The sequence below is a fragment of the Thermobia domestica genome, chromosome 7 (assembly GCF_964235325.1).
Source record: "Thermobia domestica chromosome 7, izTheDome1.hap1.1, whole genome shotgun sequence".
Classification (NCBI taxonomy): Eukaryota; Metazoa; Arthropoda; class Insecta; order Zygentoma; family Lepismatidae; genus Thermobia; species Thermobia domestica.
In genome coordinates, this window is record NC_137460.1 from 252,165,362 (window position 1) to 252,309,540 (window position 144,179).

Below are 144,179 nucleotides of genomic sequence, written 5' to 3' on the forward strand. Positions count from 1 at the left end.
GCACATCATTCAGATGCTGTTGTACTATTATCCTTGACAATATACAGGGTGTCTCAGAAGTCCCCTACCACCCCTATTAAAATCCAAATGGATGTACTTTCAGCAAATTTGATGCAGTAGGTGAACTTGAGTGTTAGCGGGACACTTTTTAGCGTATGTTGCGCGGACGGCCGCCATTTTGGTACCGCCATCTTGAATTTAACTTTTTTATTACAAACGCTACGTGGGTTATGTGATACATGACCATAGGCTAGAATTTCACCAGAAAACCGAATCTGAAATCGAAATGCATTTATCTTTATGTGGTAAATAGTTATCTACAATTGAAGTTTGAATTTGACTGCGTTTCCTTTGTCTTGCAGGTCGTGAATCATGCCGTTAACGAGGGACGAACGCATACAGATCATCAAAATATGGGGCGGGAGGAGTTCCCGCGCTGTGGCTGCCGATTTCAATGCGCGTAATCCACAACGAACACCTGTATCGCATGTTGCAGTGGCACGGTTATTGACCAAATTCGAAGAAACGGGAACAGTTGTGGATAGACCCCGTAGTGGACGGCCAAGGACAGCCACGGACGAAGAAACAGCTACTGCTGTGCTGGCCTCATTCTTGAAGTCGCCGCAGCGAAGCACAAGTCGTTTAGCAATGCAGTGGGCCGTGAGTCACAGTTCAGTGCACAGAGTGCTTCAAAGGTATAAGTGGCATCCATATATAATGCAATTGCAGCAACATTTGTCGGAGGACGATCCCGATCGTCGCGTTCAGTTCTGCGAATGGGCTATTTAGCAATTGAGGGTAAATCCGCGGTTCGCTATACATATACTTTTTTCGGATGAAGCCCATTTCTACGTAAATGTTGAGGTCAATAGGCAAAACATGCGCTATTGGTCCCATGACAACCCCGCTGGGACAGATCCCTCGAAAATGACCGGTGCAGGGAAAACTATGGTATGGACAGGCATATGGGGAACAAGGATCGTCGGCCGGTTTCTTATTCCAGGAACGTTAAATGCAGACCGATACCTCGCGTTGTTGCAGGAAAACATAATGCCGGCTCTGATGTTCGAGGGTGGTACCTTCCCCAGGTTCTTCCAACAAGATGGTGCACCTCCCCATTATGGCATCCAGGTGCTTCATTTCCTGGATGAACAATTCCCTGGGACGTGGATTGGTCGACCTGGACCAGTGGAATGGCCTGCCCGATCACCCAACTTAACCCCCCTTGACTTCTACCTGTGGGTACATGTGAAGGCTATGGCGTATACTGTGAAAGTTCATGATGTTCTCCATCTGGAACAACGTATCATGGCTGCCTGTGAACAAATATCGTCAGAAACCTTAATACGTGTCCATAGCAATTGGGAGAAGCGTCTGAACACGTGCATTGCCCAACACGGACAACATGTTGAGCACATTATGTAATACAAAAGTCACACCTGCCAATGTGGATAACTGTTTACCGCATAAAGTTAAATGCATTTTGACTTCAGATCCGGTTTTCTGGTGAAATTCTAGCCTATGGTCATGTATCACATAATCCACGTAGCGTTTGTAACAAAAAAGTTAAATTCAAGATGGCGGCCGTCCGCGTACTCTACGCCAGAAAGTGTCCCCCTAACCCTCAAGTTCATCTACCATACCAATTCGCTGAAAGTACATCAATTTGGATTTTAATTGGGGTGGTAAGGGACTTTTGAGACACCCTGTAGTTTAATCTTCGTGGATTTCCAATCAATTCTTGAGGTGTGTTTGACGATGCAAGGTAGTTGCAAAACAATTCCCAACCTTGAGGATTAGAATGTTTCCTCGGTCGAGTCACATCGCACATTAAAGCTACAATATTGGATCCATGTAGTTTATTATCGTTGATGTACACTGTTACTTTATGATCCCACGTAATTGCGTCATCTTGTTTTAAACGACGGAATAGTAGTTAGGCTTTCTTACGATACATTTGTGGTATTGCGGCTAAAATTTCTTGTTTCGTGCTATCGTCAACATTCGGAACGTCACCATCAGGTTTCATTGATGTAATTGTAAATGGTATTGGTTCTTCTTGTTTATGTATCACATAAAGATATTTCTGTAATATTCTATTATACTGATTCTATTTTTCTTCATCACTTGGATACGATGTATTCAATATAGATTGCATTTCACGATCGAGATTAGATTCTCGATTTTCACTCGCACGGGCTGATGATGCATGCATTCGTTGAAGCATTTCTGGTGGCACTAAAACCAACTTCTTGCTATGTTCCATGATGTTTATTATTTAAATAAAATACTGGATAACACACTTCCTAAAATAGGTGCAAGTAATGCAGATAAGAAACCTTGTTGTACGGCTAAATGTTTCTTCTTTTTATCTAATAATTTTGTATTGTCTACGAGACAGCAGAGCGTGTTCTTGTAATGCTTTAATTTTGACTTCTGCGCACTTGTCAGTGCAACATTGACTTTTATGACATTATAACAACATTCACAAATACTATGAATTAATGAAGAGTCTGCATTGGCAATAATAGCTTCACGCAATCTTGGATTAGCTTTGTGCAGAACACGTAGCAGATCAGCGCGTTTCACAGTAGGAGACATCGTGACAGACTAAGTCATTCTTTTCACATGCACAATAATTTAAGCATGTTTTTTTCTTTGGTACGTAAACGTAATGATGCAGATCGTCGGGAAAAATATTTGTACTAAATCGCATTTCATCGTGTGTATCTTGTTTAAGATCCTTCAGTAAATAACCATGTGGATTTCTTGTTGCGTCTGCATAACTTTCTTGTAGAAACAGTGGATGCTCAGGCATGATTTGATAACTCATATGCTTGATTTGTGACTTGTCACGTGGACACCAAATACGAAAAATTTGAACTCATATTTCTATTTGCTTTACCTTGATGAAATACATTTTGTGTTATAAAAATCACACTATTATTTCGATGATGTGATCCTTTCGTGAACATATCAACAATAACACTATTCACTTCTCGCATATCATCATCAATAATAATTAAATGTGGTCCACCTCGAGGCTGAAAATCTTTCATTCGTGGAAGTCCGTGAAATTCTACTGGAATCGGCATTGTTGCATACACGTCTTGCCATTCTGCATAATACCAGCATATCTTACGAAATGTCGCATTGATCATGGTTGGGAGATGTGACAGTAATCGCTTCACAAAATAGGTTTGTCCACACCCACTAGGTCCTGCAAGAATACTGGTAAATGGATGTTTCCACTGTGTATCCATGGTGAACACTAATACCTTGTTCCAAATATGATGCGTATTTAAAGTGAGTACGTTTTTTGTTTTAGTTTGTAAATTCTTGCATTCACTGGTAAATGTTTGCGAGAAATTAAAAACTGTTTATCTGTTTATTGAATGGTTGGAAACCATTTTTTATTAATCGAATAGTTAAAAACCGGATAAAGTTTAACGTTTAACCGTGAAAGTTGATCACTGTTTGATTATAAATTCTATTTGAAAAATTTTTCGTTTGACATTTATTTGTTTTGAAATTTTTGTTTCAAAAATTTTGTTTGAAAGTTTTTTGTTTAAAAATTTTGGTTACAATGTTTTTGTTTGAAATTTTTAGTTTGAAAATTACGTTTCGTTTCAAAAATATTGCTTCAAACTTTTTGTTTTGAAAATTCTTTAGTTTGAAAATTTTTCGTTTCAAGATTTTTGTTTAAAATTTTTCGTTTTAAATTTTTGTTTGTAAATTTTTTGTTTCAAAAATTTTTGTTTAAAAATTTTTCAAAATTTTTCGTTTGAAATTTTTTTAGTTTCAAGATTTTCGTTTAAAAGCTCGTTTCAATTTTTGTTTTGAAAATTTTGGTTTGATTTCTTTTTGAAAGTTGAAAAGAGTTTTAAATGCCATGAATCTTGTTGAAAGATTCCACATAATTCGTAGAGAACATTGACCAGGGACCCGTCGCTCATCAAAACCAAATCATCGATCACGAGATCGTACTACACCCTAAGGGTCTACCAAATTGAAAGGGGATACCCTTCCATACCTTATAACCTTATCAAAGAGGATAAATTGAGTCAATAACCGAACACGTTGTTCTACTATTTTGTACGCATCAAAGGACCACTGAAATTTATCATGATACATATTGAGGTCCTGTACTATGCTTAAATTGCACAATTTCCAAAATTGAAGGTGGTGGGTCAATGTGTCCCTGCCAAATTTTAAAAAGGGTTCTTCAGTATACACATGTCTTACGATAGGAAATGAACCCCGTTTTAATCATGTAAAGTATTAGTTCTTCATCAAAGGGGATAACGTAGGTCAAAAACCAAACACGTGGTACAACGTATTGCTTGCGCTTATATTTTGGCAATTTTGTGCCCCTAAAAGCGAACGAGGTGGACCACTCAAATTTATAGTGATCTATATTAGGTTCCTATACTATTATACTAAATATATAAATTTGGCAATTTCCAAAATTTAAGAGGTCGGCCAATGTCCCCTCCGGGGGTGCACAAATGTACCTATGTCTTATGAAAGGGAATAGACCCTATATAACCATATAAGATAATATTACCTCATCCAAGGGGATAAATTGGGTGAAAAAGCAAACACGTGGTTGTAGTAAAATTTGGGAATTTTGTACCCATGAAAACGAACGAAGTGAACCACCCAAATTTATCACGATATATACTAGGATTCTATACTATTATACCAAATGAATTAATTGGGCAATTTCCAAAATTAAAGGGGTGGGTCAAGGTACCCGTTCCCAAAAATTGAAAGGGGTGCTCCAATATACCTATGTCTTACGATATGTAATGGACCCCTATACATAACCATATAACTATATAAGGTAATAGGACCTCATCCAAGGAGATAAATTAGGTCGAAAACCAAACACGTGGTACATCCTATTGCTTATGTTTATATTTTTGGCAATTTTGTACCCCTATAAGGGAATGAGGTGGACCATCCAAATTTATCATAATGTCTACATATTAAGGTCCTGTACTATAATACCCAATGTTTAAATTTGTCAATTTCCAAAATTTAAGGTGTGGACCAAGGTAACCCTCCCAAATTTTTAAAGGGGTGCAACAAAATACCCATGTCTTATAAAAGGGAATGGACCCTTGTATACGCCCATATATAAGTATATAAGGTAATAAGACCTCATCAAAGGGGATAAATTAGGTTAAAAACCTCCGAAATTTGAATTTTTGGCAATTTTTTACCGATGAAAGGGAACGACATAGACCCCCAATACTAATTGAGGTACCTGGTCCTAGGCTACCACACGCAAATTTTAGATTTGGCAATTTCCAAAATTTAAGGGGGTGGTCCTATGTACCCCTGCCAAAATTTAGAGGGGTGGTTCTAAGTACCCCTAGGTCATTGACCCCTGGCCAAGGTTTTATACCTTTGACCTATGACGTCATAAACGTCGGGGTCAAAGTCCAAATTCCGGCCAAGAGGGGCCACTACTGCTATCAATTATCGAACAAATATTTACCATTCGACAAATACTCGCAAGATTCTTACAGAATTTGGAATATCAAAAAGCTAGTTAGATTAATTAAAACGTCTTTAAATGAATTTCAAAGTAAAGTCCGTGTAGAAAAATCCGTGTTTCCACGTAGCGAATGGCCTAAAACAAGGCGATGTGTTATCGCCATTATTATTCAGCTTTGTTCAGGAATACCGGTACGCTATAAGGATATTAACAGACCAAAATTGTATCCACAAAGAAATTAAATGTCAATAAATAATGAAATTCGGGTTATTTTCGGGAGCGCGGTGGTACGGTGGTAGAGCGTTCAGATACATTGAAAAACGTACGCCCTGATGGATATATTGAAAAACGTAAGTTTAATGATATGCTAGAAACTGGAGTGTTAAGTTCAAAGAAATGAAACACTAAAAAGAAATGATCATGAGAAGATAAACATTGTCGATAACTCAGAAGTTAAAATAAGGTTAAATAGCCTCTAAAATTGCCCTCAAATACTACGTACTTTATGTTTACTTTAATTCATAAAACATGTGGTCAATCCATGGTCAATCCATCATGAAGGTGAATTCCAGAGCGAAATATGATATTTAAGCAATGAAATCTTATTTAGTATACTATAAGAAAGCTATTTAAATAGAAAAACCATGAAAATGGGAAAAGCCAAAATTTTCAAAGTTCTCTTTTTCCCCTCAAAGCCGGCTTTTTATGTGCAAAAAACCATTGATTCCAAAAAGCTGGCTTTTTCCATCTCTAGACTAAAGAGTTTACACTTGTAATAAAACGAGGTTGTGAAATTCTAACTAATCGGAGTTTGCATTTCTACGATCAATCGCTCAACCACCGCTCTGTTACAATAACGATGGATTTGACTTTTACGATTTAAAATGTTAAACGGTTTGCAAGAATTTCAATTTATTTATAATTGGTTAATTCTTTCGTTGTTTAATTATCGATACTTTCCAGTGGAAAAACGGATTTAATTCGTAAAATTTCAAATCAAGGTAAGAAAGTTCGTTCCCAAGGGAAATAAGCTTGAGATGAACACCTGGGCCCTACTCTTACACTACTGCCCTTACTCGGTTGCATAGCATTTGTATCTTTTAGTGGCCACATAGCACAGTTTTTTTTTTTCGTGTTTTACGCCCTACTTTTTTATGCCATGCGTCCAGATTGTATTTATACTGAACCCTCCTAAATTCAGTTTGTAAGTAGTAATGGAGCTCCTTATTTAGTGCACGCTTTGCTAAAAGAAATATTAAGCACTAGCCTAACATGAAAATGTAAGAAACGTGTCAAAATTTGCTAGATCCGTCTGCTCGAGTAATGCCACTGAGGTGTCCGTGCAGGTTTACTTTTGGCGGATTATTCGAAATAATTTTTAAAAAAAATGTAATTTTTTTCATAATTTACTTGGTACTGTCCTCTAAATGATTTGCGCTGGACAACAAGAAAACATTTCACTTGGTATTAATAAAATTCAAGGTTATAATCAGAAGTACTTGTAGAAAAATTACAATTCTTTTACGTATAAATATGCCACAAAAGCTATAGTGCGAAAAGGATAAATCAATATATGATATGTGGCCACTAAGAAACCACGAGTGCTGTCCAATCTAGTCAGGGCAGGGCGAAGCTTGTGGGTTGAGCGGAACGAGGTGGTCTGTTTGAAGGGTGCAGAAGCGTCAGTGACATTGGGAATACCGGTAAACGAGGACAGTAAAAACTAATAACTTTGACAGTGATACGATTTTTAGTCGCTCATGTCATGGTTTCATACTTAACGCTCCACTTGTATTCATATAATATAGCTTCTATACATTGTGCGGAAATACAGTGTCGGTAGAAAATACTATTTAATACAATCCATCTTTCATATCCACTGATTCATTTTATCCGTCGTAAGACATTTGTAATATTTGTACACTAGTAACTCTACGCTTCTACACCTAAAATATTGGTGTATTATCTTGTATTTAGTTCTATCGCTTGCAGATTTTTTTTTTTTTTTTTTCATAAATATATCTTTCATGCAAATATTAAATTTCATCTCTAAATCTTCCAAAATCTGCTGCGCCAAAAGTTATCCAGCACAAAGATAATTATATATTTATATTCAGTGAGAAAAGAAGGTAAATGTCTTCTAATTCTTGCAATAGTTAGTGCCAAAGGGGTATATGGAAACAGATGTGTAAAATTTATTTTAAAAGATAACTTATGTTACGTGTCAATCCTGCTTAACAGATTACATTAAGGTTAAGTACACCATATTTCGGATAATTTACAAACAAGATTCAACATTTTGATGTACAGGCGAAATTTAGGACATCACTCGGGAATGTTGTTAAAAATTGTAATTGGTAATTTTGAATCGTATTTACAACGTGCCTCAACTCCTTTCATGACTCTTGAACCGAGTACCTTGTTTTTGTCTAATTTGTGATAAAGGTAAAGAAAGAAAATATATAAAAACGGTTCCTACGGGTCCTCTAAACTCCTTAGCTCGTTCAGCTATAGTTTGTGAAGTAAAACTGAAGGCCTTACATATGCAAGATTGGGGGAGATACAAATATAAGCCCTAGTTTCCGTATTGTCTTAAAAGATTTGCGTTTGCTAAGATGACTGTGCCTAGATGAAGTTTAAGCGGACTGCGAAAAGTAATTGATGAGAAATTGAGATTCTTTCAAGATATTAGTATAGGCCTAAATACATCATTCGGACACGTGCCATAAAAACAGGGCCGGATCTACGAAACGTTGCGCCCGGGCCAAAGATGTTTTTCCGTCGCCCCCTTCCTCTCAAGTCTATATGCATTATGTTAGGGATTTTAACAAATCTTAGGTTAAAGATTATAGTTTAAAAAGTTAAAATCGTTTGTCATATAACTTTTACTGAAATTTGTGTCCACATACGAGCTGGAACTCAATTACGAAGCATACCCCAGTTACAAAGTGACAAGTATTAGAAGTACACTGCAGAAGACATTTTCTCGTTCAATCGAAACACAGACCGATACATTATGCAATGTTTACGTTTTATTTATATTAAATATTTATGATATTTATTAAAACGCCGATTCTGAAACTTTTTCTTTTGAAGTTAATTTATTTCGAAAATAAAATCCTCTGTTATACTGAAAACAAAATTCTCAAGATTTTCCTCGTAAAAAGATCACAAAAGACAAGGTTGTTGAAGGTGCAACTTATTTATATAGGGCCATTCCATCGTCACTGGCAGGACATTTACACTACATTTTTGATGCTTTAAAGTTGTATATTTCTAAAAGTACAACATAAATTCTGCTAATTGTATGATATATGAGCAGTACAGACTTAGGAGTATATATGACTGATGTTTTTCCCGTCCCTAAATGTCTGTCACGGGTGGGGACAAAAAAGAGAAGTGACTTTCGACACACCAAGTGAATGTTACAAAACTCTGTGAATTCTTAACTCAAAATGTTTTTATTTAAAAGGAAATGTATAAATGATGAAATTTTTAAGCAAACTTCACAGAAGAGAAATTTGACAAATTGATAAATAAACTAAACTTTACTGTTTCACGGGCAGGACACATGGTTGTCACGGGAAGGACACCGTGTGAATCAGTACACAAAATCTCAATAAGAATGATTTCTAAAATGGAATAAAATCGAAAATAAGTTTATTTTTGCTATTCTGTTATAGCATTGTACACAAATAATTCTATTTACTTTACTTGAGGCTCGCTTTTATCACATAAAAATAATAATATGTCGTACACTTATTTCTCACCACCTACACTTTAGGAAATGGTTTTATTTGCCCATTAACACCCACCTTGTAGGGAAATTCGTACAAAACACTGTGTAACAGTATATAAAATAGGTGCTGGTATCCAGTGCCCGTGCCGTGGGAAATCAGCGCCCGGGATGAGAGTATACGACGCGTCGCGATGGGGCCCCATAAATATGAGTGAGGTCGACAGACCAGCCGCAAAGCGTCACCATGGTTGGCGCGACGCGTAAGAAAATTTTCAAAAATAAACCCTGCTTTTCCCTGATTTTGAGCACTTTTTAATACTTTTTTCCTTCCATTTTATGTATGTCTTTTATTTTTTTCCTCCTGAATTTTGCGCCACCTTTGACGCCCGGGGCCGTCACCCCGATTGCCCCTTTAACCCACGGCATGGCACTGCTGGTATTACATGTATTATTTGATCGAAATGCACGTAAGACACATCTTCAACATTCTTGAAATTTTTACCGCAATCGCTTACGGTCTTCATACGAATTTCCTTGACTTCTTCGTCCTGTTCCACTGATCTTTGTGCGATAGTTGCATGTCTATGTTTTCTTTTTCTGTCCACTAGAGAGAAATTCCATCAACAAAAATGTTCTTTGTGTTATATCTTCAACAGCTGGTCTAAGACAAACCTTGTTAACATGAACACCTAAGTCGTCCCTCAGGATAGCTTCATGGCTTTCGGAATCATCGTTTTCAGAATCGGAATAAAAGTCTGTTAGAAATTTAGATTTTACACGGATGAAGCTCTGATTTAAAAGTTCGACGAACTACCAAATTTTCGCTTTCAAATTTCAGGGGAAAAACTGTTTTGATTGGAGACATTCAATTGACAAAAGCATTTTCCCGTCTTTTATTCAAAGCATCTTTTTTTTTTTTTTTTCAATTTCTGTTGATGATAAAGTACGGGACAAGAATAAACGACCAAAAATACCATTAAAACTAATGGCATTTTTGGTCGTTTCTTCTTGTCCCGTACTTTAGTAGTAAAACAGATATATTTTGAAACGAAGAGCTTCAAGCTACTACGTAATCAGCAGCACATTCTACAATTACAGTACTTTCTTTTGTTTCACAATGTTCCATACTGGCCTTTTTGTGCGTATTCCAATCCCACCCACTTCTCCCTTGAAACGAACAAAAAGGTGACGCTAATGATGATATTTATATGACACTTATTTTAAGTTAAAACATCATACTGACAGTAATAGATAATCCTCTATTTAAGTAAATAATGTTCATGCTTAGAAAACTTTATTTTAGTGCACATGGAATCATTTTCTATCATGAATAACCAATGTGCACAAATTATCCCACCAGTAGTTTGCCCACTGTCACGGGCAGGACAAGTTTCTAAATTGAAATAAATCGAAATACATTATTAGCATTAGTCCAAAATTTGGTAACTGTGATGTACACGTGCAAATTGTTACTTCTACTAAGTACGAACCACATTCTCAAATTTAGTAATTCAGTACAATAACTTTTGGTAGTTTTCTGTCACGGGCAGGACACTCAAGTTGACTTTTATATCTTTAATGATATTATAAACAATTTTTATCCTATAAACACTTTTTCAACTGCAGCTTGTAGCAAAAAGAAGCATCTTGAATAGCTCGAAGTTACTACAGCCACACATGCACAATATACCGTAAAATATTGCCGATTACAAGAATAAAAAATTTTCTCGCAGCTGACATGTTACAAATTCACAATTTAGACTTAAAATTTTACGTGAATTCTAAGTATAAACAAGTTTTCCTTTGTGAAAAAGTAAATTTCGTTCTATTTATTTCATAATAAATATACTCCTTAGTTCTGGATAATCACAATAACATTTTAAAACATTTTTCTGACCAGAACAAAATGAATTATTTAATAACTATACGATTTTTGTTACAGTTTCAAGGACCTAACGTCCTCTTCATCAGACATTGAGAAAAAACTGATGACAGCAAATCTTATATCTTCCTCAGCCGTTAGTTAGCATTTTCATTTATATAATTTTAATTGTTGTTTTTATATATATAAAATTTTAAATTTGTAATATGTAACAATATCATATAATTACATTGTTAATACATGTTAATTGTCAATGCAATTTTACAATTCTATTAATCTTTATATAAAATAAAATAACAGAAATTTGAAAATATTCAAATTGCACTAATAATCTTATGCATTTTTCTTTTCTATCACTTCTATTAATTTCTCCCATTGGTCATATATATTTATACCACTTGTCCAGTTCATTAAGTTCTTCCCTTATTCTTTCTTATTCTTCTCGCTTCCTTCCACTTCTTATAATTTTTCTTTTTTCTCTTTCTAAACCTCTAGCCCCTTCCCAATCTATCATTCGCCCCGTTTCTTTCACAGGTTTGTAAATAGCATTATTTTCTCTTTTCATTCGTGTGTGTGTGACATGAAATACATAGGGGAGACGGGAAAAGGCTCATAGACAGATTGAAACAACATAAAGGTGATGTTCGAGTGTTCTCTTCTTTACTACCATAGAAGGATAAGCAACATGCTGATCAAAATAAACCGCATCAATAGTTATCGATAAAACCTCTTTCCACTTCTCACTTTCTGTTCGAATGGATTCTACTTCTTTGTTTAAATTGAGGAAGTTCAGTACACACTTCTACTGCACAAAAAACTTCTGTTAGACTGAATTTTCACGATTTGGTGTTCTTTATGAATTTCTTCTTCAGATGCTTCTTCCAGTCTTTAAACCCAAAACTTATTATTTTGATATGACACTAGAAGACAAAGATATAATTTGTTTGTAGACAGAAAATAACTTACAGGGAAAAAAAAGAAGAGTATTTTCATTTTTTTGAATACACTAGCCAGGGCAGCTTGGTTCTTTTTTTTTTTTTTTCCTCTTTGGAAGAACTTTGTACCACATGTGGTGAGTTAATCCCTTTCCTTCTCTGTAAAAGGAAAGTTTATGTTGTCTTTATTCAACGACGAAACCATGAAATTCTGTGCAAAATAGCAGCTGTCTTTGTCTGATATTTTCCTTGGCCAAGTACTAGGATTTTCGATACACATATCAACTTTTTTCTGCGTTTTGAACTTGTCATAATATCTTGTTCTGGTATTTGACTATGTTCAGCACCTGAAAAGCAGTGTTCTTCTCTGGTTCATAAGAGCTGTCATTGCTATCATTGCTAGAAAGGAATGCAGGAAAACTTTCATTGTTTTTGCAATACTTTGAACTGATGAACACTATCATTTTCAGATTCATTTTTTCTTTTTTTGGGAAAGGAATCATCGAAACTGTGAGAGCATTTTTTCTAACCACTCCATTGCCATTTCATATTCCTTATTTTCTTCCTCTCTTAGTTCCCTTTTGTTCTATTCTCGTTGCCATATAATTTCTTTTTTGACACAGAAGCCATTTCAACAAGATTTCTCTAACCAACAACATAAAAACAATGTACTCTTTAAATCAAAGAGAGAGCCTAGTTAAATCGCAACCAATAGCAACAACAGCAATTAAGAAAGGGAAAATGTCTTTTCGGCACTTTTCATAAGACCAATTGACTTATTTTTGATCTGATCAAGGGAAAATTCATTGAACTAATTCCAGTGAATAAATTTATAAATACTGGGAGTTCACGAGTATCCAGGGTAGGAGGAGGGTCCTGCTCTGCGCGCGTGGTGACTTCGATTGATTCCTTGCTACCTATTCTACTCTACAATTCGTAACGGTTAGTTTGTGCTACAGATTCATCTAGTAACATCAGGAACAGTGTGTTTCTACTACTGTCGCTTACGCACATACTCGCGGTTGGTGACGCGCTTGCTTCCTACGGATGCAATATCGTAATTGCTCATCTGCTTCACGCTGCCCTAACTAGATCGGATATCCATTTATATTTTCTGCACTACCGGTATAGTTTTTAAGGGATATATTAATATGTGTAAGCAAATTGTGAAGAGGTCTGATTTTTGAGCAGCTATTTCTGGTGTCCCATAAAGGATAATTTCACTGCAAAATACATTCCTGTAGATATCACGCTAGCCAACCAATATTATATTGTATACTTCAGTTGCTGTAAACTGACAATTCTAGCGGTCAGTATTGTCGACCAGATCTCTCTTTGAGCCACAGGAGTATATAGTTACTTTTTTTAAAATTATTTTTGTTAAGTTTAGTGGAATTTTGATTATTTTCCCTTCATGCTTAGTGAAATATCGCATGTTTTATGAGATGGTGGAAGCTTCTTATTAATGAGCTGCTGCATAATTTATACCGTTTACCAATCGTTGACAACCAGAATGAGAGAAAGTACGAACGCTTTGAAAGTTTTACTGCAAATCCAATCGGAAAACATCCATTAGGTAGACCTAGAGACAGAAGGAAGGATAATGTTATTGTGGATCTTGTAGAATAGGAATACGAAGTAGAAAGTTCCTTCAATTGCGTAATGGCTAAAATCAATGGAGAGCCTATGTGAATGAGGCATTAAATCTTTGGTTTCATAGGCCAGTTATAGTTAGCTTTCACAAACTTTATTGATTTGTTTTTTAATACAAATTTAATGTTACTTACATTTGGTAATTAGTTAAATTGTACATAATTAATCTTCTCGGGTATGAATTGAAATAAATGTGTAAAATGTAAATTTTAAACTTTTATTTCATTGTAAATTAAATGGAGTTGTGTTTCCTAGTAAAAACAGAAACGCTGAACAACAAACATTAAGCAAGTATTAATCATTGTTAACAATTTGCTAGTTTAGGATCTAGAAAGCAAACCGAATGACGGATTTTAAGGGAAACTGTTTTTATTGAGTTAACTTTGCATTGAGTTACTTTGTGTATTGTGAAACATTTTATAGGTACTTTGTCCGCGAAATAGTATGCTTATATTTTCATGTGGTTTTGTATTTTGATTCTTATAATTACGGTGTTCACATTTTCTGATTTGCTTCTTTGTTATGTTTCTACGAGTTCAGTGTGTAGGTTGTTCGTATTCATTCATGAAATAATGAATTAATGTGGTTGTGTTTTTACTGTTCGTCTTCATTTCTAGGAGCGTGTTTGCAAGAGGAATGAAGTTTTATAAAACTAGAAACTCTGTTCTGAGTATGATGGAAGACGAGTATGAAACTGAATTAAAGGCATGTTCAGGTGAATCTGACAGTAATTTGAAACCACAAACTTACTATTATAGTGCTGAAAATCCTATGAAAGGAAAAGACTTTATACTGTCAGGAATAAAGGAATCTAATTATCCCTCATTTAATAAAGAATTCAACAATGTCAACCTTAGTTCTTGACTTCAAACGTGAAATGTTTGATAAAGCCAGAGCCATTAGACAAAGAGCATTTGATAAAGCGAGAGCCAGGAAATTTTGAGGATTTCACGTATCTAACTCCTTTCGATGCAGAGCTGAAAATAGAAGAATGTGATGTATCTCTATAGAGTTGTCTAAATTAGAAGTGCAGGAAGACTGCACATATCAAGAAATACCTGAAGTTTGTCCAGATAATATAACGGAAGATATTATTGATCGCCATAAATTTTACAGGTAACATTTACTGCATACTTATCTGCATTATTTATGTGTATATAGTGAACGGTTAACAATATTTTGTTCCTAAAAGTTGTACACCCCATGCCGTAAGCGACGATGGACGACCGATGGGCAACTAGCGATATCCCGCCAAAACTGGCCGCTCCGCAGCGACGATCCACGGTGGCCCCTCTTCCGTTTTGAAAATTATACCACCAGGGGCAGAGACGCGTCAAAACGCCAATGAACCACAAAATTCCTCCCCAAAATATGTTAAATCGCCTATATGTGTGATTTCTTTACATTGAGGTGAGTTTAAAAACAAAAAAAAAATACAAAAAAGTACCACGATGGGCGCTCAAACTAGCAACTAGTGATGGGTAAATTCCCGGGAAGATATTTTTGGGGAATATTCTCTGGGAAAATTCCCGGGAATATTCCCAAGAATGGGAATATTCCGGAATTTATGTACAAACACAAAGAAAATTGAATTCTCTTACTATATTATCTTCTCAACGGTAAATTCGTTTCTTTTACCGTATATTATTACTCTTTTATCCAGAGGATTCTTTAAAATGTATATTCTCAACGGTATTATGTCATTTTATTAATATTCTATTATATTTAAAGAGTATACATAAATGAATATTTACTTACAATATGTTCTATGCAAGTAAATGTGAGGAAAGAATGGTATAGTAAGTCTTTCACACCGCTAAACAGTTTACATTTGTATGTAAGTGGATTTTCTAAACTTCACTCTACTACTTATATTCTAAGCATATTCATTTTTTAAAATATTATAAACAAATTAGTTTGGGTAACTGTCAGAAGACAGATGTCTCACCATGTCTCAGAAGACAGATGTCTCACCATGTCTCAGAAGACACATTTGCGCCTACATATTTATGTTCACAATATTTGCAAGATAATGACCTACTTTTATAATTTAGCACGTAACATTGCCACACACGACCTTTCTTCCCACCCATTTCACGAAACTTCTTGCGCTAATTCACATGTAAGAGAGGTATGAGGACCTTTTCAGAAATTCAAGTCAGAGACAATTATATTACAATCATATACTGTTGTTATAATCGGTTACACTTCATGTTCACCTCACTGCTTTCAGTAGTAAAAAGAGAACAGGATAATTGACTGAAACACAAAATAACACACACACACTCCACACATCCTATGACCAACCTCACTTTTAATATCAAAATACCAATAAACTTCAAATGGGCATGTGGAGAGAAGCGCATACTTTCGGAGTTGAATATAGTTACGCATAACGCGAAAAAATACATAGCAGCACGGGTTCTTTAACACTTTCGAATATAAGCCCGAGTCAGGCTCGGGTTGTATGGTTATTCCAAAACACCGGAGCCCGAGTTTAACTTTTTTTACACATAATAGCCCTATGTAACTTATTATGTTTTGCGATCGGTTGTCGATCATGTAAGGTACTTACTAAGACTCAGTTCTTGAAGAAATACTATTCACCCGACATCTAGCGAAGAGTAATTCACATTTGCGAACTGTGTGTTACTAACTCTTTCTTACTGTGTAGGTACACATGTATTGAAAGCGAAAGAAAGTGCACCCTGAAGAAATTTATCGTTGATCTTGCTGAAGCTTTTGCAAAGGAAGGAGATGCTTTGTTTGAGCAAATTACAACTTCCGGCTCTAGGTTACACGGACGACATTCTCCAGAAACAAAGCACCTACTCTAAAGAAGGCACATCCAACAAAAAAAAAAAAAAAAAAATGCAGTGTCTGGTTAGAAGATCAAGATTACCGGTAAACCGGAAAGAAACCTGTTTCATGTTGCAATATATATATATATATATATATATATATATATATATATATATATATATATATATATATACAGTCATAAAAAAATTAATAGCAACTCTTTGGAATTTTACAACAATTGATTATATTCAACAAAATATCACGTAAATTGTTAAGTGAAATGAAAGTGAAGTTAAGTGAAGCGTACCCAATTTATTTTGGCTCAAGCTAATACTTGATTGGATGTTCACGCTTAATAATAACGTCTTTGCATCGTAGTGGTATAGAGTTACTAAGTTTTGTAGTGTCTCTATTGGAATGCATTTTTGCCAGACGTCGTTTATTGCTTGAATTTACTCAGCTCTCGACGTAGGATGTCTTGCACGAACCTTATCCTTCAAAACGCTCCATAAATTTTCAATTGGATTTAAGTCGGACGAATTACCAGGGCTATAAATTTGAAGGACAGCGTATAGTATTTTATAACTCTGACACGATGACAGGGGCAGAATCTTTTTTGAAAAATAAAGGAACAACCGTTGAATTTTCAATTGGATTTAAGTTGGGCGAATTACCAGGCCTAAAATGTTGGGTAACATGACGTAAGGACAGCGTATAGTATTTTATAACTCTGACACGATGACAGGGGGCAGAATCTTCTTGAAAAATAAAGGAACAGCCGTTGAATAAATCTCTACCTGTAGGTATCATTGTCGTTTCAATAATATGTTTATAAGTTTGTGCGTTAGCAACACCACCACAAATGTGAATTTTGCCGATTCCACTAAAACATCCCCAAATCATTACATGCGTAGAGTACCTGGAAGATTTTACAATACACGCAGATTTAAGTGTTTCACCAGTTATGCGATAATCTCTAGCGCGTGAATTATTGCTATAAATGGTTATATTCATCGCATCACTAAACAGTACTTAGTGCCACTCGTTACTTGTCCAATCTTGTAAGTTTTGGCCGACTCTACGCGCCTTTTACGTAGTTCTGCTGTAAGATATGGCTTCCTGAAACATCCATGTGAACGCAAACCCAGTGATTTTAACCTGTTTCTCACTGTTCGCAGACAAACGTCGACACCAGATGTTTCACTCCAACTTCTAGCATTGTTTGCTGATGATTCAAACTTGTCTGGAAGACACAACCGTCCCAGTGCACTGTTCCGTCTAGGCGAAAATTTCATTTTTCGACCACATTTGCCAATTTTTCCGCTTTTTATGCATCCTGCTTCCCGAATTTTGGCCAGTTGCCTACCCACTTTACTTTCATGCAGTCGCATAATCCGGGCAATTTCAGTATTAGTTTTGCCACAGTCACTTAATGTTTTAATTCTAGTGACTCTGTGGTGTAATGTCACACGTTTTACCCATGTCCAATTTCAATAATTTATATAAGTAAATCATTATTTATGGGTAAAACTATCACTTTCAAATTTGCCAGTAAAAGTAACACTAATAGAACAACACAATTACGTAACCAAGGGTACCTACACAACAAGTAAGGAAACAGAAACCATACTGCAGGCTTAGAACTTGTATTACCCTATTGAGCACGGACCTCACTGAAAGCAACTTGCTAATATTGCTAACTGAACATTTACATGACGGACTTGTGTTTCCTTTTCCACATATTTTGTTGAATATCATCAATTGTTGTAAAAATACGTAACTTCTGTGAGCAGATTTGGATTCTACGTAAAATTTCCTTTAGTTTTTTGTATATATCTTTATATGTTTGTGGATAGTAAGGTAAAAACTTCTTTGAAATCCTTAAAAAGGAGTTACTGTTAATCTTTCAGCAACTATATATATATATATATATATATATATATATATATATATATATATATATATATATATATATATATATATGTGTGTGTGTGTGTGTGTGTGCTTTCGAGCGGCCCAAGCTCCGAAACTATGCAGTTTTCCTCTAAGGTGTATATAGACGTTTTTATTATTATATTGTTCTGAGATATTTCAGTACAGTTTGTTGCTCAAGTTCATTAGTACCTGATATATGCGTGTATGTTGTGTTTTGTAAATATATATTTGTTTTTTATATTTATATCCTACTTTGAACCACCTTGAGGCATATTTTTAAAGGAGTTAGTGCGCTAGGTGATGAAATAACATATCTGAAAAGTATACGATACCTTTAAGCAACCTGTTCAGTATATATTTCAGATATGCTTTTGACATACATTCGATAGAAGTCATGTGAGTTGTTTTGCCGCGTTTTAAGTACGAATTAATTATTATATAAAGTATAGAAACTCTTAGGGCTGCTTCTATAGAAGATGAAATGATTAATGTGATACATTGTAAAATATATGTTTTTCAGTAATTCACAATTAGATAAGTATAAGATACAAAAGGTATATACCTCATCTGAAATATGCTAGTAAGTGGTTGAAAAATAAGTTAGTAGAAAAATGCCTTACAAATTATTTCTGAGGAAATGATACATGTATTCGCTTTGAGATCCCGTAAAGGATGTGCTATTTTACAGCCCCTTGAGAAACAAAAATTTTAATATTCTTATAAAAGTTTTATCTTAAAGTTATAGTTACGCGAGTGGTAGAGATGATTTCGATAGAGTTTATATAGTTAAATTATTTATGAGTTACAATTAATTTGATACATTATCAGAGATATTTAGTAGGAATTCTAAACTCAGTATCGTTGAGATTTACGCTAATTTATTTAAATGTATAGAAACAAGGAGTTTAATTGTACAAAAAAGTTTATATATATAGAAAAGGTCATATTTGTTGACAGTCAACTTAATTTTCCAATGATCGGTGTGATACAAACTTAAGAATAGACCTCTATAACGACAGTTACAATGCTAGCCTTTGCAAGAAATGAAACTGAGTGCCGCTAAGTGGATAATCCGATGAAGTCTCTACGAATGTTTCTACTGTACGACTGTGCTGAGTGTACTACGTGTGTATGATCTCGAATTTAGGACTGTATAGGAGTATTAATACGAGTTTCTTTTGTTTATTACGTTTTGCTAAGAGAGAATGCGGATGTTGGGACAATATAAAAACTATAAACTTTGAATAGTTTCCAACCGAAATCTGTGGTGAGGAAAAAGAATAGAGGGCTGATACAAAAAAAAAAAAAAAAAAAAAAAAGCACTGTCACGCGTATGGCTTGTGATTAATTATTGAGCGATAATGCCACATTACTTTAATGACAGATATTATGGTTTTTAAAATATTTGACAAGATTTTAATTTAGAATATTATGAAAAATAAATAAAGTATCTTGATACACTGCACACGTAATATTCATTAACCCATTTAATTGAAAATATGCTACCTGTTTTCATAGGGTAATACTCTCCTATTCATAATTTTATTACATTTTTTTCCAAAAGGGGGAATGACTTCAAGCACCATTTGTGATAAAGCATAGAATGAAACTTTATGTATCTCTTGTCCATCATAAAACATTATAAAGATGCGATAGAAAATGAGCTACGACATGGTAATTCATGTAAGTTGACACATAGAGCTTAGTTGGACTATGTAACGATATTCATAAATTTACTTCTAGTTTATACTGTTAAAAATAGCAACGTTTGTGAGGCATATTTGATGACAGATTGTAACTTTCCTCTTATGAATAAACCTCAATGTGTATGTAATAAGCAGTCTTACGATTTTTTCTGATCAAATGCTTCATCTCAATATCTGAATAGCTCAACTGTCCTTAAAATTTGCGACTAAAAGAAATCCTTCAATTCAAATTGAAGAGAAGCAGCCATATTCTAGAACATACACGAAAAGAAGTAATATCGAACACATTTACAAGTTACACACAACACATTTACAAATATAAGAACGCGAATGCTTACAAATCTACACTATGCACTTCCGCACTAACAGGTGAAGCAGGTGAACTACAATAATGCTACGATTGTGATACGTGGTTCATTAATAAACACCATTTAAAATGGCACTTTACTGAGAAATCTGGTTTGAAAAGACATTTATCAATACATGCAAATGAAATACCACATTTATGCCAAGATTGTGGTGAGTCGCTTTCAAAGAAGTCGGTATTGCTGAAACACTCCTTAACACGTACAAATTATAGACCTCATTGTTGTCAGATTTGCGGCAAATCTTTCGCATTTATTAACCCCTTCACATATGACTTCTTTCGATTTTTTTTTTTTTGCAATGCTGTAAACATCTATGCCTCTTCTGGCGCTTACTTAAACTAACAGATGTTCACAAAGCACAGGAAACCTGTAAGCTTCTGCCTTCTATTGACAGCAAACGGGATACAGCCGCTCAAACATCGGAACGCGTGACACGCGTCAAAATACGGAAGTGAAAAGTGAAAAGCAGCGCGTCAAAATATGGCAAGGGGTTAACTCATACTGGAGAGAAAAAACTTTTTGCCACAAGTGTGGAATACATTCACTTTGAAATTAACTTTAACGAAACATTTGTTAATTCATACGTGTGAAAGATCGTGTGCATGTGAGCAATTCGCTAAGGCTTTCGCACAAAGTGCAGCATTGAATAGACACTCTTTAGTGCATAGTAGGAATATATTTGCGTCAGTAGTGTGGTTGATTGTTTCTTACCACAACTCATTTAAAGAGACACACGTTAAGATGCCACTAAGAATTCTCGTACAGAATAAGATTCAGGTACAATTGTCGGCAAGAATGAGGTGATGATGATTCATGAGTGATAAGAACATAATCGTAGAGTACAATGAAGAAGAAATGATTCATAAGTGATAAGAGTATATTCGTCTTCATATACCGAGTATCACACTTCCAACTTGAGCGAATACTTACGTTCTGCACTTCGTGAATAAAGAAAATGGAACTTGGTTATCATAAAAATGACTACATTTCCCTTGATAACAACGTAAGTTTTGGAAACACTTCAATACGTATTTCTTATTAAAAATATGTATTCCGAATTTCTCAACTTGCACTTAAACATTTCCACATCTTGGAAATTTTATGGTTGAAAGTGACATTTGAGCATCATAATACAAAACGCCAGGATATGCGGAATGCCCAATCCGTAGCACACAATGAAACTCAAATTTACCCCATTAATATTTCAGGAATTGATTTTTTGTCATGCTCCCGTTATATAAATGTATTTTGTCAAAACTTAGGGTTTGTATATACAGGAGTATGGTCTAGGTAATGGTGAGTCCCTTTTACTCTTTTATATTATATATACACAAAACTGACCATAAATAATATTTTGGAGTGAGTACTTTAGTCTGTAGCTTGTGAAATGGGAAGTATGGTAGAGTTCGTAATCGCATAGAATATCTGACTAGACTAATTCAAACTACTGCTTGTAATAAAGAAAAAGAAATTTGTTACTTAAAATTACTCTCGGAAATAATTTATCTCCGTTGTATATACAACTTAATATCAACTTCTTTCAAATTGTTCCTAATGTTTATTTGTCATTCTCTTTGAATACATAATTTATTCGATCATTCCTTTCGGCAGCTAGTCTGTGTCACACAAATCGTAGGAGGTCTCACAGGAGTCGTATTAGCAAATTCATCGAGATTAACCAGTGAGATCTCGCATGGAATCGGATCTGGATCTCTCACGCTAAGCTTATAGCTGCGAGTTAGCACCTTCAATACATAACTATAAGATGTATTTCAATACAAATCTTGATGTCATATGTGAAACACATGAGCTGCTGCTTCCAATTGAACGAGGATCATGCGCTAAAGGTGGCACGCTAAACACGTAGCCACGAATGAACACTTTTTTTACGTAAGTATTCAATGTATTTCTATACAGCTTTACAAAATCACATGTTTGTTTTCATTTTCTTTTTAGAAGTTTAGACTCATATTGAACATAAATGTTACTTGTGCCAACTGTCACATCAGCAGTGATAAAACTGCCATGATAAAGAACGCTTGTCCTTAGATATCAGTTACGCTTAGTTATAAAACTCAGAATCTCAGCGACTCTTTCAAATATGTTACGAGAGTAGAAAATTATTTTTCAATTAAAGCAACACGTTAGATTGTATATCTCTGCTTTCAATTGTAAGAAAATTTTTCTTTGGCATTAAAATGTAGTTTTTACGTTCAGTTCAAACTTTCTGGAATTCTTAAATACACTCATGCTCATTAAAGCTTTCGCGTATACTGTAGTTTATGAGTTTTCGCATTTATTACATTTTTTCCCACTGAAGTTGTGTGATGAGTAAGTGCAGATCATAGAAAGCACTCAGTTTATGAAAATGATCTCAGGAAATATTTTAAAAAGTTATATAATTATAAGCAAACAAACAAAATTAAACTCAATTGAGTAAATTACAGTAATGGTACTTTTGAGGGATTCTTGTAGTAGAAAAGGAACGTTCAGAATTTCAATTAGAGGAAATAGAGTAAAAGAAGGAAGGGAGTAAAATGTCGAATTTTTTTGTTTAACTTTGTCCGGGGAAGACAATTTTCTAACGTAGACGGGCAACCGGGGTCTCTCAAGCGTAGTGCATATTTTAAGTGCAGAGCATGCAAAGTTCAATGCCTATTTTCATATACCTACGTACTGTCGACTATCTAGAATATGTTTTTCTTGTACTTCAATATATATTTATTTTAAATTTTATAAAGTGCAGTGTACAATTATGTATGTAGAAATACAGTTATATATGTACACAATAGTTTTTCTTGTTTTCAACTCTTTGTATTTTTGTCTTTTTTTTTTTTTTGTTTTTCATATCAACTTCCATGTGTCCTTGTATCCAGATGTAGGAATTTCTTAGTCTGTTTTACATTTTTCAAGTTATGGTAGTCTTGCTGAGTTAGTTGCACACGGGGTTGCTGCAAACGTTACATACATCGTTTTGTTTGCGGCTTTTCTGTCCACGGAGAAAGATGGAATCTCTTCCTCTTGTTAGTATCCACCTTCGTTGATGATGATGGTTATATTTCAGGCGAGGTTTGCTGTATAGTTGAAAGAATCGTATCTTGCAGACTCTTAGATCTTCTTTGGATATGATCTAGCACAAGACTTTCTACGACATCAACCAGGAAAATCTTCTTATATTGTGAGCACCAATATGCCACTCGGGGTTAGTATTTATCCACACAACATAAGCAGTCACGCCACAGACATCTAAACTATTCATAAAAAATACAAAAGGCCATTGATAAGTTCACCTTTTTTAGTATATATGAATATAAAAGTTGGTCCAAGGTATCTACACCTGCTATGGTTTTGTTATATTATAGAATTATCTATCTTTTATTATCATTTTCCTCCACGATAGTGTTTCTCATGGTGCATTGTACATAGAAGAACTACAGCTTTATTTGCCTTCGGACTGCCTGATTGTAATCCCTTTCAACAATGGTAGTTGTACCCTCGTTGTTAGCCAGTGCCGTGCCGTGGAAAATCAGCTCCCGGGGCGAGAGTATACAACAGCACCCCTGTACATATGAGTGATGTCGCCATACCAGCCGCGAAACACCACCATGGTTGACGCGAAGGGTAAGAAAATTTTCAAAAACGTACCCTGCTTTTCCTTGATTTTGAGCACTTTTATTATTATTATTTCTTCAATTTTATGTATGTGTACATGCATTTTCCTAACATGAGTAACATTTTATATGAGAATTTTGCGCACACTCCTTCCCCTCACGGCACGGCAGTGTTTTTAGCACTGCAAATAGAAAACAAATATTGTTTCATTTTTTCTACTTGCTTAGTGAAAACATTTCTACGATGTAATTAAGTGAAATAATAATAACACATGTTGTTAGGTTACAATAGCCACATGTTCAACATATAATTATATGACCATTTGATCTCATATTTCACAGGAATTGCATTAAAATTATAGGGGGCCTCTTAGGCCCCGTTTGCTGGTTACGTCAGGAAAAGGTTTTCAGTTCTTTTTTTTTAATCCATTAGCTTTACCAACTCTATGTTCATGATTTTAACTTCGAATAAGGATAAAAGAATTAAGAATTTTATGGCATCGAAATATGTAGTTATTCAGAAATTTGAAAAAAATAAGCTACTGAGCCGAGGAGGCCCCGGTTGCCCGGATAAGGGTAAAATGTAGTTTGTAGAATGTTTGTCAAACGTTTGTTAGCTTCTGCGAGAACATTTCATACACAAATATAGAAACAAACAGAAAGTGTTTTGAGACCTGAAGCGATGCGCTACGGCTAGAAAATCCGACTTTATGGCACAAAGCAAGAATCTTATCCAACGAAGTTCCTGTGGTTGAATGAGTGAAAGATTAGAACTCGCAAAGCATGTTAACACCGCATCTTATTCTATTTTTTTCTTTCCTTTTTTGTGCATTTCTTAGAATAGTATGATTTTTTAAATTAATAAGAACTGAAACAATATAATGTTAAATAATATCCTAAGAGCTAGAGAGGGAAGAGAGTTATTTATGGTAGGAGAAGGTAGAATTTTTGGGTCACACTGAAACACCCTTGCTTTGTAATTCGAGGATTGGCTGAGAGGAATGAGTTGAGTGCTTGACATCGCTGGCTTTACGTTGTCTTTAAGAATGGTTGTTTTCTCCTGACTAACAAAAAACATATATTTGCCAAGAGTCTTACTATAGTACCCCAGGGCCTCGGTACAAGCACAGGGAACACTTCTGCTTACCCGACTCAATTTATTCGATAAACATCGATTCTCACAAGTCTTAGAATTTCTGCTAAGAACATGCAATCAGTTTTGTTTTACTTTGTAATGTTTGTCTCTCCCAGTTTTACGCACAACTTAACACATTCCATTTATCTGCTAATCAGCCAAGTCCAGAAGTAGTCGAGAGTGTAGAAAGGTCCCATTTAGGCACGCTAGTGAGCCACTGACGTCAAAAATCGTCCAGTTAAAGTGGGTAACATAGAAGAGTAGGTGCAGTTAAAGAAAACTTTTCTTTATTTTCGATTTTATAACAGTATTACAGCAAGTTACATAAATGGAAATAAAAACATTAGCCAACATTAGTTATTATAGTCGGTCACAGTTCATTTGCAGAAAGATTTGTTGAATACATAAATGTTTGCAAATAAAGAAATAATGAGAACAAATTGTATCCTTATTATGAACTTGTAGGTTTTAATTAATAACGAATCATTAATTGATGATTAAACACAGTTCACAAACAGTGCACATACATACCTTATAAAAACAAGAACAAATACGTTTCTCGATACAGCTCCCTGATTAGTGATTGACAGTAATCTATAATTAATGGATACCTAATCAGACTAACATGTGAGTCAAATATTGACAGCTATATAAAATAAGAAAAAAACTTTTCTCAAAGATTTTTGTTTTACTTACATACCTGCTTAGAAGCAGAATACTGTGGCTAATAGCTTTTGTGTCTTTGCTTTTCTCCCTATCTCGTTGTAGCTTCAATATTAGATAACTAGACAAGGAGAAAGAAGAAGTCACAAACGAAAGCACGACCTACTACCAAAGAATGACATAGAAGGGGTTGTTTTGAAATCAGAAGATCGGAAATTACTTTAGTAAAGCATTTTGAATTTACAGTGTGTGAGTTTTTTGTGCTTTGAAAAAGTATACTAAGAAGGATTGCGATCATAACCGCAAGTACGTCTAGCCGTGGAGAGAAGAGTGATATTTTAAAAGATTATAAATTTTAGAGGTTTCGGTGCGTGAAACATGATCACTTCGAAAGGATACGGAAATTATGCACTAGAACTATATTATTCTAAAACAGTAGAGTGAAATACTGATATCAAAAGACTACAACGAAATATTATAAGCATTTTTTGTCAGCGTAAGATATACTACCATTATATATATATTTTAAATTCGTGGTTTATGGATTAAAATTTTGTTGATACGTATTCTTTATAAATATATTTTTCAAGATTATGTCTATTCGCAATATTTCTAAGGAAATCGAAACCGAAAATCTCTTGTGTTCTTTATAGCCGAGTGGCTAATTTTTAATATCGCGGCTCCGATTCTCTGTGGGAGATTATGGTTCTTGATCCAGCGTTAAGGTATCGATTTCACTTCAACGAGAAAACGAGTGCCAAAAGAAACCAATCATAGTAGTCAGTCAAACTAAAATTTAGGTAGGTTTATATTTTAACAGACAATATAATGCTTCATAAATAAAAACATTTATTTAAGTTTTATTATTATTTACATACAGAATAACAAAAAGCATTAAATGCGCATATGGAATAAACATATATTGTATTTCATTTCAATATATTTTACTTTCTAGCATCGATAATTTTTAAATGCACTATTGTAATACCATTTAAAACAATACATACATTTCTGCATTAGAACAATAAACTTTATATTAGAATACATTTTCACTTGGTATGAAAACATGACTTTTCTGTTGCTGTTTATTACGTTCTTTCTTACTCTTAGTTTTTCGTATGGTGAACGTTACATTTTATAAAAAAAAGGTGCGCCATTTTCCTTTGCAGTTTTCCTACTAGCATCTCTTTTGATTTTCTCTGCTCCCAGGAAAGTTGTTTTTTCCATCATATCTAATGTAATCTGGTTGATGAGGAAGTTGAGCTTTGGATTTGATTCTTAATACAACTGGTGTAGAGAGTGTTTCTGGACATTTTGCCGTGATCAAGGCCAAAACAATTGAGCTTCGAAAGTCCAACAAACTAATTGATTGCGAATTCACCCTTTTGTGTAAGAGCCAAGAGTTGACGATAACCATATTATGTATTCACACGAATATTGGCCAATATGAAAAAGGATGTAAATACGCGGGTATCATGCTTTACAATAAACTTCCGAAAGAAATAAAAACTCAGGACTCTGTTGCTAAATTTAAAAAAGAACTCCAGAAATATTTATTACAACATTGCTTTTACTCGGTAGAGGAATACATGAACTGCTAAGTAAATAGAAACGTTACAGGATGTACAGTAAATCAATGTCATTACTTGCTTTTAGCATTACATAATTGTTGGAGGGTTTCTAAGTACACTGCAAGTAATAATTGCTAAGTTTATTTTTAACAATGATGTCATGTAAAATGTATAGTGTAATAAGATGTAAGAAGTAAGGCTTAATTACTAACCTAGTGTATGTAATTTTCACTATTATTGTTTCTTTTACTTTTGTATTCATATATAAATGACGTGTCCGCTTCATATGCATTGTATTACAGTGCTAAATGTATGAAAAAAGGACGAAATAAATACAATACAATATCATTTTTTGCTATGGGTAGAAACTTCATACTTTGATACTAATCAATCATCCAAATATATTCCTCTCATGTTCTTCTAATTTGCAACGAGTGAAGTTGCGGAATAATAATTTTTTCACGGAAATATCTCCAGGTTAGTCGAGTAAGATTTGTCTGATCGTAGTTTGTTACTAAGATGATACAATTGTTATCACTCAATATTATCATTAGAAGCTCTTTGTTAAATCAAGCCTGAAGTCGTAAGTTCCCCTTAATTTATTTGAGCTTCTTGTTCGTTGCGAATGGACACTTCAGCCTATTTTGAGGAGCAGTCTCCGCTGCTTTGAACTGAAATAAACTAAGTTCACACATTAGTATGAAACTAGTAACATAATTATTGAAAAATAGCTTGTAAGAGATTGGGTCACTTATAATGATGATAAAGTTTTCAACAACATCTGTTCAGAGTGGTATTCTTTCCTTGTTAAAATCAGGTGCACGTTCAGAATACAAAACAGAAGAAGCAACAATTTGCTCCGCACTTAGCCCAAAACTTTTAACCAAATGGAATAGGATTTCTATTCATGAACTGTTTGAATCTATGATAGCCGAAATATTTTACGATTATTTTGTCCAGTGAAAGATGCTTTTCAAATGCGTCAAGTTTTTGTAAACCACAATTCAGCATATCGATCAATGGTGGAACTTTAAATGGTTTGCAAAAGTGGCATTGTTATTGTAGTTTAAATGTAGAAACGATTTCAACTTTTGAAACCGATTTCTTGGGATAGACTGCGATACAACACCTAGGTCTTTACTGTGACTCCAATACCTAGTTTCTGTTATGACAACCTATTGTAAACTGAAAGGATAAGAATGCGGAGGAACATTACCAGTTCTTCCAATGAAAATACGACTTAGTATATTTTCTCATAGTAGCATAGAGAACATTTTCCTTCACAATATATCACATTAAACATTATGAACTCTTCAAAAATTTTCAGCAGACAATGGTTCTGTAGTTTGTCTTTCAGATTCCTAGATGCAACTTCAGTAGCATCACTGTCAGTGTTGAGCTCCTCCGTGGCTAAGCGGTTAGCGTACGCGCCTTTGGCGTGGGAGATCCGGGTTCTATTCCCGGCGGGAGCTCATGTGGTTCGGATTCCACGTTAATCAGTAGGTCCACGTCTCATATAGCCTCGCTGCTGAACGGGACGTTAAACTCAAAATCAACTCAACTCAACAGTCAATGTTCACACATTTCGAGTAATACGTTGTTTCTTTTATCTAGGCGTCTCATAATCAAAAGCACATTTGCTATTTGTGGGGAGATTGTCGTTTTGGTTATCAGACCACACATGTTCAACAACCATGCACTCCAACTCGAGTTCTCCTGAACGTCCACGTCTCCAGTGCTATCGTCAATTTCTTCGTCTTCGTCTGTAGTATCAGGTGTGTCATTGTGCGGAAGAATACTAACAACACTTGTTATGGTTTCTGCTGAATCAATTCGAGCTAACTCACCGCAATTTTTCCACCCTTAGGTACCGTTGGTAACGATACGTCAAAATGTTTGCAGCCGTAGGTATTGGGTGAAACATAGTTTTTACTTTTTACTTTATTCCTCACAAGCACAATTATCAAGGACAGGGGTCAAGATAATTGTTACGCGACTTTAGTGCATGTCCAACAAAAGCAGCTTCATTAAACTTTGTACTCAAATTCTACACTACAAATGAGCAGCAACTTATAGGTGACGTAGTTGAGTTGATTTTCAGTTTAGCGTCCCGTTCAGCAGCGAGGCTATATGATACGTGGACCTACTGATTAACGTGAAATCCGAACCACATGAGCTCCCGCCGGAAATGTATAGGTGACGTACTTCTATATTTACCTGATAAGTAACTTAAAGTAGTAAAAAGTTCCCGTAATAATGATCAATAGATACAGTACCATCTGTTGTCCTAAATGTAGAAATTAACTGAGAACATGCAATGTAATAGAAGAGAACGTACCTCAGAATTTAAGGAAAAAATGTCACTCAGGAACCCACTGTCCTTATTTGAGGACACCGAATTAATTTAGGTAAAGCCGGAAGAAATGAAATCTTGAAATTTTACGTCCCATGATTATGTTGGTTAGACTGAACGAGACAGTGATGGTGAGGAATGAATGAAATAGTGGAATGAAGAAAGTGGGAGGAAACGGGAAGACCCTGAGAAAACTCACGCACAAGCTCACGGCGCGAGCTGGAATCGAACCAAAGACCCCAGGCACAAGAGGTGAATGCTCTACCACTGAGCCATCGCGGCTCCAAGTGATGGCGATAACCAATGAAAAATAAAATATCTAAGTTTCTTCATGACAATTACATTCCCTCTTGCATGTGTTCCATTACAGCTCGGTTACATGGGAAGGATCACCAGTCCAAAATTATACATCAGAAACTACGTTAAAAGAATAAAAATGTTTTCACATTGAAAGGTAGCTTCAATTTCGGAGAGCATATATTCTATTTATCTCTTTGGTTTCCCTTTGAACATTTTAAGTATACTGTATATAAGACTTGAAAACGCAGTACATTTTATGAAATCGTAGTTTAAGTATACCTGTACGTCCTCATTTGAATACAGTGGGATCACACGAATTACGAACTGCAAAATCTTCCATTGGTATATGAATTTGCTTGTTGGCTTTCGTTGCTTTTGCATTATTAGACGATGCTTTCTTGGGATAACTCCAGAACTTATGGTCTTTCCCATATTCCTCTGCCTCAGCCAATGTAGTTGGCAGATTCTGGTTCAGTGTTTCTGGTAACAACAAAACTCCGAACGATGCAAGCAAGTTAATGAAACTCAGCACAGCGTATGGATAACGAATATCATACGTACTCCCCTGCAAAAGACAAATTATAAGTTAAGAAAACAATGGTAAAACCAGGAAGAATCTAAGAATAAATTGCTAACATGTTTAAAACACCAACATTGTAAATCTTTCATCATTTTCTGTCATCTGAAGGTTTATGAAATCTTAACATCGGAAATGTCAGCATATTATTTCATACTCAAGTGTTTTTCAAAAATTTTTTTGGAATATTATTTTAAAGTATATTTACACGGGAGTCGGAAATGATTGTTGAAATAACTATCGATAAGCAACAGTTACAGCAGTTCGTATTGCTACTTTGATTATTTAGTTTAATTTATAAGCTGTTTTGTAACATCTCATTATGAGAGACGTATCTCTGTGGAGGGATTCTTCGAAAGCTGCAAACCCCCTTAAGTTTAATCTGTCACCCAGGTAAGACCATTCTGTTTACATGGTGCTTATATTTCAGTCCATGAAATTATACATATAATAAATAAAAATAATTAAAGAACGTGTTTTTAAATTTTTCTAATATCCAAAGTAAACCCAATATAACAAGCACTTATACAAATTACAAGATAAGCAAGTCTTCAGTATTGTCTATAATTATGCTACGTCATTCTTTTCGCTGTTTTGCATATATTGTTTACTCTTTCCATCTATTGAATTTCATTTTTAGTTTTATCTTGCTCTTAATGTTGCATTGTATATCATACTGATGAGTAGAGTATTCTTTCTTTACTTATAAGTATAAATATAATTATTAATAATCACCAGAAACTTAATGATCTGTATTAATATGAGCTAGTATCATGATTACATAACATTGCATAATGATTTGTTTGATCTCTTAACTAACTCTATGGCTTATGGAACCCTAAGGTTCAACACTGTATTTACAAATTCTTTCCATTGACTTGTGTCCTTAGTCAACTATATAAGGTTTATAGGTTTTATTCATATTTCTGTGAGATCCATCTTAATATTGTCTTTCTATCTGCGCCAAGACCTTTCTAATTATCTTTCTCGGATTAAGTTTGCAGTTAATATTCTGTGAGCATTCCTCCTTTATTTTATTCTGGATACATAATCTCACCAGCGCCTGCTAGACTTACTGGCTTTTAAGAATGTTAAGTAAATGATATAAATTATGCAATTCTGGTTATGAAGTTTTTCGCCATTCCTATCTTTCTTGTGTGCAAATATTCATCTCAAGATTTTATTTTCAAATACTTTCAGTCTGCTTTCATCTCTCATAGAAACAGATCAGCTTTGCAATCATATACTACAACTGCAATTTTAGCTTCAAATCGTCGTGTAATTTTAACTTCAAATTATTAGACAGAAGCCGTGGAGTGAATTGGGTTTCAGGTTAGCGTCTCGTTCAGCAGCGAGGTTATATGAGACGTGAACTTAGAACTTAACGTGGAATCCCAATTACACGAGCTCCCTCCTATAATCGAATCCGGGTCTCCGACGCCAAAGGAGCGTACGCTGTCTACATAGCCGTACAGAATCTCAATTCGCGAAGTGTTTGAACTGAATAATAACTTGAATTCCTTACTTAAGTCGATATTGAATTTCTTTGTGGATAGGTTTCGGTCCGTTAATGCTGATCATAGGTATTTAATAGTGTCTACTTTATCGAACGTATTACTTGATATTTTAACGTATCCATAATTTACAGCACTACGATTATAAAGTATTTCCATATATTGAGTTTTCTCTATTTACTTCTTAACATATGTCCTTGCAGGCGTTTAATAAAATCTCTCCATTTCTCTGTATTGTCATCACATCATCTTCTATAACATTGACATCAACAGGATACGACATAATCTTCTGAACGTCATTCAGCTCTAGGCCTCGGTAGCTTTCTTTAATTTTCCTTATAGCGTATTCCAGAACAAAACCGAAGAATAATAGCGTCAATGCATCTCCTTGTTTTAGGCCATTCTTGACGTGATAGGTTGAAGACGAATATTTCGTTCTTCAGACTTTACTTTGGCTTTCATTTAAACACATTAGGCCTTATTACCCCATCTTACTCTACTATATGTATCTCCAAAATTATACCGTACCTTCATTAAAAAAGTAACAATTTTGTTTTTTCACTTTCACCAGTTCGGCTGCACACTTGTCCAATTAAAAATATACCTCTTTGCTGGATACATTCTTGTTCTTTAATTATCCTTCTTTATATTCCCTTTTTGCTTTGTTCTCTTTCTTCTTCTTTTTCCTTTCTTTTCTTTAATTAAATCCTCTCCCATGTTTATTTATCGCAAACTCTTCTTTCCAATTCATCACCTTCTTTCCTGCCGTCATGATTTCCCTCTCTCCTTTCCATTTTCTCACCAAAGTTCCGTTTTCTGGTTATATGACCTTTGCTTCTTCCCACTCTAACATGTGGTTTGTCTCTTTCTGATGCTTATATATTGCGTTGTTGTTCCTTTTCAATCTTACGTTATCCTTGTGCTTCTTTATCCCATGAAGAATATTGCCTATATTTTTTCCATAGCATAATGCATTAATATTCAAAGCAATATTTGTTTCTATGTCTTTCTACGTGGCTTAGTTTTTCTTTTTCTGAAATTTTAATGTTATTCGTAATTTCAAATCAAGTGCTCTCTATACTACTGCATTCCAAACCTTTTGAGACCGAAAATGTATTCGACCTTTCAGTCTAATATTCTCTTTCGCCTGACTCTTCACTAATTTGTTTTGTTTAAACCTTTTCGTTTTCAGACGCTGATTTTCTTATTCAACGTTAACATCTATTATAATCCCTACTGCCACGTTAAGGTTAGTATCGCAGCAAGTTTGTCTAAATGGAAAAGTATCAATTGGGCTAGTCTATTTTCTTCAGTGGATATTGCAAATTTCGCATGTGTAATGCCATTGTTATTTTCCTTATGTAGAGTTTCGTTCCCCAAACTTGGCTTGATAATATCTCCTCGACCTATAGTGCTTTCGCATTGAAATATCCTAATTAATATATCACATGGTTTATTGGGATTATGATCTTTATTTTCTAGAACTACGGCAATAATATCGCACCAGTAACTTTCAAGAGGAATAAAACAAAGTACATCATTAGGAAATTCAACAAGTTTATTTGCTGATAGTATCCATTTGTAACGAAAACCCTACTCGTAGTTGATGATTTTCTCCTTCCCCTATATTCCCCGTAAAAGGACATAAAACATTTGCTGTCAGTAACGTTTCTTTTCCTTCCCATCTAATTTCTTGAACTCCTATCAGATTCATCCTATATTTTGGACTTACTTATAACGGATTTTAATACGTCTGCCCTATAAAAGCTTCTTATATTCTATGTTCCAAATGGGGCCGCGGTTGCTCAGTGGTAGAGCGTTCACCTCTGGTGTATGGGATCCCGGGTTCAAACCCTGCTCCCACCAAGTGAACTTTGTGTTGGACAAACACCGTGTGCGTGGGTTTCCTCGGGGTTCTCCCACTTTCTTCATTCCAGCATTTCATTCATTTCTCATTATCACCGTCTCCTTTGTCATAACCGTGGGACGTAAAACCAAAAAAAATCATTTCATTTCATTTTCTATGTTCCAAATTTCAGGTATATTTTACTTGGCTGAGGTCGTATCAACTAATAGTTCTGCTTTGAGTCTTCTATCACCTTGGCTTTGAGTTCTTTGAGGCTTCTGAAAAAGTGCCTTTCTTTTACGGGGTGAGGTTCTTAACCTCACGCAAAAACCCCCAAACTCCTTGTCATCTGTTCGCAACTGTTTATTCAATATATTTGCAGCAAATCTCCATGCCTAGAGGCCTTCTCCTTGATCTGCAGTCAGTGTACATGTCATTCCGTGCTGACAGGAATCGAAATACATGGTTTAACGATATTAATGTATGTCAGTTTAACGTGAAATGTTTATACACCGAGGCTAAGTAAGATGAAACAGGAGAATCGCCAGAAAATCCACGTACGCGGTGATTGTCAACCACAAAAATCACTTGGAACAGCTGGGATCGAATCAGGGATCCCACACGCCAGAAGTTACCGATCTACTACTGATGCATCGTGTCTCTCTCTATATATTTTTTCATTCAAATATATTTGTAAATATTGTCCAAAAGTCCCTTCTAAACCGAATTGTCAGCACCTATAATCAGTTGCCAGAAACTGTAGACGTTTTTTCAAGTGAGTATACTTTCAGCTCATCTACAAATAAGCTATTTTTGTAATGGCGCTGTTGTGTTGTACCATCTTGGCCTCAAATTGTTATTAAATTATTAAGTTATCAAATTGTTAAAATGTTTCAGTGTAAAATGGCCTAGTGCTTAAAATGGTATCTGAAAGCTGTTATAAATAAATAAATAAATAAATAAAATAAACATATTCGATTGAGGATTGTTAACATTAACATGGCAGGTTAGAAATGTTCAACCTGGCCTGTGTTTGGTATCTGTGAATTAGCTAATCTAGCTCCAGCCATACATATATGTTTTAGAGGCTTCAATTGTTTGGAGCTCCTTGCAGATACTTTCATTAAAAATTAAAATATAATTTTAAGTTGTTCATTAATTATCTCCAACGCTGCTTCATATGGATTACCTCCCATGCTGTTAGAACACTTCTTTTAATCATTTGAAGCGACTACCTGCTAATAAGAAATATATCTTACCAAATAAAAAATTCATAGTAATAGAAATATATCTTACCAAGTATACTAAATATGGCCCTACACTTTCAATGATAGTTGATGTTACGGCTCCCAAGGCCATGCCTGTTTGCCGCAGACACGTTGGATATAATTCCATTCCGTGCAAATAGATTCCATAGAACGTAAGAGCGTTGCAGAATTTGGTAAAAACGGAAAGAGCCAGCAAACTAATTTCCACAATAGAAGCTGAAAAGTTTAGAAGTATGAGGAACATAGTCATTTTGAATATTGCTTTTATTTTTATGTATTATTTGATATTCTAATTTTTAAAGTAGAATACAATCCTTTATTGTTATTATCGCTCTGAGTTTTCTGTGAACGTTTCTGAACAAGTACCTTTCTTTTGGGAGATTACGTTGTTAGCTTCAGACCAAATCTTATAAATGGGGAAACATCCCTTGTTGTACCATAGCTTATTCGCAGCTAACACATACATGAAGACCTTCTGCTCAATCTGCAACCAGAGGAAGAATCATTCCATGGTCGCGACAATCTTATACTGTAACACTACTTTGGCATTAGTGTTGTACGTTGTCTTGTTTCTTAGGTTGAAGTTACGAGGCGCAGGCGGCTTTGGAAACATTGGTAAAGTTGAGAATGCACAGGAGTATCCTTAGTCCTCTGTGCTTTGGAACAGAGATAGAATCGTTCGCGTAGCAGTAAGGTGAAATAGGTGTCATAATACAAAATCCCGACACACGTAAAGTGAGACCTATTATATGGTTTCTGAACGCCGACGGACAGACTGCAGATGACAACTATAGTGAATTGTGTGTTATTTACGGACGGTAGTAATGAGTGGAAGAAAGCTTAGGCAATGGTACAGAAAGTTTCGGGATGGGCATTTGAGTATTCATGACGATAATTGTAGCGGAGGGCCTAGTGTTCAGACAGACGATCTGGTAGAACGGATTTACGAGAAAGTGTGATCCAATCATTAGTTCACAATAATTGAACTTGCCAAAGAGTTTCCAGAAATGTCTGCGAAAACAGTGCATCGAATTATGATTGACAAGCAGGGATACTATAAATTGTTTGCGAGGTGGTTGCCAAAAATATTGACAGACGCTTACGAAGAATAAAGAATGACTACTGTATGTGACCTTTTGGCCGCTGGGGAGAGAATGGGGACGACCTCTTTTCTCACACAGTGACGAGGAATCAAACCTAGATAGTGTACGCCACTGAGGGAGCTGAAGCAGTAGTCAATGCAACGGAAGTACTTTGGTTTTCCTAAAGCGAAGAAAATCAAAGAAACACTATCAGCTCAGAGAATCATGGCAACCATGTTTTGGGACCAGAAGGGTATTATTCTTATGGACCAGGACTAACAATTACAGCAGATGTGTATTACCAAGCACTGAATAATCTGCCATCGATAATCGGCGGAAAGGAATGCTACGCTCTGAAATTATTTTGATTCGTGACAACACCCACCCCCAGACAGATGCTTGTATTCTTGAGACAATTCAAAAGTGTCGATGGAAATTGTCGAGCCGTGCCAATCGTAGCCCGACCTTGCCCCCAGCGATTTCAACTACAGTGAAGTTCTCAAGATATCAGTTCTAGACAAGCTGCCCTCTCAGGCAGAAGATTTTTACACATAGAGTATACGGAAGCTTGTTCCACGCTACCAAAAATTTCTGGACGATCATGATGACTACGTCAAAAAATACCCAAGGCATGTATTTGTATATGAGTCAGAATGATTTTTTTTTTTACCATTTTCTTTTTTTTACATGCTCCTCATAGATATAAACATTTAGTTCCCTATTTAAGTCAAACATATAATATTATGATGATTCAATTAAAGTAAAGAAGAAACTAACAAATTGTATATGCATAAAGAAAAAGACTATTAAATATTATTTATCCCCCAATTCTTCAGCTCACTATAACTTTTTTCTAGTTTGCTCATTAACTAACATAAGTTTACACAAATATTAGTGCTGCAATCTGTAGTTATGGCACTTGTCACAATAACAAACATCTGAGGACTTTCGTGTTCAGCATCATCATCATCATCGTTGTCCATTTTCAAATATTTTTATAATATACTTAAAATACACAAAATGATTAAATTTAAGGACTTAAAAATATTCTTATTTTAATTTGCCTAAGGATCATTCGCATTTGACAGAAATATTAAGATGTTTGATTAATGATTTTGAAAATTTAATATGTCCTTTGAACGCTGAGGCCAATGGAATTTTTAGTGTAATGTCTCATAATTATGCATCAAGGCTAAGCGAGGTGGTGATGATAATGAATAAAATGGTGCAATGAAGAAAGTGGGACAACTCCGACAAAACCCACGTATATGGTGTTTGTCCATTAGAGAGCTCAATTTTCACAAGCTGAGATCGAACCAAGAACCCAATTCACCACAGGTGAGCGCTCTACCATTGCGCTTCCGCGGCCCCGAAAGCATTATGATATACTCACGAGTGAATTTTGTTTAGTGTCTGTTTCACCAGCGAGGCTATATAAGGCGTAGACATACAGTTTAACGTAGCATCCGAACCACATGATCTCTCATAAAAATCGAACCCGGGTCTCCCGCGCTGAAGACATGCATGCTTACCATAGAGCCGCGAGGAAGCTGAAGAAATTGGACCACGTAATCCTCAAATAATTAAGTAGTTTAAAAAGTCAATTTCTTGCTCAAGTTTTGCTCAAGTGAGTACTTATAATCAGACGTATCAATAATGTGAAACCTAGAGGGCAAGGAAAACATCTATATGCATGAATAAATGACGTAAAAAATGTAAAAATTAAAACATAATTCTTCAATATAATTACTCACCTGGAACAGTAGGTAAAACGAACACGTATACAACAGGAACAATGAAGAAAAAGAACGAAATGGGCCATCGGCGTCCATAGTTATCTGTTAGCCACATTCCAATAATATAGGCAGGCATTTCAACCATACAGATAAGGAAAAAGTTTAAAAATGGATTCCCTGATATGTTGAAATTGAACATTACAGTCCAATATGTTATGCCGTTAACAGCCCTGAAGGATAAAATAAACAAGCAAATAAATAAAAGAATGGAAATGCTCTTAAACAAACTAAAACAGAAGGGTATGCAATTGAATTAGGTGCTTCGCTAAACAGCTTTTCAAAATAAAGGCTTTTTGAAAGAAAAGTCTAATTTCCAATCCATTGTAAAATATCTTTGTTCCTATTCAATCGAAATCCATCATATCATGATCAAAGAATTAGATACTAATGTAATTGGGATAAGTATAGCCTTGTGTGTAACACTTGCATTGTTACTGCTATAAAGCACGTGAAAATTTGAATGTTTGTGACATCGTAGCGTCCTTAATTTACACCACTGATCAACAAGTTTCATACAAAATATTATAAGTTTCCGTTAAAATGTAGATTTGGAAGATTTGTTCATTGGTGAGAAAATGTGATATCGCAAATTTATTGCAAATTTTTGAATAAAAATTCATTTTATTAATTATGTGCAAATTCTCATTGCTTATCATTAATTAATTTGAAACACACCTGTTGCAGTAATTTTACAACAGTGTTGCCAGGAGTTTTGCCATTTCAGTCAAAAAACATCCATTTTACGGATTTTCATTAAATAGCCTTTTTATATGACAACACTACATCAACCTTGTCACATTTTCCAACCAATGGATACATGTTGATGCATACTGTACATATACACAGGAATTTACCCGCAGGAAATCAGTTTTGTGGAACTGAATATTGATCTTCTTCATTTTGTACAGTTTTTTTTTTTATTTTACACTTACGGTAATTTCTTTCGTAAATACACAAAAACGTTACAAGTTCCAGCATTGGTCATGATCTCGAAAATATCTACATAGAACATGCTTACATTTGTTTCAAGTCTCAAGTCTTTATCATTCTTAGATCAAACGATATACGCAATGAAACTTTGGATTGGGCGACTCTATGGACACTGTACACACATACACACATATACACACATATCTATCTATCTATCTATCTATCTATCTATCTATCTATCTATCTATCTATATATATATATATATATATATATATATATAGATAGATATATATATATATATATATATATATATATATATAGAGAGAGAGAGAGAGATGCCTCCCTTTAAATGGGAATTTTCAAAAACGCTTGGTCACAAGTACGATTATTTTTAATGAAGAATTTATAGAAAGTTGACAGGATCGTAAGATACTCAGTGTCTTGCATAAATTTTTAACCTCGCTTCCTCCTTATGCCATGTGTTTTAATCAAAGTAGCATAATAAAAAAAAAGTGTGCCAATTCATCCAAATCGATGTAGCAATCATTAAACTGTACTTTTTTTTGTCCTGATCGTCATGCATCAGTGCCTTTCTTGTGTTTCCTTTTTTTTTCTTACACGGATTCATTTAGTTGTAGTGCAACACCTTGAAATTTGTATTTTAACCAGCCCAGAATGTTGTCCATTTCTTGTCCATTTTCGTCCAACCAAGTAACAAAATTGTACCATTCAAATTAAGAAAACAGAGCCATTTCAAAATTTGTTTACTTCGATCACCTGTAGTGCGATATCTTCAAATTTGAATTTTAATTAACTCAGAATTTTGTCCAATTTTTGTACATATTTATACCAACAAGAAAAAAATCCGTACTATTCAAATAAACTAGGAACGGTCATTTTAAAATTTGGCCATTACGATCACCTGTACTAAGACATTTTGAAATTAGAATTTTAGCTAACTTGGTGAAGAAAAATTTACAGAAGTTGGGGAAAATTCTAAGCTATAATCCGAATTTAAAGGTGTCACACTACTGGTGATCGAAGTGGGCAAAATTTTGAAATGACCCTGCTATGTTAATTTGAATAGTGCAAAACTTTTTCTAGGGTGGACAAAACTGGACAAAATTCTGAGCTAGTTAAAATTCAAATTTGAAGATGTTACACTAAAAGTAAATGGAATTATCTTACACTTCATCTTTTTTTAACTGTAAATTATCAGATTAAATTTTATTTTTAAAAGGAACAATATAAATTGTATTAAAATTGTTGTAGAGGGACTCCAAATTTACCTGAAAACTTACCACACCATAGTGATAATAAATGTTCGAAAAGCAACGTTTTTGCTTTTGAAAAGGCTGACAAATCCGTAAGTTTTCTCGCTGTGCTCAGCTAGTTTCTCCAATATTTCTTTATGGTTAGAAGGTAGTGTCTTCTTATTCGTTTTAGCTATTTGTTGCAGAACTTTTGCTGCCTCCTCAACTTTTCCTTTGGATGCCAACCAGTGTGGAGACTCTGGGATAAGTCTAACGTACATACAAAAATAAAATGCATTTTTAGAACATTAAACGGACTTTTATGTTGAATCATTAAATATTAATCATTCAACATATCTTATAAAACACAAAAATGAACGTAGTAGTGCTTCAATTGCCTTATCTAACTATCTTCTAAGCTTCTATATAAATTAAAATGAATCTTGACCAAGTTTTCAACATAGATGAAGGTCAGGACTGGGTTTTTTAAAATCATTTTACTGTGACGGTACAACTTAAGGAAGAAGGAAGATATATATGCAACAGATATAAATGATCGAAAATGACCGATATTATTGCCCAAGCCATAGCTTTCGGGGTCGCTGAGATGAACAGTGACACTTCCGATGGCGTTTAAATCCAAATTCAACCCCACAACTGGGGAAGGGGATATATATATATATATAAATGATCGAAAATAACCGGTATTAGAGAGGGCTTCAGTAATAAAAACCGATTGAGTAACGGAACATACGAGCATTACTGTTTTTATTTTAACCCAGCGAAACAGGTAATTGTTACTGCTTTATATCGCCTGAGACTAACTAACTAACTCTATGGCCTATGGAACCCGGAGGTTCAATGCCGCGTTCACAAAAGCTCTCCACTGACTCCTTAGTCAACTGCATCTAGTTTTTACTTTGTATTCCTATCTCTGCGAGATCCATCTTAATATTGTCCTCCCATCTGCGCCTAGGTCTTCCCAATGGTCGTTTTCCGATTGGTCTTCCAGTCAAGACTTTGAAAGCGTTTCTACCTTCTTCCATTCTAGCTACATGACCCGCCCACCTAAGCCTCCTAGACTTGATGACCCTAACAATGTTGCCTGAGACACTTTTGAAAAAATAGTCCGAAAAGAAAGTCTCACGAATGGTCCGAATAGTCTCACGAGTAAACTAGCCCTTTTGATTTTTTTCATTAGTAGTTATTTATACAAGAGTATAGAGTTATTAATGAAGTAGAGACTAAATCACCTGAGCCGGTCTTGAGAAAATTGTCCGAAAAAAAACTCATCTCCAAGAACAAACTATGCTTCTTATATTATTTCAGGACAAATGAGGATTATGCTTCTTCTTACCAACTGTCAATACAATTAAAGATGTTCAATTTACAAAACCTTGTCAGATCTCGAACATACGACATTTACCATCTTAAAACCAGATTTTCTTTGTGTCCGCCGACGGATACAAATGCGAGTCAGTAACCAAAGAATGAAATGTGACACTTCTCACCTAGGATATTAGATACAGTATCAAAAACATACTTCTGAAGTTTAGATGTGATAAAGGGATAATTATTTGAATTGGAAATGATCAATCACTTAAAATTAGGAAAATTCATTGCTGATTTCTTTTAAAAATCATCCATCACTTTGAAGTGTTGCTAAGACAAACAACTCATATCAGTAATGTCATGGAAAGAGGAATGTTAATTGTTGTATTGAATATATCATATATATTACCAAACATTATAGTAAAGTAAATATTTCATACTTTTATAGGAAGTGAAATGGCATGTTGCTTTTAGGAAGTGTCGTTCGCATTAGATTAGATGCGAATAGCGATTTCGTATCGAGACAATGATCGTTTACATGTAGCACTAAGTTCTTTAAATCCTTTACAAAAAGAGAGAAAAGAAAAGAAAAACTTAATGATTATCTGTTATTTCTTATCTTGGAAGAAATATTAGACCAATCATATTTTAGCACGTATGTGTAAAAACAAAATCATAACGAAACTGGAAGCAAACTGACAATTTCCAAGCTTACTTCCCTGTTCTACAGGACAATTTCGTTTATCCAGCCCTCGTTGATCGGGATCTCTGGTTAATCCGAATCAGATTTGTGGACATTTTTTAAACTTAATGTTCTCATAGATCTATCTATGATAGCAAGAACGTAACTATAAGTATGTCAAACATTCGCTTTTTATTTTCATTAAATGTACAGTTTCTACGTAGATTGTACAATAAATTATTATGGTCCATAAAATGCTTTTCCCTGATCTTAAGAAAGCCTTACTACAGTGTTACAGGGCGTTGAAGTGGATCGACTCACCAGCGAGAAACAGCTTTCACTTTGGTTGACCTTGAATGCCTGGCTCACTTCCCCTACTTGAATCTTCTCAGATTTCTTTCTGTTTCCAAACGGCACTTGTCATTTTGTTTAATGTGTGTAGTTCAATCGGATTGTTTTTGTTTAATTTTGTTACAATTTCTAGGTGTAACTTTAATTTCGAGTGTCTGTGCGACACCACTCCAGCTCAACTATTAATGACAAACTGATTTATTCAAACTCCACATATGTTTGAAACAGAAGATAATGGATCAATTCTTTGTTAAGAAATGACGTGAAAAGTTATCGCAATAAACGTCAAGTATGCTTCTTTGAGGATTTGTTTCGCTTATTACCCATATTAGGGTACCTGGATTATCCGGATTTTCAATTTTCTGATTGCCTCTATTCTCAGTTAGTGCGGATAAACGATGTTATACTATATTACCAAAACTGTCCACTATTATTATTAAGTATACTGCCTTTGGCAGTTTTGGGACTAATGATGTTTTTCCCCATTTTGTTTATTTTAGGTTTGGGGCTGGATATGTTTCTTCCACGTTTCTCTATCATCATCCTCTATTAACCCATACTATCCAGAATTCCTCACTGGTATTTAGAAAAGTTTTCACTCCGCCTATTTGGTCCTAATAGTACTTTAAAATAGATATTAGCATGTTTTTGAAAAAAATATTTATTTTTCTTGTTTATTTTTTATTTATTTATTTTTTTTTAGCTCTGCAAATTAAATTCGAAAGTCATATACATATTGAAACAAAGGGAACATTTTGAAAAGTTGCAATTTTGAGGGAGAAAATACACTGCAAAAACATAACTATTAAAATCAAATCAATCCTTCCTTCTGGAGTCTTTCCAATTGATCTACAGGGTGTCCAATATAAAATGCAACTCGGAGTTTGGGATAGTAGAACTTTTTAACCTGAAGTGATACACCAATAATGGTTATACCAAAATGAAGCCTTGTTCATGCATATATTTTTAAACTAGGAAGCAACGATTGCAGTAAACTAGGAACCACACAGTGTTGCCAGATGTAACGGAAGGTGTAAATCTTTTTTTTTTTTTTTTTGCAAAACGTGTAAATTGACTCATAACCCATACTTATGGATGTTCTGTCGGAAAGTTTCATTTTGCTTAGTTCGAGTAGCTTGGAAACTATGGAGCAGGAGAAAGAATTTTCATTTCCACCGGTAACTAATCGGATGAGGCCTCTGTAAGGGGGAACTAGAAAAATCATAGTTTTCATAAGATAACACTTTGAATTGACAACTTTGCTGTTGTTTCAGTGCATCAAAAGATGTGTTAAGAATCTGCCTTATGCAATTTCTGAAAACAACGAAAAACGAATTTTAAAATTATTATGATAAAATGTTTACTTATATGCACCCTGCAACACTGCTACTATCAGAAATGAGTGAGTAGGTTTACAGTGGATGCTAGAACTGTCCCGTGTTTTGATTCAAACACTGGTTCACACGTTCACCAAGTTGGCAGCAAGTTTACGAAGATTAGAATTGTTAATGTTCTCAATGGCACTGCGAATGTTCGTTTCCAGGTCTTGAATAGTTCGAGAATTGTTCTTGTATACCTCTGGATTTAAATAGCCCGATAGAAATTAATAGCAGTGTTGTCAGGTGCATGTTAGTAAATATTTTATCATGATAATTTCAAAGTGTGTTTCTCATTGTTTTCAGGAATTGCATATTGTACACAGATAATTAACACATCTTTTGATGCACTGAAACATCACCAAAGTTGCCAATTCAGAGTGTTAATTTATGAAAACTACGATTTCCCTAGTTCCCCTTACAGAAGCCTCATCCGATTAGTTATCGCTGGAAATGAAAACTTCTTTTTTCTGCTCCATATTTTGCAAGCTACTCGAACTAAACAAAATGAAAATTAACGACAGAACATCCGTACGTATGAGTTATGAGTCAATTTACATGTTTTGCAATATATATATATATATATATATATATATATATATATATATATATATAGCTTCGGTTACATCTGGCAACACTGTATGGTTTCTTGTTTACTGCAAGCGTTCCTTCCTAGTTTAAAAATATATGCATAAACATGGCTTCATTTTGATATAACCATTATTGGTGTACCACTTCAGGTTCAAAAGTTCTACTATCCCAAACTCCGGGTTGCATTGTATATTGGACACCCTGTAGTTGAGTCTTTCTCCTCAAAATACATTGTATATACTCATAAAATAGTACAAACCTCGCGTCAATATATCATACAAAGAAAATGCAACAATGCTATGACGAAACAGACTCCAAAGTTACTTCACGGTTGAAACCAGCACTGCCAATCCATGAGCTTCTGCGCTATGACGAAAAATTGCCATTGCAACTTAAGTTGCCAAGGGGACGCAATGGGTTAAGTCAAAATATTTTCGTCTACTTTCAAATCAGCAATCAGTTGTGCTCTTCATCTACTCTTCGCTTTCCTTCCAGAGAGCTGACTGCACATTCCTTTCCTATTGTATAAGACAAGAAGAGTACAGACTTACTTGTACAGGAAAATGAAGATAACAGCCGGAAAAGTCGTTGTAAGCTGATAAATGACCCAATCTCGAGCTAGCCAGGCCACCAAAGGAAGGAGAGAAACCCCGATAGTCCATCCAATACATTGCCACGAGCAAAATGACGCCCTTTTATTGCTGTGAGTCATTTCAATACCTATGAACAAAATGTATTCATTCAACTATAGCATAAGATCTCTTTAGAAGAGAAGAAAATCATGAATGATAAAAATCTAAAGGTAATTGATGAAAAGCGTGTGACATATCCATATGTATTGACTATGGAAATACTACAGTATAATACTCACTCCGAATTCTATTTTTTAAAACTAAACACATATTTACATAATTTACTTTCGACTTAAATAACACATTTATATAATAAAATATAACCATTAAGATTTTGTTTTCATCGATGTAGTGTTTACTGTGTAAAATAACACGAGTAATCGTTGGATATTGCCACTACAAAAGTGTGAATATCGCCAAAGCTAAGAAATCATATTTATAATTATTTCAACCTACAGTTTCTCTTCACATACCGAAATATGTTTAGTAATTTTAAATTTGAAGTCAGACTAATTAGCATTATTATAATTGCTGTGTATATAGCCTATGTGTAAACATGCTACTTGCAAACAAAATCAATAGAATTATTCTTCAATTATTTAGATGCTGACCAAAGAGTCAATTTACTACATTCCATAATATTTTATATATCCGTCTACACAAAACTAAATAAAACCAAAAACTAGTTTTGTAATTAAATTCAGTACATATTGTACATGGTTAATTTATTAAAAAGCTTTATGTTGAACAAATTGTGTAATTAACAATTTTTTTTTATTTCTTTTCCTATTCTGTATAGTTTTTGTCAGTACCGAGGCACTAAACTTTGTCAGTGTGTGTTGTTTTGTTATCTAACATGCGTCTTATCCTTAAGTCGAAACTGTAAATCCAGTCACAAATTCCTTTTAGCACAATATGGCTTCAAATTAAATTAATTGATTGATTGATCTTAGTTTAGCGTCCCTTTCAGCAGTGAGGCTATATGAGACTTGGACCTACTGACTAACGTGGAATCCGAACCACATGAGCTCCCGACGGGAATTGAACCCTGATGGCTCCAAATTTAAATTTGATTTTAAATAATACATATTTGTGTTGTCTTCAATGGAAGGAATATCGATTGACATTTCAGAAAGAGAAATTGAGGGGCATCTGCTCTAACGTCCGGCTCTGCTAATTACTGTTCTTATGAGAAATACATGAATTATTATCGCAAACCTTGACTGGAAGGACTGGAAGGCTTCAAAATGTGAGTGTGGAGATGAATGAAAAGAATTTGCTGGGTCGAGCGGAAAACGAATGAGAGGGTGTTAGAAACGGTGGGGAAGAAAAGAACAGTTTTAACTATTACTAAGAAGAGGACATTGGCTACCATATTTGATGGACGATATTAAAACAAAAATAATTGTACGTAAAGACGAAGAGGTTCGCTGAGGGCCGTGGAGCACGGAAGCTTCTCAGTTGCGGTAAGTGACCTGTCAATAATGACAAATATATACCTATGATGATGAATAAATTCAAGAGTAGAAAGACCAGATATGCTCTTTTTACCGGCATGCATTTCCTCGATCCCGACGTATGCTGGCACCCAGCAGAAAACAACAGCATAGTTTCGTTGGTGCAGCAGATGGTATCTCTGAAAAATATCTTCAATTAAGGGTAGTTTTATAAAGAAATTCTGGAGGCTTATTGTAATGCTTTGTGATCAATAAGATCATAAAGGATCTTATGATCTTATTAAACACTCCGGCCTTCCTTCAACAAGTCGTTGGAGTGTTGCTGAGAGTCCAGAAACCTATCGTCACTGTGGTCGAGAATTGGACATTTTGAGAAGCTCTCTGCAGCGTATTCTCACAAAAGTTTTGCATCTTCATGGTTATAAAGTTCAATTGATTCAAGAGCTGAATCCTACTGATCACATGCAGCGAAGATAGTTCGATGAATGTATCCTGGTAGACAAGGAGGAAATTGAACGTTATATCAACGAAATTCAAAAACAATTATGCAAAATGATCATGGAAAATTTCAACAAAAGAGTGCATATGTGCCAGGAAAGCCGTGGAGGCCATTTACCCAATATACTATTCCATACATAATCCTATACTGTATTATTTATGAATCAATAAAAGATCTATCATTTTCTATTATAAACCTGTTTTTCCTATCAAAATAACTTATTCTGTGAATTCTGAGATTTCACCCATTAGATATATTATTTCCAATTTCAGTATTGATTTCATATAATTGGGTTGGAAACCTACCGTAGGTTCACACTGTGAAACGAAACTGACTTGTTTTTGTCCTAAAAGTAGTAAAACGATACTTTTTTCCGTCTACAAAATTGGACAATTGTATCTTATATGTATAGCATAGTTTAGAAGTTTAAAAAAATGTTAATAAAATATTCTTACCTACTGCCATAGGCGTTTGGTATACTGCTAAGCTGGCAGCATTGCTTAATAAATTAAAAGCTACGAACACTGGAAAGTACGTTGATAGAAAAACACAAGGACCTCTTCCGATCAGCATTATTGGTAAAGCAATCAGCAATGTAGTTTTGCGTCCTATGCTGAAAGAAAAATAAAATGCTTAAAATTACCCCCTTGCGTTTCAGTGATATCCATGTGGATGCCATCTTATTTAACATTTTCAGTCCAAGTGTTGCACAATGCAAAAGCTTTCTATTAATAATGTGAATACTATCCTCGTGCTTGCACAACAACTATGCCCTGTATAAAGGTCTAGACTGTATTTTAACAGTAAACGAAAACCTAGTATTACAGCATTCGCGTAGGTAAATGACATCTGGAATGCAAGGACTTAAGCAAGAGGTGCCTGTGATAGTTTTTAATAGAATTCTTGGATGGATATATGATGGATATTTGGAAAAGTTGTGACCACGATTAAATTATGGTATCAAACGTATAATGTACCAATGTAGTAAAAACTAGAATTCTTTACAACTAAGTGTCAGAAAATAGAGAAAAAGAATAAAGAAAGAAAACAGAAAGCTCACAGAGTATTCGAAAATTGTGACACGACCACGTTAGTACTATGTCATTATTATTGTCATTTAGAACTTTTTATTAAGACTCTAGCATCTCATGTAATTTTGTTAGCTATGTTGCTCTATATTAAATATGTAACTGTTATAAAATGTAAAGCAACTCCAATGAGTACAACCATAAATAGGATTATCGTATTATCGTGCTATTTTAACCACAACATTTTGGTGCGAGCTAAATCTTGCAAAGCGGGACTGTTTGGTGTAAAAGAAGTATTTTTACCTCTTTTATCAGTAGAAAATACGTAGTTAAGCCATTTTTATTTTATTTATGTTGGATGTATCAGTTAATGTTGGTTAGGAATGTAACACGCATCTTAGATGCAAAGATTAAAAATTTAACTATATTCCCTGACGTGGCGCGTTCTACAAAATATTTAGCCTTACTATAAATTAAGATATCAATATCACTATAAATATCAAAATGTGCAGTAAGGCATTGTCAGTTCTTGTACCTCGAAGCAAAAGAAGTGAAATTAAGAAGCAGGGGATTTAGAACTGAGGAGCTGTCCCAGGATTTGTTAAAAGGTGTCGGTCGTTGAATTTTCAGTTCAGTTAATGATAGCTTTCTGATAAAATACAAAACATATAGGCTGACATCAGTTACGATAATCATTGGAATGTGGGCAAAAACTCTACATGTTTATTCATTAAAAATGCATAAAACAAAAGAGTCGACACAAAATAGAAATTATTTTATGTCTGACGAGGGAAGGGCACAATATCACTCAGAGATAATTGCACCAAATTTTGTGTAAGAATAGGAAATGGAATAGAAAAGAACGTGTGGAAGCATTCGTTTCTCAGGCTTTTGGAATCAGAAATAATGGGCCCTACAGTTCAGGAGAAATATAGCCTGTCAATCAGATATTCATTAGACGGGGCCTTTGCTAGCTGTTGCGGCCAATGCAGAACAAGCTAAATAAAGTAGAATGAAAACAGAAAAGATACGCTGAACAGAAAATGCGCCAATGTTCGCCCTCAGTCCCACCAGGCGAATCGCGGGATAATAAATTATCAACTGTCCTTGTCATTACACACGTTATCTGTATAAAGAGGTTTTTTTTAAAAAAAAGCAGTCTCATCTGTTACAGACTGAAACTTCTTTTTAGCAAATTTATTTTTTGAATACAGTACCTGGTACTATGTCTGTGCCTGTTATATTATTAATGTTTCTGTTAACAACTGTTTCATTATGTCAAGAAACAGAATATAACTCACTGTACGGTATATTAAGGTTAACTACGGTATTTTCTAATCTTATTGAGACCAATTTAGAAGCTAAGTTTATGAACATGGCGTGTGTGTAGACAGTGAAGACGTTCTGTCTCATCTGTACTAGGCAACAGAAGTGAAACGCTTATGTTCATTTTGTGTAAAGTGTAGTGTTTGTGAAACACGCGTGATTTATATTTGGAGCCTTGAACGCAGTTATTACGAGGCTGTTTCTATCCAATACATTTTGCTGCTTTCTAGTGGTGACAAGATCAAATATTTCCTTTATTCTTTGCGCTAACATAGTTGAGTTAATGAACAGTCTTGTATGTATTCAAATGGTTATTTTTGTTACAGCTATCCAAACTCGTTCCCATTTTAAACATCATCACTAATCCCAAAATATATATGTAAATTCGCCTCATAAACACACAATACTTTAATTTTGGTGAACGCCACGTCGTAGATATCAAACAACCGTACAAATGAAATCCGTTAATATTGGTGGGTTCAAACATTTAATACTTGCGTACTAAGAGCATCTTATAGTGTGATGAAATACAGTAACTTCATTTTAACCCTTTCCTGGAAACCTTCTGGCGACACCCATGTTTAATTTCTATATATTTTTCTTTATTTTTAATATAATTTCATTAAGCTAATTAGTGATGCACACCAATTCGTAGCGGCAAGGGCAGGGCAGTTAACAGATTTAATATCCCGGGATTCGCGTGGCGGGACAGAGGGCGGACATTGGCGCATCTTCTGTTAAGCTCATCTTTTCTGTTTTCATTCTGTTCTATTTAACTTATTCTGCATTGGCCGCAACAGTGAGCAAAGGCTCCGTCTCATCAATATCTGATTGACAGGCCATACTTCTTTAGAACTGTACGTTCATTAATTCTGATTCCGAACGCCTGCGAAACGAAAGCTTCCACACGTTCTTTTCTATTCTCATTACCTACTCTTACACTAAATTTGGTGCAATTATCTCTGAGTGATATCGCATCCTTCCCTCGTGAGCGTGTGAATGAACTGTAAGTTACGCTCGAAGAAATAGAAATTAAAATATAATTTTAACCTTGATCTGATAGTGAACATTTCTGAAGAAATTTTTTGGAAGACGTAAATGTGGATAGGACACAAGAAAGAATGACTGAAAAGAGAAAGAAAATATATACTAACGAGACCTTAGTACAGGAATCAGCAAATTGGATCCGTCTCGATCAAAACGGAGGCATGGTAATTAAGTAAGCGTCTTGTAATTGTATGTAAGGACGTTTTAATCGTATATTCTATTGTATTCTGTTCATTCTAAAACTTTGGTAGACTTAATTCAATACTGATATAAGACTCGATGTCTTAGTACACGAATAAGATCTCAGTAATTAATCGGCTAATGTATGTGGTTTGTCCGGTGTCAACAGTAACACTATAGAAGACAAGACCTGCAGTTTAAAATGAAATATGAACCTTGGTAGTCATTGGATGATCTCCGGCTGGGAATCGAACAGGAGACTTCGTGTGTTGAAGGAATACGTGCTAAAGGAACCCATTCTTGGTGGAGTTGAATGAATAAAGCGGTTTTCTGTCACTATCCATTACCGTTTTTGAACTATGGAGAGAAACATAAACACCCAAAAATTATAGATATGCTCAATGTACATTTACAGTTGATGAATTATAACAGACATGAAATTTGAATCCACATCGAAAATAGTTTCTCGCTTGCTATTGAAATTTTCCGCTCTAACAAGATTAATATTTAAACCTGAAGAAGTTGTGGGTTTCTACCATTTTTTGCCTCAGATAGTGGGATAGGGGAGCAGATGGAGTATGTTCTAAGAACTTTGCGTTCACATTAGAAAGAAAATGTTCGCCATGTATGATATTATCAGGCACACTCTATAGAGACCAATACTGGAAGAGGTAGTAGGTTTCTATCACTTTCATTTTCAACACTAGGATAAGAAATGAGATGGAATCTATTCTTGCCTTCCTGTTTCGTTTATCACGAAATGACTCCTCCTTATCTATTACTGTGATTGCTCTAAGGGATCCGATGTTGAAACTGCAAGTTGTAGTAGATTTCCGCCACTTCTGTTTTATATACAACGTTGAAAGCTAAGTGGGAACCTATTGTAAAATTCTGTCTTTTTAGGGTAGAGCTGAAAAATGGTACACGGGAATTAGAGCCTTTTCCAATCACCTTTTTATTATAAAAATTTCTTCTTAAAAGTAGTGATAAATATTACAGATATATATATATATATATATATATATATATATATATACGAACATCTAGATATCTTGGTGGATTGTTGATGAATTTGTAAGAGCGCAATGACTAAGCGTTTTAGGCCGTTAGAAACCAAGACTCTTCCGGTCAAGATGTAGATAGGTACCTTTCCGAGACCAGGCGCCTTATAGACGGAGATAAAACCCAGAGATAAGACATCCTAGCGAGTGGTAAAGTGTTTGTAGACACCAGGCTTTGTAGAGAGTGGTTAGGATAAAGGAGTTCTCAGAGACTAGGCGCCTTATAAACTGAGGATTGTGATGAATCGGTGGAGATGGATGGCTTCTGCAGTATTCTGGCTCCTTTTATTCAGAAATGGTGCTGATTACATTAATCTTCGTCATTTGCCGACTGTAGACTATAGCTGACGATTCTTCTTCGTAGTTGTTGTCTGATGTTTGTTTACAGCCAGCACGAGATGTTGGAAACAAACACACGTGGACCCTTGCACTATTCCTGGGATCCTGAAGCCATATCAAGAAGTCTTTTCTCGGTCACTATTACCGTTTCTTTCTCTAGTGATCATTATTGAGATCGGAAGTACAACTGCACCATCTTCGAGATGAGGGGCCTTATTCCGTGACTGTCTTTGCAAAACTTATGGATCACGACGCAAGAAATGCTATAAGGAATCATAACTGAAATCCCGATTGTTCCTAACTAGAACGTTAATTTTACGTTCGGTCCTTCACGTTGCGTTCTGGTATGAGACCCAAGAACAAAGATAGAGCTTGTTCTTGCAACACTGAATCTATCTTGGTTTCAGCTATTGAAAAGTTCACTAAAATATCGCTAATTGTTATCTAGCACCATTTCCTTTGTAGCGATTAGTTTTGAGACCGGAAATTATTGATTTCTACCACTATAAATAGATATAAAAATAGAGGCGGAATCTATTCTTGGAACGCTCAATCCGTGTCTCTGACCAATTTTACTGTTTGGAGAGCTCTATTGAAATCGGAAGTTGTAGCAGATTTGTGACAACTCCAGTTTTGCTGGGGTAAGGATAATATGAATTATCAATTGTCGGTATATTTTAGATCTTTACTTTATAGTAATTAGATTTATATTTGTTCTGGTTTGAACAAAGGGTTAAGAGCACAGATGGAGTGTACTCTTGGGACAATGGATTTATACAAATAAAATGTTTCTCGCTCTGTTTTCCGGTTTATGGCATGATTCCAGTCTATAGACAAACGGAGGGATATACTTACGCATACTTATGCATAACATAGTTAGAGGTTCAAAATGTCCAAGATTTCCTTTTCTTAACATATAATTTAAATATACCTATTACTGATTGTCTACCCCCTAATTAAATTATGTGAGGAATAAAAAATCATGCTTACTCTAAATAAAATAAAATAATAGGCACACACAAAGAATTAGCATTTCTCATGACAAAAAGAGTCCTAGTATATTTGTGGTACAAAGCATCGGTTTTCAATCAACGAAAATATTTACGTCTGTTAGTTGAGATGCTTTGTGAACTGATTTGTGTAAAGGCACACTACGGAAAGAAGTCGAAGGTAACGCTTGCAAAACGTAGAATAGAGCACAAATGTTAGACTTCCCAACTATCATTAGCCATTGCGAAATGCTAGATAATAAAACCTAGAGAATATACACATTTAACAATTTTAATTGTACATATATTAAGAAATTCCGTATTGGCGACCTTCACTGCTGCATAGAAAACTTTGTGGGAGTTTATAAAGTAGCATAATACTTAGAAAACATGTTGGTAATTACTTACGTGTCTGCCAGATGCCCAAACAAAGCCATTCCAACAATTGCTCCTACTCTGCCCCAGAAATGAAAATTAGCCACATACAAGTCTTTCTCACAAACCCAATCGTTCTCTGAAGGGGCTGTCCTGCTATACCAAGTAGTGTCATACTCCCAGCCATATTGGCAGCCTGCAACAGAAAAATGATTTACAAAATGGAAAAGAAACATGAGCTTACAGGGATGAACTTAGTGGTACCGTATTTTGTTTTGCCGTAATGGCATAGCGTATGAATTGAAAGGACGTATAAAAGCTACAATAAACTTCAATGCATATCGATCACAATCTAGACATGAGTTCTTATATATACACAATTATTTAATGTCAAGTTTACGTGCTCAAACAAAAATGCTTCAGTATACAGTTGTTAACCAAATCATATTACGTAATTATTGACGAAGTGCATATTTCAACCAGCTCAAAGAAGAAGATTTGTGCTTTAAAAGCTACACGAATAATTCACGCTACACTAGCAAGGTAATATTAACAGTGTACTGGTTTGGAACAAATGTACGAGAAGACGGCTAGTTCTCAAAATCTACTTCTGTTTTACGCTGTTTAAAGAATGCTGAAGTCGTCAAAATTCTGTCTTTTTTAGGGTAGAACTAAAAAGTGGTACACTGGAATTTTCGACTTTCCCTTACATTTTATTATAAACGTTTCTTCTTGTATACAATGGAAATAAATATTACATATAAAATATAAGTTCCCGTAGATATATTTTGGTTTGCTGAGGAATTTGTAGGAGTCCAATGACCAAACCTCTTAGGATTATGGGAACCAAGGTTCTTGCCTTTTAATGACCAGGCGCTTTTGAGAGGGGTATAAAATCCAGAGATCAGGAGTTCTAGCAGAGACTAGGCGTTCAAGCAAGAATGAACTCTCACAGACCAGGTTCTAGAGAGTGGACCATAAGGAGCTTTCAGAGACTAGAAATCCTAGATAGTGGTGGATATTGATGCCTTCTATGGTGTTCAGGCTCCATTTATCCAGAAATGTTGCTGACTGCTTAAATCTACAAGACTTGACGATTCTTGACGATGATTGACGATGTCTTCTTGACGGTTGTCGTGTGAAGTGTGTTTACAGCCAGCACATAGTGTTGGTAGCACATGTGGAATCTTGCAATATTTATAGAGTATATCCCTATCATTACTCTCTACTTTCTCCAGCTCAATTTCCGTCCCGAGTAATGTTGCTCACGAGACGATAAACATGGCATAGCTCTTCCCATTTTCTAGATAAGATCAGAAATTTGATGAGATTCATGGCCAATACTGGTTCACCCAAATCTTATGACTCAAACACCATTTATTTGTTGCATAATTCATAGTATAAGAACTATAACTTAACAAAGGGATTGTACGAATTCAATAAAGAGCATTTATCAACGTCAAAAGATACGTAGGTCATTACAAGATATACTTCAAAAATATAGTTTAAATGTTATGTCACACCCTTCGTGGATCTCTCGTGACGAGAAGAGTTCAGATAAATTTATTAATTTTATTTTATTTATTAATTTCATTTTCCGCCTTAAGAACTCTGGGTTCATGGCTTCGTCAAGATATAGATTTTTACTAGGGGTACATTAGCAGCGCCTTTTATTCTCAACTCTGGAGGAAGACAGATCACGTGTCTGACAGGCGACTGACCAGGAAATTCCTAAAACGAAGTCTACTTGATTGTAATCGGAGGTCGGGCGGGAAAAAAGATGAAAGCAAATCTGCAATTCAAATTAAAACTGTATGCTAGTGTGCTTCCAGGAATTTACTGCAAGAGTTCGTTCGAAGAAGCTGGTGACAATGTCAATATCATAGCAGGTAACCTAAGTTTTCAAAGAACTTCGCTTGTTCAACTGAATGACAGAAGGACAGTACTCTAGTATTACAGTTGCAAAACGCACGTGTTCTGTATTGACCGTCTAAGTTAGAAATGGCTTCGGATGCCTCAACTTTATCCGGGAAATTGCGGTCGTGGGTAACTATCGACGATGCGTTTACTACGGACGGTAGAGTGGTGTTGTGCCAAGTGTGTGATAAAAAAAAATGCATGTTCAATGAAATCTCAGTTAGAACAACATGTACGAAGTGCACTCCATGCAGGAAATAAAAATTTACGAACTGCAAAAAAAAAAAAAAAAAAACTCACGACGCAAATGCATCAATATACTTCAGTGAGTGAGTTTTTCAAAGACTTGTGCCAAGCAATGATAGCAGCAAGCATTCCTCGGAACAAAGTTCAAGTGCCAAAATACCGTGCTTTTCTGGAGAAGTACTGCGGGCGTCGAATTCCTGACGAATCCGCTCTTCGAAAGTGTTATCTCGAAGTTTGTTATAGAGAAGCTATAGATACCATTAGGGCAGAAATAGGTAGTTCATATATATTTGGATTTCTGCGGACGAAACAACAGACGTTTTAGGACGTTATGTAGCAAATTTAGTGATTAAAAATTTAAGTGAAGATGCTCCATCTAAATCCTATCTTATTGCGAGTAAATTGCTGGAACGCATGAATCATTCGACGATTTCTCGCTTTGTAAACGATGGTCTTAAAAGTTGTGACCGGGAGGAGTTCGGGAAGAAAAAGTCCTTGTTCTTTATACATACAGTGCAGCGTACATGTTAAAAACGGCTAGAGCACTTACAGTTTTTTACCCTCACTTAATTCATTTCACCTGTATGGCCTATGCTCTACAGCGTGTTGCTGAAGAGGTGAGAGACAACTTTTGCGATGTAAATCAACTAGTTTCTTCCACGAAAAAATGTTTGTTAAGGCGCCAGAACGTGTTCAAGTTTACAGAGATCAACTGCCAGACGTGCCACTTCCTCCGGAGCCTATGCTAACGTGATGGGGCACTTGGACACAGGCAGTACATTTCTACAATGAACATTTTCAAAAAAATTAAGCCTGTTGGTCATTCATTTCCATCGGAGTCTGTTGTGTCAGTTGACATTGTTCAGAAACTGTTTAATGGCTCAAAAGTAGCGTGTGATATCGCATACATAGACATCAATTTTGTTAGGTATCCACAAACATTGAAAAGCTAGAGACTGTTGGGCGGCCTCTTTCGGAATCCACGGAAATCATAGAGGATGCAAAGAGACTACTGCAAGGTGTGTGTGGAGATGTAGGAGAAAAAAAGTTCGAAAGAAACTACAGTAAACCCACGTTAACACGAATTCCAAGGGACTGAAAAATCAGGAGTTCGTGTTAAAAAAAATTCGTGTTAACCGGGGACCCACATTTTATTATTCGAATACATTTTCTTCATACATACGCACTACAGTATACAGACTACATACCACTACAGTATATTATGTATGTCATAGAAAACAAGAGATGGTATCGAGACGAGAGTGAGTAGTCTCGGTCTCATCTCGGTTCCAAATTCGAGACGAGACCAAGATTATTCTCCGTCTTGATACCATGCACAGAATTGTATCGAGACGAGACTGAGAGTTTCGGTCTCGTCTCGATTTAGAAAAGCACGGCTTGGTCTCAAATTCGAGTTAAGATCGAGATCGAGACTAGTTTCGGTCTCGGTATCATCCTCTGAAAAGTGAAAACACTACAGCAAGCTTATGATCCTATCTTCGAAGATAAAAAAAAGTTTCCACGCAGAAAATCAAGGTCAAGTTATAAAATTGACAACTCCGCTAGCAGGTTGGGTACCGCTAGTAACGGAAAGGTATTTGACTGCTGTCACCAGTTTGGAGTTACAGGGGAGAGAAGACGTTTTGTCTCGAGCTGTCACTAGCTCGTCTGCTAAGCACCTGCATGTTCAGCTCTTGACGGAGGACAGAATCAACACCTCATAAGAGAGGAAAGATACCCGTTTCTGGTTTTTCTCTTATTTACAAGGCAATTTTCGTCTGTATAAATACTGTATGACAAAAACTGATCTGGAGTGAAATTTAAAATATTAATAATGATCTGGAAAAGCTAAGGATTGAAAGTTCGTGTTAAATGAAAACATTTACTGACTCAAGGGACTAAAAATTAGTTCGTAATTCGTGCTAACCGAAATTCGCGTTAACCGATAAAATTTCCTATAAGATAACGTACATCGATGCCGGGACCGAAATTTTGTTCGTCCTAACCGAGTGTTCGGCTTAAGCGAGTTCGTGTTAACGAGGTTATACTGTATAACATCCATATACTCTGATAGACGTTGTCTCACTAGCACCGTCTATTAGCGTTACAATCGTAATTCCACCATGCAGGTCACGTCAATTTCTCTGTAATTCCATCTCATTTATGGACATCTTAGAATGCTCAGTTTTCGGTTTCAGGTGAATGCATGATGTTAAGCTTACTTGTTCCCAGAGTTCTCTCGTACACCTGTTCGATTGAAGTTTTGAATAATTCAGCTTAGAGAGTAAAACGCTGCTGATATTGCAGAGCGTTAACTGATGGAAAATAAATGAAGTAAACTTTTAAATTGAAGCATTTACACAAATAATTTTGAAATTTTCTGAACTACCAATGAGATCATGTTATATAGTACACGCCTGAAGCATACTGAAAGGCTTGTTATCCATTGCCTAAAATGCCCAAATATGGCACTAGAATACTGGTAAACTCTGCGCAGAGCATTGCTGCATATGCGAGCATCTCGGTTTCACTGAAATGTGCTGTACAGCATTAATCGGAGGGAATTCTTCAATTTAACATCCTGTGGCTAGGCTGACGGGAGCAAATGATAGACTAAATGAATGATTCTGAAAGAGCTGATAGAACAAGAAGTGGAAGCAAATACCCTAATACGTACAATAGAGCCACCCTATCACCCTTGTGCTAACTAGTAGAGAATAATTCACACCGTACTTTCCTTTTAGTTTATTGTATTTTGTAGTACATAAAATATATTGCTTTGTATTGCAATCTAACTTGACATTCTACAATCTAAGTAGAAACTCAAACTTCCTGTATTGAGAATACTACCTGGCTCTCACATACATAAAGGCCGAGTGTTCTAACTACCTAGCCACGCAAGAGTTCTCAATTATACTTGGAGTTATGTTCAGTTGGTTTTTTAGTTTAACGTCCCGTTCAGTAGCGTGGCTATATGAAACGTAGAGCTACTGATTAACGTGGAATCCGAACCACATGAGCTCCTGCCGGGAATCGGATCCGGGTTTTCCACGCCAGAGACGCGTATGCTAACCGCTTAGCCACAAAGGAGCTCATACTTGGAGTTATTGATGCTAGGGATGGGCAAAAACGGTTTTTATAAAAACCGGAAACCGGTTTCTAAAATACCGAAACCCGAAAAACTGACATTGGCATTACGACACACTGCCAATAGGCTGTCGTAATCCGGGTTTCTTTCCAGCACTGCATTTACAGTATAACCTCGTTAACACGAACTCGCTTAAGCCGAACACTCGGTTAGGACGAACAAAATTTCGGTCCCGGCATCGATGTACGTTATCTTATAGGAAATTTTATCGGTTAACGCGAATTTCGGTTAGCACGAATTACGAACTAATTTTTAGTCCCTTGAGTCAGTAAATGTTTTCATTTAACACGAACTTTCAATCCTTAGCTTTTCCAGATCATTATTAATATTTTAAATTTCACTCCAGATCAGTTTTTGTCATACAGTATTTATACAGACGAAAATTGCCTTGTAAATAAGAGAAAAACCAGAAACGGGTATCTTTCCTCTCTTATGAGGTGTTGATTCTGTCCTCCGTCAAGAGCTGAACATGCAGGTGCTTAGCAGACGAGCTAGTGACAGCTCGAGACAAAACGTCTTCTCTCCCCTGTAACTCCAAACTGGTGACAGCAGTCAAATACCTTTCCGTTACTAGCGGTACCCAACCTGCTAGCGGAGTTGTCAATTTTATAACTTGACCTTGATTTTCTGCGTGGAAACTTTTTTTTATCTTCGAAGATAGGATCATAAGCTTGCTGTAGTGTTTTCACTTTTCAGAGGATGATACCGAGACCGAAACTAGTCTCGATCTCGATCTTAACTCGAATTTGAGACCAAGCCGTGCTTTTCTAAATCGAGACGAGACCGAAACTCTCAGTCTCGTCTCGATACAATTCTGTGCATGGTATCAAGACGGAGAATAATCTTGGTCTCGTCTCGAATTTGGAACCGAGATGAGACCGAGACTACTCAGTCTCGTCTCGATACCATCTCTTGTTTTCTATGACATACATAATATACTGTAGTGGTATGTAGTCTGTATACTGTAGTGCGTATGTATGAAGAAAATGTATTCGAATAATAAAATTTGGGTCCCCGGTTAACACGAATTTTTTTTTAACACGAACTCCTGATTTTTCAGTCCCTTGGAATTCGTGTTAACGAGGGTTTACTGTATATTTTATATAATATCTATATACTCTGCAACTATCGACTTGAATTACCATCTGGAAATCATCGACGTAACTATTTGATGGACTAGTAGATCCAGTGATTTATTTGTGCATTTTGTAGAAGGGGGGAATATACAGGGTGTCCAGTGAGGAAATGCAAAGATTTTGGGAGGTGATAGGGGAAGTCATTCTAAGCCAAAATGCCTATATGAGCATAGGGTCTAATCCCCTTCGTTTCGGAGATAGGGGTGAAGTAAGTTTTTGCCGCTTGCCCTTCTCAAGTTCCGTCTGAAAGCTTATAGAACACCCTGTGGTTGATTTTACGTTAAGTATTATAACTCGTTTTAAAGCCACTGAAACAGGCTTTCATACAATATACAGTTTGTCCACGTACTGCATACAAGAGGGAAATAATGGACGGAACATTTTCGAATTGTGCTATAAAATTCCCTTTTTCAAACAATTTTACGCCATTCTTTGGTGGAAACACTGGCAATAGAGTAGCAGGATCTAATTGGGGGAAAACGATGATGAATACCACAAACCCAGGTGAAACGTCAATGTAGTGTCTTCATTAGAAAGCAGAGAACATTTTTTACTAATCACTCTGTTACAAGATTCGAATTTGCTATACCTTATAGTGGTTACGAATGTTAATTAACACGAAAGCTACTTACTTTCTTACTTTGTGTACCGGAATTACTTGCCTGTTAATCGTCAGGAGCTTTTCCTTTATTAAAATATAGTCTAATACTCATTTCCTTATGTTCTTTTTAAGGTGCTTGTCAACGAAGAAAAAACCAATTCTCAACTGCAGTGACTGCTCACTAATAACTGAAAATGTTCTATTATTATTATTATTATTATTATTGTGCTACTCAGATGAAGTATGATAATCAGTGGTAAAGAATTGTTACTAAAATATGGAGTTGAAATATTGTACTTTAAAATCGATTGTATAGCCTAAGAAAGGTGGAAAATATCTTCCCAGGCTGGGAAGATAGAATTAAATCTAGAGATAGGGAAACCAAAACTTAGAATGGGGGAAATTCCCAGGCTTCCCTGGCTACAAATAAATCTCTGAGTAGATCTCTATATGAGTCTATATCTACGACGCTGCCACATAGTGCAATTTGCGTTTCCTGAACAGGACCCGAAAGGTATATATATATCGCTTTATTTTGATTTGTAGAATAGTGCACTGTGGTTTGTGGGAGCGATTTTTAGAACACTCGATACATATTTTTCTTATCGTCTTCTATTGAATGTGAAAGAAAATTCCATGTAAAATTATATAAGAATCAGCTTTAAAATAACTAATTTTTTATAACAAAAATTTACTACATTTAAACATTAACTGTGGTCATACTTAAACAAATCTTTGTCTTTTACGGCTGTATCATAGATCATTTGGAACACTTAGTGTAACTCTGTAGAGATCGTAAAAATAGCATAGTAAATATACCCTTGATTTAAAACGTAGCAACTGTTCCATCATACTTTGTTCGTACGTTTCTACACTATGTAGATTTTATATTGGGAGGAAAGAACTTGGGATGGCCGGAGCCGGTTTCTGGTGGAACTCGTTTCGGGCTCTGAACGGATCCAGTTTTATAAGATCTGGTTCCGGAACTGAGTTTTCGGATCCAGGTCTGAAACCGGTTCCCAAGATCCGGTTCCGAACCGGGTTTTGGATCCAGGTCTGGAACCTGTTCCTAAAATCCGATTCCGGAACCAAATTCTTCGGATCCAGATCTGGAACCGATTCTGAAAACCGTATCTCCAAGAACCGGTTCCTCGCGCAACCAGTACTTTGTGGCCATCCCTACGCTAAACCCGAGCTGCTGCCATTTTGTGAACAGTGTGCTAGATGAAATGGTGGAAGCGATAGGCAAGCGCCCAAATGGCGGCCGCTTGTCTCATTTGGCTAAACAAACTGAGTAACTGGCAAACTCATTGGTTAAACAGGCAAACTCATTGTCTAAACAGGCAATCTGGCAAACTCATTTGGCTAAACACCAATTGGTGGACATTTTTTTGGGGGGGGACACAAGCGGGCCTGGGCGGAGAGGGCACAAACGCGTGGTCCTCTTTGCAGTGTTTTGAAGGTGAACTTTGTGCCTCCTTTACGGGTCTTTGGGGGGTTTTGGATCCTGGTGTGGAACGGGTTCCTAAGATCCGGTTCTGGAACCGGGTTTTTGGATCCATGTCTGGAACCGGATTTTCGGATCCAGGTCTAGAATCGGATTTTCGGATTCAGTTCTGCAATCGGTTCCTAAGATCTCGTTCTGGAACCGGTTTTTCTGATCCAAATCTGGAACCGGTTCCTAAGATCCGGTTCTGGAACCGGGTTTTCTGATCCAGGTCTGGAACCGGTTCTGGAAACCGGATGTCCAAGAACAGCCGAAACTGGAACTTAGTGGCCATCCCTAGAAAGAACAGGATTAGTTCCCTATTGAAATAAGTAGGACTTGGTAAGGACAAATTTCTAGCACTTCGTGTATTTGTGGAGATGGAATCTACTCATGGAACACTGAATTCTTTGCAAAAAGTAGCTTATTGTTGTGTACTAACCAGTAGCGTAGCGTGATATTCCGAAAGGGGGATGTCAAAGTTAGTCATTTGTGCGATATAGTACTACTGCAAGCAGCAATACATAGCTATTCCGAATGGAAATATAGGGTTATACAAAATTTAGGAGGAAGCCCCCCTAATTGGAGGTCTAGTGGGGCATAGAGAAGCGAATGCGTGAATTACGTTAGAATTTAAAAAAACAATTGTCTCAGCTCCTTCTTGCTACTACCGTTGTGACGAGAAAACTAGGCCCCCCTTTTGTATGAACATTGTTTCCAGTATCGTTCCCTTCATTTCTTTCTCGTGGGCGGCTTTTTTCTCCACATACCACACGTCAATCTCGTTCTTTCAAAAAAAAAAATCGCCCCTAGAAATTTGTCATCTTGGATCCGGAACTCAGACGCCCGTTCGTGAATATGGGCCTGATTGTATATATCATTTGAAGATGTAAATACAAAGCACTTAAACCAACTCTGGGGGCCTGTTTCTGTATCCAGATACTGAAGTCAAGGGCGCAAATCTGTCTTCAACGTTCGTGGGATGGGTAAGACTGTTCCCATAATCCTTTCCTTTTTTAACGATGTTCAAAATATTTATGAAGTTGAAAAAATGCTGTGGAGGATTAGGGAAGTAGAGTTGTCTATAACATCGGCAGGAGGGTACATTTTAAGGCTTATTGTGGGGGGAGGGGAGAAGAGACTCATATTACAGTAGATGAATCAGATTTCTGAGGTAAACCTGTTGTACTCGTATATTATATACCAAATGATGTAGATGAAATAGTGGTACATATCATTATTACAACTCAGTGCCGTGAGCACATTCTGAAATTTGAATATATGCATAATAATAATTGACATGTTTCTACTTACGCATACACAATGATCCACATTAAAATTTTAGGACATTTGTTTTATAACAATACAAATAATGACTTCCCCAAAACTATGAAAGAAAATCAATCAGGTCTATATTTGGCGCAACAATACTCTTATCTGAGCAAAATTATGATTACCACAATAGCATTATAGGAATTGTTACAGGAATTAAACAAATAGTTGAAAATAGACTACTAATAATTAATGACAATGAAATATTAAAGAATACGATTCTTTTTTAAAAATGAAACAAGTCAAAGGACATCAGTTTCGTTTGTGGCAGTCGGATAGAAATCATCATCACAATCTCAAATCGGATTATTGGGGAAGTGGACAAGATTGTAGGGAACATGTTCCCCTTATGTCCCCGAGATTTGTGCCAGTGACTGAAAGGCCCTGGCACAATCTTTGCGAGTGACGGGGAGTGGTGGCTCTCTTGTCCTACTAGATCGGTGCCCGTAATTCTACAGAATGCTTTATATTTATGCCTGTGTCTTTGAGCTCCTTTACGATGAAGATTACAATTACGATGCATTTAGTTGCGATTAAGGCATAACTATTTTAATACTATTATTTACATAACCGGCATGCTTCAAAAATGCGTTGAACTAACCATTTCCGTTTGGTTCTATTTCCTTTATATAGGGCTCGTACGTTCTGTTCAGAAACTATAGCTTAGTTCAAAATATATACAGTTGGAAATACTTGAATATGCCAGCATATATCTAAAGCAAATGTTGGGTTGCAAGGGATGAGGAGGAGTGAGAAGGGAAGTATTGCGCATGCGCATTCAACAGAAAGCAGACGAAAACCCCGATGGTTTCAGTAGGCCTGGAAGCCCGAGGAAAATAGCATACGACAGGAGGAAAGAAAGAAAATGTGCATCTAAGCGACGCGCATGCGTAGGTTCCTCTTGTCAAAGTAAGTCGAGAGAGCGCGCCAGAAGATTGCAGTGGAAATAATTGTGATAATTACAAGCAGACAATTTATATATAATGAAATACGTACTTTTTCTTATTAACAGGGGATGCCGGGCGTACCGGCGTTCTCTTACGCTACCCCGCTGGTACTAACGTTTCCTGTTCTATGGTGATCAATGTTAAAAACGGAAATTGTTTATTTTTATCACTTCCGGTTAAAACGAAAGTTTAACTGAGGAGATGAAACCTACTTTGCGAAACCTATTTTTATACACTAGATCTATTTTTAAACAAACTGAGAATGCTCCAAGAGCATTGCCAGAACGAACTTAAAAACTGTTATCTACGGAAAATTGGTTTTATTAAAAAAATGCAAAGATGCTAAGCTATTTGGCTCATAACTAGAGGAAGAATAATTGACATATGGAAAGCTGGAATGCTAAAGAAAAAAATGAACTGCTCGATCCATAGGACTGGATATTAAAACAGGAAGATACTAAATTGAACCATTCGAAGCACAAGCGGAGCAGAGATTACAAACTAAAGCGAAACTGAATAGATCGTAAGTGACAACGGAAGATGAAAATGTTTCGATTATTGAAGCTAACGCAGCAACTGTACTCATATTAATTGTTCTGCGTTGGAAGTCAAATGCACATATACATGCTGCTTACAGTTCTCAAGAACGCACATCAACAAGTCACAATACTTCTGGAACCGTGTAATCGGGTGTGATGAGAAAGTGTTTAGTTTATACGAAGAAGAAAGCCTGGTAAAGGTTCTACGATATGTTTTACAAAGATATATGCTCAAAATTGAAAAAAAAAATCACAAAATATCTTTTCTCTATGACTTACGGTTCTCCAGAAATCGGAATTTTCTTGGCCAATATCTCGCGAATGGTAAGAGTGACGCAAAAACTTCGATCACTTTCTCAGATAGTTTTTGATCCTCTATCGAATGGGGGGCTCAAAATTAAAAAGAAATGCAAATAACACACACACACACACACACACACACACAACAGGGACATAGAGAATTCAGTAACGAACTTGGTATTGCTGGTTTTGCTCTGATACCTGTGGAGAGACAGCGGACGGACGATAGAAATAGCCGTTCGACAAAACTTTTCATAGTTATTAACATACACCTGGTGTATTCATTTGTGAGTTCGAAAATAATTAATGAGTAATCGACACTAGATCTTTCACTATGACTCCAAATAAGACAAGTTTAGTAATTTCAAGTCATATGCAATACTAGAATATTTTATTCAGTTTCTCATGGTGAGTATTTACTGGTAAATTCTAAATTAGTATAAAAACTTTCCTTATAATTTCTTCTTCATATCTTCCAATATAAAACAACCGGAGTATACAAATATAGACACACAAGGTAACATAGAAAAGTTACTACTTTTTCTGCAATTAACATAAAGCACATGTTACCTGCCAAATTACTTACTTACAACTTCTCTGCTAGTTGTGTTGGGATCTGTCATTTCATAAATATCTTTTCGTTCAAATGAAGTCTCATTTAGATCAAACATTTTACATTTGCTGAAACTCATCAAACCTTTGTTATCCTTTTCCCTGAAAAAAGAAGCACAAATATTGTGTAGTAAAAGATATAATTCTACTCAATTTATTTGATTGAGTTTTAACCACCCTGATGGCAGAACAAACTGAAATGTTCGTAATATGTTAATATTTTTTAAAACATCCTAATGCAGTATTACAACTAATTACCAATTATATGAACAAAGTATACGTAATGTGCATATATGGATTGACATTGAAATATGAAGTTTAGATTAAAAATAGAATTCTATGGAATGCCGATATTACAAACGTAAGTAACTCAACGAATACATCCAAGAAAATGTATATGCTTTGGGGTAGTCATCGAACTAGAAAATATTTTGTTCCTTATGATAGAGAGTTTTCACTCTAACAATTGACGCATCTTCACCAAGTACATATTCACACAAGGTCAGAAACAGAAGAACTAAGAGTGAAAACAACTTTGTGTACCATGTACTATAACCATGGGGTAAAAATGCTTTCTTACGTATAATAATATAAAGAAAACAACACTTTCATTTTGTGACATTCGTTATTTTTTGACCATTATAACTCATATGATTATAAAATGTGTTAATGGACACCATGTTATAAAATTAGGAGGTGGTTTCTTATACCAAATACCCATGTAACGAATACTCAGTTAGTACTTGAAAGTGCATCTCCATACCCAACTTTACTTTATATAGTTCGTTTCGCTAATATTGGAGGATGATAAAATATGGATGTTTAGTAAGAGTGCATAATAATTCGGGGATGTGGCACAGGACCGAAACGGCATACGACTGAAAATTGAGCTCACAAACATGTTTCAGTCCTACGAAGTGTGGGTCCTGTGCCATTTCGGTCCTATGACGGTTTTCTCCTATATATCTTCAACAAAATAAGTGTTACTTAATATTGCGTAATTATAAGATAATGTATTTTTTTTATTATTTCGATCGTATGCAGGTAACTGCTTTCGATCCTATGCCGTTTCGGTCTTATGCCTGTATCGATCCTATGCTGTGTCAGTCCCAGGCGCGGAACCAAAGGGGGGCTATAGGAGCTATAGCCTCCCTTTCGCGGTCAGGTATACACTGAATAAAATGGGCTTCAGTTCTGTTTTACATTGGATAAAGCGGCAAACTAGCCCATCCCTTGATCATATCCTGGATCCGCCACTGGTCAGTCCTGTGCATGTAACTCTAATACTTCATGTGTAATTCAATGAAACGCTTGTGTTAAGTTCCAAAAGTTTAAAGCCAAGTGGTTTCAAACAGGGTTGGAAAAAATAGATTTTTTTTAAAAAAAATAAAACGTGTTTAAAAAAATGAAAAAAAAAATGTTCAAAATGTTTTAAACATGTTTTAAAACACGAACGAAAAAAAGTTTTAAACATTTTGAACAGCTTAAAACATTTCAAAATGGTGTAATAACTTGTTTGTTAAGGTCTTTTACCCTTTACTTACAACCATTATTACATATTCGTCCTATATACTGATTAGTGCAACATTGATAACAGAAATAAAATCGTTTGACTAAAAATGGCTTTTATATAGTTTTTTAAATGAATTTTTATTGGCCACTTGTTGTTCAAAATTATTTTCGAAAAAAAAAATATTTTCGTAGTCCACTAGTGATAATGCACCTTAATATATCAAATTTCGTTTTGGTAGCACCGGCGGTTTTGGAAATAACTTTTGAGTATCCTCATCTGATTCAAAATACTGACTTTGTATTTCCCTAAGCTGTCACTGATAACGCTCCTTTTTTTCTTTTTTTCTTTTTTTTACCTACTTTAATTTGTGTAACACCACTGGTTTGCAAAATGACTTTCAAATGATTATTGTATTTAATATGGCATTTTTTACGGTATTTGGCTCAAATAATTGTATTGTTATTGGAATTGTACACACATGTACATAATTTTTACTCAATTAATCATCTGGAGGTGGGTGAAATTTTAGTTGCAAAAATTTGATTACTATTTCGGCAAACTGATGCTAATAAAATTATTTTAAAATAATAAATTTTCAAAAATTGATGTTTCATGTTGTGCTAACTTTAGAATATTTTCTGCAAGCCTATGTATTGGTTGTTGTTTAATACTGAAGAAATGTACTTCAATAAATGTACTGAAGAAAAACAATATTTGGGACATTCAGGGTACAATGGATCCAAGTACATTTTCAATAATGTTCAGTTTTGTTCAGCAAATGAATTCTATTTCAAAACGTAATATCTTCACAGTCAAGAGTACGAAATAAATGAAACTAAAACCACGTCAAAGGCGTGGGCTAGCTTCATATGACAGCCGCTACACAGGGGAGACAGTGGGGGCAGGAGGGCAGCCGCGCCCACCCCCACTCTGAATTTCAGATTTCGGGGGCAGTAAGGCAGATTTAGAAACTTTTTGATAAGCAAAGTCCAACAGAACAAGTTTGAAGTCCTTACACCGAATAAATAAGTATGAAATATAGACGATAAAAACTGGAAAGTTGCTTAGCCACAATTTCCAGAAATTTAAGCAGGTCCGAAACTCGAAAGTAGATCCACCTTTGAAATCCTTGGGCCAAAAAGAAAAAAAAAAAATACAAAAGAGCAATATAAGCCTATAGCTCCTTGCCAATGGAAATTGATTTTAACTGATCAAACTCCGTATTTATTCGGTGTAAGGACTTCAAATTTGTTCTGTTGGACTTCGCTCAGCAAAAGGTTTCTAAATCTGCATTACTGTCCCAAAATCTGAAATTCAGGGTAGGCGGTAAGAGGGTGGATAACCTCTAAACGGACGCCCCTCTCTAGCGGTAATTACATAAAACTGTAGATTGCACCTTTTCACGTAGTTTTCTTCCTTTCTATTCGGATTCGTGTTTGCGAATATATGACGTTTTACGTCGGTGTATCCTTTTTGACACACCTTGCATTTACTTAATGTATTATGCATCACTGACTATGACATTTGGAGCTTGACTTGTTAATCTTTCTCACGCAGCAGCGTACACAATATCTTAAATTTATGAGCAGGGAGGGGGAAATTAGCCCTCCTGTTCCCCCGTTCTAGAAACGCCCTTGTCTAGCGGTTGTCCCATGAAACTCTAGCCCACACTACACCTTTTCACTGGTTTTTGGTTCATTTATTTCGGACTCTTCGCTACGAAGATGCTACGTTAGCTGAGCAAAATTGAACCTTTTTGAAAATGGACTTGATCCTTGTGCTCTGAACGACCCATATCTAAAAATATTTTTAAAAGCCGTAAGTTCGAGCCAAATTTATCCTGCAATCTAAGTTTGTTCGAAACGCATAAAATTAGTTTCTTTGGTTTACTCGAAATGATGTCCGTTTTTCTTCCCGTAAAACTCACGTTAAACGATTCCAAGTTCTACGGAGATTGAGAACCAACATGTACTGTATGAGTTAACGAATGCCTGCGATATTTTAATTTCAGAACCGTAATTTAGCAAAGAACACTTTGTTTCCTGAATACTTTTTTCAATGATAATTCTTTTATTTATTGTTTAATATCATTTCTACAAGTAGTCCAACCTTCGATTACAACACTTTCTCGCAAGTTAACTGATAAGCATTTAAACAATACAATAGACGATAAAAAGAAAAAAACAAAAAAGAAACGAAATCAACTATGGATTACCACATCGACCTGCTGTAACCACGAAAAATCAAAACATTCACACGGGAATAGTGTTGCTACAGTTAAAGTTCTGGAGTGGGTTGAAAAATAGTACCAAATTGAAACCAAAAGGGATTAATTCATTACTTTATACTAGTATAATACACGGCTGTATAACACGAAGCTAAAAGAGATAAAGTTACAGAACACTGCCCCCTCCCCTCTTCGAAGAGTTCAAATCAAGAAAGTGCTCTTTTTAAAAATTACTTTTTAAAAACATCCAAATAGGGACACCCCTAACAACCGGAAGTAGATGAAACTTTTCTCGCATGTAGGAAGTAGAACAGAGGCTGCAAATTAAAAGGGAAAGCAGTTATCATCTTTGGTATGTATTGTAAGGAAATCAAACGCGCCTCTATTTCAAAATGACCAATAGATCAAAACGGTATTATGGCCATATATGAAAAAAATATATAAAACGAGCAACAAATCAATCAATCATGAGATGTAGCAGAAATCTTACTGACACTTTTGAAAATGTGACAAGTATCTGTTAAATGGTGGTGAATTGGTAGAATATTGTACCAACTTCTTTCACAAAAGGGACTGAAAATGCCAACGTGGTACCAACAAGCCGGTGAATGATAAAAAGGGCAGAATTTGGTAATTGTACCAAATGTGGCAATACTGTACGGGAGTAAAATAGCTTTCTGAACGGGATCACTTTTTGGTAATTTTCTTTCTCTGGCAGATTTTTTTACAAAAATAAAATAAAATAAAAATATGTTTAAAACAAGCCTTAAAAATACACGTGTTTAAAGCAAAATGTTTAGAACGTATATAAAATTTGTTTCAAACAAAATGAATTGTTTAAAACAAGTTTTAATCATTTGTTTTAAACAAAACAACCCTGGTTTCAAAATGGAATGTTTCGCATTTCCGGCAGTTCATAACTCAAAAAAAAAAAAAAAAAGTTTTCCGACCAATGTTTATTACAACATTTTTATTTGATATAAGGAACCCTTCCCTATTTTTATGAGACGGTGTTTATTAACCTTCCTTATAACTAACCGGGGTTCGCTAATTACACGTAAAAAAGTTTCTTACATGACACCGAAAATACTCGTAAAACACAGGTAAGATACGTAAAGAGCTAGAAAGAAATCTATAAATTAAAATAAACCGCTTTTTCCGGTGGTTGCTGTTTGTTTTGATAGAAAGAAAAAAATATTTAAAAGAGCCATGTGCAACAGCTGGCCCTCGGAAATGCGGTCCACTAAACCTTTTATCTGGCCCACCTGATCCGTTATTGGATATATAAATTTCCATTGTCTTGTACGGCCCTCAACACCAATAAGTCCGTTGTGATTGGCACGCCTTCTGTTCGATCTTACACATGCCCGATTTAAAAGTTCCCTTCACAATTTGTATGAGTTTTCGCTGGATTTTGCAATTTTATAAACGGACATATTGATTTTGTAAACTAGCCTTTCCTGTATAAATGACGAATAAGTATTACGATTTGCGTATATATTATGTTCAAAACTTTTTTTTATAATATTGTAGGTTTTAAATGCTCTGTAGTCGAGGAACGTTTTATGCCAGAGAAGCCAGGATGAAATTACGGGCGATTTACAATACAACAACGATGCTTGCTATCGACATCGACGAGCCTCAGTGGTCATCGCTTCTGACGGCTTTCTAAACTCATAAAAACCCATTCCACTACACACTTGCTGTTTGCTGTCCTATCGGTCTCAGTTTCCAATACTTCGACCGCTTCGCAGTTTGGAACGAGAGTAAAACAACAAAAAATATTAGCTACACACTACACATATTCTTTTACACAGTCTTTGTTATAAATATATATCTTAAAGTTTAAACCTCAGTTCAGTTGACGCAACGAGCAGGTTTAAAGCAATTCCATTTTGTGTTCTACCTTTGATTCTGTTCTGCTTTGGAATAGTTTTAGTTTTTCCTTAAGAGAAAAAAAAACATTTTTTTTTACATGTGCGTAAAAGAACGGGTTTTCTATATAACGTAAATTATGTGTAATTTATGAAAGAAAAACTAGTAAATTACGTTGCCAACCCTGTAACCAATTATAGGTTCCAACGACATATAATAAAGTATTTATGAATTCTACAAGTTCAATTTAGGGTAATAGATTCTTCTTTTCCTTTTTGGCATGCATTTCAAATCTTTCAGAATCAAGATTTAAGTTCTTGTAGTTGTGGATATGCGTATGTAGAGTAGCTTCTAGGAGAATATTTTATCAAACACACAATAAGATAGATCTTAATATGAGACAGATTACCGCATTTTGTTCACGTATAATGATGTTAGAGGGGTATTGTTGTAAGTCCTTTTTCGATAATCAAATGCTTTCAAGCTTATAGTTTTAATTATATAAAAGCCTGCTACTTTCAATATGATAATTCAAACTGTTAAAGCTAATAGATAGTGGAACAATACTCGCAGATTAGATCATCTACATGAGAATTTCCATTAGAAAAATAATCGAAAACTATCGATATTAATATATCCATATTTCCTGGTGTCTCTGAGATGAATACCGGCACTCCAGATGCAGTGTAAATCCAAAATCCACCATCGATATGAAAATGACGATAATAGTGCCAATCTATAGTTTCCACCAGGGGCGTCATTAAGGGGGGGAACAGGGAGGGGCATTTGCCCCCCTGAGTTTGAGGTGTATATAGATTTTATCAATAGAATAGTAGCAAATCAGTGAAAAACGCGAATTTTACTTATATCAAGGGGTCTTGCCCCCCCAAGCAAAATCTGAAATGACGCTCCTGGTTTCCGCTAAGATGAATAGTGACCTCAGCAATGCCTTTCAAGTCCAGTAGCGTAGCCAGGATGTGTTTGTGGGGGCAAGTGCTGTTATAGGTACATATAGAGACATTACAAACAAAAATATATATATATATAAACATAAAAATATATAAAAAATTACAAACATCAAAGTACCAAAGTACATTGAGGGATCTCTTTGGGGGCGGCCCCTCTGGGCTCCACTTCAATACGCCACTGTTCAAGTCCACATTCATTCTACGTTGGCATAGATATGAATGCTCAAGGGTAGGCAGAAGATCTATATTATTGTTGAATCTAGCTATAGTTTTGGGGCCGCTGAAATTAATAATGACACTCCGATGCCGTTTGAGTAAGCGTTCATTCCCAACGGTATAGCGGTGAAAAGGGCTGTGTAACGTAACAGCCCCCAAAGATGGAAGAAGGTCGTATATTCAAAATTTTAATCTTGTACGAGTGCTATTATTTACACCAGTAAACACAGAGAGAAAAATCTCATCACCTTTTTGACTGGTGCTGCCCTACAGTGCCTATGGACGGAACTAGGCTCGATGTCGACCGAGCCGTTCCGAATGTGAATCACTGAAAACCTCCAGATAAGGTGTAGGTTAAAAAAAATGAAATTTACTCGCAAAAGGCTTGGAAATATCCATAACGTGTGTACTAACAAAATGCCTCATGTTTTGTAAAATTGGAAAGAAAAGTATACGGTAGCAACCCAGCACGGAATGGGCCGTTTTCTTCTATTAGTGGTGTTAAATACGATAAATTATAACCTGGGAAATTTACATCACCAGAAAGCACCCACTTCGTTTCAAAATAAGAGTGTTCAATTATAAATGTAGAAAAAATTCTTTAATTTTACTACTTAGATATGACATCTACGGTACTGTACAAAAGTATCAGAAGTATTAACATTCAAATTTATGTCGTACGAAAGGAATTTGTTCTATCTCGCTATAAATCTGTTAGTTGAAAGGAACCTTACTCAAATATTAAAGAAGAAAGGTGTGCTATATTGCATGTTATATATGCCGAAAGGAATTTGTTAATGCCATTTAATGTTAATGCCATTTAAGTGAAAATATTGGGGTTCAATTTTGAATTTATCCCCAATCGTTAAGTTATTTCAATCCCAAACAATGTTTCTTAAGCATTAAGGAAAAAGCACAGCAAAGTTTATCAACATGATACATTTTTCTCTCACAAAAGTTACCGATATTTGGCAGGAGCATACTTTTAAAAAAGTCGGAACTAGCATGCTGCACGAAATACATAAAAATATATAAATTTCGCCTAAAGTTATAAACTCTAAAAAAATATATTAAGTTTCGGAGAGGGGATCGGACCCCTCTAAATGCACCCCTATCATCTGTGAACAAACAAACAGACGTAAGCACAAAAGAATTTTCGTCTTAAATGGCCATGGTGATTTCTCCGTTGGAATTGTTAACGAAGAGAAGAAAGCAGGATTTCCCTGTTACCCATTCAAAACGGATATTTTTCTAATCATCCTCTGCATGATACTTTTTTTCATCTTGTGCTTACATACATTTGAGTTTCATTGGAATTATGATTATTTTCTCCCATAATCGAAATAACAGAATAGAAACGGGGTTTTACTTATTTTCAGTTTAAATTAATTTATTTCGGAATTTGATTTAAATAAACGATTTTCATTTTTTTTTAAAATCGAGTGATTTAAATCTTGATTTAAATCGTGATTGAAATCAGACTGATTTAAATCAATCCACCCTAGTTTTGCCATTATACCTTCATTAAAATGCGGATGCCAGGTGGAAGAGATAATAACAGACTAACATACAACATAAATAGCACGTTCTTCATGTGTAACGGATTCTCTGAAGCTCTTATTTCCCATAAACCTTTCTTTCCGTGCGAAGAAGGAGCATTTCAACTCATAACATTATAAATAAATGGACATGACTTCACCTGGAATTACGCTGTAACTTTTCTTACCTTTCCTATTAGTATTCAATAAATGTTTCTGGACCTATATGTTAGCATCAAGTGTAGCAATTACAAGTGTATTCATGTGAAATAGTTCGTGACATTTTCTGTCTGTATTGTGTACTATGTTTCCAACCGTATAAATCTCAAAAAATAAAACGCAAAATTTTCATGTTTTTCTACCTTGGCACCGTTAAGGCTTTCCACTCTTCTAATGTGAAGTTTGTTTCATTTCTTCCAGGTACGTGGCACCAGTGATCAGGAACATCCATGCTTAGCAGAACATTCATGAATGGCATAGAGATGATTCCAACAAAGACGAAGTTGAACAAGTAGAGGAAACGCTTCTGGAATGGACCATAGGAATCGATGGCAGAGAGAAGCTTCTCGTACGCTGCATTTTGTAAAGACGCCATATCTATATTCTGTAATAAAAAGATAAACAAATAATTAACTTTGCTCTAAACAATCTTCTCGATGTTCTACATTGAGAAAAATAAGCGGTAACCTAGTCGAGGTTAATTGTCAATTTGGCTGCTACAACCAGATCATAATTTGCAAAAAGCCTTCTGAGAGGAAAAAAGTTTAATTTCACTAGGTCACTGGTAATCAATCGAAGAAGGTTACCGGAAAATGGGTAGGAACCAAGAATGTTATAAAATAAAGGATCTGCTCATACGTATCTTCATAATATGAACTCAATATGCATCGTCTGAGCCGGCACATCTGGTTAACTACTCTCGATTCCATCATGATTGTTGGCTCGAAACATTGCGATCTTAGTGGCGCGGAGTGGGCAGAGTAGGTGTGGCGAAACTGTGATGTATGGCTTCACGATTTTGTTGTAGGGCAATCCTCTATTTGATAACATCCTTGGTAGGAACAATAGAGTGTTTGGTTGTTATTAACCTATAAAGTAGATTAGAAGAAGGTAACCAATTCAAGAAGGTTAATTTAATTTAAAACACTCTGTTGTTATCAACTGATTTTCACACAAGGTAAATTTAACCCTCCAGTACTTGTTTATTGCTAAAACTGCATTACTAGAAGCACAAACAGCAACGTCGCTATTTGCAATTTTAAGAACGAAAAGTCATGACAATTGTGTATACGTCTCAAGGAATAAAAGAAGAGGAGAACACTTATTAAAATGTGGATTCTACATCAATTAATAGAGAAATGTGAAGGAAAGTTTATTTACGGAAGTTTTGGCATTTTCTGACATTTAAATGAATATAATCTTCTGACCCATGTTTTTAGTGCAAATAATCACAGGAGATGGTACCACTGCTAATCATCTAACTGCCGCACAGTGGGGCGAAAACGCAAAAAGCTGGCCAAAATATGATAACTATATTTAAAGTGAATGAAACTTAGTATTAAGGGGTTATTGAGATTGCTGATTACGATTCTGCAACTAAATTGAAAACAAAATGGCGGAATAAAAGGAATGTCAACATACTTCGTATTTTTGGAATGTATTAACAACATTCACTTTTTTTCACATATTTTGATGAACAATTACTTGTTACTTACGTTCTTATTTATTAGAAATGTATTATTAGTTAAATGACACAAATTTTTGGTATTTGATTCGGTTATGATAACCGCAACGGCTTGTCACTGTAACATTAAATGAACAATAATTAACATCAACACGTTTCGTAATTGGCACGTTTTGGCAGCTACTTTTTTGTCGACAGCATTAATTAATATTCAGACTACTATTCTACAAAATATGAACGTGGTGCACGAGGGTGGACATAATGTTTTCAACGCTTTAAGTTAATAAAATATATAAACAATGTGAAAATTTTGCCTGATTTGCTATTCAAAATATAAATTATTACATCGTTATTATTAATTTTTCACTTCATACACTTATTCTACCTACCAGTACGATATAGGAAAACTTTACAGATTTAAAAACTATGAACGCGTTCGAAAGTTACAACCGTTTCGCAAGTTTCGTCACAATTCTTCTATTGTTCTCTACGCATTTGACCTGCTGAAGTGGCTCAGGTAGTCGGAATAAAGTAAAAACCCTATTCTATTTATGGAATTGGGCCCTTCTAACATCACTCTAGCCAACTACATTAAAAATTTCCTATATTACTAACTTTAGTTTTTTTACTTTTGGCCAGCTTTTTGCGTTTTCGCCCCATTGTGTGCCATCCAAAAAATCATAATAATAATTTCATGAACAATTGCAGGGAATATAATACGTTGTACGTTGATTCACGGTAAAAATATCAAATATACCATGTAGAGTTTTGCTTATAGGAAAGAATAAGATGCACACAAATTCTCACTGTTAATTGTTACATATTTCTGATATGGGTATAAGGATATTACAAAAGTACAAATGAAAGATAACCTTAGGGAGTTGTTACCTATCTTCATACTGCAAATTTTGATGTGCACTCACTATCAAAGTTGTGTTTGAAGGAACAATGCCAATTATTTTCACTAATTGAACATGTTATATTAACGAAAATTCTTTCTAACTACAGTTGACGGACCTTGTTTCGTTAATAGAGCAATCAGTTGTTCCAACATGCTAAATAGATTACCGGGTGCAGACTATGACAGGGGTAAAAGTGGATCTGAAAAGGCAGGGGGACGCATGACAGCACGCCGTCCCCTGTGCTTATCTTTGCCCGTTTTTATCTTTTTAGAAAATGGGGAAACACCATGGATATTTTCTGGAAGTGTGGGGGACGGCGTACTCCCGGGTTACCCTTACTTTTAAACCTGGACTATGATCGGTAGTGGTAACTACGTGATCGGTTAGCATACCCCTGTGAGTTATTACACTGTAACCTACCAATATTAACCCGTAACGCAAGGTTGCAATCACCTTCTCTCGTTAACCTTTTTGGTTTGGTTGCTGGGACACACGACTTGTCCTTATATTGACAAACTAACTTGGCTACTGTACACCTTTTCTTGTTTACTAGTAACCTTTCTCTCTCTCTCTCTCTCTCTCTCTTTTCGTGTAGCGTAGATAGCGCGTTCATCATTGGTATATTTGATTTAGGATTCGGTTTCCAGCGGAAGAGCATTGAAAGCGCATCTTAAGTTATAGAGCCATGTTTCGTGCAGCTTCGTTCATGGAGGGAGACACTAAAGTCCAACAAACAAAAAAAGATTTTCTTTAAACATGTACACTGACTCTGGCTCAAAACAAATATTTAATACTTTAAAATGATATGAAAATACAACGGAATGTTTCTGCATTACTTCTTTACAAGGTTCATAGAAATAATGCCGTATAAACAAATGGATAGTATTTTCAGTAAGACAGAGTAATACTTTTTGTTAGTAATTATACTTTTCATACAAGATTTTGAAAGTCATCTGAGGCATATCTGTGAGTTTGAACCGAGCAAACGTGAGAAAAGTGCAGCAGAGTAACGTGAAATATACGTATATACTGTATAAACAGGGCCGAATTTACGGGGTGCACCGGAGCATGTGCACCCTCCCCTCCGTTGTGAATGTACACTATCTAAAGTCAGAAGCTAGCGGTGAAAATAGCAATACCCTCCGAAAATTTCATGTCATGTTTCCGTTACGTTCTTAAAAGAAAGCGGAGTTTTGCAAAAGCAATAGTTTAAGTCCATTCTCTGAAGATTAAAGGAAAAGAATTTACCGAGAACAGACACTTAGCATTTCTTGCGAAATCCCTCATTCATACCACAGTGGCATAAAGGAATTTAAAAAATAAGTTTAATTTATATGTACTGGCAGGGACGTACGCAGAAATTTATTTCAGGAGGGATCTAAAGTGTTTCGGGGGGGGGGGTTCAAATACTATTTGAGGCTAAATTATATGAAAATTTCAAAAGTTGCCCCTAAAAGTAAACTACATTTACAAAAAAGTCGGAATTACAAAAGTATATATGTACAAGACCCACCTGCTGCGTACACCCCTGTGTACTGGTAATTATTCATGCACCCCGTCCGGTAATCTGGATCCGGCCCTGTACACACACACACACACACACACATATATATATATATATATATATATATATATATATATATATATATATCAGTGGTGCCCACCCCCCCTCATGTCCATGACGCACCCCCCTCAATTGTCTATCCGTAGGTGTTCTTCCATGAAAAAACTTTTCGATTAATTTTTACACCCCCTCAAACATATTTATATAGATTTTTACCCCCCCAATATTTCAATGACGCAGTTTGCGTCATAGCCCCTCCTTGTGGGCACCCCTGTATATATATATATGCATGAAGACACATGCATGAAGAAATCTTGCAACATGCATGAAAAATAATAGAACCACAGGTAAGTTGATCGTGATGGCTTCATTCATGCATGTTGAAAGTTTTCAAAATCTTCTGCAAATATGCATGATGGTTTTGCCGTTCTTCACGCATATTTACAGTATATGTGCTCGTTCATGCAAGTCGCTTGTTTTATATTCTGGTCCGCCAATCACGACAGCGGAAGAAATCATATGAATCTTTCCTCCGTAATGCTAAGGTCGTTAAGTTGGACAGAAGTTGGTACGTGTGTGGGGAAAAAATTCTTCCAACATGCATGATGAAACAAATCTTTCATGCATGTTGGTCATGCAAGTGTATGCGTCTATGGCACCCATTACATGTAAGTACACTATCCTCCGCGTTACCCGAATTGGCGTATTCCGTCAGCCAATAAGCTCGCAGTACGCTGTTAACTAACCTTCAGTGACAAATCTAATCATTCATAATTGACTGCAAATATGAACAAAATCAATTATGAATGATTAGATTCCTCGCTGAAGGTTTAGTAACAGCGCACTGCGAGCCTATTGGCTGCTGCCATACGCCAATTCGGGTGACGCGGAGTATAACAAGTTTTGGAAATATGCCAAATGACCCTTTTTGTTTTATTTTCTATTTTTTAGCTACAACAAACTATATCTTCATTTTATAGTTTCCTGTGAAGGTATATCGTATTAATAAACGATAAACATTTCAGCGTGTGCATAATTTATTCATAGTAATAGATGTTGTTAGCCATGCTATTGCTTGTCTGCTTGACGATAACACATGTTGCTTCCTGCAATATCGGGGTTTAAACTGTTAGGCAATTAGTTGATCGATTTCTGCAAGGAACGGGCGCGGGGGTACCGAGTAGAAGACGGGCTTGGCTAAATCAATTAGTCCACGTGAAGGTAATAGTGTAATAGTCAAAATGATGAATGGACGAGATAGAGAGAAAATGAAATGAAATCTTTGAGTTTTACGTGCCACGGTTATGCCGGTTAGGTTAAAGGAGACGGTGATTATGAGAAATGAATGAAATTGTGGAATGGAGAAAGTGGGAGGAAACGGTAGAACCCCGAGAAAACCCACGAGCACGGTGTTTGTCCACCACAAACAGGGATGCGCACGAGACAAGATTTGAGACTTTCTTGTCTCTAAAATGTGCTGTAAAAGTGATGTCTCGACTCGAAAAATATATATTTTTCTATTGGAAGAGCTGTGTCTCGACTCGAATTTTGTCAGAAAAATTGTGTCTCGACTCGTCTCGTGCGCATCCCTAACCACAAAGTCCACACGGTCGAGCTGGGATCGAACCAGAGACCCTAAGCACCGGAGTTGAACGCTCTACCACTGAGCGTTGGTTACTTGCATCTCTTACTTTAAAGTAAGTACATTACTACATTTAATCAACGTATCATATGATAATGACTTCACTAGGAATGTTAATGCTCAGAAGGAACTTGAGTCAAATCAAGATATTTAATATTGCATTTTATACAGTGACATATTTAAAGAGGTGGCTTCTGGACTTAAGCAGTCACCGAAATTTTATCGCAACTTTTTATTGTTTTATATAGATTGCAGAATTTTACACATTTCTAGGAATAAAGTTAGGAACATCCCCGAAACAAAATTGTAAATACCCACTGATTCTATGAAATGGAAAACTTAATTAAAATTACACACAATTATATTATTATTTTATCTTGTATGGTCGTTTGGTAAATTTGTAAATTTGTTTAATTTATCAGACGTATATTCTACAAACTATTATGGACCAGGCTCCATGCAGGGGGGGAAAAAGCAGCTACTATGAATAACTCCTGAGAGAATATACCTAAATTAAACAAGTTATCACTAATAGAAATGCATAATTCTACAAGAAACTTTTTACTCTGTATTAAGGAAATCATTTTATAACATATTAGGATTGAAAGATGCTTTCAGCGCTAAAACTAAACTCCCAGGGGCGAGCCTTCGCACCTTCCGAACGAGTGCAATCCCAGCTATAATAGCTTCGCTCCCTGAGCAGCCGACTCGAAGTGTTTCCAACCTACTATTTTGTTACGAAAAAAAAAGAAATGTTGAAGTATTGATTTTATTTTATTAAGAAACCAAAGATAAAGAAAATGTACGGTAGAAAACAAGGTAGGCCCGGCCCATGATATAATTTATCTATCTTCTCCTGGATTCTGGCTGCCCCCCCCGAGTTTTTACCTTCTAGATCCGCCACTGCTAGCTGGCAGAACCATGGGAGGTAAAGCTTGAAGTTTTCTTTCGTTTCTGAGATATGAATATCCCGCGTACCTCACCATACTATATCTGCTAATTCTTGTACAGTGTTTTATTTGCATTCTGTGTATAAATTGTAGTATCTAATTTCATCAATGTCTGTAAATATGTAGACACAGATAAGACATAAACATTTGGATTCCTCCCTTTTCCTAATCAACCTCAAAAAAAAAAAAAGAAAAAGAAAAAAAGAAAAAGAAAAAAGAAAAAAAAGAAAATAACTTTGTGTTCGAGTGAAAAATAAGAAGCAAAACACGTGCTAACCTCGATGATAAGATAAAGTACGTAGCGTGGGTTAATTTAGTTGATAAGGAATAAAAGAGTTCATAAAGTACCGAAAGGCCAATGCTCTTCAGCAGAAATTAGTTGAAATCTTCTTTTTAACACTAACATGCTAATTACTGATTGCTGTGAGGAAGACTCTAATTTCCTTCTTTCTGTTTATCTGATAACACTTTGTAATGGCCTTACATTATAAACAAAAGTACATTGTAAATTCATATTATCTCCAATAAGAATAACGTGGTTTAATAACATGTGTTATTCCTTTCTAAAAGAAAGAAAACAAACTGTTGGACAGGCAGCTATATCAAGAGCATTTTATTCGACTACCGAAATATAGTCAATGCCACCCCACCTCTGGAAGGGGATGAGGGGGCCCGCACTCCCCGAACTTTGCTTAGGTCGCTCCAAGGCATATATTTTTTTTTTCACGCGCTAACCTAATCAACTGTTTTTAAGTTGGTCAAAGGAAGTAGGTGAGGTTAGTTCACATCGAAGTTGCACCATCCGAGTGAACCGTAATGTCACGTGGTATTATCAGGGGCAAAGATAGTAGAATGAAACAAAGCCCTACGGAGCTTCTAATCCCCTTCGCTCGCTGACGCTCGCTCAACTATGTTTCGTAACGTAAGTAAATCACTCTTTTGTCAATAAAGTTTTGTGTGCAAAGTGGACTAATTACCACGTGACCTTACGTCACGACCGGATGGTGCAACTTCAATGCAAATTTAACTACACCCCAAGGAAAAGGCAAGGAAGCGTATGGCTACCTTTCCCGTGTTGGTGGCTCCGGCACCTCCTCCTCTATAACTCGCCACTACCCTGTACAACCCCTCGCTTCACGACCTGCTCGGGAGAGTAATACTCCTGGAAGTAAGTTTTTTCGCGCGTGTTTTAAATTGGACGCAAAATTTATTTCACGGGAGTCAAAGTGGAATAAAACGATCCCTACGGGACTTCTAACCCGTTTCTACTACTACTACTACTACTACTACTACCACAACAACAACTACTACTACTACTTATCTGTACAAAAATAAGTATTATTAGTATCATTTTTTTGAGTATTATTTTTATCTTATTTTAATGAAAAGAGTGCTATGAAAATTAAAAAATATTAAAAAAGCTTCCCTTGGGCTGGGTTTGAAACCACGCTAAAAGCGATTTCCATTACTAGCCCGTAACGCTAGCACGTTAGGCCACGAGAACCGACAGCAGCAAGCGTTTGATTTCTGCTATATATAGGCTACGTAGCAAGAAGCAGATAATGCCAACCAATCAGGAAAGTGTATTAAGTTCCTACTTCGGGGGTACCACTCTCCCGAGCTAGTCCTCTCACTTTGCGCGGGCCCCACTTCTCACTTTTCTGTTGGTTTAAGTTATTGTTTATTAGGACTATTAGGAATCTCTAGGTAAATGGTGGAAAAAAGCAGAATTTATGCATTATATATTACGTACGAGGACGAACGAGTATTATTTTTAAATTATTTTAATGATAAGAGTTTTATGAAAATTCAAAAAGATAGAAGAAAATCCTTTGGCTGGGTTTGAACACACGACAAAAGCGGTTTTCATTATTAACTCACTCGCTAGTATGCTCGACTACGAGGGCCAACAGTAACTAGCATTTTATTTGTGCTATATATATATATATATATATATATATATATATATATATATATGCTACGTGGCGAGAAACGGATAACTCCAACCAACCAGAACGGTGTATTTATCTCTTATGGCTAGGGTAAAGTGTGATTAAAATATATATTGCTTCAAGATCTGGATGGTTTTAGCTGGATATCTGTCAACGAAATATACCCCCCCCCCGAATGTTTCCCCCAAAGATATTCTTTAATAGGCGCCGCTAAATTCCACTACAGTATATTGAATCAGTGAAAAAAGAAAATCATCTTTCGTTGATTTTAGTCATTCTTTATTATCAACACAGTCCTTAGAAGGTAGTGTTAGGAGGACACGGTGGTTGAGTGGTGCAGGGCATACCTCCGATGCGAAGAGTCTTTGATTCGATTTGATTCGATTGATAAGCTTGTGGGGACAATATCATGTCCGTGTGGGTTCTTTTGGGATACTGCCGTTTCCTTCCACATTTTCATTCCACCAATTCTTGAGTCATCATTCACGTGCTGCAATCATCCGTCTCTTTTAGCCTAACAGGCAAAATCGTGGGACGTTAAACTGAAAGACTTCATTCCCTTTCATTTGCAACATAGTAATCAACTGTTTTCTTATTTACTTTGCAAACCCTGAAATTAACGTTTAAGTGCTTCCTTCCACGGATTTTCATTCTCAAGGGAAACTCTACAGGTTATGTTCATTAGGACCACGCAGTGTGTTAGTGCGTCCTACCATCCGTTACTACGCACGATGCCTCTTGAAGGAGAAGTTTTAATTCGATTTTTTGCAAATGATAGTGTTATTGTCTCCTTCAACTTCATCAATTATGGAACATATAGGCCTATATTTGATTCGGAGCATTTATAGATACTTTAAAATTGACTGAATCAATATTTTTCTTATAACAGAGACTTGTGTCTTTCGGTTGGCTTTTGAGCATGCAAATATAATTGGATTTATGCAGTTCCTTGACACAATGAGGGCTATAATTCGTACGGAATGTTTACGCTTTAGGTGAGAATACAAATCACACTTTCGTATATTTTTGGATATTGCCCCAAGAAACAATTCCTAGACACATCAGTAGTAACGAACTTTAGAGTATTAACATCTCAATCCACTATAAGAAAGCAAAGTAATTCTACCACATCAACTATATACAACAAAGGAATCAATGATAAAATTTATACATGACTCCAAAAGTGCATTACAACCTGCTATTCTCTTTTTCCTGCAATAGTAGGCAACCCAACAACCTCGTTCGTTTTGTTGGTTGAGAATTCGAAACGCGCTGAACCAAACCTGATTCTATTACAAATATATTAGTGTGGCAAACTGCAAAAAAAAGAAGAAAAGAAAAGAAAAGAAAAGAAAAGAAAGAAAGAAAGAAAATTGTTAAGAATGACCGTTTTATTATTGTGAGGGAAATGGATGACACAAACATTTACAAAATGATCCTACTTAAGCAGTCGAAACAAGATGAATGGCAAGAAATATATATCAGAGGAAAACAGTTTCTTTCCTATTTCAAAAAAAAGTCGGAAATAAGAAAATAGGTTACATAATGTAAAGGTTTAATATAAAGAGCACAGGAAACGGAAAGAGAAAAAAACACAGACTAAGGGTCACTATTAGCGTAGTAGATTTGTGGGCCTCTCATGCAAGATAAACAAACGGGACTCTACTTATAAACCTAATTGTTATATTATTATTATTATTATTATTATTATTATTATTATTATTATTATTATTATTATTATTATTATTATTATTATTATTATTGAAAACTCGTTTCCCTTCCGAATCTCTGATTCTGCCTAAGAGCATGTCTGCATATACCGCTCATGTGTACACTTTTTGTCAATGAGCGGTCAAGGACAAATGGGATGGAAATCTCCGAGGGAGATGAACAAAAACACTTTCTTATGATAAACTCTAGGTCAAAGTTCGAAGCACTTGTTTTTCACAGATGCTTTTTCCTTTCTTTCTTTTTCGGGAAGAGAACAGTTTTGTCGCCCAAGAAATTGTAGTATATCACATTGCAAAGTTGCAAGTGGATTTATTTACATTCCTACTTGTGGTAATAAAGAAATTGTCATTATAAGACATTATTGTAAAAATTAAGTTTTGTTTTGTCATCCATCGCAAGTCTTAAGTGCCTCCTATGCTCGCCACCACCCCTCAAGATCGATATCGAATAATTAGAATATAAATATATCGATGTTGATATATTTGCGATATAGATTGTTGATATATGTCAATATCGCTATCGACGATATCGATATATCGACATATCGCACAGGTCTAGATCCGAGAAATGATACTTGAAATATACTGGAACCAATAATCAAAATCTAAATGTGTTCTTGCATTCCGTATCTAACATTGAGGGGGAAGAGGTGAACCCGAACAAACATTTCAAGCCAAAAGAAAAAAATGTTAAAATAAAAGTAGTTATACTTCCCCCTTAATAGAAATCTATTACTCTAATTTCTCTTTTATCTCTTTTTGTGATTGTCATCAGAAATAAGCGAGAGTACACATACTTTACATAGCATATGTTAATAAATACATGTAAATTATGGCTACGATTCTATGACTCTTTCTACCTGATGTACTATCGAGCGCACTTTGATACTCATATATATGGTAGATGTGCGCACTGTCTTTTAAATATATCTATTAGTTCTTAATTCTAAGGGGGGTCACCGGAGAAATAGAATGAGATTCTCGAAGAAATGTTAATAAATATATGTAAATTATCATTACGATTCCATGACCCTTTCTACCTGACGCACTATCGAACGCACTTTGATACTTATATATATGGTAGACATGCGCTCTGTCCTTGAAATACGCCGTTTGCTTTTTAATTCAAATGGGGGTCACCGGAGATATAGAATGAGATTCACGAAGAAATGTTAATAAATACATGTAAATTCTGTTTACGTTTCTATGACTCTTTCTACCTGCCACACTATCGAGCGCACATTGATACTCATATATATGGTAGTAATGCGCTCTCTCCTTGACATACGCCGTTTACTTTTTAGTTCAATGGGGGGTCACCGGAGATATACCATGAGATTTACGAAGAAATGTTAATAAATATATTTAAATTAAGGCTACGAGTCTATGACCCTTTCTACCTGATGCACTATCGAGCGCACTTTGATACTCATATATATGGTAGATATGCGTTCTGTCCTTGAAATAAGTCTATTAGTTCGTAACTCGAAGTGAGGTCCCCGGAAATATAGAATGAGATTCACGAAGAAATGTTAATAAATATATGTAAATAATGGCTACGATCCTATGACCCTTTCTAAATCATGCACTATCGAACGCACTTTGATACTCATATATATTATAGATATGAGCTCTGTCTTTCAAATAAGTCTATTAGTTCCTAATTCGAAGGGTGGTCACCGGAGAACTAGAAGGAGATTCACGAAGAAATGTTAATAACTATATGTAAATTATGACTAGGATTCTCCCTGACGCACTATCGAGCGCACTTTGATACTCATATATATGTGTGATTGATCCTGAGATTGATATTAAGATTTGTGAGAGAGCTTTTTCTGTCTATATGTAAGGTTACTCGGCTAAGTATTCTAAGGTAGTCAACAGTGATGTTAATAGAATTGTTAATTTTTTGTCTTTTTAAAATATGTTTCTAAATTTTTTTGAACTTTCAGTGAATGAACCTACACTATTGTTGTGCATCTGATAGACTAGTGGCTAACTATGTAATAAGTCGCTTTATGATTTTATGTGAAAGCAGGAAGGCACCGCCCATGATTGAGTTAATTTGTATGTACGATTTGTTTTGGTGTACTGTCAACCCTGAATTTTTTGGTCAGAAAAGTTTGCAGACATCTACTAAGATCCCTTCGGTAAATTTAGTTGTGTTAGAATACTTTATTTTTTGATTATTTAACATTATATCAGTTTCTAGGCAATGCTTATTTTGAATGTGATGAAAGTTTAGTGCTTTGTCTGTGTTTAATTTTAGCTTGTTTTGGGCAAACCAATTTTTTCAACTACGGGTAGTCTTGTCAATTTTATCACAGATAATATCATGACTTGTGCCTGTTATAGTTAGACTCGTGTCATCAGCTTGCTAATCTTACGTCATTTGGAAAATCATTTACATATAGTAGAAATAATATGGGTTCGATACTTTCTTGACTACTTGAACACTACTTTCAACTCATTTCTTCCGTAAATCGTCCTACTTTTTGCCAGTTTTGGCCCCCAATACTAAACAATTACACTACTTTTTAGTGCAAATAGAAATGGAACTTAAATATCATATTATTAGTTATATAAAGTAGTCAGAGAATTTTAAAATTTTTAACCTCCAAATTCTTTAAAACCTAGAAGTAAATCATAATATATTAAAATAATGTAATTAGTAATACGGTTCTTATAATTCGGAACATAAAGTAAAGAAATGGAAATAAATTCCTTCCCGGGAATGTATAGGCCAGGGAAAAAACCCGGGTATATTCACATTTTTTAAATTCCTTCCTACCGGGAATATTCCCACTGCCCATCACTAATCTTGATCAGTAATTAGCCTAGTATTTGGATCAGGAGGCGTAAAATTTTTGAATGGCCCCTAAATCGAGTTTTCTAATATTCTACGGAATACACACATCATACTGAGTTCAGTAATAGTTTGGGTTTGGTTACACTATATGTGGTTACCCAGATATAATATCGAGAAGTTTTTTTCTTCTTTTTATATAATGAATCTTTTGATCCAACAAAATCTTATATACATAGGAAGGAAAAATCTCAACGGGAAGAAGTTTGTGTAACCGTTATAGAAAGTTGGTTTAATTAGGATGAATTCAAATTGCACTTTGATACTCATATATATGGTACATATGCGCTCTGTCCTTGAAATAAATCTATTAGATCTTAATTCGAAGGAGGGCCACCGGAGTTATAGAATGAGATTCACGAAGAAATGTTAATAAACATATGTAAATTATGGCAACGATTCTATGAATCTTTCTACCTGACACACTATCGAGCGCAATTTGATACTCATATATATGGTAGATATGCGCTCTGTCCTTGAAATACGCCGTTTACTTTTTAATTCAAAGGGGGGTCACCGGAGATATATAATAAGAGTTACGAACAAATGTTAACAAATATATTTAAATTATTACTAGGAATCTATGACTCTTTCTACTCGATGCTCTGTCGAGCGCAATTTGATACTCATATATATGGTAGATATGCGCTCTGTCTTTCAAATATGTCTATTAGTTCTTAATTCGAAGGGGTGTCACTGGAGAAATAGAATGAGATTCACGAAGAAATGTTAATAAATATATGTAAATTATGGCTACGATTCTATGACCTTTTCTATCTGATGCACTATCGAGCGCACTTTGATACTCATATATGTGGTTGATATACGCTCTGTCCTTGAAATACGCAGTTTACTTTTTAATTCAAAGAAGGGTCACCGCAGATATAAAATGAGATTCACGAAGAAATGTTAATAAATATATTTAAATTATGGCTACGATTCTATGACCCTTTCTACCTGATACACTATCGAGCGCACTTTAATTCTCATGTATATGGTAGATATGCGCACTGTCCTTGAAATAAGTATATTAGTTCTTAATTTGAAGGTGGGTCGCCGGCGATATAGAGTGAGATTAACGAGGAAATGTGAAAAAAATATATTTAAATTATGGCTACGATTGTATGACCTTTTCTACCTGATACACTATCGAGCGCACTTTGATACTAATATATATGATAGATATGCGCTCTCTCCTTGAAATACGCCATTTGCTTTTTAATTCGAAGTTTTTTTTTAATATAATGAATCTTTTGATCCAACAAAATCTTATGTACATAGGAAGGAAAAAATCTCAACGGGAAGAAGTTTGTGTAACCGTTATAGAAAGTTGGTTTATGATTAGGATGATATCAAGTTGCAAGAATCTTCATTCTTTTCTCATACTTCTTGTATTCTAGTTGCTACTACTTCCGGATGATGTGATATTGTAGGTTTTCCGTTACACTATGTGACGAATCTTTTCCTTGTTTTTGTTGCTCCAAAACATTTCGTTAAATAAAAGTAATTAAATATTCAATTGAGTGTGAGAAATAGGATGTACTCTCGCGCTCAAAAAAGTGTTCCTGATATGTACACTTGCGTACTAAAAGATATCAATCAGCACTTTTTTATATCTTTAAGCTGACGATAAGTATAATTGATAGTTGCCTATCAATCAATAACAAGTAGCGTTTACCAGTTTACTGTTTTATGATTGTCCCATTCTTTGTTTTCATCGGAAATTATTTTTCCCTCTCACTCACAAGGTACATTTGCGAAGTGTCCCCTCAGGTTTCGTGTAAAATTGATTCAAATGCAATCATCTCAGCGGTCCAATGTGTATTGTACTAATTTTGGCAGCTCATACTGGTAATTTGAACAGTTGTGGGCATTCATATAACCGGAATTCAATCATACACTACTATGACGCTCGGACACAAAATTACTTTACTTTCTTTAGATGAAACTGCACATCAATGTGGGCATATGCAAGACAAATTAGATCAGGTACTGCTTCTCTGACACTTTACCCACAAAGGCCGCTAAATGAATCTGCCATACTGGATTCAACTTTCGTTATTTCATGTGGGAATAGATGGAAACAATATATCAAATTCCTGTACAATTTTCTCGGAAATTCTCTGGTGGAGTGAATTTTACTGTTGCTGGTACCGTTTGGAAGCTATCATTCTTGTCCCCTAAAGTATTCGAGAATGCTTGTTTAGGTTGCCGTCTGCTCAAAAATGAGTTTGTATACTGATTTACATGTCGAATAGACATTAGGCTACATAACTTGGTAGTCTGTGTCACCTTCCTTCTACCAGAATCAGCCTATATTCCTATTAATCAGTCTACACACTTGTTCCTCCCGTCAATATTTTGTCTTTTCAATGAAAAAGAAACGCATTCTTTGCTACGGCAGTTAAACATTTTAAAATGTTATTATGCTAAGTTTTCACAGTTAGAATTCTTAAAGTAATCATTGTTGTATAGTTTAAGTTCAATTTTGTCATTTTGAATAAAAAAAGTTATGACCCCCAAAAGACTTATAGGCGCAACTTCATCCCTAAAACCCGTCTGCGGACACCCCTAGTTCAATCTTATAGAAAGCAGGAACGAAAATCCTAAGTAAATATGAGTGAGACACGACTAATCTTTAGACTTGGATTTCTACGGAGAGGAAATTTAATTTTATTATTTTAAAATAATACTATTAGGAAAGCTCCTACCTCCATCAATGATTCATCTTCGTTATCTCTGAAAGTTTCACTGTGTTCACGCATTGTTCAAATGACTCTTAATAACAAATCCAATAATGACTGTTTCTATTCCTAATAGGTGAAAGTAGCTTGAAGGAGTAAGAATAACAACCAAAAATGAAAGTGACAAAATCAGGTAGAGAAAAAAGTAGATAACAAAAGAATTACGCAATCATACACTTTATGGCGTGGTTCCTAGTAAGTCAGTTCTAATGTGGGTTATGTAAACATTGATATAATATTGACTTGTGATCTGTCTTTATTTCCATGATACTTTTTAATCTTAGAAAGGTATCAGCGTTCACTGACTATCAATGAACGTATCTATAGAAACACCACATACATCCATCTGTCGATCCTAATCTTATGTACTGATAGAATTACGATCAAACATCAAAGACACCGGTGTACAGGTTTCAGAGTACTAGAAAGACATGTGTTCCTTGTACGTTAGCCAACTATGTTCAAGTTCAAACACGTTTCTTTGCTCCCAAGTACTGATAAACGATCACATGTCGTTAGCTATCTCATGCTAGTGACTTCATTTTTTTAAATTAAACTTCCAAACAGGGGCGTCATTTAGGGGGAGCAGGGAGGGGCATTTGTCCCCCCTGAGTTTGATATGTATTTGGTCTAGGAATTAATTCGTGCGGTTGGTACGCACACATTGAAGCTGTAGTACAAACACAAAATACATAAATACCTTAAGAAAAGTATTGTCCATCGCTAGCCACCACTTTCGCCCATCTGTCAGGCAATGTACGGATTCCGTGGCGAAAGAAGTCCTCATCCTTGGAAGCGATCCAGTCAGAGACCCATGTTTCGATATCTTCTGAAGAAGTAAACCGCTGTCCAATCAAATCGTTGTTCATGCAATCGAACAAGTAGTAGTCCGAAGGAGCAACGTCTGGTGAATACGGAGGGTGGAATAAAACTTCCCATCCGACATTTTCTAAATAGGTTTTCACCGGTTTTGCGACATGTGGGCGAGCGTTATCATGTTGAACAATAAGTTTATCATGTCTGTTCTCCCATTCTGGTCGTGTTCTGGCCAGAGCTTGCTTCAAACGCATTAATTGTCGTCGATAACGTTCTCCATTCATAGTTTCACCCGGTTGCAGCAGCTCATAGTACACCACACCTTTCATATCCCACCATATGCACAGCATAACCTTTGCACAGTGAATATCTCGTTTTGGTTGTGATGGACCTGGTTCAACTGGTTTCACCCAGGCCTTTTTTCGTTTAGGGTTCTCGTAATGGATCCACTTCTCATCACCCGTAATAATTCGATGCAGAAACCCCTTTCTGCTCTGTCGTTGAAGCAGCAATTCGCAAATGGTTTTTCGTCTTTCAACGTCTCTGTCTTTCAATTCATGTGGAACCCAATGTGACATCTTTTGAATCATTCCCATGGCTTTCAAGCGTTTGGAGACTGTTGTTTGATCAACGCCTAATGCTGCTGCAAGTTGTTCCTGCGTTTGACACGAATCCTGCTCGAGCAATGCTGTCAATTCTTCGTCTTGAAATTTTTTTGGCTGTCCAGCTCGCTCTTGGTCTGCCAAGCCGAAATCACCACTTCTAAACCGTGCAAACCACTTCTGACACGTTCGCTCAGCTAGAGCATGGTCACCATACACTTCCACCAAAATACGATGACTTTCAGTCGCACTTTTCTGCATGTTAAAGTAATGCAGCAGGACACCCCGCAAAAACACTTTATCAGGCGCAAATTGCGCCATGTTCACTTAACTACAAACTGGTGTTGTTGACGCTTTAATCCACTGCCCTATACTACGAACGATACGCGATGACAGGGGTTTGCAACACATGTGTGGATACACAGAACTGTGGGACGCTCCGTTCGTTGCGCCATCTCTTGTCCACCCGCACGAATTAATTCCTAGACCAAAAAATATATAGATTTTATCAATAGAATAGTAGTAAATCAGTGAAAAACGCGAAATTTTACTTATAACAAGGGGTCTTGCCCCCCCCCTCCCCAAAGAAAATCTGAAATGAGTAGGTTGCGAAAATAAACCTATTTCTGTCTTGTGAAAACCACTAAAATTATCAGTTAAACCGGACATACTTTTTTTTTTTTTTTTTTTAAAAAAAAGAAAATCTAGATATTAGCCTATCAAATAAGAAATGGATTGCTGCAGGTCCCGATTTCTGACATCAAGGTCAAATCGAAGGCCAAATATTTAAAATCTCTCAATTCAAATTTCGAGCTTGTGCCTCTACTTCTCGCTAAAGCTGTGCTCATCACGCCTTTTTTTCTCCAAATATCGATTCCGTGATGGGGCAAGGGAAGTCAACACTTAAAATACTTTACTGTTAGGTTGCGGGTGAGTTGATTCAATATGGACTACGTTATTCAAATAAAGTAAAACATTACATTGAAGTTTTTCAGACACCATTATTAGCTTGGACAGCAAAATGTGCAGCGAAGAGAAAGATGGAAAAATGAAGGGTTAACTTTTAAAAAACTCGCTCCAGTTGAAATGCTTATACAGACACGAACAATGACACGGAGAACCAGTCGTATGAACAAATGCTGAAACAAATCTTCAATTATGCGCTTATTCACCTAAAAATCAGCTTCACTAACATGTCTGCTCAGTAGGAGCGTATCCCCCAGCGTGTACGTTAATATATACTTACGAGAGAATACATATATCTCAGATTTTGAGTACAGTTTCAAAGTTCATTTCCGTAAACTATAAAAGGCAGTGATTACTATGCTAATTATCACAAATTAAATGCAACTTTTGAGTTCCATACACACAAACTACTAGGGAATGAAGACCATGTGCTAACAAACAGTACAATGGAAAATGAAATAACATGTTATAACAAAAATTAAAATACGATGATAATCGATACAAACGTAGAGGATGAATATGACATCTCCGACCTTCTCTAAGTATGGTGGAAGAAGCTATTTGTTTACTTCATGGCCAACCGCTAAGAACATTTATAAAATCATATGTGGCTTTGTTGTACGCAATTAGTACATTCAAATTCACGAACGATGACGAACTGAAGGGCACGAAGGTACAATTGCAAGTAACAACCGTAGTCATAATAATATAGTTCAACTAAACAATGGTGAAAATGGTAGCCCATAGTGAGTTATTAGGTGGTAAGTAGAAATGACCAAAACTGAATAGTCTTCACTGATCATTTCGAAATACAGCTAGAAGATTAAACTTACAAGAAATGACAAAATCAGTGAAATTTGGAGTTATACTGAACATAGTTTGGTGGAGGGGGAAAGCAAGCATCCCCGGTGGGGATACTTCAGCTGACTTCTTTCGGGGGATCAAAATGTGATTGAGGGGGAAAATACCCCTCATCCCCCCGGTAATTCGCACCCTGGGGATATTGCAATATTAATTCTCATTGAATGAAGACGGTAATAGGAGATGAAAAACTCTTTATTGATACGTGTGCAGCATACCAAGAACATATTTTATCTCAGCTTCTTTTCCTCTCTTGAAACCACAGGGAATTGAAACCAACATAACTTCCAGTTTCACTATTAGGTTCTATCTGTAACAATAAATGTGAAACAATAGCTGTTTTCAATGTAGATTCAGAGTCCGAAAAACAGGTTCTATTTCTGTCATTATCCAACTATTGCAACACACAATATTAGACCCAGTTGTTTTGGTTTCAGTGTTGAATCTGCATAGTTCAAAACTTTACGTTTCACAATGTGATACGACACAAAATGTCAGCGCGTATGCTCGAGGATTTTGATTCTCACTATATTTTTGTGACTAGTAGTCTAATGTATGACTGAGAAATGCAAATGTTGATTGAACGATGATTATGGATTAAAAGAAAAACTTTATTAAACTTCTAGTAATTACCACGGTGAAGAAAGAAAAGTTTTAACAAGAGGTTCGGAGGTTTAACAAGAGTAATAAGTCCAGGAGGCAGCAAAGCTCCGGGACAGTACATCGTAATGATAGCGTGGTTATACACTTTCTAGACGTAATCCAATACAACATATAGGGGAAACCGGGGCTGGTTGACAAACTGCATATAACTCCTTCATTAATTAACATAATGAGCTATTGCTGCTGTCATAAAAGAGCGACCTATGGATGCAGCTGCCACCTTCATATGGAATTTGTAACTTGCGGAATATGGTGTCTATTAGATAAAGAGTGTTTTTGCCAGTCTGAAGTATTGTTTTCCAGTTCTCCGTTATATCACAGAATCGTCACTACTTGGAGTACAGAGGTAAGTAATATAGCATTAGTTAGATCTGAACTTTGTCTTTATGGATATTTAAACAATAAAATGTAAATGCCAAACAATTGCTGAGTAATTACGACTTTGTTGCACAACATGGGCTTCGGCTTAGTTGGCGTATAGCATTTGGGGTTGGTTGGCAAGTGCGCCAAACAACCCCGTGTGGAATTTTATTTCATTTTTCTTTTATTGTTACATTGTTTGTTTTATTGTTATGTTGTTTACAGTTCTACCAATATTTTACTTCAATGTTATAGAATAGCATGCACGTATTGGATTACTGTCAAAATTTAGAAATCGAAATAAGACTGTATGCCAGACTCTGAATTTTCTGAATAGGCCTAATTCTTAGGATCAAGAATATTTAGTGTGTGCTCTTTTGTTACAGAAATAGAGGCCTAGCTATTGCTTCTTCTTTCTTTGTGGAAAGTAGGAAATAAACTGCATTTCTCAATAATTCAGCTAAAACATTTTAGTTTCTCTTAGCTACTTTGTGAACATCAGGAAATAAACTACGTTTCTTGATAGTTCAGTTATTTTAATTACATTTTGAAATAATATGAAGAATTAACCTACACCAAATCATATTAAAACTGATGTGGTTTGATAATCTTGTAGCTTTCAATGTCATGATAGCCAAGCTAGAATGAAAGAAAGAAGCTTTCATATTTCGTAATGCTGACTCTTTTAAATGTTGTGATTAAAGTCATTTGAAACTTCAAATAGCCTACTTCATTGCAATATATATAACAGAATTTAGAAAACTAACGTTTATTTGTAATAAATCCAATTTTTGTTTGTGTTTTGCTATATTTAAAAAGTATGCTAACTAGCCCCACAACATCAGCCAACCAGTCCCTTACTAGGGGTCGGTTGGCATACTCCGTTTTAAAAGAAAGAAAATTTATTTCTCGAAAACTGTAAGCAAAAAAACAAAAAAAAAATTGAATTTATTAGACGAAACATTGGTCTGTCCGTACACATACATTAAATTGCAATACAGTGCACCATCTCTCATAATAAAATAAAGAATAAAAAGTTCGCCAACCAGCCCCGGTCTCCCCTACTAGCCCTAAACTTGAAGCGTATTTTCAGAAATAAGGGTGGACCGCGGTGCCTCAGTGGTAGAATGTCGACCTCTATTGCATGAGGTCTTTGGTTCGATTCCAGTTCGCGCCAAGTGAGTTTTGTGATGAACAAACGCCGTGTGCATGGTTTTCTCGGGGTTCCCCCATATCCTCTCACTTTCTTCATTCTTTCATTTAATTCATTTCTCAATATCACTGTCTCCTTTAGCCTAATCGGCATGACCGTGGGACGTAAAAGTTAAAGATTTCATTTCATTTTCAGAAGTAAGAGTTTTTTTTCTGAAAATTTGTAACCTACTGTAAATAATTACAACCTACCTGGTATTACAAGGGGCCGCGGTGATTCAGTGATAGAGCGTTCACCTCTAGTGCATGGGTTCCCGGGTTCAAACCCTGCCAAGTGAACTTTGTGGTGGCCAAACACCGTGTGCGTGGGTTTCCTTCCGCTTCCTCCCGCTTTCTTCATTCCACCATTTCATTCATTTCTCATCATCATCGTCTCCTTTAGTCTAGCAGGCATATCCATGGGACGTAAAATTCCAAGATTTCATTTCATTTTTTCTGATAATTATTGAGATTCGTTTCATCGTGTACAACTACGGTAGATTTTGAAACTGTGGGAATTGAATACTCAAACTTGAAGTAGTGCATCTATCACTAGATTAATAAGATTAAACATCGAGCCTATCACTCAAATGCTGAATCCATATCAGAAAGTCATTATTTGCTATCACTCCCTGCCTTTTTGCTCTATGGCAATAAAGGTTAAAACTTGAATTCGTTAATTTGAACCACTTTTTATTTTAATACAAAGGTAAGGGAGGAAATAGAACCTATGCTTGAGACACTGAACCGATTCCAAACACCCGCTTCTCGATATCTTGGACAGGTCTGGCTCTATGAATATCACTATTGAAATTGGAACTAATAGTAAATTAAATCATTTTTGGTCTCGATAGAGTGTTGCAGATTGACATATACACTCTGTATCAGTTGCAGAAAACATCTTGTCGCTATCTGTTACTGTTTCTATTCTGTTACTTTAAAGATTGATGTCAAAAATCGTTAATTTCAACCACTTTTGTTTTAAATAGGAGGTTAAGCAACGGGATAGATCCTATTCTTGGGACACTGAACCGATTACAAAACAGCTTCTGGATATCCCTGGCAGGTTTTGCTTTGTGAAAATCAGGATTGAAACCAGGAGTGTCAGTAAACTCAATTATTTCCAGTTTTGGTAGAATGTTGCGGGTTGTAATATGTTCTATAGCAACACTGCTTGTGTTTGTGTGTCTAAAAAAAAAAAAAAAAATGATCAGCAGCAACACATCTTGTTCCCAATTTCTAAGACAGGATCACACTTATGAAAGATGAAAATGTCTTGGCACTTTCGTTAGCTCAATAAATATAAACCACGGTAATAAGTTCTGATGATAATACAGTTTATAAAGCAACTGGTGGTGTTTGTTCTGGTACAGTTCTCTTAAGAGGCTAGACATAGTTCTTTGAAGGCGAATCTGTTTATAAATCTGGCATATATCTAAAAAAAAAAAAAAAAAGAGAGAGAGAGAGAGAGAGAGAGATTGGTCCTAATAATAATAGTCATAAGAATGGATGGAATTAGGATGCTAGTAATAATAGTCATCAAAATAGATGGAATCAGGATGCTAATAATATAGTCGTAAGAATAGATGGAATCAGGATACTAGTAATAATAGTAATAAGGATAGATGGAATCACGAGCAGAAGCATCTACAAAAAGTTAAAAACACTAATACATTTATGAGTTGTGCATAAGGCGTTTGCGGAAAAAATTAAGTGAAAAGATAATAACAATGAGAAGTGGAAAGATTAAAGCGCTCATGGTGACGACAGTTCAAGGAAAAGCACTAGGAAATTGGAATTCGTAGAAATTATTCTTTAAGTTATTTTCTTCTCGTTTTGAGAGAGGCTGCATCAAGGTTGTAGATGGAATTCAGCAGGCTCTACCCTAAGTTCAACACGGGTTGCAAGTTCCGATGGGTGGGAAAATGTCATAACTATATTATTTTAAATTAATATTTCTTGTTCGAAACATACTTTATAATCTAGGGTAGTTAAATTTAGTAATCTGACCTTCTATTTGAATATTACATTCGGAAATCATGTTTAGGTCTCTGCTAAAGCAAATGGTCAAACAAATTCCAGGTTGTCAAATACGAAAATTCAATTCTTGAACAGTAGCGAACACCTGTTCTATTTAATTAGTTATCACAATTTTGATATAAAAACTGGCCTTGCCTTTGTCAAAATCATGTTCCTTATCATTGAAGGTGGAAAGAAGCTTTTTTTGTAAATTATTTAACAGATATAGAAGGAAAATAAAGAAATCAAAATAAAACAGCTAGTTGCCCTGGAAATGCAAACTGATATATTGAGATTGAAGCTCCATATTGAATTATATAAAAAATATTGCCATCTTTGTTCTGCAAGTGTGTTTGCTTTATCTTTCACTAATATTTTAATATAGTATAATTTAAAGAAAAACGTACACGATGAGATTATATTTATAATATTTAGGTCTTTCTGGGTGCGAGTGCTCTTCCCTCCCTCTTCGTTTTTCATGATCGGGTAGCATACTTAAAATCGTTCGTTTTAAGATTTGTTCTTTCTGGTGAAAGGGGGTGGCAAATTATCTAGAGTCTACCCTGAGATACAGAATAAAGTTGAGGTCAAAGTTGTCAGGTAAAGATTGTTTAATCTATTGTAAAAGTAGTAGGAAGTGCGGTTGGTAAGTTTAAAGTACGTTTTAATAAGTTCAAATTGGTTGTAATAGAAGAAATATGTTAAGAAGTTGACAGCTTCCACCGTCATAATATGGTTGCGTTCTCGAGAGATCCTAACACGCTTCCTTGTAGTTAAATAATAATCCAACAGGCGTATACAAATAAAATTGTCGCGTCTTTGATAGCGGTTTTCATAGGACAATTGGAAGTTGAGTTCCTAAAAATTAAATCATAAAAACAGTTCATATATTGGGAACGTCAGGTATATTGAATCTTTGTAAGTTGGTAAAAAAAAATCTTTGATATTATCTTTCTTTTGATGGATTCTAGTATGACAATAGCGGACTCGAGAATGATTTCAAAAAACGTACATGCTTTTTATGACACTCTGTATTAACTAAATATTTTTGCGGCTCTGTCGGTGTAGATTTATAGAATGTCGCCAAACATAAAATGATTGATTTAACCCTTTTCCGGCTGAATTTATTTTTTTACTATAATTTGATATGATGGTAAAATATAGTACATTGAGGGTACATTAGACTATATAAAAATAAATTCTGCTTCAATTGTTGCTGAATAATGCTGAGGTGAAAGGGGACTTAGGAGTCCCGTCAGGCGGTTCGGCTTCGACATTATAACGCATACAAGAGAAATAATGTATGTGTAAAGAAGATGGGACTTAAAAGTCCCGAGAGACCGTACTATGGCTAAAAGTGAAATGACATCTTCGAGTTTTACGTCCCACATTTATGCCGGTTAGGCTAAAGGAGACGGTGATAATGAGTAATGAATGAAATAGTGGAATGAAGAAAGTTGGGAGAAAACTGGAGAACCCCGAGAAAACCCACGCACACGGTGTTTGTCCACCACAAAGTTCACTTGGCGGGGGCTGGGATCGAACCCGGGAACCCAAGCACCAGAGGTGAACGCTCTACTACTGAGCCACCGCGGCCTATGGCTAAAAGTGGGGAATAGTGTTATCAACGGCTCGACCGGCTCGGGTCACGGCTTAGTCATTACCGAGCTGAACTTAGAACTGAGCCCAGCCAAGAGCTCACCCAATCGGACAGTTGGCCCGAACTGAGCGAAGCCGATGTCTCATTCCAACCGAGCCGTGCTGAACCGAGCCAATGGCTCCTTCCAATCGAGCCGACTCGAGCTGTTGGCTCAGTTGAACCGAGCCAAGCCGAAGCTCGAGCTGAACCGGTTGACATCACTAGTGGGGAAATAATACAGCCTTACTTTTATTGAAGATAGCCAACTTTAGCTCTTAACACTTTCATCCTTATCATAAAATATACACATTGGATACACATTTTATTCGCTTCAGTCTGATGATAAATTATGATAGTCACAGTTGTATATTGAGTTAATAAAAGAAAGTGAGTCACTTACCTCTTGTCTATTATAGATGACAAGGAACACTGACACAGAGCAAGATGTTTTTATTCTCCAATGGCTTCATTATTATTCAACACATCGTTTTATGCGTCATCTTTAGAATAGCTATTGGGCCTCTTCACAAAGAACAAACATGAAGTAAAGCGTTGATTAACTAGAAGCAGCGGGCAAAGAGCATCGGTCTGTAAGATCAGAAAAATGTTTACAAACATCTTTCACGGAAATCACATTAAACAAACTAAAATATCACGTTATTTTTCTATCGAAATCAAAAACAAACAAATCAGAGTAAAACTTCCTACAAACGGCATTACTTAGGCTACAAAGTGTCGTATTTGTTAGATAGCAACCGTTGGGATCTTAAAGTTATTTCAACCGAATATCAATATAGTCGAATAGGACAAATTTTTCTCATCTTGTTTATATATATATATATATATATATATATATATATATATATATATATATATATATATATATATATAAATGCATTTACTGAGACTTACATCATGGTCAGAGAGTCGTATAATTCTATGCTTTACAAAAGAAGGGAGAAAGCTGCTTTCTTCTTTTTCAAGGTCGACGATCCTGAGAGGGTTTGCGTGTTACTTGCCACGGTGTTACTTGCCACTATTGGAATTTCGTGTTACTTGCCACGGTTACCTTATCGCATATTTATCTGTCTATGGCAGCGTGTCCGTTGCCACGCACCTGCATCTAGATTTGACCTTGAGGGGTGGGAGTAATTTCCCAAGCAATTTTCAAAGCTTGCAAAGGAGTATTCTTGCAAATCTACACAAACAATTGAAATTCTTCAGTAATTCGAGCGCTCATTTTGCCGTCTGAAAGCATGGAAGAAACGCAATGATTTATCTTTACATCACATTTGATCCATACTTCTAGGGGGTTCCAATAGGAACCTTGTCATTTGCGCGTCGCACGTCATAATGATTGTGATTATAAACATTAATTATTTACAAAATCCAACAGCATGTCCCTTTTCTTCTTAATTAACTATTCCAACTTTTGTACGTAACTCAAACTTCTAATACATATTTTTTTTTTTTAAATCATAGCCTCTTCTCAGATTCTCGAGAATTCGTTGTATTCTCTCGTCAAGCTTTATAGAAGATACTTTTCTTCTCTTTTACGGTATACCGGTACCTTGCAGTTGCTGTCTCATAAAGGCATGGGAACTAAATTTAGCGTCTTCCTTCAGCACCTTTAACAAAGATAAACACAAACTTCAGACTAGTTGTACCACCTGAAGAAAGGCTAATAGTGACATTAAGGTAAGCATGGACTATGTGTGTATTAGAATGATTTACCTGTAATATAAGCGCTAATAATAATTAGATGCCTATTGACATTGGTCCATTTACTTGTACTGTGATATGAGATTCAAAATCTAATAGGTTTCGGTGGTAAAGCGTTCACTTCTGGTGCATAGGATCCCTGGTTCGATCACAGCTCGCGCTAAGTGGAGTTTGTGGTGGACAAAAACCGTGTGGATGAGTTTTCCCATTTCTTCCCATTTTCTTCATCTTTCCATTTCATTCATTCTCATCATCGCCGTCTCCTTTAGCCTACCCGGCATAACCGTGGAACAAAACTTCAAGGTTTCATTTCATTTTCATTTCAAAATTTAATAGACTCCCGTGTAAATACTTTTTTTTTTTTTTTTTTTGCTGGAGAGTTCATTCCAGTTCCTTACAATAGCGAAACACACTTCCTCCTGAAATTTATTCTTTCAATTTATATCTGAATATTCTTGCTAACTTTTTTTTTATATATAACGCTGGATGTTTCTCTATTTCATCAATTTTTCATTGTCTTTATCACTAATTAAAGACATACATGTATTAGCTTCCATTGCGAACACTTTTTTCATATTCTACACACGAAGCGAACTGTTATGTGAAACCTTGTAGAAAACATCTATTTTTTTTTTTTTATCTCCCTCTCTGCTTGGACGTACCTCGGCAACTTTTCTGTCGCCGTCGCCGCAGTGAGCGGACTCCCATAAGACTCAATGCATTTTTAGATGTTGCCCAACTGTTCCGTCGCCAAGCTGTTGCCTTAGGTCTACCGTTCACTGTCAACATTTTGTAGGCAAATAATTTTGTTGCTCTGGCTAAATGCATTGAGTCTTATGGGAGTTCGCTCACTGAGGTGACGGCGACAGAATAGTTGCTGAGGTGTCGCTAAGCAGGGCGACAGCAGGGCAACGGTTTGGGACGGCACAGTTGCGCAACATCTAAAAATGCATTGAGTCTTATGGGAGTCCGCTCAGAAAAGTTGCCGAGATATCTCCAAATAGAAAGGTAAAAAATAAATGTTTTCTACAAGTTTTTTCACGTAATAGTTCGTTCCGTGTGTAGCGCGTGAAAAGAAGTGTTCGCAATGGAAATTAATACATTCTTTGATTAGTGACTAGCATGTCTTTAATTAGTGATAAAAACTATGAAAAATTAATTGAGGAAATATAGAAACGCCCAGCATTAAAGAAGAAATATATATAAAGAAGAATTTGTGGAAGGAAGTGTGTTTCGCTGTTATAAACAGGGGCGTAGCCAGCAGGTTTGTGTAGGAGGGGCCCGTCGTTTTTGAGGGGGGCCAGTTAATGTACAAAGCCAAAAAAATGTGTTGCTGCTAGTGTTTTTGAGGCCTGAAAGAAAGGAAAATTTTGGTTTCCTTCTGGAAAACTAAAAACACTATTGTAGCTTATTATTATCATTATTATTATTATTATTATTATTATTATTATTATTATTATTATTATTATTATTATTATTATTATTATTATTATTATTATTATTATTAAGTTATATTCAAGATAGTTTTTATTATGCTTAATCAAAAACTTCTGTCCGGGACCAAACGCTATACTTTTGTGTATAAGTATAAAGGTAACCAAGAAAGTTCTGTCCCTTTTCGTGGAGGCCTGTGTTCAATTGGACCTCACACCGTGAGTTGAATGCGAGTGGAGATAAGGCGGAGGTCAGTTGTTGGTGTAGGTATATCCAGCATACTACCTGGTTGTGGCAATTCAGATACACCGTGAACTCGCGTGAAGACAGAAGGAACATGGGACATCCACAGAGCGTCATAAGAGCATGTATGCTGAACGAGTTCAGATGGAGGTGAAACGCCGCTGTAGCGGGACAGAAGATATGCCAGGTCTTTGGTGAGGGTGTCGTGACGACGCGGACAGTGCAGCGATGGTTTAACAATTTTAAGGACGATGACGAAACACCCGAAAACACCACGTGCCGGAAGACCAACACATGTACAAAGAGGAACTGGGACTATAATTCAGTGTGTGGAGAAACCATTCGGCAGCACATCCATCAACTTGTGAAGCACTATAAGTTGGGTCGATGGGTCTTACATGTTTTGACTCCGGGCGGCAGCCGCCTGTATTTATTTACTGTTTCGGAGCCATTTCTGGACAGGGTGTTGACATGTGATAAAAAGTTTTTCCTATACGAAGCTCCACGGCGCCATCATCATTGGTTAGCATCCCATGAACCGATTTCAAAACAGCCGAAACCAGCACTTTACCAGAAGAAGGTCCTTCTGTGTGTTTGGTGCATCGTGCATCGGGAACTGCTACCAGCTGGTCAGAGTATCAATGCAACTGTGTAGTGTCAGCAGTTGAACTGTGCTCAAGAAAAACTCAAACTCTGGAGCCATCACTTCTGAATTGCAAATGGGTCCTCGTTTAAGGAACAACGCTAAGTCCCACGTGACTAGGATGACTCAAGACACCATTCTCCGCCTTGGTTGGGAAACAATATTGCAACCACTTTATTCTCCGGGTTTTGCACCGTCCGATTATCAGCTGTTCCATTCTTTGGACAATCACCTTAGAAGACGCCAGTTCAAATCCCTAGTAAAAGTCCAAAATGTACCTGATACCTTCATTTCACGGCCCACCAAGTTCTACCGCGATGGATTCCATGGCCTTCCAGAACGTTTTCAAAAGGTCGTCGATGCTGATGGGGACTATTTTTGATCTTCCAGGTTAGGTGACATATCGATGTTCGAAGGTGGTGGGTGAAAAAGCAATAAAACCTTTTTGGTTACCTTTATATTTAAATTTAACACCTTGTAAACAGAACCTATCTACACAAGATTGATTTTCTTTGAAATTTCACTTAATTTCTTTACGATTTCCTGACAAAAATATTTATTTATTATTTGTGACTAAAAAAACATAATTATTTTATAACACTGCGTGAAAAATAAAAAAAGAGAGCGAATGAAATCCAAATTGAATAAAAACATTGTTTCTCACCAAATTTTCCATCCTCTTATGTTTTTTAAAACACACTTATTAAAACATAAGAAATATACTGTACTTACAAATCAGTTTAGTACCTTTGTTTTATGGCTGTATTTATAGTACCTTGTTAAAACGTTTGTCTTCAAATTGTCAAATATAAATCGCAGTAAATCGTATAATCAGTCACAAAAAGTATCCTATTTTTCGATCGGTATAAGGAAGAGATATCATACTATTTTTCGATCGGTATGGAAAAACAATATTTCGCCATACTATTTTACCGTAAATTATTAATTGTCAATAAACTTTGTTACTTTTAAATGAATGAACCGAGATAATTTTACTATGATGTTTTAAAAGCTGGTCATTTGGGGTCCTGGCCCCGATGGCCCCCCCTGGCTACACCCCTGGTTATAAGAAACTAGAATGAGTTTTCCAGCCAAGGAAAAACAACACAGGGAAATTACTCCCACCCCCTCAAGGTCAAATCTAGATGCAGGTGCGTGGCAACGGACACGCTATCATAGATAGATAAATATGCGATAAGGTAACCGTGGCAAGTAACACGAATTTCCAATAGTGGCAAGTAACACCGTGGCAAGTAACACGCAACGCTGAGAGGCTTGTTTTAAACTTGCTCATGCGGGCCTCGTGTATTTTATGAATATGTATTTTTATTGTTATGTGTATTTTTTATGAATATAAAATATTTGACACAATTTGAATTCAATTTGTCTTAAAATTCTCACATATATCTTCTTAAACCCTTGTCTGCAACCATACATCTCAATACCCCCCCCCCCAAAGTTACAGAGAAATCGGTGCCCTTGTTCTTGTTTGTATTTTGGCTAACGGCTTTACTTGATACTGATCTACTATCTTTCCATTTCCATAACATTCGAGTGGAGTGAATTTTGAGTTTAACGTCCCGTTCAGCAGTGAGGCTATATGAAACGGGACTTACTGATTAACGTGGCATCCGAACAAAGTGAGCTCCCACCAGGAATCGAACCCGGGTCTCCCACTGCAAAGGCGCGTACGCAAACCGCTTAGCTACGAAGGGATTCTCCGTAACATTCGAATTTTGCAGCCAAAAGTGTTCTCGAGACCACCATATTTGGTTGGGAGTTTATTTTTGCCTGGGCCTCAACGTTTATTTCCATCCAGGGCTTTAAGTTCTTATAGGCAGATGAACCCATATCTTACCATGCGATATGATCGAAGCTAGCTCCCACTAGGAAGCGATTTCCGTCCTTTTACACCAACTCAAGAGAACGAAAAGTAGCATACGTGACTTTTGTGGACATGTTTAACAGTCGTCTTCGATTTCCCAACAATAATCATGAGTTTGGTGTTGAGTTCGTATGCAATCTTTCTCTTTTAGTCCATTGAAATGAAATGAAATGAAATTTTAAAGTTTTACGTCCCACTCTTATGCCGGTTAGACTAAAAGAGATGGTGATAATGAGAAATGAACGAAATGGTGAAATGAAGAAAGTGGGAGGAAACGGAAACATCCCGAGGAAACCGACGCAAGCAGTGTTTGCCCACCACAAAATTCACTTGGTGCAAGCTGGCATCCAACCAGCGACCCCATGCGCCAGAGATGAACGTTTTTAGTCCATTGACTTATATGGACAAACATTTTCTTTTCATTTTATTTGAAATAAACTGAATGTAATGCTTAAACACAAACAACCTATTTGCTGAGCAAAACAATATATTCACATAAAAAACTACATACCTGTTACAGTTTCGCCAACTATCGGATAGTGTCTGATGAAGCCAAAATGTTAGTTGGCGAAACTGTAACAAGTATGCAGTTTTTTAATGTGAATATATTGTTTTGCTCAGCAAATAGGTTGTGTTTAAGTATATACAAAGCAAAGCTTCTACTTATGGAAAATATTACTGAATGTAATGATTTGGTTCTATTGATTTCTGCTCAAATCTCTTTTACTTCATCAAAATGAAATTTTGCTATGGAAACATTTAACATTTAACAATAAGATTTAATTTTAGCAATATTAAATGTATGTAACGTACAATGCAGATACAGTTTGAAGAAATCAAAAATAATTTAAGTAGACTTGAGGAATTTAGTAAACTCTCACCGTTAAAGTTCCCCATTCAAAATCTCACCATTAAAAAGGAAAAGTCTCAATTGAAATAAATTGGCGTAACAGCTCTTTGTGGGCCTGAGTCACTTCAACGCCATCTGTTAGCGACCGACTGAATTACGTCCAGTCTACCATAGAACACGTGGTCAGTGCGCTGCGTCGCCCTGTCTCTATCAAGAGCTTTCTACACCTCTTATAAAAGAATGATTTAGGAAGTAAAGAACATATAGGTTAGGTACTGAAGACCGTGAACGAAAGAACTAGCTGTTCCAAGAAATGTTTTCGAGATTTTTATACTAACCGATTTGTACGTTGTGCATCGGAAAATCTCTTCCTGCTACCCGAGACAAAGAAAGACTTGTCGGTTACATTGGACTGTACAAGTGATTGAAATTGCAACTGAAAATGTAAGCAACGTTTCTTATTACCAGTAAATCTTTCAAGACAAAAGTCACGGACTGTCAAAAAGGCTAATTTTTCTACTGTTTTGTATTACCCAAGAGACGAATCGAGAGTAGAAATAAGGTTTCCTTGTTTCACCTCATTACTGTTTGTCGAACCCTCGTATTGCCTCGTTACTATTTGCCGAAATCTGGTCCCTTCTCGTTGCTATTCGTCGAATTCTGGTCTCGTCTCGTTACCATTTGTCGAATTCTGGTCTCGCCTCGTTACTATTTGTCGAATTCTGGTCTCGCCTCGTTACTATTTGTCGAATTCTGGTCGCGCCTCGTTACTATTTGTCAAATTCTGGTCTCGCCTCGTTACTATATGTCGAATTCTGGTCTCGCCTCGTTACTATTTGTCGAATTCTGGCCTCGCCTCGTTACTAATTGTCGAATTCTGGTCTCGCCTCGTTACTATTTGTCGAATTCTGGCCTCGCCTCGTTACTAATTGTCGAATTCTGGTCTCGTCTCGTTACTATTTGTCGAATTCTGGTCTCGCCTCATTACTGTTTGTCGAATTCTGGCCTCTTCTCGATTCTCGAGGAATCTTTCTCATTTGGACACGATTTTCTGAAAGCCTTTTGAGGCCGTGGTGGTTCAGTGTCAGAGCATTCACCTCTACTGCATACGGTCCCGAGTTCGAACTTGGTTCGCTACAAGTCGGCTTTGTGATGGAAAAGCACTTTGTGAGTGGGTTTCGTCGGCGTTCTTCCATTTTCTCCAACTTTCTTCATTTTACCATTTCATTCGTTTCTTATCATCATCATCTCCTTTATCCTGTATGCCATAATCGTAGGATGTAAAAGTGAAAAACTTCATTTCGAAAACATTTTCTTTTTTTTAACCTTGAGGAATGTGTTCTAACAACATTTAAAGCTTACTTATTATTGGAATATACTGTGCAATGGGTTCTATATTTGTAAACATTCACAAATACTCTTCTTTGTGTTCCTACAACCATTTTATAAATTTCTAATTTTTATGCTATGGATCATAAAACACGAAAACAATGTTTGAGATCTAATATTTTGGTGAACTAGTATTGCCTAAGAGATTCGAGCAATTTCTCGTCTGGAAAAGGGGACTAATATTGTGATGTTTTCCGTCTTGTTTTCACTTAGAAAATCAGTGGCAAAACGCTTACCTCTGGTGCCTGTTGTCTCTCGTTCGATCCCCGCTCAAGTAAGTTTGTGGTGGGTAATGATGGGTAAGTTACCAGGAAAATATTTTTGGGAATATTCCCTGCGAATATTCAAGGGAAGATTCCGAAACACGAGAACATTCCGGAAATTTATGTATACACGACTCCAAAAGTGCATTACCACCTGCAATTCTCCTTTTCCTGCAATAGCAGGCAACCCAAAATGCTCGGCGCTTAGGTTGGTTGCGAATTCGAAAGGCGTTGGACCAAACCTCAATTTTGTAACAAATATATCAGTGTGGCAAACTGCAAATAAGAGAATAAAACAAATTGTTAAGAATGACAATTTTATTATCGTGACGGAGTTGGGTGGCATCAAAAGTTACAAAATGTTCTTACTTAAGCAGTTCAAACAAGATGAATGGCAAGAAACAGATATCAGAGGAAACCATTTCTCTCATTCGCCCCCAAAAAAGAATCTAAAAAAATATATATATAATGCAAAGGTTTAATATAAAAGCCCAAATCAAAATTTAAAAAGTTGACACCCGAAAGGCAAGAACAACTGAAACGAAATGAGTGCAATTGTGCACAGATATTGCAGACGTAAAATGAAGGAATACGGGTTTCGTATTTTATTAAAAAAAACGGTTGGGTGGGGCATGGGCCCCTCGAGATATTTGATCACGAAACATCAAAAGTGTTGGTAACAGTATGTCAGATGTGTGTAAAGAACATAAAAAATTGCAGCGAAAATTTACGTTTGGACAATGCGAAAAAACAAACGAATACGGGCTTTTTATGTTCTGCGAAAAAACATTTTAGGGGGCAAAATCCCCAACACAAAATTTTGAAATTTGACACGTGAAAGGCAAAAACAAGTGAACCAAAGTGAATTAAATTGTGCACAGATATTGTAGATGTAAAATGACAAAAAGCGGGTTCCGTATACGCCTGCAATAAAGTGTTGGGTAGGGCAAAGACCCCTCCAAACCTTTAATCACGAAATATCAAAATTGCTAGTAACAGTATGTCAGATGTGTCTAAGGACATCAAGACTTGCAACAAAACTTTGTGTATGAACAATATGCAAAAAATAAACATATACTGTGTTTTATTTTCTGAAAAAAAAAGACGTTTACTAGGGGCAAAAGCCCCTACCCAAAATTTTGAGTATTGACGCCCTAAAGGCAGGAAGAAATGAACCAAAGTGAAGAAGTTGTGCTCAGATTGTATACATAAAATTAGGGAATAGGGGTTTAGTATATTCCTGAAAAAAAAGGGTTGTTTGGTGCACCGACCCCTACAAACCTTTGATCACGAAATATCGAAAGTACTAGTAACAGCATGTCAGATGTGTGTAAAGGACATGAAGAATTGCAGCATAACTTTTTGTATGGACAAAACGTCAAATAGAAACGCATAGTTATTTTATTTTCTGCGGAGAAACGGTTTTTAGGTTGAAAAAAAAACTCACCAGAAAATTTTGAAAGTTGATGCTGAATGCTAAGAGGAAGTGAACCAAAGTGAATGTAATTTTGCACAGATATTGTAGACGTGAAATGATTATACGGGTTTCGTATTTTCCTTGAGAAATCTGTTGTGTGGGGCACCGAACCATCCAAACCTTTGATCACGAAAAATCAAAAGTGCCATTAACAGTATTTCAGATGTGTGTTAAAGACATGAAGAATTTCAACATAACTTTTTGTATGGACAATACGCAAAAAATAAACATATACTGTTTATTATTTTCTGCGGAAAATCGGTTTAAGGGGGCAAAGTTCCCCACCAAAAATTTTGAAAGTTGACACCCGAAAGGCAAAAAGAATGAACCAAAGTAAATGAAGTTGTGCACAGATTTTGTAGACATAAAACGAGGGAATACGGGTTAAGTATATTCCTGGAAAAAGGGTTGTTTGGGGCACCGAACCTTTGATCACGAAATATCGAATGTGCTAGTAACAGTATGTCAGATGCGTGTAAAGGACATGAAGAATTGCAACATAACTTTGTGTATGGACAATACGCTAAAAATAAACGAATACTGTTGTTTTTATTTTCTGCGGAAAAACGGTTTTAGGGGGCTAAAGAGCCCACCCCAAAATTTTTAAAGTTGACTCCCGAAAGATAAGAAGAAGTGAACTAAAGTGAATGAAATTTTGCACAGATATTGCAGATATAAACTAAGGGAATACGAGTTTCGTATCTTCCTGTAAGAAACGGTTAGGTGGGGCACGGACCCCTCGAAACCTTTGATCATGAAATATCAAAAGTGCTAGTAACAGTATGTCAGATGGTTGTAAAGGACATGAAAAATTTGAACGAAACTTTTTGTATGAACAATAGGCAAAAAATAAACGAATACGCGTTTTTTAAATTTTCTGTGGATAAATGGTTTTAGGGGACAAAGGCTCCCACGCAAAAATTTGAAAGTTGACGCAAGAAAGACAAGAAGAAATGGACCAAAATGAATGAATGATATGTGCACAAGTATTGCAGAAGTAAGATGAGGGAATATATGTTTCGTATTCTTCCTGAAACAAAAAACTGTTGAGTGGACCGAGGCTTTGATGGGCGAGAGGGGTGGACCAAAGCGAATGAAATTGTATGTAGATATTGGGTGTGTGAACTATGGCCCTTCGTGTTTCACATGTGTCGTGTCTCCATTCGATTTCTTTAAATTTTTCAGATCAACTACAAACACAAACAGTATAGCGTTTTTTATAGTACAGTATTTCAGGAGGCACTTTTAACCCTTATAATGTTTTGCGTATAAACAAAAATACGTGTCGATTTATTTGCAGTTTGCTCTTGATCTGCCAAATTTGAAGCAACGGATAGGAAAACTTGAGAAACACGAAAGGGCTTATTTCACATAGGGTGTATATAAAATCTACACACAATTTAATTTGCTTTGGTCCACTCCTTCCTGCGCTATTAAGGAAATAATTACTTTTTTTCGGATGGGGCTTAGGTCCCAAAAGTGTTTTCCCGCAAAAATTAAAACGGTTCATTTATTGTTTTGGAATATACGAAGTTTCGTTGTAATTCGAAATATTCTTTAGGAAAGTCCGACATATGCTTATTTGCAATTTTGATATTTAGTAATCAACGATTTGTAAGGTCCGTGCCTCACTCAACCGTTTTTTTCCAGGATAATACGAAACCTAATTATCTCATCTTACGTCTACAATATCTGTGCACAATTAAATTCAATTCGGTGCAGTTCTTCTTGCCTTTTGGGCCTCAAATTTAAAAATTTTGGGTGTGGCTTTTGCCCCTTGAAAACCATTTTCCAGCAGAATAAGAAATCGTATTCGTTTTTTTTTTTGCGTATTGTCCCTACTCAATGTGTTTTTCCAATTCCTCATGTTCTTCAAGCACTTGTGACATACTGTTATTAACACTTTTGATATTTTACGATCAAAATTTTGGAGGGGTCTGTGAATCATCTAAACTGCTTTCTTTTTTTTTCAGGACAATAAGAAACATGCATTTCTTAATTTTATGTCTACAGTATCTATGCAAAATTTCATTCACTTCAGTTCACATCCTCTGTCCATTCGGCCTCAATTTTCAAAATTTTGGGTGGGAGCTTTTGCCCCTAAAACCTTTTTTCCGCAGAAAATAGAAAACCCGTATTCGTATACTTTTTCCATATTGTCCCTACACAATGTGTTGTTCCAATTTTTCATGTCCTTCAAGCACTTCTGTCACTGTTATTAGCACTTTTGATATTTCACGATCAAAGTTTTGGAGGGGGCTGTGGCCCACCTAAAGGGTTTTCTTTTTTTCAAGAAAATAAAGAACCCGTATTCCCTCATTTTATATCTAAGATATCTGTGCACAATTTCATTGACTTCGGTTAACTTCCTCTGGCCTTTCGGGCCTCAATTAAAAAAATTTGGGTGGGGCTTTTTTCCCCTAAAACCGTTTTTCCGCAGAATATAAAAAACGTATTCCTTTATTTTTTGCGTATTGTTCTTACACAAAGTTTCGTTGCAATTCTTCATGTTCTTTACACACATCTGACATATTGTTACTAGCACTTTCAATATTTCGTGATGAAAGTTTTGGAGGGTTCCGTGCCCACTTAACCGTCTTTTTAAGGAAAATACGAAGCACGTATTCCCTAATTTTGTCTGCAATATGTGTGTAAAATTTCGTTTACTTCTATTCAATTTTTTTGCCTTGCGGGCCGTCAACTTTCAAAATTTTACGTGGGGGCTTTTGCCCCCTAAAACTGTTTTTCCGCAGAAAATAGAGGACACGTATTCGTTTATTTCATGTGTAATATCAACCTGCCAAATTTTATCAAACTCAAAGTGTTACACATCGGAAGTGTTACTTGTTAGTAACTAATATTTCTTTAAAATTTTGGAGGCGCGGTGGCTCAGTGGTAGAGCGTTCACCTTCGGTGCTTGGGGTTCCATGTTCGATCCCAACTCGCGCTGTGTGGACTTTGTGGTGGACAAACACCGTGCTCGTGTGTTTTCTCGGGGTTCTCCCGTTTCCTCTGACATTTTGAATCCCACCATTTCCCTCATCTCTCATCATCACCGTCTCCTTTAGCCTAACCGCCATAAACGTGGGATGTAAAACTTAAGATTTCATTTGATTTTTTTCTTTAAAATTTTATGAACACATAGTGGGAATTAAAGATTATATAAGGGAAAAATTGAGATCTATTGCAAGTTTCGGCTTCTTTCAACATTGAAGGAAATGACGGCAAAGGTATTTAGATTCAAGGTAGACATGAAATTTGAAACTGAGATTTCACTATATTTGTCATCATTTTAATGCACACTGTAAAGTTCTTAAATGTTAATTAAGTCAGGATTTTGCATTCAAATTAAGTTGCAACAGATTAATTGTTAGAAAATCCAAATTGGCAATGCGAATTTAAGATTAGTCGATACTTTAGATAACATGGAAAAAAGTTGAAGAGTGTAACCTAAGTGTGTGGCCAAGAAGGTTGCGAGGCGATTTAATAAATTGCATGTCTTCTACTCGCCAGAGTCCACCTCAACCGTTTCATTTTGTTTTAAAACAAAACACTTTTATCATGAGTTACATTAGCATACAGTACATGAGTGACAATTTATATTATGATAGAATATACTATGAATTTTAATAGAAAAAGTGCAGATACTCGATAATTATTACGTAGTAAGATTTCAATAGATTCAGTGCTTGATCGTGCCGTGTGTGAACTTATGAAATAATTATCGCCCTTCCCTTGACGCTTTGGTATACACTGGATAAAATGGGTTTCAAACCTACTTTATTTACACTGGATAAATTTGACAACTATGCTTTAGTCTCTATCTTGATCATATCCTGGTTCGGCGGCTAGGTTTCCGAGATGAGACGAGACGTCTCTTGAAATGCCTCGTCTCGTCTCATGTCTCAAAAATGCAAACACAGTTTTTGAAAATGTTTAAAAATTTATTAACTCGGAATAAATTATTACCTTCGAAAGTATACTAGCGTTTATTATTTCAAATGAGGACTATCCTAAAAACAAGGAATACCTAAAGTTTTTTTTAATGAATCTTAGAAACAGCTTTCATTTCCATTTTCCAATCGATTCAAGTTTAAATATTTTGTGATAGTGTTCAAGATTCAAGTAAAATGTTAAACCATGCATCGAGATCAGTGTTTCAGAAGATTTCATTCCGAGGGCTGGTGGTTATATGTATGTATAAAAATCCTTTATAGAAATTCAAGTTCTCTTAATGCCAGTTTCATCAGTGACTAACCAGTGTTTCATGAGTTTTCTCGTTCCGAACAAAGACACAAGCATGTCAGTCTTTTTCTGTCTGAGTTTGAAAGGATGCTTGTTTGACAATAAAATTTAATTTCTTTTTATTGTTTTATGATGTTATTCAAACCAAAGCCAGTTTTGGAATCGGAAGGCCACATAGGTTGCATTTCTTAATAATTTTTTTCATACACACTACAGATAGAACTACTCATAGCATTTTAATTACACAGCACATAGTTCTTTGACATAAATTGAAATCTTTGCTTATAGCAACATCCAGTATTACCAATGGGTATTTCCCTCATCCCCCTTGTAATTTGCACACCGTCAACAGATATAGAACATTGTTGAACATTTCTCGAACCAGTTCATCACACTCCTGGCCTTGTGACAAGGTGCATTTTCTTGTTGAAAAATACCACTTCCGTTGGGAAACATGGTTGTCATGAAGGGGTGTACGTAGTCTGCAAGCAGTGTGCGATACGCCCTGGCCGTCATTGTGCCTTGCTCGAGCTCCACTAGACACATGGATGCTCACGTGAATGTTCCCCAGAGCATTATTATTATTATTATTATTATTATTATTATTATTATTATTATTATTATTATTATTATTATTATTATTATTATTATTATTATTATTATTGTAATTATTATTATTAAAATCAAATATCACGACATTAATTATTACTTTTAATTAAGTGAATTGAGCAGAAAACTAAATCTTGATTTCGAAAGATTAACTATTAAGTTTATCCGTTCTGTACCTTTCTAAAGTAATAAATGCTGGAATTGATTTTAAGGTTGTTTGTGAGTGAATACTTTCTTCAAAATAATATTAAAAATTATAGAAAGATTTTCGACACATTCGAGTCGAGTCGAGATTTTTACGAACAGTCTCGACTCGACTCATGTCTCGACTCGAAAATTAAAGTCGAGAAATACGTTTGTCTCGACACGTCTCGAATTTTACAAAATGTGTCTCGACACGAATTCCAGTCGCGATTCGAGACATGTCGATTCGTCCGCATCCCTAAATATTCATATTTTAAATGTGCAATACTACCTCGCGAAAAATGACACCGAAGTTAATTTACCAAAGTCTACTTTCTTCTTGTTAGATTAGTGATTGTTGTTTAGGATAGATTATGCAAAGTCAGATATGGTTATGTATGTTTACAATTTCGTTTCTTTCTTTCAAAATGTGTTCCTATCTATTCCCATTTATTATTAATAATTTATTTCTTGCATTTATTAACAACTATCTGAAAAACCCATTATTCGCATGGTGGCTGTATTTGGAAGTCAACGCCTGTAGTAGTATCACCGTTGATTTCAGCGAGTGCCAAAACTATGAATTCGACACTAATATCGGTCATTTTCTACTACATTTACATGTCCCTGTAAATGTCTCCTGAAACCCCTGGTTCGATTAAAAAAAAAGAACGCTTCATCTTGATCTGGGGCCTGGACCAAGGTACCCAAGATCAAAATTTGGTAACTCTCGGTCCTCTCGTCTGGTCTCCAGGCAGCACACAGATACATAAAGGGATGCGCACGCGACGAGTGGAGACAGGATTTTCCTGACCAAATTCGACTCGAGACACGGCGAAATATACATTTTTCGAGTCAAGACATCACTTTTATAGCACACTTTCGAGACCAGACAGCCACAAATCTTGTCTCGTGCGCATCCCTAGATACATACAAACAGACAGACACATAAACAAACTTTTTATTTTATTTATATTAGATTAGGTATATTTCACACAGTGTTTCTTCCAGAAGTGTTTTTAGGGGGCACTGCTCGCCCGGAGCTGTGAGAGTACCCCAGGAAGAGACCAAAATATTACGTCTATAATATAATAATAAATAGAATAACATCAACAGTGTCCCCCGGAATACCAAATGTGCCCCCCGTGAACATAGTTTCTGAAAGAAACACTGATTTCAAACACAACAGATAGAACCAACGGCGCTGACCTTCCAAAATGTATGTGGGTGCATATCAATGGCGGGGCGTGTTATATGTTTTCAGGGTAGTCTTGATTTTTTTTGATTGATTTCTTCCCAGTTAAAATCTTTTATGAACGCTGTCATAAAGGGCTGTGCTGTGATAAAGTAAAATATACCGGTAATATAAGGATAAATTGGGGCTGTCCTAGCTCAGTCGGTAACACGGCTGACTTAAACGTAAAGAAACAGGTTTAAACCCGTGATCAAGTTTAATTACTGTAGTTGAGTTGAGTTTGAGTTTAACGTCCCGTTCAGCAGCGAGGCTATATGAGACGTGGACCTACTGATTAACGTGGAATCCGAACCGCATGAGCTCCCTCCGGGAATCAAACCCGGGTCTCCCACGCTAAAGGCGCGTACGCTATCCGCTTAGCCACGGAGGAGCTCTTTAATTATTGTAATGCATATTCCTAACATATACAATCGTGATATTTAGTGTATATTTTCAACAACTTGCATGATGCACAATGTGTGCAGGAAGCAGTGATATTATCAATACGTTACTAAAAGAAAATACTACATTCATACAAATTAAAATGAAAAAAAAAAATCATCATAAAAGAAAATACTTTTAATGTTATTGCAGAAAGAAATTGCAAGGATTTTGTTGTGGACATAAAGTATAAAGTGACTAACTTAGTGTGTTCCTTGATTGCCTTTGCACAAACTAACTTGAAACAATCAATTATGCTTTAGAGGTTAGAAATTTTAACTTCCATCTCGATGTTTCAATTGTTTATTTGTTGATAGTGGCAAGTGAGAAATATTTATTTTATTATGTTTCGATGAACCTAAAAATCTTGCCTGCAGCGTCCAGAGAAGATAATTTGTGTGCGTGTTAGAGCCAGGGAGCACCCACGTGGTCGGCTCGCATGGACAGAACAACCCCTAGCATTTCTTACACAGCACATGGTTGTTCGGCACAGAACGTTGCTACTATACTAGCGAGTTCCAGCTAGTTAAGTCTTTTATTAACAGCCGGAGGCAGCATTCTGTTATATCGTTGTAGTGAGTCGCGTGTTAAAATACTCCTAGTATCAGCGTTTTCATTCTTCTATTGACCTTGAAGGACAAAACAAATGCCTTTCGAGGAATACAAGTTCCCTTTAATTCATGAAGTTGATATGGAAATGACCTTCCAACCTATGCTGTGTATAAATGCTGGAAGTCATTCTAAAACGAGCGGAACGAGCGAGCCATTTATCAAACGGCTCGACTCGAAACTCGACGTCAAAAACAGACTCGTCTCGGAACTGGATTCGAGAAAATTACCTTTGATTCGACTCAAAACTCGACTTGAATTCGAGTCGTGTTTTAGCTCGACTCGTGCCCATCCCAAGGCATTAGAAAACATGGCAGCTTATTATTATTCTGCTAAACTAATTATATAATAATAACAATGTTGTTATGTAAAATTAAAAATACAGAATATAGAGAAGCGTAGGATATGCAAACTGATCTGAAAGAACTCCAATATTGCATTCCACCAACAAACTATTTTCTAGTAGTACAGTAGGCCTGCTCATCAGAACACAGTTTATTCATATTAACCCCTTACTGTATATCGTTAATTATGGTATCCTTGTTTTCAGGGTGCGAATTACCGGGGGATGAGGGGATTTGTCCCCCTCAATCACATTTTGTTCCCCCCAAGATATCAACTGAAGTTTCCCCACCGGAGATCCTCGCTTTCCCCCCCAAAACCATGCTTAGTATAACGCCAAATTTCACTGATTTTTGTCATTTCTTGTAAGTTTAATCTGCTAGCCGTATTTCAAAATGAGCGATGTAAACTGTTCAATATTGGTCATTCTAATTTCCCCACTATTTTCACCGTTGCTTAGTTTAACTATAATATTATGACTACAGTTTACTCTTGCAACGGTATCCTCATACCCTTCAGTTCGTCGTCGTTCGTGCATATTGAATGTACTAATTGCGCATAACAAAGTAGGATATGGATTTATAAATGCTCTTAGTGGTTGGCCAAGAAGTAAACAAATAGCTTCCTCCATCATAGTCGGGCATGTCATATTCATTCTCTACATTTGTATCGATTACCATCTTGTTTTAATTTTTGTTATATTTCATTTTAGTTTGCAAGTTTGCATAATATTTGTAATATCCAATAAATAGAACAAGTGGATTTAATAGAACATAAGTGAACTATTATTGCTTGAGCATCACTGCCTTTTACAGTTTACGGAAATGAATTTTTGAAACTGTATTCAAAATCTGAGTTCGGCCTATATATTCTCTCGTGGCTATATGTTAGTGTATATACTTACGATGCGTCCGTAGTGAGCAGACACGTTAGTGAAAGTGAGCAAGAGCATAAGATTTGTTTTAGCATTTGCTAATACGACTGATTCTCCGTGCCATTCATTATCTGTCTGTGTCTGTATAAGCACTTCAACTGGAGCGGGCCGTTTAAAGTTAACCCTTCACTTTCTATCTTTCTTTTCGCTATACAGTTTGCTGTCCACGCCAATAATCTTGTCTGGAAAACTTCAATGTAATATTTATACTTCATTTGATAGCATAGAACATAGTGGATCAACTCAGCTGTATCCTAACAGTAAAGTAATTATAAGTGCTGATTTAATGAGCTCCATCATAGACTTGACTTAGGGATGCGCACGAGACAAGATTTGAGGCTGTCTCGTCTCGAAAATGTTCTGTAAAAGAAATATCTCGACTCGAAAAATGTATATTTCTCTATCGGAAAAGCTGTGTCTCGACTCGAATTTTGTCAGGAAAATTCTGTCTCGACTCGTCTCGTGCGAATCTCTAACTTCACTTGATTTTGAGTTCAATTACAATTGTAATCATCTTTTTTCTTTTAACACAAGCAAAGCACGAAGTTTCGAACACTGGTCATGTGGGTGGTAGTTCTGTACGGATCCAATGAACTACGGAATAACGTAGTAGAAACTCCATACTCTGTAAATATATATTGCTAATATTCGTAAGGTTAAAGCTTGCAAAAGAACGTAGCTGTTTTGTCTTTCTATTAAGGTTTACGATATTTCTATCGTATCTTGTCTGAGTTGCAAAACGAAAGATAATACATTTATCGATTTATGGTTAGGGATTGGTCCTTTAAAACATTTAATTATTTCGAGAGGTGATATAAAGATACTATCCCTCGAAAAACATGCATTTTCTTTTGTGACAGATGAGAATACTACTTCAAGTTTGACTATTGAATTCATATAGTTTGGAAATCTTCGTTTCACACTGTGAAACAATACTCACTTCTTTTAGTTTGGTATTGGTACTGGTAACTCGTCTAATATATGCAACAAGTTGACACTCTTAGTCATATATTAGAAACTTGTAGCAATACACGTTGAAACCGTACTTGGCCAACTTCAGCTACTTCTGGTTTGAATAGGAATTGGTGGAAAATATTCTTGTGATGCTGAATTCTTGGAGGAACACTTTCCTACGACCCTGAATTGATTTTAAAAGAGCCGTATCTTGATATCTCCTATTGTTTTGATTCCTGGAAACAAGAATTGAAATAGGAAAAAATAGTTAATTTGAAACACTTCCTGTTGATCGTAAAAAAAAAAAGCCGTATCCTGGTATATCCTATTGTTTTGATCTATGGAAAAAAGAATTGAAATAGGAAGTAATAGTCAATTTGAACCACTTCCTGTTCCGGTAGGATGTTGACAATAATTATGGTATATTGCCTTGAGACGCTAATTCATTTGGACAAAGATGTTCTCGCTATCTGTTACTGTTTTCATTCTATGGCGAGGAACGTTCAAACAGAATATGGCTAATTTTAACAAATTCTGCTTTGATCAAAGTTGCCATGGAGAAGGAGGAAGTTATTCTTGAGACGATGAATCGATTGCAAAAAGCTACTTTTTAATATCTTTTAACATTTTTGCTCTACGGAAATCAGTATTGGGACCGAAAGTACTAGTAAATTTGAACAATTACCAGCTTTGGTAGAGTTATATGGATAGTAACGATATGTTTGTTGAGAGGCTGAATTGTTTGCTTCAAACTGCTTCTCGGTATCTGCTGCCGTTTTCGTTCTATAGCGATAAACGTTGAAACCGTTATTGAAACCAGAGTTATAGTAAATTCTAACTACAGCCGAATTCATTGGAGTATTGTAGATAGTCATGATATGTCGTCTTTAGACTCAAAATCATTTGCAGAAACCACTTCTCAATATCCGGTATCGTTTTCTTTATATATCAACAAACGTTCAAACCGGAAATGACTAATTTGAACCAATTCCGGTTTGAGTAGAAGGTTAACGAAAGAAATAAAATCTATTCTTTGGGCACTGAATTAGTTGCAAAAGACCACATTTTGAAGCATTTACTATTTCTATTAGGCGAAAATTAGACATTGAAACCGGAAGTAATAGTAAATTTCAACCATTTCTGGTTTCGGTAGAATATATTGGATACTCTTGATATTGGCTCTAGATGGTAACTCGTTTTCAAAAATCAGTTCTCGCTATGTTACCGTTTCATGCTATGACGATAAAAGTTGAAACTGTTGTTGAAACCGGAAGTAATAATAAATTTAAACCCTTTTCAATTTTGTGGATGACCATGATATGTTCCCTATACACGTGCAATCGTTTACAAAAAAGTCTTCTCCCTGTGTGTTGCCGTTAAATGTTAGAACCGCAAATTGTTAATTTGAACCACTTCTGGCTTGAATATAGAGTAAACGGATAAGATGGAACCTATTCGTTGGATGCAGAATCAATAGCACAAAACCATTTCTCTATATCACAGTCTTTGCTCAGATATCTGTCGACAGCAGAGCCCTGCACGGGCCGGGAGCGCCCGGTTCGGCCCGGAATATGCCCGTCCCGGCCCTGCCCTGCCCGTTTCAAATAATATCAAACTCGACCAGACCCTAACCGGGCCGAACCGGGCCAGGCGTATTCCGGGCCGAGCACAAATGCTATAGGGCCGAACCGGACCCGGCCACTCTGAAAGACGGATCGGAAACTAATCTTGTCAGCCTTTTTTAAAAGGTCCTCCACTACCCCTGCCTTTGCCGTGATCGTACGGTCTTACTGTCAGCCTATACTAATCGTAATGTGTTTGGGAAGCTGACTCTTTATTCAAGACTGCAAAGTACAGTAATCCTACCACTATTACTACTTCTACTACTACTACTTCTACTATTACTACTAGGACCACTGCTAATACTACTATAATTGCTACGACTTCGCGTCAGAGTTGAAATGTCCGGTGGTACCAAATTTACCTTCTAAATAGAGAAAAAAACGGAGCAATGCTAGTTATTATGGCCGGTCTGCATAGAATGTGAACCGATGCTTGATCTACGAGGGACAACGCTGGTTCAGTAGTAAAAATACTCACATCAGGTGCTAGAGGTAGTCGGACCAATCACTGCTTGTGCTATGTGAGCTTTGTGGTGGACAAACACCGTGTGCTTGGCAGTTTCCGGGGTGGTCCCGCTTCCTCCCACTGTTTTCATTCCACCAATTTATCCCATCATCATCCATACCGCCTGAGCCGTAGTTACCTAAAGAACGTATGATAAAGTCAAGTACTTGACCTACTAAGTAGAATTTGGTACGCTATCATAAGACCACGGAGGCCAAAACCGTGAACAGGCGTGCTCATAAGATCAGTACAATTTGTAGTAATGTTCAATTAGCAAGGCAAATACCAAATAGTGTTACATCTTTCTGTATTGTTTATAGTATACTACAAATATAACAAAATATAATGATCAAATAAATCACCAAGATGCCAGGGTCGATTAGATATTGCTGGAATGGTGGCTCAGTGGTTGAACGTTCATCTCTAGTGGATGGGGTCCCTGGTTCGATGCCAGCTCTCGCCAAGTGAACTTTGTGGTGGACAAACACCGTGTGTGGGTTTTTCTCGGCATTCTCCCGTTTCCTCCTACTTTATTCATTCCACCATTTCATTTATTTTTCATCATCACCGCCTCCTTTAACCTAGCCGGCATAACTGTGGGACGTAAAACTCAAAGATTTCATTTTCATTGTTTTGTTTTCGTATTACTAGTAATAGCAGTAGTGGTATTCGCTGTCGCATTAGTATAGTAATGAGTAGTAGCAGTAGTGATAGTAGTAATAGTAGTAGCAGTGGCAGCAATAATGGAATTAACACTAGCATTCGTAATCTAATAGTAATAGTAGTATCAGCTGTAGTAGTTGTAGTATTAGTATCACATACGGTGTAGCAGTTTTACATATCTTCTCTGTTACTCGTAATGCACTAATGAGCGTAGTATAAGACTTTTAAGTCCATGAACTGTATTATTGTATAATAAAAATGGCTGGACAGAGCAAGCACAGATAACAAATAGACAGACAGAATAGGGACATAGTAAGAAAACCTTGGATAACCTTTCACACGATTTTCCTATTCGAGAAGGACAAATATACATTGTAATATTATGACGACACCTTTCTCATTTCCCATTGCATATCGAAGGATTGACTTGACTTATCAACTTGGTTGTTCCCAGGCCGGTTACGCCCGGTCCGTTTAGAGCCCGGTCAGTTTAGTGTCCGGCCCGTTTGTACCCGGCTCGAGATTCGGGACGGGCCGGATCGGGTCGAGCCAGGCACTGAATACAGATCCATCCGGGCCGGGCCGGGCCGGTCTTTGGGCCTGGGTTTGCAGGGCTCTGGAACTTTTCCTACTTTTATGCACAGCATAGTTTGGAATCTTAAAACCTGTTCTTTGTCCCATAAATATTATTAACACTAACATATCAATGATACTCTTGTGTATAATTCAAAAAGTTAGCCGTGAAATTTAATCCAGATTGGAAGTAGTTGTGGAAGGGCCTCTTGCTATAACAGATTTGTGGGTGTTTAGATAAAACCAACACAATCTTTCTATTTCACAACGGGTGAGTAAAGCATAGGTCATTTCAACTGTATATCAATTTCACGGACCAAAGCGACTTGTGAGTTCATGAAAAAACATTTGTTGGTTCTTCAAGGTCAATAACAACAAAATAGCTAAGAGTACACGCGACCCATTACTTCGATAGAAGAGGCAAATTAAAACAGACGTGTTTACGTATAAAAGACTGATGCCCTCCGGCACTTAGTAGAAGGCTTAACTGGGTGGAAGCAACATAGCAACGTTCTATGCGAAAGAACGCTGTTTGTTCTATCTGTTGTGTGTATGAAGCACGAGTTTGTTTGTGTGTACGTCTGTATGCGTCCTGGGGATCAGACGAGTTGACATAAAGTTACTAAATTTTGATCACGGATACTTCTGTCCAGGCCCCAGACTAGGACGAAGCTTTTTTTTCAAATTCGAACCAGGGTTCTCAGGGGAGGGGTGCAATTACCCGGACATGTAATGATATTAGAAAATGACCGATATTTGTGTCAAATTCATAGTTTTCACGGTCGCTGAAATCAATGGTGACACTTCCATTAGCAATGACTCAAAATCGGCTACCATTGTATGCGGGCAGGGGTCACCGGGGGGTGGGGGTACCGAAACACGTAAAAATAATCCAAAATGACCTATATTTGTGTCAAATCCCTAGTTTTCACGTTCGCTGAAATGAATTGTGATTCTTTCAAAGGCGTCAGCCTCTAAATACAGCTGGAGCCGCGGTGGCTCAGTGGTAGAGCGTTCACCTCTGGTGCTTGGGGTCCCGGGTTCGATCCTAGCGTCCTCGAAATAAACTTTGTGGTGGACAAACAGCGTGTGTCATAGCTCACCGACTCACTGACAATGACTGATTTAACACGTTTGATAACAGCGCGTGTGAGAGCTGATTTATAAGCATAGTTGATATAGCGTGTATACCTGTAGATAAGTGGGTAGCGTGTGTAACAGTTGTTCTAAAAATTCTGTATTCGAGTCGCACCCCAGACTGAATTACATTTTCTTTCAAGGAATTAAACACTATAGATTTATCCTATGAAAGAAGAAAGACTATGACTGGTACTGGGGGCAGGGGGAAAGACGCAGACTGCATGTTAAAATTTAATTTATTCCCATGTCTTTTGCTCTTTCCTTTCCCTCTTTCCTTTTTTCCCATTTTGTTTAGCTTTCTATACTTTTTCGGTCTCTGCATGATGCGTATTATTATTTTCGTTCTTTGCATTAATATCTCTCTCTTAGAATTTAACGTGAATGGAATTTCTGCAGATTTATCTCGTGGTTGTTTCTCTAAGTGATGCTCTCAGATAGCAATAATTTTCCCTCCAAATGGAGGAATATGTAAGGCTACTGTACCATACGCGCACAACCCCTATGGAACTATGGTAGTGAGTTGCGCAGTTTGAGCAATACGCACGGATAAACCACGCTTACATTTATATTTATTAAAAACTCATATTAGGAATTACTCCGCAATACAAACTTTTAGCAAATGCGCCTTTTAAAATTCTGTTCTTCTTCTTCTTCTTCTTCTTCTTCTTCTTATTATTATTATTATTATTATTATTATTATTATTATTATAGCAATAGCTATATGGAGCAATTATCTCGGCCAACTTCGTCGGACCGCGGTGGCTCAGTGGTAGAGCGATCACCTCTGGTGCTTGGGGTCCCGGGTTCGATCCCAGCCCCCGCCAAGTGAACTTTGTGGTGGACAAACACCGTGTGCGTGGGTTTTCTCGGGGTTCTCCCGTTTCCTCCCACTTTCTTCATTCCACCATTTCATTCATTACTCATCATCACCGTCTCCTTTAGCCTAACCGGCATACCCGCGGGACGTAAAACTCAAAGATTTCATTTCGGCCAACTTGGTTAATACACACCATTCATCAACGGGTAGTTGTAGAAATGAGTCTTTTACAAAAGGAGTTGTTAGCTCAATCGGTAGAGTGCTGACTCATGGATTCAAGGGTTGTGAGTTTGAAACTAGTCCGAGTCAAAAGATTTTTTTCTGATTTAATCCTTCAGATGGAAACGTTTCTCTATTCACTTTTATCTCGTAATTCTGGATACAGTTGTTTGGATGTGAAAAATTATACTAGAATATAAGAAAAGAAAGATAAATTACGTGATATCTTTTGCAATTTTTAACTATATTTTCACCTATCTAGGACGTTTCTGAAAGTACATACTTCTATATCTCCTTTTCGCTCTCTTACGTGTCCTTTAACTACGTAATTCCTACACTTATTTCATAAATCAGATATACATATATTGCAGATGTATCTCTTTCTCTTCTCTCTACATCATGTCTGGAGAAAAATGTTTTGACAACACGTTACAGACACGATTTACAAAAAAACAATACGATCTACGATATCAGTGACACATGTTGTGGTGTTTAACATAACATATCAAACAATAAATAGAAAAGCTGAGAATACGAATCTTTACAGAGATGACAGTGCACTGATGCTTCAAATCTGTGTATTTACTCCCTATACTTATGTTAATTCCCTAGTCAAAATAAAAACTCTTCAAAATTAATCACAAATTCTTATACAACTATCCCTTTCTTGGAGTACCGCGCGGTCACATACCCGTCACGGCAATGTAACGGTACTTTTGGTGACGAGGATAAAAATACGCATACGTCAGAAGTCCCTAAAAATATGGAAAATTGCAACGAAACTTTGTATTGGGACTATTTGCAAAACAATAAATGAATCGTGTTTTAATTTTTGCGGATAAACAGTGTTGGAGCCTATGCCCCATCCGAAAAAAGAATTAATAATACCGTAATAGCGAAGGAAGGAAGGAAATGATTTTGTGTATATATTATATAGACCCTATGTAAAACAAGCCCTTTCGTCTTTCTGAAGTAACCCTATCAGTTTTGCTTCAAATTTGGCAGACAAGAGCAAACTGGAAATAAATCGACACGTCTTTTTGTTTATGCGCATAAACATTCTAAGGGTTAAACGTGCCTCCTGAAATAGTATAAAATACACTATAATGTTTGTGCGTGTAGTTGATCTGCCAAATTTGAAGAAATCGGGTGAAGACTCGACACTTGTGAAACACGAAAGGCAATATTTTACATATCCAACATCTACATACAACTTAATTCGCTTCGGTTTACTCCTCGCCACTCAACGCCTCGGTCCACTCAAAAGTTTTTTCTTTGAGGAAAATACGAAATAGTGTTGCCACGAGACGAGACATTTCTCGTGTCTCGTCTCGTCTCGTCTCGTAAACGAGACGAAGCACGAGACGGGACAGAACCCTTTTAGACGAGACACGAGACGAGACAGACTACATTAAGGATGATATTCCTGGAAGTTCATGTATCACGATTGTTTCATACAATAGACAGAGGACACTTTTCTATGAAGGCTTTTCAACATGTTTTCTCACAAAGGGGATTTTCCTTTTGCAATGGCAATTTCAATCTTGGCCATTCCCGCCAGCTTTTTCATTTTCGAGACACGAGACGAGACGGGACGTCTCGTGAAATGTCTCGGCTCGTCTCGTGTCTTGAAAATGAAAACGCTGGCGGGAATGGCCAAGATTGAAATTGCCATTGCAAAAGGAAAATCCCCTTTGTGAGAAAACATGTTGAAAAGCCTTCATAGAAGAGTGTCCTCTGTCTATTGTATGAAACAATCGTGATACATGAACTTCCAGGAATATCATCCTTAATGTCGTCCCCAATTTCCCTTACTGTAAAGTGAGGAAATCTCATTTTTTTTAAATTTCTGGCTGGAATGATGCCAAACAAAATCAAAGACAAGGAAGATTTTTACAAGGTCAAGAAACCGAACTACCACCACCATCTATTCAATTTGAAAACTGGGTAAGGTCTACACTTATTACGGGCTGTAGTTGAAAGTTCTGGCTGAGATGGCGGAAGACTCTACTTGTCTTTATTCTCTGTTGGCGGTATTTTTGTTTTGCTATATGAACCGAAAACAGCAATTGAAGTATGTCATCTTGCAACTAAAATTTTGTCTTCTCTCTCTCACACACACACACACAAATACACATAAAAACACACTTTTACCATTTTACCAATCGCTCGCTTATTATACAGCAGTCATGTTGTTAAATTCACCTCTTCGTTTGGAAGGCGGGCGAAGGACAAAGAAAGCAAAGATATTATTGACGAACCCTTCAAATTGTTTGCCTTCAGCAAATTATGATACCAATAATAACACTTTAGATGAAGATGTTTTACAGGGGGACCTTCGTTTTGTTACGCGGAAATGTTTGATCTGACCAGAGTGCGAAATTGCCCTCTGCTTCCATGTTGAGAGGGTGGAATACTTCCCTTTCCTAGTGAATAATATTCATTAGAACCTGAATTATCTTCAGAAATTGTTTCTTACAGCCATATAAAACCTCACGAACTTGATAAGTTTAAAGAACATTTGGTATAATATTCATGGAACTCCGTTGAAAGCAGAAAATATCATGAGAATGATCAAAATTCGAACATTAAAGAACATAATTAACAGAAAAGAAATAGGATACCCAAACCATAGTTTTAAACCTGCTATAAAATGTATATCCTATCTTTTTACTAATTCCTTACTCCCATGAAAGTATCCTGGGGAGGATATTCTCTCCAATTTTTCAGACTGAAATCCTTTTATCCCGTACGATTTCCCCCTCTGACACAATACGAAAAAACAAATGTTGTTAAAATCCATACACATGACCCTTCCAGGACTCAACCCGGGGCCTTCAAACCATGGTCTATCGCCGCAGACCGCTCGGCTTGGTATGAAGATGTACGTTGTATGATTGCGAATAGATCACGACAATATAAGAAACTTTAATCCAAAATGGCCACCCAAAAATCAACTTTTTTTTAGCCACTAGCTAATCTGGGTGTACTGTCATGAGTTTGTTACACAAACGGGGCAACCACCACATAATAGCACACACCCCGCGGTTATGGGAACAGATTTGAACCATGGACTGGCCCCAAGCATTCTTTCGTCCGATGTGTAGTTCAGCTCCCATTACTATGGCACTTTAAGTAGAGCTTACTGTGCAGTAACATATGAAATTTCAATCAAATACTTCCGATTACTCAATAAAATTATTTGGTTCCGAGCTTTTTTTTAAAAAAAATAATTGCAACAAATCTAAACATGCTAAAATGGAAAGTAGTTTTTGGATTGTTATGGGTTAACACTGTGAAACCTAAAAGCTGGAATATATGAAATCAAAGTGTACACACCTATCCCTCTCTCTATTTATCTATATATCTATCCATCTCTCTCTCTCTCTCTCTCTCTCTCTATATATATATATATATATATATATATATATACAGACTATACATACTACATATATACATACATACATATATATACATACTATATATATATACAGACACTATAAAGCAAGTGTGCTTATAGTATACGATAGTGTCGGGGATGGTGACACCTTTACATCGAACTTTGCTTGTCGTGTAAGCATTATTTGACATTAGTGTCTTCATCTCCGACGTATCTATGAGCAATTTACTGTATATTCGTGTATTGAAACTGGTGAAACAAATTTCAATGTTTCAGAATGTAAAAAAAGGAAGCCAGGGTCGAGAAGCCTCAGACAACTAACAGCAGAGATATACTATCTTGTAAACTATTTGTCCTTGCCTTGTGAGCTTATTTGAATTTATTTTTAAGACCTTTAGGCAACTTTGGCCGAATGGATGATGATGGAAAAATTAGTGGAATGAAGAAAATGGTACGATACTAAGCAACTTTGAGAAAACACACACATTCGAAAAATGAAATGAAATGAAACCTGAGTTTTACGTCCCACGTTTAGGCTAAAGGAGACAGTGATGATGAGTAATGAATGAAATGGTGGAATGAAGAAAGTGAGAGGAAACGGGAGAACCCCGAGAAAACCCACGCACAAGGTGTTTGTCCACCACAAAGTTCACTTGGCGGGGCTAAGATCGAACCCAAGACCCCAAGCACCAGAGGTGAACGCTCTACCACTGAGCCACCACGGTCCCCTAACACATTCAATGTTTGTCCACCACAAAGCTCACATGGCACTAACCGAGATCGAACCGACTATCACATACACCAAAGGTGGAGGCTTCACGGTGTAGCTACCGTGACATTTCTTGTCTTGTGTGTTCTGGGTAATACTTGTGACTTAGTTGTATCTTGATTAGCATGGTACAGCCTGCTACATTTTACTTTCGTTCCCATGGTATGCTGCTATATTTTTTACGAGACAAGACGAGACAAAACGAGACAAGCGAGACGAGACGAGACGAGACGGGACAGAACCTCTCGAGACGAGACACGAGACGGGACGAGCATATTTTTTCGAGACGAGACACGGGACGAGACATGCTTTGCACGAGACGAGATGAGACAGCCTGAAGTCTCGTCTCGTCTCGTCTCGTGGCAACACTAATACGAAATACATATTCCCTCATTTTACCTCTACAATATTTGTGCACATTTCATTCACTTCGGTCCACTTCTTTTTGCCTTTCGGGGTCAAATTTCAAAATGTTGGACGGGGACTTTTGCCCTAAAAATCGTTTTTTCCCCGAAAATAAAAAAACGCGTATTCGTTTATTTTTTGCCTATTGTTCATACACAAAGTTATGTTGCAATTCTACATGTCCTTTACACACATCTGACATACTGTTACTAGCACTTTTAATTTTTCGTGATCAAAGGTTTGGAGGGGTCGGTGCCTCACCCAACCGTTTTCTCCAGGAAAACATCAAACCGGTATCCTCATTTTACGTCTGCAGTATCTGTGGACAAGTTCATCCACTTGGGTTCATTTCTTCTTGCCTTTCGAGCGTCAAATTTCAAAATTTTGGGTGGGGCCTTTGAAACCTAAAACCGTTCTTATACAGAACATAAAAAACCCGTATTCGTTTATTTCTTTTCGTATTGCCCATACGCAAAGTTATGTTGCAATTCTTCATGTCCTTCACACCATCTGACAACTGTTACTAGCACTTTTGATATTTCGTGAACAAATGTTTGGAGGGATCCGTGCCCACCCAACCTTTTTTCGACGAAAATACGAAACACTTATTCCCTCATTTGATGTTATACAATATCTGTACAGAATTTCATTCAATTCGGTTCACTTTAATTTGAATTTCGAGCGTGAACTTTCAGAATTTTGTGTGGAAGCTTTTGACCCCTAAACAGTTTTTCTGTAGAAAATTAAAAAAAACCGTATCCGTTTCCTTTTTGCGTATTGTCCATACACAAAGTTTTGTTGCATTTCTTCATGTCCTTCACACAAATCTGACGTCCTGTTACTAGCACTTTAATATTTCGTGATCAAAGGTTTGGAGGGATCCGTGCACCACCCAACCATTTTTCTCGGAAAATGCGAAATCCGTATCCACATTTTACGTCTGCAATATCTGCGGACAATTTCACACACTTGATTTACTTCTTCCTTGCTCGTCGGACGTCAACGTTAAAAATTTTGGGTGGGGATTTTTGCAACCTGAAACCGCTTTTGCGCAGAACATAAAAAATTCGTATTTGTTTATTCTTTGTGTATTGTCCATACACAAAGTGTCGTTGCAATTCTTCATATTCTTTACACACATCTGACACTATTAATAGCACTTTAGGTTTTTTGTGATCAAATGTTTCGAGGGGTCCGGTCCCCACCGAACCGCTTTTCCAGAAACATAGGAAACCCGTATCTTCCTTTTACGTCGTCAATATCTGTGCACACTTTCATTCACTCCGGTTCACTTCTTGCCTTTCGGACGTCAACATTCAAAATTTCGGGTGCGGGCCTTTTTCCCCTAAAACCGTTTCTCCGTAGAACAAAAATCCCGTATTCGTTTATTTTTTGCGTATTGTCCATACACAAAGTTATGTTGCAATTCTTCATGTGCTTTACACACATCTGACATAATGTTACTAGCACTTTTGATATTCCTTGATGAAAGCTTTGGACTGTCCGAGGCCCACCCAACCCTTTTTTCCAGGAAAATACGAAACCCGTATTCCCTCATTTTATCTCTACAATATCTGCCCTGAATTTTATTCACTTCGGTTCACTTCATTTTGCCTTTCCGGCGTCAATTTTCAAAATTTTGGGGACGAGATTTTGCCCCTAAACCGTTTTTTACGCAGAAAATAAAAAAAGTATTAGTTAATTTTTTGCGTATTTTCCATACACAGAGTATAGTTGCAATTCTCCATGTCCTTTACACACATGTGACATACTGTTACCAGCACTTTTGATTTTTCGTAATCAAAGGTTTTGAGGGATCGGTGCACCACCTAACCGTTTTTACATTAAAATACGAAACCCGCATTCCCTCATTTTATGTCTACAGTGTCTGTGCACAATTTCATTCACTTCGGTTCATTTCTTTTTGCCTTTCGGTAACCAATTTTCAATATTTTGGGAGTGGGATTTTGTCCCCTAAAACAGTTTTCCGCAGAACATAAAAAACAGTATTCGTTTATTTTTGGCGTTTTGTCCATACATAAAGCTATGTTGCAACTCTTCATGTCTTTTACACACATGACACATGACATAGCACTTTTGATATTCCTTGATAAAAGGTTTGGAGGGGTTCGTGCCCCACCCAACCCTTTTTTCAGGAAAATACGAAAACCGTATCCTCATTTTATGTCTACAATATCTGTGCACAATTTCATTACTTCGGTTCACTTCTTGCCTTTCGATCGTCAACTTTCAAAACTTTGGGTTGGGGCTTTTGCCTCCTAAAACACTGCTTCCGCAGAACATAAGAAACCCGTTTTCTTTTCTTTTTTACGTATTTTCCATACACAAAGTCATGTTGCAATCTTTATGTCCTTTACACGCATCTGATATACTGTTACTAGCACTTTTGATATTTCGTGATCAAAATTTTGGACGGGTCCTTTCCCCACCCAACCGTTTTTTTTTTCAGGAATATATGAAACCCGTATTGCCTCATTTTACGTCGACAATATCTGTGCGCAATTTCATTGTCTTCGATTCACTTTTATTCGTCTTTCGGGCGTCAACTTTCAAAATTTTTGGTTGGGCCTTTTGGCCCTAAAACTGTTTCTCCGGAGAAAATAAAAAAAAACGCATTCGTTTATTTTTTGCGTATTGTCCATACATTAAGTTTCGTTGCAATTCTTCATGTCCTTTACACAATCTGACATACTGTTACTAGCACGTTTGATATTTCGTGATCAAATATCTCGAGGGGTCCGTGCCCCATCCAACCGTTTTCACCGTTAAAATTCGAAACCCGGGTTCCCTAATTTTACGTCTGCAATATCTCTGCACAGTTTCATTCTCTTTGGTTCAGTTGTTCTTGCCTTTCGCGTGGCAGCTTTGAAAATTTTGGGAGTGGCTTTTATATTAAACCTTTACATTATGTATTGTTTCTTTTTTATGAAATTCTTCTCCCGGGCTGGAAGGAGAGAAATGGTTTCCTCTTATATCTGTTTCTTGCCATTCATCTTGTTTGAACTGCTTAAGTAAGATCATTTTGTAACTTTTGATGTCATCCAACTCCGTCACAGTAATAAAGTTGTCATTTTTAACAATTTGTTTTATTCTCTTATTTGCAGTTTGCCACACTAATATATTTTTTACAAAATTGAGGTTTGGTCCAACGCCTTTCGAATTCGCAACCAACCGAAGCCCCGAGCTTTTTGGGTTGCCTGCTATTGCAGGAAAAGGAGAATTGCAGGTGGTAATGCACTTTTGGAGTCGTGTATACAAACACAAAGAAAATTGCATTCTATTAGTATATTATGATTTCAAAATAAAATTCTTTTTAACACAGAATACTTATTACTGTTGTGTCCAGAGGATTGTTTAAAATATATATTCTGAACGGTATTATTTTATTTTATTATCATTTTGTTCTATTTAGAGAGTAGGCATAAATGTATGTTTACTTACAATATGTTTTATTCGAGTAAATATGTACGAAAACACTTGGTATAGAAAATCCACATACCTTTACACCGCTGAAACAGTTTGAATTTATATTTAAATGGATTTTTTTTAAACTTGACCCTACTACTAATATTATAATCATATTAAATTTTTAAATGTTATAGACAAATTAGGTTGGTAACTGCCAGAAAACATATACTACGTAGTCTCTCGAAAAATTCGTAAGGTTGGCAGTGTATGAGATGGCATATATACATAATGTTGATTTGAGGTACACTGTGCTTTGTTACTGTGTTCTTACTGTGTACTCTTAAATTTCTAATTTAAGAAGATAGGCTATTTCGAACAGTATACAAGATGCTATAAAAATTTCCCAACAAAGCTTGGTGCATGGTGCATGAATACACACACAAAAGGCAGCAAACAAATCCTAATTAACGCAGGTTCGGAAACACCGGCAGTAACGAAACATCCTGAGAAGCAACCCTAATTTTGAGATGTAAACGTTACACTTTAAAAGTATATGTATTTACAATTACAGAAATTTCTTTATCCAATATCTGATTCTTCCTCAGAGAACGAAATTGGAGTTAGAGACAACAGACAGACTGACGAGGTGTATTGATATACTTCACCTCTATTCACAGAATTACTAGATTACTTTAGAAACTGTCTCCTTTTCATAATTTATAAATTAGTACTTTACTATTTACTAGTGCAAATGGAAATGGAAATTAAACAAATCACGTTATTAATTAGTTATATAAAGTAGAGTCAAGGAATTTGAATTTTTTAAACTTCCAAATTATTTAAAACCTAGAAGTAAATCATAATAAATGAAAATAGAGATATTAGCCATATGGTTCTTTTAATTCGGAAAATAAAGTAAAGAAATGGAAATAAATTCCTTCCCGTGAATTTATATGCCAGGAAAAAAACAGGCAATATTGCCATTTTTTTTATTTTCCTTCCCCTTGGGAATATTCCCATTACCCATCACTAGTGGTGAGAGCAAAACTTTATCCATGAGCATTATCGGGGTACTGCCGTTTCCTTGCACATTCTCATTCCGCCAATTCTGCTATAATCATTCCCTTGCCTTAATCAACCGTCCGCTCTTAGCCTAAAAGGGCATAATATTAGGACGTTAAACTAAAAGATTTTAATTTCATTTCATTTTTCGAATTAGGAAATGAGATTCTCATCTCGCTTTCGACCCGAGTCGAGAAATTTCTCGTCATATGGCCAACAGTACTACTCTGATAGAGTTACTCACTTGTCACTGTGAGCAGAGAGGCACAACCAAGACTGGCCTATTCTTTCCTTAAAAAAAAGAAAAAGAAAAGAAAAGAAACGTGACCGGTACTCGAAGAGCTTGTCCTTCACGATGAAAAAATTAAATTGGTTACTAAGTAAACTATTCTAATTAGAGTTTAGCAGATTCATTGGTATGTTGGATGTTTGGCGGCACTTGAGCGTACTCGCACTGATAAAATTTAGATTTTTTTTTACAAGCCAATTGAAGAAAACTTACCTATTTTCATACACACGAATTACTACACTAAAGTCCGGCCAACCTTCTTGACGTCTGTCGAAAGCCAATGGTGTGCAGATGCAATGTTGTCGGATTTCGCTTCCTTTCGTGTACAGACATAACGTGAAACACAAACGCGAGAAATTAAGATATCAAAAAACAAACTTGTTTTTACAAAATTTATTAACGCTATAATGACATACAAGACAGTCGAAAAGTTCCCGGAATGTTGTAGTTTTATCATTTATGATGTAATCACAATGAATCTTGTACAATACTGTCTCCTTAGTTGTCAACCTAGGTAATTATGAATTTGTTAAGCGTGAACAGGTCATAACAGGCAGTGTACGAGAAGTGAAGTTGGACAGAGGAGTGTGTGGCGATAGTAAATGCAACGTCACAGTTCGAGCAACGCTCAAACATCAAGTACATGTGCACATTGAAGAAACTGCTTCAGAGACTTTGATAGCCTTGAAACAGTTTAAGGTAACTATGTTTTAAGGAAAAACTGACCTCAAAGATACCTGTTTCGCCACAGTAGAAGACATCAGAACTAAGCGAGACGGCTCAATTTGGGAAGATACCAAAACATATATTTTCACCGGCGCTTCTAACAATGACAGGAGCAGTGCAGCGAGTATGTGTAATACGAACATGCCTATTTTCAAGTAGATTAAGTAAATGTATACCTATATTATGGCAATAAAGAGCTGCAAGAACATTCCGGAAACTTTTGAGTACCCTGGTAGCTCATAAGGACGTACCTTTGAAATTGCTTTCTCCTGATCCAAGAGCAAAACTGTTACAAAACGTTGCCCAACTTGCATTCCGTATTGTGAAAAGGAGGACAGGCCTTCAACGTCAGGAGGTTTGAGCCGGACTACGTAAGTTTTCTTATAGTTTATACGCTTAAGATTTTAATTTTTGACTTTACTGAAGAACCGCCACTGATACTGTTGAACTTGTAATTTCTTCCGGCACAACGAGCTACGTATTTACCTCTATCACTCTATGATTGAAGGAAATAATTGTCTATAATGAACAATCAAATTAACCACTTCCAAAATTCAACCCGTCATTTTTCGAACGTTATAAAATTAACATATGCACCATCTGTTGTCCTTTTCTTAAGACAAATTTCCTGTTTTTACTAATATAAAATTCGACGATGCATGCCAGATTTGGTTACTATTGGATTAACGTTGGGCTTCACAATATATTGTATACACTCGTTTCATGGAACAAAGATATTAAAATGAACGTTAAATATTAACACAATTTTATTCCAGAATTTAAAATCTCAATTTCTCTGTGCGTGTGTTTGTTCACTGGTAAATATCACTTGTAAGACTTAAGTGTTGGTTGTAGATTAACCAACTAACAGGAAAAATTAATTATATATTTAGAACAGATAAAAGTGACAAGCTATGTTATTTCCTATGAAGAGCTTCATTATAATTACTAAAAAATAACTGTACAGAGAAATAACAATAATAACATGTAGCATAGATTCCAAAGAGTTTTGACATAAATATATAAGCATAATTCGTTGTTACCAGAACGATATCTTCTCATTTTGTTGTAAGATAATTCGCAAACACAGGCTTAAGGAGCCTCTTTCGTAGAAAACTTAACTATTTTTGACGTAGCAGAATAACAGGTCATTTAACTTTATTTTATAATACTATAGATAAGCTAATGAGCAAGGCCACGTACCATTAAAACTTGAGTACGCAGTCAATTTTATTGCTTTCAATGCTGATTATATTGAAACTGTTATTCAGACATTCCTTAACTGTTATTTTGGCAGTTTCTCAGATCTGATGACGTTTACAAAGTTATCTTATTTACAAAATAACCCTTTCAAAGGATAGTAGCTATATCAAGACAAAAGGACTTGGTACGGGAATTCATCGAAATCCTTATATTGTGGCTCATACGTAACAGATATAACGTAGCCCAGCGTTTCCCAACCCTTTTCTACTTGCGGCACAGTTCAGGTGTAACTTGAATTCTCCCGGCACACCCATATAGATATTATTATTATTATTATTATTATTATTATTATTATTATTATTATTATTATTATTACTATCATTATTGTTATTATTATTATTATTATTTGAAATATAAAATACCGGATAATGTTTTCTATGATCACTGATTTCCTTCTCGCAAAGAAGAAAGCTTGAACACTGGATTCCCCCAATGGTAAATCATTATGCTTGTTTTTCGTTCTACTTTAAAAACAGAAGACAAATGCAATGAATTATAGGACTCACGTTTTTTAAAAAAAATACACTTTCTTTTTCGAAAGCTGTATCCAACCTTGCACTAAGCAGGAAAATCACTAAATAACGAACGAATTAACAAATCACTTGTTCTTTCAAAACACAAATGTACGTAATTTGTATGCATGTTTGCTTTGTCGAAAGGATTGGATGATATTTTAAAATTTCAAGCTACGAAATAGTCTGCAACAATGGTCAACAATAAAAAACAATAAAGAAGCAACAATGGTCATAAGAATGATAAAAAATAGTTTTTTCAACATTAAAAATGTACAGAAAAGTAATAGTATGAAACTTAAAATTGTAGATTCATAGTAGAGGTTCATAGTAATGTGAAATACAAATATACATTTTTCCCTGTGTTGCAATTTGAATGCTATAGAATTAGTAATTTTGCTTCGATTTCTTCGCTGCACACCAGCGGCCCATTCGCGGCACACCAGTTGGGAAACGCAGACCTAGTCTCATGGTACGCGCTTTGCACAATACAGGATTATTTTTATTTGTTTCTTGGAAATTACGGTAGGTGAGTGGTACAGCGCTTCCCTCTGATGCGTGAAGTCCCTTATTCGATCCCTGCCCGAATAAGTTTGTGAGGGAAAACATCGTGGGTTTCCCGTTTCCTCGCATTTTCTCATTTCACCAAATCTTCGTTAATCATTAACTTGCTTTAATCATTGTCTCCCTTAGCTTAGGTGACTCAGTGGTATAGCGTTGATCTCTGCTGCATGGGGTCTCTGGTTCGATCCCAGCTTTCGCCAAGTGAATTTTGTGGTGAGCAAACACCGCGTGTGTGGCTTTCCTCGAGGTTCTCCCGTTTCTTCCCACTTTCTTTATTCCACCCTTTCATCATCACCGTCTCCTTTAGACTAGCCGGCATAACCGCAGGACGTAAAACTTAACGATATCATTTCATTTTTTTCCTTAGCCTAAAGGGCATAATCGTGGGAGCGTAAACTCACTTATTTCATTTGTTTGTTTCTTCAGGTTAACTGTTCCTTTTCACCACCTTGCTCTCGGAACTGTGGACCTACTGTTAAAAGTTGAATCCGAGCCGCCGTTACTGTATAACTTTAGTACGCGTTCAGAGGTATGTGTTTCCTTGCGAAATATCCAAGCAAAGATATCCAGATCCTAGGAGAATCGTACAAACTTAGCAGTCCATGAGATTCTTTGCCCCCAGGATCGGCGGCCGGGAATTTGATACGAGTCTTGGGTCAAGATTTGCGAATGGGTAAGTGGATCTTGGGTCAACGGGATGTAACCCACTGAGACCCATCTCCCACCGGCTCACTCAACTCAGAGCATTGTATATACATACACAGCATCTTCTAAACACTAGTGAATTGGTCTCCGTTTTACTTCCGTGTCCTCCATTTTTAAGGTCTGTGAAGTTGGCCTACCCAAATTAGCTTACCCACTTTTATCTACATGAGCCGTTAGTTCCCGTTAGTTCTTACAAAAGTATCGTTAGTTCCGCGATTCTAAAGAAATTATACACGAAAACCAATGGGTAATCCAACTTCACATGTGAAGTTGGCGTACCCAACAAGCTTTCCCACATTTTCCCCGTTGAATCGTTAGCTCCTCGTTAGTTCCCGTTAGTTCTTACAAAAGTTCCGTTAGTTCCGCGATTTTAAAGAAATTATACGCAGAAAACAATGGGTAGGCCAACTTCACATGTGAAGTTGGCGTACCCAACAACCCTTTCATACATTTTTCGATATAAATTGTTAGTTGATCGTTAGTTCCCGTTAGTTCTTACAAAAGTTCCATTAGTTCCATGATTTTATACAATCTAGAGCATTAAAAAAATGTGTGGGTAGCTTAACTTCACATGTGAAGTTGGCGTACCCAACAAGCTTTCCCACATTTTTCGACATGAATCGTTAGTTCCTCGTTAGTTCCCGTTTGTTCTTACAGAAGTTCCGTTAGTTCCGCGATTTTATACAAATTACAGCAGTAACAAAAATCGTGAATAGGCTAACTTCACATGTGAAGTTGGCGTACCCAACAACCTTTCCCACATTTTTCGATATCAATCGTTAGTTCCTCTATAGTTCTCGTTAGTTCTTACAAAAGTTCCGTTAGTTCCACGATTTTATACAAATTATAGCATTAAAGAATGTGTGGGTAGGCTCACTTCACATGTGAAATTGGCACACCCAGCAACCTTTCCCACATTTTTCGACATGAATCGTTAGTTCCTTGTTAGTTCCCGTTAGTTCTTAGAAAAGTTCCGTTAGTTCCGCGTTTTTTAAGAAATTATACGCAGAAAGCGAAGTGAAGTTGGCGTACCCAACAACCTTTCTCATATTTTTCGACATATATCGTTAGTTCCTCGTTAGTTCTCGTTAGTTCTTACAAAAGTTCCGTTAGTTCCTCGATTTTACACAAATTAGAGCATAAACAAAAATATGTGGGTAGGCTAACTTCACAATGACGTTGGCGTACCCAACAACCTTTCCATATTTTCCGACATGAATTGTTAGTTCCTCGTTAGTTCCCGTTAGTTCTTATAGAAGTTCCGTTAGTTCCGCGATTTTATACAAATTACAGCAGTAACAAAAATGTGTGGGTAGGCTCACTTCACTAAGAAAACTAGTTGAGTACGCCAAATTCACAGGTTAATTTAGCTTAGACAACAGTTTTTGCTAAACCTTTAATTTGTATAAAACCGTGGAACTAACAGAACTTTTGTAAGAACTAACGAGGAACTAACACTTCATGTCGAAAAACGTGGCAAAGCTTTTTGGGTACGCCAACTTCACATGTGAAGTTGGTCTACCCATTCTTTTCTGCGTATAATTTCATTAAAATCGCAGAACTAACGGAACTTTTGTAAGAACTAACGGGAAATAACAAGGAACTAACGATTCATGTCGAAAAATGTGGGAAAGCTTGCTGGGTACGCCAACTTCACATGTGAAGTGAGCCTACCCACACATTTTTTTATGCTATAATTTGTATAAAATCAAGGAACTAACGAGAATTATCGAGAAACTAACGATTCATGCCGAAAAATGTGAAAAAGTTTGTTGGGTACGCCAACTTCACATGTAAAGTTAGCCTACCCACACATTTTTGTTTATGCTCTAATTTGTATAAAATCGTGGAACTAACGGAACTTTTGTAAGAACTAACGGGAACTAAAGAGAAACTAACGATTCGTGTCGAAAAATGTGGGAAAGCTGGTTGGGTACGCCAACTTCACATGTGAAGTTAACCTACCCACACATTTTTGTTTATGCTCTAGATTGTATAAAATCGTGGAACTAACGGAAATTTTGTAAGAACTAACGGGAACTAACGAGGAACTAACGATTCATGTCGAAAAATGTGGGAAAGCTTGTTGGGTACGCCAACTTCACATGTGAAGTTAACCTACCCACACATTTTTTTTATGCTCTAGATTGTATAAAATCGTGGAACTAACGGAAATTTTGTAAGAACTAACGGGAACTAACGAGGAACTAACGATTCATGTCGAAAAATGTGGGAAAGCTTGTTGGGTACGCCAAATTCACATGTGAAGTTAGCCTACCCACACATTTTTTTAATGCTCTAGATCGTATAAAATCGTGGAACTAATGGAACTTTAAAAGAACTAACGGGAACTAACGAAGAACAAACGATTTATATCGAAAAATGTATGAAAGGTTGTTGGGTACGCCAACTACACATGTGAAGTTGGCCTACCTATTGTTTTCTGCGTATAATTTCTTTAAAATCGCGGAAGTAACGGAACTTTTGTAAGAACTAACGGGAACTAACGATTCATGTCGAAAAATGTGGGAAAGCTTGTTGGGTACGCCAACTTCACATGTGAAGTTAACCTACCCACACATTTTTGTATATGCTCTAGATTGTATAAAATCGTGGAACTAACGGAACTTTTTTAAGAACTAACGGGAACTAACGAGGAACTAACAATTCATGTCGAAAAATTTGGGGAAGGTTGTTGGGTACGCCAACTTCACATGTGAAGTTAGCCTAACCACACATTTTTTTTATGCTCTAGATTGTATGAAATCGTGGAACTAAGGGAACTTTTGTAAGAACTAAACGGGAACTAACGAGGAACTAACGATTCATGTCGAAGAAAGTGGAAAGGTTGTTGTGTACGCCAACGTCATTGTGAAGTTAGCCTACCCACACATTTTTGTTTATGCTCTAATTTGTGTAAAATCGTGAAACTAACGGAAATTTTGTAAGAACTAACGGGAACAAACAAGGAACTAACGATTCATGTCAAAAATGTGGGAAAGCTTTCTGGGTACGCCAACTTCACATGTGAAGTGAGCCTACCCACACATTCTTTAATGCTATAATTTGTATAAAATCGTGGAACTAACGAGAACTAACGAGGGACTAACGATTCATGTCGAAACATTTGGGGAAGGTTGTTGGGTACGCCAACTTCACATGTGAAGTTAGCCTACCCACACATTTTTTTATGCTCTAGATTGTATAAAATCGTGGAACTAACGGAACTTTTGTAAGAACTAACGGGAACTAACGAGGAACTAACGATTTATATCGAAAAATGTATGAAAGGTTGTTGGGTACGCCAACTTCACATGTAAAGTTGGCCTACCCATTGTTTTCTCCGTATAATTTCTTTAAAATCGCAGAACTAGCGGAACTTTTGTAAGAACTAACGGGAACTAACGAGGAGCTAACGATTCAACGGGGAAAATGTGGGAAAGCTTGTTGGGTACGCCAACTTCACATGTGAAGTTGACCTACCGATTGGTTTTCGTGTATAATTTCTTTAGAATCGCGGAACTAACGATACTTTTGTAAGAACTAACGGGAACTAACGATGAACTAACGGCTCATGTAGATAAAAGTGGGTAAGCTAATTTGGGTAGGCCAACTTCACAGACCTCTTTTTTGATTCCTTTTTCATTTCTTTCTATTTACTTACCTGAGATGAGAATATCTAACCGTATGTGAAGAAATAGCTTCAGGCACTGTTACTCAGGATTTACTACTGGGCTTTCGAGGCACAGTCGAATTTTACACTGATTTTTTAATTATTATTATTTTACGTTGCACTTTCCCTTGATTCGAGACTTTGCAATTTCATCCCATTTTCCACTAAAAAGTATATGTAATTCAACAAGAAAACAATTATATAAGATAATTAAATTTAAATTTATTTTAATATGGCCCTTGACACTTTATAATTTTTTTTTTAATAATAAAGGTCAGATCTACCGATATTGTAACAGAGCAGTACTTGAGTGATTGACCGTAAAAATTAAAACTTCGATTAGCGATAATTGCACAGCCTTGTTTTATTACAATCCTAAATCCTTACGGTTAGTCACTGGAGAGGAGGGCGTGTATCATAAGTCAGAGTTGATTACGATGGGTTCTGGTGGGTACTGGGTCAGAGTGGGCCATGGAGAGTGGCGGTTTGTTGGTCAGAAAGGTCATAGTGGGTGATGGGTCGTGAGTCAGAATCAGGGTTGGGTAATTACGCGTAAAAAAGGTTTTCTACGTGACACGTAAAATACGTAAAAAATTAGAAACAGGTCTACGAATTAAAAAAAAAAAAACTTTCTACATGCTTAGCTTTAAAAAAATCCTTCCTAAAATTGTATGGAATCTAGCTGGATTTTGCAAAACTTAATTTGTACGCATACACTGGGAATTTTGTACTGGCTTTGTAAAGTAGCATTGTATAACACGGTTTGCACGCGTGACTGTTCAAAACCAATTTCATCAGGTTTCATGTTTTAAACCCTCTGTAATCCAGAGAAGTTTTATGCCAGAGAAGCCGTGGGAGAAATTATTGTGCAATACAACAACAATGATAAGCCTTCGTGGTCTCCATTTGTGACAACTTTCTGCAATGTCTAAGAAAAGAATCACGAACAAGCAGAGGAGTTTCTGTTGGAAAACCTCGGCCGTTCAGGAATAACTAGCTACCAGCAATATCAGGGAAAATTTGACGAACTTATGAAGAAGGGAATTACAACACCACATACATTCTGGTGTTTCGCTACTTGGCAACATAAGGAGTTGTCGAAATTTGCTACGAAGTTACTGAACATCACAGCACCTTGAGCGCAAATTCAAAGACTTTTCTCAAATTAGTACTTTGTCCATAACGTTACAAGCAACCGGTTCAGCAACGAACGTTTGAAGAAACTACTTCAAATATACTACATCCTCAAATTACAAGGCCACTCAAGTGAGGAATATTAGTGTGATTAAGAGTATTGTGTTCGAATTGTACCAACCTATAATGGAAAGGGCATGTAACATTTTTTTTTTTTCAGAATTAAAATAATGGTTAAGTTTTAAATGAAATGATATACTCACGAGGAAACGGTCTTAAGTGAAAACAACAGATTTGCCTGAGGTCCGGATATGTGATACGGGTGACCAAAGTAGGAGACACGTATTTTGTCGTTTGGGCCCATACGGAGAAATTTCCAAAATACGGGGCCCCAAAGTGGCCCTATATGCTATTACTAGGAAGCGAATGACGTCACTTGTACACAACCGATTTTGCTGGGGTTCGGATATGTGTTACTGAAGACCAAAGTAGGATACACGAATTTTGGCGTTTGGGCCCATTACGGAGAAATTTCCGAAATGCGGGGTCCCAAAGTGGCCCTACATGCTATCACTGGGAAGCGAATGACGTTACTTATACACAACCGATTTGGCTGGGGTCCGGATATGTGTTACGGGAGACCAAATAGGAGAAACGTATTTTGGCGTTTGGGCCCATACGCATAAATTTCCGAAATACGGGGCCCCAAATTGGCCCTATATGCTATAACTAGGAAGCGAATGACGTTACTTGTATACAACCGATTTGGCTGGGGTTCGGATATGTTTTACGGGAGACCAAAATAGGATACACATATTTTGGCGTTTGGGCCCATACGGAGAAATTTCCGAAATACGGGGCCCCAAAGTTGTCCTACATGCTATAACAAGGAAGCGAATGACGTTACTTGTATACAACCGATTTGACTGGGGTCCGGATGTTTGTTACGGGAGACCAAGGTAGGAGACACGTAATTTGGCGTTTGGCCCATACGCAGAAGTTTCCGAAATACGGCCCCAAATTGGCCCTACATGGTATAACTAGGAAGCGAATGACGTTACTTGTATACATCCGATTTGACTGGGGTCCGGATGTGTGTTACGGGAGACCAAGGTAGGAGACACGTAATTTGGCATTTGGGCCCATATGTAGAAATTTCCGAAATACGGGGCCCCAAAGTGGCCCTACATGCCATAACTAGAAAGCGAATGGCGTTACTGGTGCAGAATGTTAGCATGGGTTGGAGCATGTTATAATATATCTAAAGGTATGCGACTTGTGTTTGTTGTTAGGTCCCACAAAAAGGAATGTCGAATGTACAGGGGCCGATATTGGTAGATTTTCAATAAGGCCATGAAGTTGGCGTATGTGGTACCCATGCAATTCTTAACAGATGTTAGCTGGAACGAGCCGTCGAGGGGGATCTGCTGATCACGAGGGTGTCAACGGAGCTAAAGAATGTTTGCGTTTTTCGCTTGTATTTCTATGGCTAGGATGTATGGAAACCGGGCGGTAGACTTTTGTGCAAGACAGTTAACATTAATATTTAATCGATACGGCGTGTGCTGTCAGGAAACCGGGCACAGTGGCGGAAGTAAAGTTCGCCGCCCTGTCAGGTTTTGTCGGAAGATGAACTACATGTCTTCGACTTGGGCTTTTATAGCCATATCCGGACCTCAGCCAAACCGGTTGTGTACAAGTAACGTCATTCGCTTCCTAGTTATAGCATGTAGGGCCACTTTGGGGCCCGTATTTCGGAAATTTCTGCGTATGGGCCCAAACGCCAAAGGACGTGTTTCCTACTTTGGT

General features: G+C 36.4%; 1 protein-coding gene and 1 long non-coding RNA gene across 10 annotated transcripts; one reads left to right on the plus strand and one right to left on the minus strand.

Moving 5' to 3' along the window:
- The first annotated feature begins 5,708 nt into the window (after positions 1-5,708).
- LOC145690816 (uncharacterized) lies at positions 5,709-74,842 on the plus strand. 7 transcript variants are annotated; one of them, XR_014132280.1, is made up of 4 exons: positions 6,240-6,400; positions 14,333-14,831; positions 22,138-22,416; positions 26,041-26,985. It is a non-coding gene; the product is annotated as an uncharacterized LOC145690816 (long non-coding RNA). The 7 variants fall into 7 exon arrangements; XR_014132284.1 differs by lacking the exons at positions 6,240-6,400; positions 22,138-22,416; positions 26,041-26,985 and adding exons at positions 5,709-5,856; positions 74,713-74,842; XR_014132281.1 differs by lacking the exons at positions 22,138-22,416; positions 26,041-26,985 and adding an exon at positions 74,713-74,842 and having other exon boundaries at positions 6,240-6,507.
- LOC145690815 (carcinine transporter-like) lies at positions 29,246-100,019 on the minus strand. 3 transcript variants are annotated; one of them, XM_081766118.1, is made up of 10 exons: positions 99,844-100,019; positions 74,655-74,896; positions 65,930-66,057; positions 53,725-53,887; positions 47,802-47,959; positions 45,310-45,478; positions 40,475-40,696; positions 38,201-38,412; positions 35,393-35,580; positions 29,246-30,724 (listed from the first exon to the last, which is right to left on the minus strand). In XM_081766118.1, the coding sequence occupies exons 2-10, from the start codon at positions 74,885-74,887 to the stop codon at positions 30,449-30,451; spliced, it is 1,749 nt and encodes a 582-aa protein (XP_081622244.1). In that variant the 5' UTR covers positions 74,888-74,896; positions 99,844-100,019; the 3' UTR covers positions 29,246-30,448. The 3 variants fall into 3 exon arrangements, with proteins under 3 accessions (XP_081622244.1, XP_081622243.1, XP_081622245.1); XM_081766117.1 differs by lacking the exon at positions 99,844-100,019 and adding an exon at positions 90,294-90,429; XM_081766119.1 differs by lacking the exons at positions 35,393-35,580; positions 99,844-100,019 and adding an exon at positions 90,294-90,429 and having other exon boundaries at positions 30,560-30,724.
- Positions 100,020-144,179: the final 44,160 nt, after the last annotated feature.

Excerpts from the sequence above, each read along its gene's own strand:
- LOC145690815 (XM_081766117.1), bottom strand. The coding sequence starts at position 90,347 with ATGCGTGAACACAGTGAAACTTTCAGAGATAACGAAGATGAATCATTG. Across the intron at positions 74,897-90,293 it reads AAGATGAATCATTGATGGAG|AATATAGATATGGCGTCTTT; the intron begins GTAGGAGCTTTC and ends TTTTTATTACAG. Across the intron at positions 47,960-53,724 it reads TTTGGGCATCTGGCAGACAC|CATAGGACGCAAAACTACAT; the intron begins GTAAGTAATTAC and ends TTTTTCTTTCAG.